Raw genomic sequence first — 127,996 nt, 5'->3', positions numbered from 1 at the left:
TCTGTCAGTGTAAAAAAGCAGAGGGAAATCATCAATGGTTTGTTTATAGCAGGAGAATTCAGCTGTTATTGAAAGCAGTATGTTTATTGAAACAGAATCATTTCCAGTAATTTTATGTACAAATCACAACAGGGGGGTTGTATCTTTTACACATTTTGGGGGAGATTTATCAAAAAGCACCCCAGGGGTATGCCACGGAAAAGGGGTAGTTTCACCCCTTTTCTGTTGCGTACGCGAGCCATATCCCCGTTTGCCTGATTGTGGAGGGGGGCGTGACAAGGCAGAAAGCTTGGCCTCTTCCCATTCCAGATTTATGATTTAAGGCCACTCACAGGCATAACTCATGATACGAATCTACACCAGCTCCCGAGCAGGTATACAATAAGCTCCGCAATGCCTGTGCCAGGTGCGGGGCTGGGGAAAATAGGGCGGGACTTTATTTAAAACTGGCAGATGAGTACACCAGTCTTGATAATTGTCCCCCTTTGACCTACACTTATCAATCTGTCATTTTTGTAACCAATCACAGCCCATTTTGAGAAATGAGAGCTGAGCTGTTATTGGTTGCTATGATTTTTGTCTCAGACTGATAAATCTGGGCCATTGTACTTTCTATTCTATTCTAACATTGCACACGCTAGTGATTAAGCTTCTTGTCATGCCTGGATTTGCACCCTCCTTTTACTTGCACCTTTTGTATGATCATACATTTGCTGGTGTTTATAATGGTCTCATTTTGTTTCATATGGTGAATTTATTTGCTTACTGGAAGCAGAGTGTATTATGGCTTTTTATATTGTTGTTCCAGACCCTGCATGTGAAGGCAGCAGATTGTAGCTGTATCCCTAGGTGCTTTATCAGTTTGCAGTTCTACATGACATTTTTAATGTTTTTCCTCAATAAAGTTTATGCATTGTATGTGTACAAGTGCAGAGCTCTATATTTCTCTTTGTATTTTCCTTAATATTAGCATACTTTGTCTCCCGATGAGCTATGCGCTCCCATGAATGGTAATTTTATTGATGGCCTGCCCAATTGGTTTGCTGTTTATTTTAGGAGGCTCTGACTTTGTCTTAGAAATAAAAAGGTTAATTGGTTATTTGTAAATTGACACATGAAAATAGACCAGTGGTGATTGGCTCCAAAGTCTGCCCTAAATGTGGTTGCCTTTTACTGGTCCTATGAGAGTTGTATTACATCGGAACTAGGATTATTGGGTAAAAACTTGGGCCCAACAGAAGGACCTATGGTACTTTGGTGGGCACCTGTTAGGAATCAGGGACATGATAACACAAGGACAGGTGAGCCCTGAAGCAGGCATCCACCCCGCTGTCCCTGCTTACTTGCCTCAGAAGCACTAGATGGCAACAGACAACTGGAAGACAAAACCCTGACCTAACCCCAGTGCAACACAGGACGAAACAAGACTAGCACACACAATAAGGCAAAGTCAGAGGTCCGGGTCAATAACAAATGAGTGGCGCAGTACAATCCAGAAGTCAGATAACCAGAAATACAATGCAGGATATAATGCTTAGATCAAGATACACTAGTAAACTAGACACTATTGCAGGCAATGAGGATCAGGCAGACAGAAGCTTTAAGGGAGCTGAAGTCCCTGCCCCTGGTCCTGATTGGGACAGGGACTCCCAGCGTCCCACTTACTCAAAAGCTGACTGTCAGTCAGCCATTACCAGACCAGCAATCAGCTGAGACGCCTGGCTGGGGAGTAGCTTGGTCCCGGCCATGGCCTTCATTACTTAGGATGCTGTCGGCTCTCCCCTAGTGACTGGCCAGTCGTCAGGAGCACGCCCCTAACAACTGTCCGGGCCAGTTTTCAGTAGAGATGACCAAACATTGGAAAATCTTAGGTTCTATCGAACTTGAACCTTTTCGATCCTTCTGCATTTGATTCACAACGCCTTCCCAGTCCGTGGGGAAGTAGGAGACAACCCGGGTACTGCATGGAATTTCGGGATTTAGCCTAGGTAATTCCAGGCGGTACCGGGGCTGTCTCCTCCTTCCCCACGGACCGGGAAGGCATCAGGAATCAAATGTGGAAGGTTCAACAGGGTTCGAGTTTAATAGAACCTAAGATTTTCCGATGTTCGATCATCTCTAGTTTTCAGGGACGCTGTTGGCATTATCAGAGGGCTGGCCGCGTGCTCCTGAAGTGCAGGAAGCGGCGCGCAGCCGAGCCCTGACAGCACCCCTTGGTAATGATGAACCCAACTGGATAAGGTAGGGGAGATACAAGGGGGCAAATGATTGCTCAGGGTACTATCATAACAATATATCCTTTGATTTTATGTACTTTTTTTTGTTTGATTTTATATTTATGTGTGTCCTAATTTATTTAAATGAAGAAGAACATTATTATGCAGTACGGTGCATGCTGGAAGTATATCACAGCTCTTTGCTTATTTTTGTAGAAGGACAGTCTGAGAAGCAAATGTACTGTACTTTAGCAAGCATATGCAGTGATTTTTTATATGTACATTGCCTTGTAAATACAGTATGTAACTCACAAGTGCTCTTTACAAGACAATGGCAAAAGGGAAGCCTCCCTATATAATATATTTAGTAAGTGTACCAACACCTTTACAGCTTCATTTCTTTTCACTCTTTACACTGCCTTGAAGTAGAAGGTAATAGGACATCCTGTGCCTTGCAGCATATTGGCATGAGTGCTCTTCCGAGGGAAGGCTAGAACTTATCATTTGTGTGATTTTGTGGTTACTAAATTTAACTGAAGTCGTGTTATGTAAAAGCAGTAAGGGAGGTAAAATAAGGAAACTCATAGTGAGAAGATCTGATCAGGGCTGGTCAAAATAGAAAAAAAACTCATATTTATGCCTGGGAATTGTAATGTCCAGATTACTTTTATATGGTGACAAGGACACAAGCCATTAATGAAAAATAACATTTGGGGCTTAATAACAATATTTTTGTAAACTAAAAAAGTTATCTATTTGAGATCATTCTTAGTAATGAATAATAGCTAATAGCTTTAGTGTTTATTGTACCTGTCATGGAGGTGACTGCTTTCAGATAAACTGGCCTGTGTGTGTCCATGAGGAGAAGAACTATATCTGGCAATTATTTATCTTATATATGACATTTTTAGAAGATTTCTGCTTAGTAAATTATATCTATCGTTTTCAGTTCTCCCAAAGCTAATGGGCAAAGCCTAACATTTATAGTGTCTGTGTGTTCCCAGATACTCCTTCTCCTATCTCCCTCCTCTACCCTCCAAAGACTTGTATTGCTTGTAAGGCGATCAATGAGCCACTGCAATTCGTAACCAGTAAGCAAATGTAGTGGCTGAAGTGAATTTTGAGAGTGGATGACAGAGTGGGCAATTTTAGTCTAATATTTAAGTTTTTACACTTGGTTGAACTATTGATCTATGCAAAGTTTGTTAAAACTTCAGTGCCTATATAAAGTCGTTGGGGATGCAGTAAAAATAACAAAACAGCACTTAACCACTCACAACTCCGCAATGTTTCTAGGATTTTTCTAGATGGGGGGGGGGGGGGGAATTCCCACTGCTCCAAAATGATTGGCCACTACCCACCAATTGTGTCACTTAGATAAGAGATTTAAACTCTGCCAATCACTGCCTGCATGACTTTGTGTCTTGTGTCTGCCTCTGGTCCTCATCTCTAATATTCCTAATTATTTATTGATCAGACCCTTTGGTCCATTGCTTCTTTCTTTTTTCTGCAGATCTTCCTGGTTGTGGCATCTCTGCTGAATTCCTACACAGCCCAGCCTGTGACCTTGTCCACGACCTGTGTCCCTAACTTAGTAACTTAGTAACTTGGTAACTTAGGCTTCACACTCTAAGTAGCTTGAAATTATAGAGGGTCCACTTACTTGCTGCATATTACAACCTCTGTTTTTTAATACATTGCTTTAATAAAGCCGTCACCCACATTTGTGTGGCCTGCGGTTCCTCGTCCCCTGCTCTGAACAACCGCTGATGTCTCAGTTATGAGGTTAGAGGAAAGAATCACAGTACATAGCTAGAGATGGCTGCTATTCATTCTGTGCGGACCACAGTTTGTATTTTAAGTGTGAAATGTAAACAAGAGAAACTAGTGAAAAACAGCTTTTATTGAAAAGCCAAACATGTCATATGGGAAATGTGCTGGTGCAAAAATCTGTTTATTCCTAGTCATTTAACAGTGTTGTATAAACAAAATCAGACAAGGAAAATATAGAAAACTCCTACTCTGTAGACTTCCCTCTCTAATACATTGATCATAATAATCGCTTACATAATATTGTGTGCCACCAAAACTACTCTGATCAAAGCATGGTTTGCATAAGACTTATGAAGGTTCTGTGATATGTGGCATGAACATGGGAGCAGTAGATCCTTTACTGCCTGTGAGGAGCAAGTTACGGCCTCCATAAATCAGACTTGTTTTTTCGGCACTTCTCGGATTGAGGAATTTGGAGGTCGTCACCACCTTGAGTTCTTTGTTATGTTCCAGCCACTCTTCCTGAAGAAGTTTTGCACTGTGATAGGATGCATTTGTAGGCTGAAATAGGTCAATGGCAGTGGCAAAGCTACCATGGAGGCAGACCACGCAACTGCAATGGGGCCAAGGCTTCCCCTGGCAGAGTGTGGTCTGCCTTCATGGCAGCTACTGTAGCTGCGGCACTGACAGTGCACCCCCCCAGCAGCAACTTAGAGTGGCTCCCACACATGGCCACCCCGCCCCCTTTCCCAGGACTCTTCTGGGCGGCTCTCACAGACCACCTTCCCCCCGGAATGATGCTCAGAGCAGATCTCACAGTGCAGCAGCATTCATGGGCACCATGAATCCTAGTCACGTCCCTGGTCATTGCCATTAGGAAATTTCCATAAATTGAATATACTTAGCCTGCAGCAATGTGTGGTGTATCCCCGGTGTGAGGCTCGACCAGTCACTTGATACATGGTGCCGTGTGACTCCACTACAGTAGTGGTTGGTCGGGATATAGCTCAGCCAGATGTTAGGTTATCGTGATGCCAGTGCCTGTTGGGCAAACAGGTATGGTGGCACACCTGCTTTTATTTTAGGGAGGCTTTCCCCTGTGCTCGGTGACCTGTCGGGCTGTGAGGGGGTCCGTTGGGTACTTATCATGGTGGTCCAGAGTGGAGTTGTGACCCACCTGGAATATTGGTACCGCCACCCACGAAAAGGTGAGATGACCCAAGGAAGGTGCAATTATTGTGTTGGTGTTTAAGTAATAATCAATGAGTCCTGTTACCATAAATAAACTCTTCTTTACTTCAAGAACACTTGATATAGATATAAAATAGACTTCTTACTTGACAATAGACTTTAGGTGTTAGTGGCAGGATTTGTACTGAGAGGTAGTATAGCCATGCTGGCTTGGTTGCGTGCTGAGAAGTAGAGTAAGTGCAGAGGAGTAGAGAGGAGGATGTCGAAAAAGTCCCAACTCAATGTAGTTATGTGCTCTGCCGGAACTTTAGAAGGAGAATAAGTAGAATACTTGAGAGTAGAGAGAACACTTGTGCCTGTGTTTTGACCTTTGTCTTTACACCACCTATTGCCCACCAGTGTCAGGTGACCCATCCTAGAGGGTGACACAAGCCACAGACCTTGTTACCTGGGTTGAGCAGAGTGGTCAGAGTTTTCTGATTACACCCGCACTGCAATAGATATGCTTCTAGCAACTTTGCTCTATCCGGATCAGTTCCTCTTGTTTTAGGATACTGTCCTGCACCTTTAGGCTGGGTTCACACTATGTATATTTGAGGCTGTATTTGGTCCTCATGTCAGGTCCTCATAGCAACCAAAACCAGGAGTGGATTGAAAACACAGAAAGGATCTGTCCACACAATGTTGAAATTGAGTGGATGGCCGCCATATAACGGTAAATAACTTCCATTATTTCATTACAACAGCCGTTGTTTTAAAATAACAGCACATATTTGCCATTAAATGACGGCCATCCACTCAATTACAACATTATGTGAACAGAGCCTTTCTGTGTTTTCAATCCACTCCTTGTTTTGGTTGCTATACAGCCTCAAACATACAGCCTCAAATATACATAGTGTGAACATAGCCTAAGACTTGTTCTCGGCTTGGGCTGGGATGATCCCTGACTTCTGTCCTCTCTGTGAGTGTCTAGCACTGCATAGTGTGTAGAAGTGCTGCTTTCAAGAAAAGAGTGTCCTTGTTTCCCATGTGTGTCTGTAGACTAGACTACACAGGACCTGTCCTCTAACAAGGGACCTGGCATAAGGGACCGTTCTGGCCTGCGTCCTCTCTGTACGGGAACCAGACTAAGCCTCAGAATAAGTGTGACTGAACTTCCTCTCCCCATGTGAGAACCTCCTATAGGGTATGTAATACCAGCTGTGAGTGGGTGAGAAGAGAGTGCAAAGAGAAAAGAAGAATAGAGATAGGTGTAAAAGAGAAAAGAGCTCTCATAGGTTCACAAATCACAAAAACAATAACCCCTTGAGTACTACAGCTGTGCAATACATATGTACAAGATACTAGCGGCATCTAGTGGCAAAACTTAGGTACTACTTCATTACCACTTTTACTTAGAGTACAGGCTTTTGTGAGGGATGTATACATCAGCAACACCCGTGGTGATGCACCACAAATGTTTAGGTAGGTGGCATGTGTCACCATCCACTTGATTTCCAAAATCGAAGGTTTTTCCTCAGAACATTGGCTGGGGTATCACACTGCCTTTGCTTCCTTGCCTTCTTCTCACACTGCATCCTAGTGCCATCTCTTCCCCAAATAAGCGAAGCACATGCGCCCAGCTGTTTACATGAAATGAAAAACAGGTTCCTTACAGACCACCTTCTTCCACTGCATCTGTGGTCTAGTTCTGATTAGCCTGTGGATATAACAGCTAAATACATGGAAACAGAGAGACTTACCTTCATCCTCAGTGCCCTGTGCACAAAAGGGACATAGGTTAGAAGAATGTAGCCTACTCATAGTTTCCTAGTAAATTTTAGGGCTCGTTCCCACTGAGGAAAGGTAGCGGAATTCCGCGACGGAATTGTCCGCCGCGGAATGCCGTTAGCCTCCCGCTCATAATGGGAGTCTATGGGAGGCGCGCGCTCCTGCCCTGTCCGCTGAAGAATGAACATGTTCATTCTTCAGCGCGGACAGGGCAGGAGCGCGTGCCTCCCATAGACTCCCATTATGAGCGGGAGGCTAACGGCATTCCGCGGCGGACAATTCCGTCGCGGAATTCCGCTACCTTTCCTCAGTGGGAACGAGCCCTTACAGTTTGATCAGCAAAAGAGAAGACAGGAAAACAATGATGAGAAAAAAGACATTAGAGCGGCAATACATACCTTACAGAAGTATAACCCTTTTCTATGCTTTGTAGGGGTGGCCAATTTGCAATTAGGACAACAGTCATATTAGGCTTAAGCTTTCAATGAACTTCTCAGAAACTGTCCACAAACCTTCACTGTTATAATTCTCTGACAGAATCCGTTTAGGAGAAGCTATTTCAAAAGCAAAAATCAATATGGCTGCACTTTCCTGCAAAATTGTCTTGTCACAACAAAATAGCAAAACTGTAGTTTCTGTATAATACAACAAATTGACTATTGCTGTAACCTCTGACTTTCTAGTTGAGAATTTTACATTTTTGGTGAAAATCCTCTTTAATACATGGCAAACTCCAAAACATAACATCTACAGAACCGTGTAGCGGCTTTGATACTTATCAAGGTAAACCAAATACATGAAAAAACCTTGCATTAAAATACTCAACCTCAAACAATAACAATTCGCAAACTAGGTTGTCTTATTCAATTTCCAATACTTCTTTAGCCCCCCCCCATGAAAAAACAACAACCAACAACAACAATCTCTCATAGTTAACAAATGTTGTCAGAATAAGCTTCTCATGGATTTGACATGTGGTAATAAAATGTCACCAGGACAGTATGGGAATGTACTTCTCCACTAATAATTGCTGTCTGCAAGGTATGAGGGCAAGTGATGACATTAATTATTCATTACTGCTTGCTATGCATAATAAGAATACTAGGCGAAAATATACATATCAAGAGGCTAATATAAAATAACATGTCTGTGTTTGTAAGTGACAATTTTTGGAGAACCATTGACAGTTCCTTGATATAATTTCGAGAAACAGATTTATGGTATTGTAGCCACATAGTGATGCAAGACTGAGTCTGTTTGACATTAAATACCACAGCAATTTCTTCTTTTTTTGCACTGCCACATTTTAAGATTTACAACATAGCTGTATAGGGGGTGTTTTATGCAGGTATATTTTTCAGCTGAAGTATCTTTATACATAAATAGTATAAGTATATAGTAACAACTTATTGATTGACTTTAGGACTATATTCACAGACAGTAAAATAAAAAATTATCTAATAATGTGCTACATTATAGTGTATGGAAAAATAGCCCTCTGTACGCACAATGGCTGTGCAGTGGGACATTTAACTGTGAGAGTCCTTGATGACCGCTCGAAGGTAAAAGCAAAGTTGTGATTGACACAGCAATAAGCTATTGGTTCCCTGTCCTGCCAATCACACTTGAGGCCACAGGCAGCATTATGTCCCTGGCCACAAGAGGTCACTCCCTCCCCTAGCACTCCCTCACTACATACTAGTGAGGGCTAACTGCCTCGGGGATTGCCTACAGTGATGTTCCTACATGAGGAATACTGCATACTGGGGGTCTTATAACTGGGGAGTTACCTAACGGGGATCAGGAAGACTACCTACAGGTGGATATCTACATGGAAGATATCACCCACTGGGGGTCCTACTTGCACAGAGAGGCCTTACTACTACATGCATATACAGAGGGGGCCTAACGTCTAAATGGAAGTAGAATAAATCCCGGCACTCGCTTGTGTAAACTGCTTCAAAGGATGTTTATTACATCAACGCTGCACGCGTATCGACCAACCTGGTCTTTATCAACAGCTGTTGATAAAGACCAGGTTGGTCGATACGCATGCAGCGTTAATGTATTAAACATCCTTTGAAGCAGTTTACACAAGCGAGTGCCGGGATTTATTCTACTTCTATGTGACTTACTGCCACGAGCACCGTGCCGCAGAAGTACACGGAGTGCCGGTTGTCTAAATTTTCTGTGACGTCTAAATGGAGACAGAGGGATCTAACTACTATATAGGGGCACAGAGGGAATCTAACTACTCTATGGCGGCAGAGGGGGGCTGACTCCTAAATGGGTGTACAGAGAGGGCCTATCTTCTATATGGAGGCACAGAATGGGCTTATCTTCCATAGGAGAGCACAGACGGTGGCCTTTCTATAAGGTTGTAGAAGTGGCCTACGTATCATTTGAGGGCCCAAATTGGGTCTAAATCAGTGGCGTAGCGACGGTGGTCGCAGCGGTCGCTGCTGCTACCCGGCCCGCCACGGAGAGGGGCCCGCGGCCCCTCTCCCTGTATCCTCTGCGCCCGCCGCTCCGCTCTCCAGGACGGGCCCGCGGCTGACGCTGGCTCCCTCCTTTCATCCCCTGTGCCCGCCGCTCCGCACTCCCGAACTCCCGGCCGAAGCTCCACTACCTGGGGGTGTCCCCGGGATTCCCCTGCAGCACACGCATCAGGGAGCTGTGTACGCCGGGGCTGTTACTTCCGGGTCAGGGAGCGCTCCTTGACCCGGAAGTAAAAGCCCCCGCGCACACTGACCTTCCTGGTGCATGTGCTGCAGGGGAATCCCTAGGACACCGCCAGGTAGTGGAGCATCGGCCGGGAGTTCGGGAGTGCGGAGCGGCGGGCACAGGGGATGAAAGGAGGGAGCCAGCGTCAGCCGGGGCCGTCCAACACCGCAGATGAGAAGGGAGCTGCAACGGGGGAACGAGGTTAAAGGTGAGTTGTTGTTGTTTCCCCCCCCCCCCCCTTTTGTTTTTATCTACTTGACAAGGGGGCATATACAGTGGGGGCAACACAGTGGGGGCATATACATTGGGGCAACATGGTGGGAGCATCTACATGGGGGGTAGCATGGGGGGGATGTATACGAAGACAACACAGTGGGGGCATATGCATGGGGGGCAACATAGTGGGGGCATATACATGGGGGGTAACATAGGGGGGGATGTATAAGAAGACAACACAGTGAGGGCATATACATGGGGGTAACATGGGGGGGTATTTATAAGAAGACAACACAGTGGGGGCATATACATGAGGGGGAAAGTATAGGAAGACAACACAGTGGGGGCATCTACAAGGGGGGGAAACATAAGGAAGGCATCTATATGGGGGAAAAGATAAGGGGGACAACACAGAGGGGACCATCTAAAAGGGGGGACTACACTGAGAGGGGCTGTCAAGGAGATGCGTCAAGGGGGCATATACTATAAGGGGGGGGGGGGGTAACAGAGTCAGCCTACCCACTAACTGAGGGTGTAAAGGGGCCAATACAGATGTGCAGTTTGTATAGAGATGAGGATGGTGACAGAGTGAGGAGCCTAATATCTCTGTCTGGCAGATTCTGTGGATTCGTGGCTCGAAGAAGTTCTCATAATGGCCCAGATGGAGAAGATGATGAAAAGGGAAGAACTCATATCAAAGAAGACGTCCCCTGTGGGTCACCTGATGTAACTGCACTGTAATGTATATGGTGTACAGAACCTGTGTAGAGCTGGGTCTGCCTCTTCTGGATGAGGTGATAGTGATCTGTGTACAGTGGATGTTATTCAGTACCAGCGGTGGTATTAGTCAGTATGTGGTGGTGTTAGTCAGTAGCAGCAGTGGTGGTAGTATGTGGTGGTATTAGTCAGTATTGGTCTCAGTATACTGGATTTGGTCAGTAACAATATGGTGGTGATGGTAGTGGTTGTGGTGTGGCGGTAATATTTGCGCCTTGGTAATATTGGTCTCAGTATACAGGATTTGGTCAGTAACAGCATGGCGGTAATATGTATGGTGATTATATTTCCATCCTATATACTGGTATTATTGGTAATATCAGTCTTTATCTATCTATCTATCTATCTATCTATCTATCTATCTATCTATCTATCTATCTATCTATCTATCTATCGCATAGCTTGGTCAAGGAAGGGGGGGGGCCCAAGTTGAACTCTTGCACCAGGGCCCAAGGGACATTAGCTACGCCCCTGGTCTAAATAATACATGGGAGCACAAATTGGGCAGGAGTGAAGAGCCTAAAATGTTTGGCAGATTTGGCAGAAGAGTTGTGACCAGAAGAAGTCATAATAATGGTCTAGGACAAATGGGGAAGATGACAAAAGAGGAAGACTCCAATCAGAGAGGTACAGTAACTGTACTGTAATTAATACATGATCACTGTATGGAGATGAAATTGTCTACATCTAGGGAGACAATTGCTGCATACTCGTATGCCAGTCTTAAATAAAGCCCCGCCCCAGTCACCCAAGTTTACTAAGAGGCACAGGCCTTGCTCAGTAATCTACACCTGCTCTATGCATATTACATTACTAATTCTGGACATTTTAATCATTCAGTTGATTTTGTGTTGCTACCCACAATTACACAGATTATACCATCTGTATTCATTATTCAGATCCAATGATTGACAGAACATTTTACACAGGATTCATAAAAGAAATGTGTAATTCCTGATTGATTGTTTTGATGTAAAAAGTAACAGCCTGCTCATTGTGGTGACTGTGACAAATAGCAGGTATTATGCCAATTCTGAGTGGCAATGGGTTTACTACAGCAATCACAAAACTACATAGAGCTTTTTTGGATTAGTGGCCCTCTCAGATAACCTTTTATATTATATCCAGAGGTAATGCCTACACTGTCAAATAAAATGATTCAATTTTAGGCAAGAATAGCTTTTTCTCTCTGAAAGGATTTTCTAAAGATCAGAGTTTGTAAACCCTGATGGAACTGACACTTGAAAATACCAGTTTACAAAAGAGCTGAGAATTAATCAGTGGCATTTTCCCTGGTGTCAGGAGAGCTTATTCTTCATTAGTGATGTTCTTAGACAGGACTAGACTGTTATAGAATTGCCCTTAGCAAACTATGCAGAGTTAGGGTATATTCACACGAACAGACTCGCAGCGAGATCCTCGCTGCGAGCCCGGCAGGTCCTGGCAGTTCCCACACACTATATACTCGCTGCGGTCTGAACGACTGCAACGAGTATGTAATTCTACCGCCCTTAACCCCTACTGCTCCCGCCCGGCTCCCCCGCTGTAAGCATACATTACCTCTCCTCGCTGCACGGGTCCGGCGTCCTGCTCTCCCGCCTGGCCAATCAGTGTGTTGCCCAGCCGCAGCCACTCGTTGGCTGGACGGGAGAGCAGGATGCCGGACCCGTGCAGCGAGGAGAGGTAATGTATGCTTACAGCGGGGGAGCCTGGCGGGAGCAGAAGGGGTTAAGGGCGGTAGAATTACATACTCGCTGCGGTTGTTCAGACCGCATCGAGTATATAGTGTGTGGGAACTGCCAGGACCTGCCGGACTCGCAGCGAGAATCTCGCTGCAAGTCCGTTCGTGTGAATATACCCTTACACAGTTTTGTGCACATTTTCCACATTTCTAGCATAGGAAACGCCCAGGTGTGGAGAAGGCTGCACAGATCCAGCACTGGGACCATGAAAGGAATATAGAAATCATACACTCTATATTAGGTTGGGTTCACACGCTGTATGACACCGGCCGTTCTGTGACCTGGCCGTGTCACAGAACGGCTGGTGTCAGTGAAGATGATTCCGGCTGGTACTGCAGTAACTTTTATGTTGAATTGGGATGCTGGTGCATCAGTGTGTGCCCGCATCCCAATTCATCATAGCACACAAGGGAAAGTGCGGCTGGAGCCGCACTTTTCATTGTGTAAACTGACAGTTCTGTGCCGGCGCTATTCAATGAATAGCGGCCACACAAAACTGACATGTCAGTTTTCTGTGCAGCCGCTTGCAATCTCGACCAGAGCGTATACTATAGGGGACATTTATGAAGTCGGGCGTTTTTTACGAAGGTGGCGCAGATGGGGTAGATGCGGAAAAAATATTTGCAAAAATACCATTTGCGAATATTTTTACGCCGATTTGCCCCATCTGCACCTAAAAAAGGCATTTACGCTTTTTCATACACGTCCCCCTATGTGCATACACTCTGGCCGGGTTTCCATTCATTTTCAATGCAAAGTATCTTTTGAATTGAATTGCACATTACAACAACGGCCGTGATTAATTCAAAAAAATACGTTGTGTGAACCTAATTTGTTATTATAACTTATTCGCAGCTGATTATCTGCCAAAGATTTGAAGCCAAAGCCAGGACTGGATTTAAAAAGAGGAGAAATCTCAGTCTTTCCTTTATGACCTGGTCTCTGTTTATAGTCCGTTCCTGGTTTTGGCTTCAAATTTTTGGCAGATAATCTGTCAGATAATCTTTCTGTGTAAAAGGGCCCTACTCCTACCCATTTACTACTCATTTAAAGTGGACCTGTGACTTTTCCTCACATATCTGTAATCGTAACTACTTGTATTCCACAAGAAATACCAATGCTGGAGCATCTTTTCTTATAACTCTCTGCTATACTATTATTTTGTTATTTCTAAAATATGGTATGACTTAATAGACAAATGCCTGTAACCTCTACACTTAACTTTTTACTTGCATAAGTTAAGATGCCAGTGTTGTTCAACATTGCATGTCCTAGTACAGAGGCAGACACAGGCTGCATACAGCCCCTGTACAAAAAAAAAATACCTGGGCCCCCCTAACCAAACCACGCCTCCACACTCACCCCGCAGCCAGGCACTTTTAAAACTATGCAAATCTATATTTTACCAGTTTAGAATACAAGTAATAAACATAAATTATTGCATAAAATGAGGTGTCCCTTGAGGATTCATTTACACATTCAGGATCTGCAGCAGACTTGACAGTGCAGGTTTTAAGCTGCAGATTTTATGCTGTGTTCCATTTAGTTACATTGATATCTGCAGCATTAAATCTATAACATTATGCCTGACAATTGTAAATTAGCCTAAAAAATTAAAGACAACTATGTCTGGATTATTTTTGCTTATGATAGGGTATCTGTAAATTTGTTATTAGACTTCTTCGGACTCCTCGGGTAAGGAATTAGCGGAAAAACTACCACACATTCTCATGAAAGAAAACTTAACAAATTCTCCCAGCAGAGGAAGAACATAAAAGGGAAGAGAAGATAACAGTAGACAAGTAGGTGTCTTTAGCATCAGCTGCTCACTGGTGAGTCACTTAGAAATCCCCAGTCTTTCATCAATCAGCTACAAAGTGGAATGGATGCTAGAGCTTTTATCTTCCTGCCATCCCTCACAGCAAATGTGCCAACACAAAAAAAGAGTATTGATATAGACAAGTCCAATTTTCTCACGGCATTCTGTCTAATTCATTTATATGTTCCGATTCATATTTGCTTTACATCATCATAGTTAGGGAAGGGAAGTGCTCTGCCATCTCAACATCTCAACTATAATACTTGACACATATTTCCATGCGGTACAGATTTTCTTTTCTTAATAAAAAAATAAAAGCAGACTGGACTGGAATATTGGGGAGCAATTTTGTTAAGATACGACTGTTGGCTGTAATCCATCTAAGGGAAAACATAGTAAGGGTCCTAAACATGGAGCGATAACCTGCTGAATCAGCACAATTTGGCAGATTATCACTCTGTGTAATAAAGAATGTGTAATAAACAATGATCAGACGATGACAACGATCATCGGCTGATCATGTCTTTGGGTCCAGACCTAAAACCATTATCTGCCAATCACACATCGCTACGTGTAATAGTAAAGTGCGGCCGACGGCTGATGAATCTGTAGAGAAAATAATGAACTGTGTACATTACCTCTCCTTGCTCCCCAATGTCTTCCTGTCTTCTCCATGCTCCCCGCAGCCACTGGTACAATTTCAGAGCCGGACTCTGAAGTGACAGGCTGCTCAACCAATCACTGGCCAGGACAGGACCACCACGGCTGGTGATTGGCTAAGCAGCCTGTCACTTCAGAGTCCGGCTCTGAAGTTGTACTAGCGGCTATATAATACGGCTCTGACTCATGAAGTTCCTTAAAGGGAATCTGTCAGCAGTTATTCACCCTCCAAGCTGCTGACATGACTAAATAGCTGAATCCTTGACTATGGGGACCAGTGTCGGGTAGAACCTATATTTACAGAGTGGAAATGTGGCGTCTTGTGTGTATGAACCCGCATGGAGCCCATAAGAGCGGCTGGAATCACCAATTGTTTTGTCTCCGTTAGGCTATGTTCACACAATGTCAAAAATAGAGAAAAGGTGTCCAATTTCGCTATTTTAAAATAGTCATTTTTTGGCGCGATTTAACTGACTGCAATGGCAATGCATTGAAGTCAATGCGAAGATGGACGTTCAATGCGCACAATGTATTGAATAACGGACGTTTTGCAAACAGCGGACGTTTTTTATAAGTTGTTCACACACAGTTTTTCTTTAGTCACCGTTCTTTCTCTGTTTTTACTATTAAATTCAATAGACTTTTCAATTAAGCCGCACCCAAAGGGCAATTAGTAACCCCAAACTAGAATAATGTGCAAACACCAGTCATTGCACTAAGGGGAGGCCAGGCTGCTAAATGACATTCAATATTTTAGACTCATTTTAAACAGAGCTGAAAAAACGTTGTGTGAACATAGCCTTACTGTCAGGAACTTACCTTACCTGGCTCCAGCGGCGTCTCAGTCTAGCTCGGCTCCGGCGGTCGGCTCGGGAGCGCGCCGTCGCTCCGCCCGCTGGAGCCGAGTGACGTCACGGAGACCCGACGGCGTCCCTAGCAACCGGGGACGCCGTGGTCTCTCGTGACTGTCAGCCGGCCGGCCGGCACGCAGCTGCTGTATCTTGCACTCAGGCTGAGTGACGGGCCAATTAGCCTTTGGTCCGGGCTCCTGGTCCAGTATATAGTCTAAGCATTGCCAGTAGTTAATCGCTGGCTATTAGTTCATCTGATCCCAGCTCCCCCCGTCCTATTCCTGCGCACCCCGTCCTGATTTCTTCTGCCTGATTTACTCGTGTTCTGACCTCCGCCTGACTTTTTGACTATCCTTGTGTTCCTGACTTTGTACTGCGTTGTCCGTGTGGTTTGACCTGGCTTGTTCCGTTACTCCTTATTGTGTTTGTCTGTCTGTACTGTTCAGTGTGTCACGTACGCAGCGTAGGGAACGTCTCCGTGGTTGTCCGTGACCGCCTAGGGTCGACTGAGGCAAGTAGGCAGGTGACAGTGGGCGGGTGCAGTTCAGGGCCCACTGTCTGGTTGTGTTTGTCCCTTCTGACACTTACATCGTATGTTGTGCCTTTCTTTGTTGGACAACCAATACAGGCGAGAGTTTCTAACACGCATTTGCAATATAGCCTTTCCCCATAAGGTATCTATCTCTCTCTGTCTCTCTCTGCTCAAATAGCTGTTAGGGCACGGAGACAAAAGGTACCTTTCATATGTCTGTCTCTGGTTCTATAACAGAGAAAAATATTCTCAAGAGCAAAGTGTCAGAGAGGCTTTTCCAAGACTCTTTGTTCCCCATCTAGTCTAGACCGCTAATCTGTACACAGTTTGAAGCCCAAACATCTTCAGTTCCTTACTTTTGCAGCACATACTCATCCTATAATTTAAGAAAAGTTCTTGTCAGTGTCACATACTGCAACCAGTAAATACTGTCAAACACTACCTCACAAATATAATACTGCATCTTCTGAAAATAATAGTGATAGCTTGGGTCTGACATCTGTCAAAATCATTTATGTTTGTTTGTACACACAAAGGTACATTAAGTTGTAAAATAAAAACTGACTTTTATTTATACTGATGGCAAGGGGACAGCAAGCTGAAATGGGAATACCCCTTTCAATGAGTAAGTTGCATCATACACTTGGAAACTATATTTATATAAAGACACTGGAGATGCATTGTTGGTAAGTAAAACATCTGGGGAGTCAAAATCTACTTCCCTAGAAAACCTATTCTAGAGGTGATAATGTTTTGAACTAATGTTTTCTCAAAAATACATCTTATTGGGGAGGGAAAAGATAACATACATAGATGCTCTTTGGTTTTCCCTACACTGAGCGCTTTACTTTAAGGGTAAATTAATCCCATTACAGTGGTGCCTTGGATTACAAGCATTATTCGTTTCGGGACGGCGCTTGTAATCCAAATCCACTCTCAAACTAAAGCAAATTTTTCCATTAGAAATCATAGAAATGCAGACAATTGGTTCCACACTGCAAAAATATTTTTTTTTATTCTGAATAACATGTAGAACAGATAAAACAAACATTTAGAAACAGCTGAATATGTGATATTATAAATTACTATACAGTATAGCAATCAGCATGTGAAGTATAATGTATAGTAAATGCATAAACCTGAAAATACAGCAGCAGTTTGTAGATACAGGATGGAACTGCAGATCCCTATAATGCAGTAGCGTAGTACAACAGGATAGAATAGAGAAGCAGGGCCAATGCCATTTCTGCCTGCTGTGATAACACAGCATTATGTCAAAATAACGTACCTGTCTATTATTTCCGGACGCTGGTCAGTAAACAACATATGGAAATAATAGCTGTTCACACAATGTAAAGTGCAGCGGCAGCCACACATTAAATTGAAGTGAATGGCTAATTAGTAAAAATGCATGGCTAATACAGAGGTATCAGCTGCAGGAATGTTCTAAATACAGCTCAGCGGCCCGCAATTTAACAGCATCCATTGCTATGGAATGGACACTGTTAAACATAGTGTGAACATAGCCTATCTATACGTGTACACTATAGCTGTATATACACCAGCCAGACCACTGCTTTTAGAGCAGATTTAGAGCATTTCAGGAGAAGGAGGCAATTTGCTAAATATATGCATATGCAAAAATATGGGAATATACCTTTAAGAGCAGTAATCTTAATGTGTATCATAGGTCAATATTGTAACAAATAAATACTCGTGTATCCTGAAATAAAACAGGTTCTATCTTAAAGAGTGTTTTGTGGTATGTTGATGTTTGTTTAACAGAAAGTAAATAGTTCATGGTATAACTTTTTGTAATAGTATGTGTTTTTTTGTATTTTTACATTCTTGCCATCAGTATCAATAAAAGTCAGTTTTCATCTCAGCCTAATGTACCTTTGTGAAAACAAACAAACATAAATGATTTTGATAGATGTCAACCCAAAGCTATCACTCAGAGGGTAATGGAAGGCATGGGTTACATAATTCTGTAGGGAAAAGAAGATGCATATGTATGCTGTCTTCTGTTCTCTTTGACCTTTCCAGAAATCAAAAAGTAGGTTGAATATGAATGGATGGTATGCTTTCTGACACTGTGCAGTCTTTGACTTTTAGTTTAGGTGATCATTTTCATACCATTTTTTTTTATAGAAAACAGGATTTTGTATTATCAATATAAAAGGCATAATATTACAGAATAACCTTAGACCAAAATTGAGCATGTCTGCTGTTTCAATAGATTTTTTAATTTTTTTTTATAGTTGTATTGCCCCCCAAAGTACGGGAAATACACATAAAGTGCTTTTTTCCCTGCACTTACTACTGTATCAAGTCTTTACTTCCTGGATAAAATGGTGATGTCACTTCCTGGATAAAATAGTGATGTCACTTCCTGGATAAAATGGTGATGTCACAACCCGACTCCCAGAGCTGTGCGGGCTGTGGCTGCTGGAAAGGATGATGGCAGGGGGACACTGAGGGACACAGGACACTTGAGGGACGTCATCATCCTCTCCAGCAGCCACAGCCCGCACAGCTGTGGGAGTCGGGACATGACATCACCATTTTATCCAGGAAGTGACATTACCATTTTATCCAGGAAGTGAAGCCTTGATGCAGTAGTAAGTGCAGGGAAAAAGCACTTTGGTGACAAGGTGACTTTAGTGCTGTTTCTATTGATTTTATGCCCCTGAGAGTCCCCTTCATGGTGCACAGCTATTTCTAATTATTCCAATTTCAGGCGGTAGCATCAGAGCTGGGTTGTTTGCCTTACATCTCTGGCCAATCACAGCACTTCACATACTCTTCTCTGCTATACCATGACATTTTGCAGAAGAAAATGCACTAGACTAAAGTGGTGCTATGCCTAGATGATCATTTACATAGTATAGTACTAGATGGCATGTAAGGGCGAAGGTATTACTAATGCACTGGATTTGCAAGGTGCCATGTAAGCAGAAATAAAAAAACTGAGAAGCTTAAGTGGGGGGAGATTACACTGTAGGACTGTGGATAAACAGCAGGAGATACACTAGTATTTACACAAGGTACTGCTGCCCAGAACTTCATGGGTAGTCAGAGATAAGAAGGGAAAGTTTAGATAATCTTTAGCGAGCAGACTGAATTAGCTTGCAGGTACACAGAACATGCTTTCTCAGTCTCTCTCTCTCTCTCTCTCACATTGTAAACATTGCCCCCACTTGTCCTGATCTAGCTGTTACTAAAGACAGATTTTCATTGACAACAGGAAATGAACAGATTGAAGAGAGACAAAACACCTTAATAACTGTTTTACAAAGGTAAAGGGTCATTTTAGGTTAATGAAGTGATTTACAAATATGTCCGGTTATTTACAAATATGGGATTTGCCAGTGCATGGAGGGAAGTAATTTGAAGTGAAAGAGCTTACTTAAGGATCAGAGGGATTATGTGACAAAGAGGCAGCATGTCAAAAAAGTGGTTATTTACAACAGTTGCAATGCTTCAACTTATAAATCTCTATCAAGCATAGGTGCAGTGCCCTTAGGCTGCTCATAGACCCAGTGGTAATAGCCTACAACTGCAACACACAGTTATTAACTAACACTTGAAAACTTGCAATAATTGTGGCGAGCATCTTGACCATCCACTGCTTAAAGCAACACCTCCAGGTGCTGAGTGCAGTGTGCAGAAGCCGCAGGCTATTACTATTGTATCTAAGAGCCGCCCCATGTAGTCAATAAATTGCCTCCCCTGGTAGTTATTCCTCTCTCCTCAGTTGGCATACCCCTGTATGTAATCCCCCTCGTAATCCCCAGTAGTTAACATCATTTAGGTTACTTCTGCCAGCACCTGTTTTTTTAAATTGTATCAGTGTGATAATGATGCTAATACAATTTAATGAATAGAAAGTGGCCCGCAAGCTTGCACACAGCTTACGATTTAAGAGAACTACAAGGTGCCAGCATGTGGAGAGGGGGGAGGGGGCATTTGCGACCATTACGCCCCCTATTGCTAAACCACTGCCTGCATTTAAAGGGAACCTGAGATGTTGAACATGCAATCTAATCAGTCATTATCATGTTTTAGAGCAAGAGGACCTAGGCAGATTGATATATAACTTGTCATTTATTCATTTAAATCCCTCCTCATGTTTTGTATAGGAGTCTAGTGGGCGGTTCTAATTAGCGATTGACAGCCTTCAGTGTATGAGCAGGAACACATAGATAGCTGTCAGTCACAAAATATGGCTGCCCACTGGACTAAGACCAGATTAATCAGGGATAGAGATGAGCGAACCGGGTTCGGGTTCAAATCGATCCGAACCCGAACGTTCGGTATTTGATTAGCAGGGGCTACTAAACTTGTATAAAGATCTAAGGTTGTCTGGAAAACATGGATACAGCCAATGACTATATCCATGATTTCCACATAGCCTTAGGGCTTTATCCAAGTTCAGCAGGCACCGCTAATCGAATGCCGAAAGTTCGGGTTCAGATCGACTCAAGCATGCTCGAGGTTCGCTCATCTCTAATCAGGGATTTAAATGCATTAATGACAAGTTATACTGATATCCACACTAGGTTGCACTGTATCCTCCACTCTGCAAAGCGAACATTCAATTGATCATTCACATTCATCATGCTGCTCAACTTTGAGGCCAATTGGTGGAATTGCAAACCGCAATGTTGATGTATCAATGTCATAAAAATCTTCATTGCAACAAATGGATTTAAAAAAACTAGTATTAAAGCCATTTGTTAATTTTTTGTTAAAAGAGAATACCTGAGGTCCACAAATAAAGGTTTTTCAATTGTTGCTTGAAGAGGAATTTTAAAAGCCGTTTCAAGTACATGTCTTCAGCTCATTATTGAGTTCCTTGGTCTTGCTCAAAATTGGCATACAGTGTAAGCAGTGATCCGCAAAAAGTGTTTGGCACCAGCACACTGGGCTGCATTGTGTCTGGCATAATATTGATGCTGTTCTCTGAAAGACTTTGGCATTTAGTTATGGCATAAACCTAATACAACATTCTGCAGGAATAAAATAGTGCACATATTTTGGTATTATTTATCTAATGAAAAGCTTAATACTCAGGGATTATTTAAATTCCAGTGGATTTCCTCATTTATTTACTGAGCAATTACTTATAATTATAGACGACTAGTTAAAGCCCTTCTAATAACTGTGATGGCATACTACATTTCTGGAAAAATTTAAAGGGGTTGTCCACTTGTCTCTTAAATAATGATCACCGGAGGGGTGTGGCTTGCCTATGGCGGAGTGAGCAGCACAGCGACTGAGCTCCCGGGCCCAACTTCACCTCCTCTCTCCCTAACCGCAGCAAACGGGTACTAAAGGCGATAAAACTTACCATGGGGAAGACGGGCAAGAACAGGGGGCTTCCTGAGTCTGATACCCCCAGGATTCAGCAGTTTTTCACTGCTATGCAGCAAGGAGCCAGCGCCAGGAAGGAACCTAAGATGGCGTCGAGGACAACACGCGCCACTTCTCCTCACGCCACAGCTAGCCAGCGCTCCACTTCCCCTACACTAGTAAGTATGCTGACAGCAGGGAAGCATTCCCGGAGTCGGAGGATGATGACTGGAGCCTGAGAGATTTGGGCAAGTACATTAAGTCGTTGCCAACTAAGCAAGACTTTGAGCATTGTATGCATAGAATTGAGGAGACATATAAAAAAGAGCTGCGCACCCTGAAAAAAGATATCGGCATACGCTTTGACGATATAGATAAGATCCATGAGGGACTCAATTCGCACTTGGCCGCACAGCGCACAGTGATTCAATACCATTCTATGAAGATAGAGGAAGTATTAGTGCGCCAGGAGGATGCGGAAAACCGCAACCAGAGAAATAATGTCAGGCTGCGGGGCCTAGCTGAATCAGTATCCGACCTGGAGGCTGCAGCCCAAGCCATTTTTGTGCAACTATTGTCACTAGACCTTTCGGGCCCAGTGGAGCTGGACAGAATTCATAGGGCCTTAGGGCCCAAACCACCATAGAATGGCAGACCACAGGATGTCATATGCAGGGTGCATTTTTATAAAGTGAAAGACCCCATCATGGTGGCGGCGCGAGAGAAAGGGGAAATAGACTATGATGGCTCATCCGTCATGTTGTTACAAGATCTTTCTAGCCGTACCCTGCAACTGCGCCGCGCCCTAAAACCTTTGCTGGACTTGCTCTGCGCTAATGGGATCTTGTATCGTTGGGGTTTTCCCTTCCACCTGAGAGCGCATAAGGATGGAGCCACCGGGATCTTTCGCCAGCTGGGCGACCCCCCTAAATTTTTGGGGACTTTTGTGCTCCCTGCGTTCTGTCTCCCGGATTGGCCGACGCCCCTATTATTGCTGGATCCTAACTCCGACGAGGTACAAGAGTGGTCTCCAGTAGCTACCAAAACTGGGGGAGTTTGTAGGTTTTATTTTTGTTTTGGTTTCCACGAACCCGAGGGCTTACTTGTCAATTTGGCGAGTGTGGTGTTGGGCGCGGAGCTCTTCACCGTTCGAGAATTAGCCATATGACTTTGTGTACTTGTCTGTTCTATGTGTTTTACCCATGTTTCTATTTATTTGTTTATTGCAGTCTTGGGCCTGTCTGTCTCTTTCCCCCTCCCCCCCCCCCCTCCCTTTTCTCTCTCCTTTTTCTCCTTTTTTCCAGTCTCACTCTCCCCCTCTTATTCTCTTTTCTTTTTCTTCATCTTTTCTCCTCTTACTCTTACTTGGAGCGCTACTGCCCAACGGGTTTCTACCTCCCATCCCTTTCTAAATAATGGGGACGTTTAAGTTTTGTACATTTAACGTGAAAGGCCTGAATGTCCCTGAGCGCAGACGCCAGATTGCGTACTCGCTACATAAGCAGCGGGTGTCTGTAGCTTTTTTCCAGGAGACACATTTCAAAACAGGGCATGTTCCCAGTTGCGCCTCGTTTTTTTTATCCAACGTGGCATCATAGCTCTAATCCACGGGGGAAGTCTAAAGGTGTCTCTATAGCGTTTCATAAATATTTTAATCCCACAGTTCTTTCTTCTCTTATAGATGCAGATGGTAGATTTTTATTTCTTCGAATTTCCTGGCAGGACGGCCAATATGTTCTGGCAAATGTGTACTTCCCCAATCAGGGCCAGGACTCGTTTGCCCGGGTGGTCTTGGGTAAACTGGAAAGGTTTGCTGAATCCCTCCCTATCATCCTAGGAGGAGACCTTAACTGCATGTTAGATCCACGTGTAGACTCCTCCTCTGGTAAGTCCGCTCTTTCCCGTTTGGCAACACGTAAAATTCAGGTTATATTGCAACGTCTCCGCTTAGTAGACCTCTGGCGTATCTTACATCCGAAGGGAAAAGATTATAGTTTCTACTCCCCGGTCCATTCCACGTACAGCAGACTTGATGTTCTTCTAATCTCTTATACTCTGCTAGACGCCTCCCCCAGGGCCCATATAGATAAGATCTTATGGTCTGATCATGCTTCGGTTCATGGTTCCCTCTGTTTACAATCTTACTCTAAATGCCCCTTTTCCTGGCGTCTTAATAAGAATTTACTGGAGGATGTGGCGTGTGTAGCGGACCTTCGGAAAGCTATTGCCACCTTCAGAGAGGCCCATGAAACGGACACAACTGCTGCCCCTATGAAATGGGAGGCCCTAAAGGCAGTCCTGAGGGGAGTCCTCATTGCCCATGGCTCACGACTAAAGAAGGAGAGGGGTGCCACTATACGTAAGTTGGCAGAACGTATTGCTTCTTTAGAGGTGACCCATAAGCAGTCCTTGGCCTCTGACACCTATGCTGAGTTAGTACTGGCACAGAGTAAATTGCTGGAGATCTTAGACCAACGCTCCACATGTCTCAGAGCCAAGTTTTGTGACTGGTATTATGAATTCGAAGATAAGAGCCTTACATCTTAGAGTGCATAAAACTTTTATTCCATCAATTGCACGTCCTCAAGGGGGCAAGGCATATGCTACTAAAGATATCTTAGCACAGTTTCGCAATTTTTATGCGTCCCTGTACTCATTGGAAGGACGCCTGGCCTATTTGCCACCTGAGGAAGCGCAAAATAGGATCCAGTCTTATATGTCCAGATTCCCTATTCCTCGCCTCCCAATGGAGGTCACGGACATTTTAGATGCTGATCTTTCTCCCACTGAACTGGCTTCTGTTATTAACCTCTTAAGGACCCATGACGTACCAGTACGTCATGGATCACTGTCACTTAAGGACCCATGACGTACCGATACGCGACTCCTTTAAGAGAGCGCCGCGGACCGGCCGCATGCGATCGGGAGAGATGCCGATGCATACGTTGGACGGAGAGCGGAATCCGCCCGTGCATAGAATGGAGTCTATGACACGGACGGAGACGCGCGCCCGCATCAGTCAGCCGGTGGGTGCCAGCTGCGGAATGCACAAAGGGTTATCCTTCGCCATTCCGCAGTGTGCACGTACCCTTAGAGTGTATGAAGGAAGGGACACCCAAATCCAGCCCCCAGATGCCCCCCCATCCTCCGAGATAGTGGGAAGATGGTTCGGGAACTGATCTTCCCACTGCTGGATAAAGGTTACCACCTGTATGGGATAACTTTTATACCAGCACCCCCTCTTCCGGTCCCTCGCTGCCCGAGCTACTGTAGCTTGCGGCATGATCCGAAAATATCAGAAGCAGTAATAAAGCCGTAATATTTAGCAGCCATGGAGCGGACCAAGCGCTTCTGGATATGAAGGACCACGGATCGCCCCCGGACAAAATTTTCCAGGTGACGTCCCACACACAAGAGATCGGGAGACCCCAGAAGAAGTGCAGAGTGTGGCGTAACAGGGGGATCAGGAAGGACACCATTTTCCAGTGTGACGCCTGTCCTGATCACCCTGGCCTCTGCATACTGGATCGCTTCAAGGCGTACCACACATCATTGGGGTTCTACATTATCTAAATTCTGTCCCTTATTCCTATTTCAGGGGTCATGTTGATCCGGGGATTATTCTGATCGCCATTATGAAGTCGGGAAGGAATTTTTTCCCAGTGATGAGGCTACTGTCGTCTGCCTTACAAGGTTTTTTTTTGCCTTCCTCTGGATCAACACAGGTTGAATTTGATGGACACCTGTCATTTTCAACCTTATAAACTAATAATTGGCCTAATACCCCCAAATAAATTACAATTGTCCCTTTTCCCCAGCTAAATAGGTATGGCCGCCATTCCCATTAGTGGATGCCATGATGCAATTATAAACCCTCTGTTCTGCCAGGGCAGTAGAAACCCCCCACAAGTGACCCATTCTGGAAACTACACCCCATAAGGAATCTAACAAGGGGGGCAGCGGGTATATGGCCCCCTGGTGACGGCCACATTTGGGACGTGAAAATGAAAAAAAAATTATTTTAATTTTCACGGCACATGTTCTACACATGTGCCCGTCACCAGTGGGGTCCATATGCTCACTGCACCCCTCGTTAGATTCCTTATGGGGTGTAATTTACAGAATGGGGTCACTTGTGGGGGGTTTCTACTGTCCTGGCAGCACAGGAGCTTTGTAATTGCGACATGGCCTCCATCCTCCATTCCAGCCTCTAAATGGCGCTCTGTCCCTTTGGTGGCTGGCCCTGTGCCCATATGGCACATTATGTCCACATGTGGGGTATTTTCGTACTCAGGGGAAATTACCCTACATGTTTTGCGTTTATTTTCTTTTTTAACCCCTTGTGGAAATGGAAAAAAATCAAGGCTAGACCAACATTTAGTGTAATTTTTTCAAATTTTTACTCTAAATCATTGATCTTGTCATGATTTTTTAATTTTAACAAGGGGCTAAAAGATAAAAAAAACACAAAATGTGTAGAGCAATTTCCCCTGAGTACGGAAATACCCCACATGTGGACATAAAGCGCCATGCGGGTGCAGGGTAAGCCTCCAAAGGGAAGGAGCGCCATTTGGTTTTTTGAGGCGGGATTTGGCTGGAATGGATTTCGAGGGGCCATGTTGCATTTAAAAGGCCCCTGTGTTGCCAAGACAGTTGAAACCCCCCACAAGTGACCTCATTATGGAAACTACACCCCTCAAGGAATGTAACAAGGGGTGTAGTGAGCATATGGACCCCACTGGTGATGGGCACAAATGTGGAACAATATGGCGTGAAAATGAAATATTACATTTTTTACACTATAATGTTGGTCTAGCCTTGAATTTATCATTTTCACAAGGGGTTAAAAGAGAAAAAAAAAACACAAAAGGTGTAGAGCAATTTCCCCCGAGTCCGTAAATACCCCACATGTGGACATAAAGCGCCATGTGGGCGCAGGGCAAGCCTCCGAAGGGGAGGAGCGCCATTTGGATTTTGGAGGTTGGATTTGGCTAGAATGGATGATGAACGCCATGTTGCATTTACAGAGCCCTTGTGCTGCCAAGACAGTGGAAACCCCCCACAAGTGACCCCATTCTGGAAACTACACCCCTCAAGAAATCTAACAAGGGGTGTAATGAGAATATGGACCCCTTGATGACGGGCACATTTGTGCCGTGAAAGTGAAAAAATGAAATTTTTCACTTTCACGTCACATTGTTCAAAATTTGTGCCCGTCACCAGTGGGGTCCATATGCTAACTGCACCCCTTGTTAGATTCCTTGAGGGGTGTGGTTTCCAGAATGGGGTCCCTTGTGGGGGGTTTCCAGTGTTTTGACAGCATGAGGGCTCTGTAAATGCGACGTGGCCCTTGAAATCCATTCCAGTGAAATCCAGCTTCCAAAAGCCAATTGGCGCTCCTTCCCTTTGGAGGCTCGTCCTGCGCCCACTTGGCACTTTATGTCCACATGTGGGGTATTTCCGTACTCGGGAGAAACTGCGCTTCATATTTGTGTTTTTTTTTTCCTTTTATCCCTTTGTGAAAATGAAAAATTGAAGGCTAGAACAACGTTTTAGTGTAAAAAATACTTTTGTCTTTTTTCACGCCACATTGTTTGGAAAATCTGTGAAGCACCTGTGGGGTCCAGATGCTCACTGCACCCCTTGTTACATTCCTTGAGGGGTGTAGTTTTCTAAATGGTGTCCCTTTAGGGGTGTTTTTTAGGTTTTGGCACCTCAGAGCCTCTGCCAACCTGAAGTGGTACAGTCAGAAATTACCAAATATAACGGAGCCATTGAAATGCACTAGGCGCTTATATCTGAGGCTTGTGGTTGCGTCAAATAGCGCAATAGGGCCACATATAAGGGGATTTCTATAAACTGCAGAAACGGGGCAATAAATATTGCGGTGCATTTCTCTGGTAATAGGTTCATAATTATGAAAAATATTGGATTACAATAAAATCTCTGCACAGAAAATTAAAATTTTAAAATTTCTTACACATGTAGCTTTTATTTCCGTGACTCCCCCTGTGCTTTTGCAGAGTTTGGGGGGGGTGCAGTTTCTGAAATGGGGTGCTTTGTGGGGCTTTCTAACATATATTCCCCTCAAATACACTTTTAGGCTGGGTTCACACGCTGTAACTGTGCGGCTGTATTTTTTATGCGGCTGTAAATGTGCGGGTGAAACTACTGCCGTGGGAAAAAATAGACATGCGGCTCAAAACATACGGTCATTTACTTGGAAATCTGGTTCAACTAAAAATAACAAATAAAATGTTAAGAAAGTGATGCAAACACCTCTGGATGCATCTGGGAAAGCAGGGAAACAGTTTACATGAATTGCTATTACCGGGGTTTGCGATCCTCTGCACTATAGCCGATGTCTCTCATGGTTAATATATTGAATTAATAAAACACATTTTCTTTGTAATAAAGTCCCTTTTATTGTTCAATAATTAAATGTAAACGATTCCATCATTTTGCAATTAAATATACTGTTAAAATAAATATATATATAAATAAATGTATATTTATATATATATTTATTTTTTGACAGTATATTTAATTGCACAATGATGGATTCGTTAGAATTAAATTATTGACCAACGAAACTGAATTTATTTCAACGAAAATGTGTTTTCTTAATTAAATATTAATTAGTACAGGAAACTCCATAAGCCGGTAATTCATATGCCGGCAATAGAGCATTCTGTACTAATCATCACTTTACTTTAATGAAAACATCAAATGTTTCTTCTAATTATGTTATGACAATAGCATTATTAGAAGAAACATTTAGAATTATATGTGCGCTCAGCTGATTGGCTGTTCGGCTCAGCGCACATATAATAAGCCGGTCCGCAGTACAGTGACTTCATTGTGCTGCGGACCAGCGAAGAGGACACATCGGGGTGAGTATAGAGCTCTCCCCACCCCCTCCCCGGCACTGCACCCCTCCCAGCAAGGAAGGGGGGTCACTTAACCCCTTCCTTGCTGGGATGGGTGCAGTCTGACATCAGTCTGGCCCCCAGGGGGTTAAGGGGGATGCAATACATCCTCCCTTAACCCCTTGGGGGCCAGACTGTAAGCAGCAATCTGTAAAGATGCTGCATACTGTAAGGAGCACAACACCGCTCACAATGATGGGTGTTGTGCTCCTGTTTGTGTGTTTTTTGTGTGTTTCTCCCTTTTTGTTTTTCAGATATCGGTATCCTGGGGATTACGTCGGATTCCGTGGACTACGTCGTTGACCAGCGTTTTTTGACTGTTTTTTTTAATAAAATGGTCAATGAGGGGTGTGGGGGTGTTTTTATTTGAATAAAAAAATTTGTAAACTTGTGTCTTGTCTTTATTTCTTTACTTTATGACTTAGTAGTGGAAGCCGTCTAATAGACGGAATCCATTACTAAGTTTGGGCCTAGTGTTAGCCGGTATAAAATGGCTAACACTAACCCCCTATTATTACCCCAGTACCCAATGCCACCAGGGGTACTGGGAAGAGCCGGGTGCCAGTGGTCCCGGAGCGTCAAAATTGGCGCTCCTGGACCGGGCGGCAGCAGGCTGGTAAGATTTAGGCTGGGGAGGGCCTAAACCAATGGCTCTTCCCACCCTGGTGTTACCAGGCTGCTGTCGTTTGGTTTTTAACCCGGCTGGTTATAAAAATAGGGGGGACCCTATGCGTTTTTTTTTAATTATTTATTTATTTAAAAAAAAAAAACCGCATAGGGTCCCCCCTATTTTTATAACCAGCCGGGTTAAAAACCAAACGACAGCAGCCTGGTAACACCAGGGTGGGAAGAGCCATTGGTTTAGGCCCTCCCCAGCCTAAATCTTACCAGCCTGCTGCCGCCCGGTCCAGGAGCGCCAATTTTGACGCTCCGGGACCACTGGCACCCGGCTCTTCCCAGTACCCCTGGTGGCATTGGGTACTGGGGTAATAATAGGGGGTTAGTGTTAGCCATTTTATACCGGCTAACACTAGGCCCCGACTTAGTAATGGATTCCGTCTATTAGACGGCTTCCACTACTAAGTCTATAAAGTAAAGAAATAAAGACAAGACACAAGTTTACAAATTTTTTTATTCAAATAAAAACACCCCCACACCCCTCATTGACCATTTTATTAAAAAAAACAGTCAAAAAACGCTGGTCATCAACGTAGTCCACGGAATCCGACGTAATCCCCAGGATACCGATATCTGAAAAACAAAAAGGGAGAAACACACAAAAAACACACAAACAGGAGCACAACACCCATCATTGTGAGCGGTGTTGTGCTCCTTACAGTATGCAGCATCTTTACAGATCGCTGCTTACAGTCTGGCCCCCAAGGGGTTAAGGGAGGATGTATTGCATCCCCCTTAACCCCCTGGGGGCCAGACTGATGTCAGACTGCACCCATCCCAGCAAGGAAGGGGTTAAGTGACCCCCCTTCCTTGCTGGGAGGGGTGCAGTGCTGGGGAGGGGGTGTGGAGAGCTCTATACTCACCATCCGATGTCCCGATGTGTCCTCTTCGCTGGTCCGCAGCACAATGAAGTCACTGTGCTGCGGACCGGCTTATTATATGTGCGCTCAGCCGAACAGCCAATCAGCTGAGCGCACATATAATTCTAAATGTTTCTTCTAATAATGCTATTGTCATAACATAATTAGAAGAAACATTTGATGTTTTAATTAAAGTAAAGTGATGATTAGTACAGAATGCTCTATTGCCGGCATATGAATTAACGGCTTATAGAGCTTCCTGTACTAATTAATATTTAATTAATAAAACACATTTTCGTTGAAATAAATTCAGTTTCGTTGGTCAATAATTTATTTCTAACGAATCCATCATTGTGCAATTCAATATACTGTCAAAAAATAAATATATAGATAAATATACATTTATTTATATATCTATTTTTTTTAACAGTATATTTAATTGCAAAATGATGGATTCGTTAGAAATAAATTATTGATCAACGAAAGTGTCTTGATTACAAAGAAAATGTGTTTGATTAATTTAATATATTAACTATTAGAGGCATCGGCATTCGGCATCATTGCCGGCTATTTTTGAAGTACTCCGTATGGACCGCCTGTCAATCCACGGCCGCATATTCAGCCGCAAACAATGGTCTTGTTCATTTTTTACGGGTCCGTTTACGATAGGGCCGTAGATTCATACATAGTGTGCACTGTGCAGCCGCATATCCTATACTTCCAAGCATACACACGAACCACCAAAAATACCGCCGCACAATTACAGCCGCAAATACAGCCGCACTCTTACAACGTGTGAACCGAGCCTAAACCTGAACAGGTCCCTAAAAATATCTGATTTTGAAATTTTACTGAAAATTTGGAAATTTGCTGCTAATGTTTTACGCTTTCTATTGTCTAAAAAAATGAAAGATAGTTTAATAAATGCCGCCAACATAAAGTACACATGTTGCTAATGCTATTTAATATATAATTTATGTGGTATAACCATTTTCTGTATAAGCAGAAAAGTTTTAAAGTTAGAAAAATGCATTTTTTCACAATTTTTCACGCTATTTGGGTTTTTTTCATAAAGATTCGTTATAAGTATCGACTCCAATTTACTAGAAATGTGAAGTACAATATGTCACGAGAAAACAATCTCAGAATCAGCCGGATAGGTAAAAGCATCCCGAAGTTATTAATAAATAAAGTGACACAGGTCATATTCATAAAATTTTCTCCGGTCCTTAAGGCCATTTCAGGCCCGGTCCTTAAGGGGTTAAGGAGGCTAAAAAATGGTAAATGTCCTGGACCAGACGGTTATACCGTGAGGTTTTATAAACTTCTTGAGGGCGAACTTTCTGCTGTCCTTCTCTTTGCTTTTAATGAGGTATGGCATGGTGGGTCCTTTCCATCTGCGGCACTTCTGGCCCATATATCTGTGATCCCCAAGCCTGGGAAATCTCCGGAGATGTGTGGCAATTATAGGCCGATATCTTTAATTAATTTAGATATCAAGTTCTACTCAAAGATCTTGGCCTCCAGATTGAGCCTATCCCTATATCTAATAATAGACAGAGATCAGGTGGGTTTTATGAAGCAGAGAGAGGCACGGGACAATACTATAAGGACACTGACCCTCATGGAGCGGGCCAAGGTGGCGGGGGCCCCCCAGTGCATCCTGTCACTTGACGCTGAAAAAGCGTTTGACAGGGTGCACTGGGGGTTCCTAGATGCTGCATTACACCATATTGGCCTGGGACAGGCGATGCGAGGGGGAATTATGGCCCTTTATAAGGGTCCATCAGCCCAGGTTAGGATTAATGGAGTGCTCTTTGACCCCTTTATGATCTCAAATGGGACACGGCAGGGATGCCCCCTCTCTCCCCTGTTATATATCATAGTTATGGAATTTCTGGCTGAAGCCATTAGGAACAATTACTCTATTAAAGGCCCTGTAGTGGGTGGCTGGCCCCAGAAAATCGCTATGTACGCGGACGATGTTCTCTTATATATTGCTCAACCGCTAATTAGTCTCCCGAACATTATGGACGAATTTCAATCGTTATGGAGAGATCAGCAACTTCAAAATTAATACCACAAAATCGGAAATCCTTAATGTTTCCTTACCTAGTCCTGTTGTGTCCCATTTGAGAACAACTTTTCCCTTTAAATGGCAGCTCTCCTCCCTTAAGTATTTGGAGGTTCATCTAACTCCAGATATGAGCTCTTTGTATGCAGTAAATTTTGCCCCATTACTAAAAACTCTTGAAAAGGATCTGGAGGACTGGCGGCGCCTTAACCTCTTTTGGTTTGGCCGCCTGGCAGTGATCAAGATGGATGTATTGCCAAGGGTCCTTTATTATTTTCATACCCTGCCAATGGTACCCATAGCTCCATTCCTGCGAAAGCTGAAATCTCTTCTAAACAAATTTTTCTGGGGTAATAAAAGAGCCCGCCTTACCTATAGATTGCTTGCCTGGCCTAAGCTAAGAGGAGGCACAGGCCTACCTGACTTTAGAGTTTATCACCAAGCTGTGCTGGGTTCCTGTATGCATGATCTTATCCACTCTAAGGATACTAAACAATGGGTATCCTTGCTTGAAGACCTGTCTGTCCATCCCCCTCTTGCTCTTCTATTGAAGGAACCGGGGACTAGACCTGCTTTAGGTAATCTCCCGGCCCTTATTAGGGTACTGTTGTCTTTTGGTGATACCATGGTCAAGACACTTATGCTATGGTCTCGACCGGGCCCTCTGACCCCCTTGCTGGAGCACAGGGCTATCCCTTCTGACTTAGTGGACCGATTCCGGCGTTTGGGTGATAGGGCCTCGGGTCTACAGTTCCGCCACCTGTGCACCAGCAAGGGAGTCCGCCCCTTCACTGATCTGATTGAAGCAGCTATACTGCAACCCACAGAGTGGTTGGCTTATGACCAACTCAGAGAGCTTTTCCTCACCGTGTCATGGAGGAGCTGACTAGTTTTGAAAAATTATGCACTGCATCTGCTCATCCAGGACACGCAGTGTCTTTATTATATGCTCTGCATTTGGATATTAAGGACAGTGCTTAGACACCTGCGTACGTTGCCAAATGGGAAAGAGGACTCTGGAGGCAGCTCTCAGATGGTTAGTGGAACTCGATTTTTAATCTGGTTCATAAATCATCCCTTTCTAGTTACGCCCAAGAAAAGAATTTTAAGATTCTGTCCCATTGGTATTATTATACTGAGAGACTTCACAGATTGTTCCCCTCTGTGGATCCTGTGTGTTGGAGGTGTGGTGTCGGAGAGGGAAGCCTCGAGCATATTTGGTGGTCCTGCCTGGAGATTTCCAATTTCTGGACTTCGGTCTTTGCTACGTATAACAAGGTAAGCTCAGACGCTGTTTCTCCCTCTATGGGCCTAGCCTTGTTGTCTTCCCCAGTTGATTCTCTGAAGTCCTTCCGCAAGGGCCTTCTCCGCCACCTCTTACATGCTGCCAGGCAGGCAATCCCACGTAAGTGGAAATCACCATTACCCCCTACTTCTGGGGACTTCTTAGATTGTCTCCTGGATATAACGTGCATGGAGGACCTCTCAGCTCATACTGAACGTGACAAAACCCTGTTTAATAACATGTGGTTCTGTTGGGACGTGTTTAGTGATTCAGGTGGCGTCGCAACCTGGGTCTCGCGGCATTGGCACTAGCTTTATTTCAGTAAATTATTTTTTAATATTCGGTTCAGGGAAGAAAAAGAGTGCTGCACCTCACACCTATGGCTGATACTAGTACCTCTTGGCTGCATAAAAAACATCACCCCTGGAGAAAGACGAGGAGGGGTGGCAGGAAGTTCAAAAGGAGGCTCAAGAAACCGTTTTGGCAGTGCAGCCAAGAAAGACCGGACGACAACACAGGGTTCAACGACTACAGTTCAGGAGAGGGACCCTCCCCAACAGCGGGATCTGCAACAGAACAATGACTAATGGACTTAACAGTGGTAAATATTTCCTCTCGTACCTTAACTGTTGATGAAACTTTGGTTCTTAATAAGGGCTTATCATTTTGTCCCACTGTATCTTATGATTGGTTCCAAACTGAACTTGATCTGCATGAACTGTATAGACATATTAAGCTTAAGGTTTGGTTTTCACAACATACTAGGAGGGAGGAAGCATATACACCCAGTGAGTTAACACTACACGAGGTGGGCTTACGTAATAAAAGTGGTTTTAACCCACCGATCAATGAACCTGTCATTGACACATTCATACTCACAACCAAAAGACAACTCAGAGCCCTCCGGGAACAGCACACACAGTTTCTTCCCTCCAACATGACTTACTGTGAGAGAACTGCCCTCAAAAATCTAACGTTGGACAAATCTGTGACCATTAAGCCAGCAGACAAGGGTGGGGCCGTAGTCGTTATGGATACATCGGACTACATCAGTGAGATGATGAGACAACTCAATGATAGAACAGTATATGAACTTTTACCACATGACCCAAAATTCATGATTAAACAGAGACTAGACACATTGATCAATGAGGCTTACACGATCAACATCATTGATAAATCACTCCGAGACTACTTGACTGTGAAATTCCCTGTCACACCAGTGCTATACGGACTCCCCAAAATCCACAAATCACTCCATAAACCACCTGCCAGACCCATTGTCTCGGGCACTGACTCTTTGTTCAGTCCAGCGGCACAATTTCTAGACAAGATCCTCCGACCCTATGCGGTTGGTGCTAGGTCATACATTCAGGATACATCGGACTTCCTTACAAAACTAGCAGAGATCAGTGTTCCCCAGAACTGCATACTGGTTTCATTTGATGTCAAGGACCTTTACACCTCCATCAACCACACTAGCGGTATTGCAGTCATCAGACAGGTCTTGACCACTAGCAATCACTCCCAACATGCCACTAATTTATGCTTGAATTTCTTAACATCATCCTCACCGAAAACTACTTTCTTTTTCAGAATGACTTTTTTGTCCAGAGAAGGGGTACAGCCATGGGCTCAAATGTAGCACCTACGTATGCCAACATTTTCATGGCGGCCCTTGAGGAGTCACAAATCTATGTATCCCACCACTTCGGCCATGTGCTGAAGTGGTGGAGGTACATAGACGACATTTTTGTTATTTGGACTGGGTCAGAATCACAATTAGAGGAGTTTTTTGATTTCCTCAATCGGATAGATGCAGACATCAAGTTCACCAAGGAACACTCCACGACCAGACTCAACTTCCTTGACACTACTATCTTCATCCATGACAATAGATTGTTTAGCGATCTCCACGTCAAACCCACAGATCGAAACACTTTACTGCAGTTCGATAGCCATCATCCACGAGCCATGATAGAATCACTGCCCTATAGCCAATTATTGCGGGTCAAGAGAATCGTTCAGGACCCAATTACATGCAATATACAATTAGACAGGATGTGTCAAAAATTTTCCGCTAGGGGTTATCCCACTCGCATCATCAATCAACAAAGAGGGAAAGTGGATCCACTCAATAGGACTGATCTACTTAGACCCAAGAACATCACACTTAAAGCTCCCAGAATAGCGTTTGTTAGCACATACAGGACTCAGAGCAACAGGGTTGCCAGAATCATTCGCCGCGAATGGGGCACATTATCTAGAGCCTTTCCACACATCCCAGAATTTACTACCCCACCCATCATGGCCTATCGACGACCCCGGAACCTCAGGGATAAACTGGTCAAGGCTGATCTGGGACCTAAAGCCAATACACTGACTACACAAACCCACCTTAGGGCTGCTTTCCATGCCTTGGTTGCAGCCATTGCAGCCAAATGATGAAAGGGAATACGTTTATACATCCCAAAACGGGTCAACATTACCCTATTAAACACTTCTTAACCTGTAGAAGCGACTTCATTGTATATGTTTTGCAGTGCCCGTGTAACATGTTGAACGTGGGCTTAACTACAGGACAGTGTAGAATTCGCCTTAACCAGCACAAGTCCACGATTCGTACCCAGAGGTGTGAACTCCCGGTGCCTAAACACTTTCTGGAACATAGACACACTGAAAAAGACCTGAGGTTTGCCATTCTTGACCATATACCTAAACTCCGTAGGGGTGGGGACCGAGTGATGAGACTCAAAAAATGTGAACTGGAATGGATACATAAATTAGACAGCCTGACACCCAATGGCATAAACATTGACTTTAAACTAGGCCCAGCCACTGGCCGTTGAGACTACTGTTCTTTTTTTTTCCATCTTTGTCCTTTTTCTTTTTTTCCCTTTTTTCTCTGACAGTTCCACTGGGTTCCCTGATGACTATATCTCCTGTGCATCCATGGCTAGTAGTATACACTGGATACACTATACTCTACTTCGTTTACATCTTACGCTTATAACGTTACATATGTTTTGATCTTTTACGTATGACTTGGTTGTTTTAAAAAAAACAGCATACTCATCTACCATATATTGGTTATATTCATGTTGGTATCATGACTATATCGATTATATTCATTTTTTGATATTATGACTTTAACATGTCCTTTCTTCTGCATTTTTCACAGACTGAAAGAATTATTTCAGGATGATTATGGATTCTTTTTCAATCTGAAGCTACTGCACGCATGCGCCAGAATTCATACATGGAATTTGCTCCTACTGTATATATTTTTGATGACGCCCTATTATTTCCTAGTGCCATGATTTCTTTATATTTTTCTGTGAATTGGGGCTCTAGTATGGTCCGTGTCTGAATATATGGGTGAACATATATGCTCTCAATAAATGATCTATTTTACATACTTCTTTGACATTCCATCCATTATTGGTACCCTATCCCAAGTCTGCTTACATGCAGGACCGATAGTACGGTTATTTGGAGGTGGGCCTGTGGCGGAAGGGCGATGATTGGGCTCTCTGAGGGGGGTTGAGCCATATTACCGACCCAGGAGTGTGGTGCCCTGAAGTTGGTACCTTGGGCATTGACGGTTGTGGTGCTTAAAGAGTATTGTGACATTTCTATATGCCCTTGGTTGGCTCCCCCACTCATAACCCTGGGGGTCTAGCGACCCGTTATAGGTACATGAATCAGGCACTTTTTGGCCCTGCTAAGCCTCCTATGTACTCCGGGTCGGTGCTTCGCCAATATTTATATCTATATATTTATATATATATCTATATATTTTCTCCTTGGATATGGTATCAGCTATATTGTACATATATTGGTCTCACTTCCATGTTTCCAGCCCATTTCCTTTGCCCATATGCCCCCTTTTTCCAAGTTAGTTACTAGTTGCTTTATATGTTCATTTAATATATTCTAGGACCTTTCCATGATGGAAGGGCAAACTGCCCTTTTCTATCATGGTGGCATCTTAGATGATGACTATCCTTGATGGGTCTGCGCCCTTGTTCGTTGATTGGTGCACTGCGCATGCGCTTTGGAGCGCGGCCGTCACGTGACATTGGTCCCGGTCATATTACACCAGATGTGTTTTGATATCTTTTTTTACTCTGTTTACGTTTGTAAATCACTTAATTAATTGATTGAACATCATTGATTATGCACACATGTATTTATACTGGGCACTTGTGAGTATTGTGTATCACTGCTTGAGAAAGGCTGGTTGTACAAGCCGAAACGTTGCTTTTGTGTGATTAAAGTGAAGATTTTCTTTGGATGTGCTGTCTCATCTACATTTTTGGATATCTATTTTACTGTGATACTGTTGTGCATATGGTGATACGGAGTTGTCTACTTAGGTCTCCTATTCCTAAAGTGATCATTATCATTGTAAATTTTTGTGATATTGTGAGACATTTTTTTTTTTCTTGGCCATTCTGCACGATGCACTATTTGTTTTAATATATGATACTGGTCTTTCAATAAAACTGGATTTACAAAAAAAAAAAAAAATGATCACCGGATATCCTGTTAATGAATTCCCTAGTGAAAAGCTGCAATCTGTGGTACAATCCAGTGCCAAACAGTGGAAATTAAAGAAGGTTTCCGGATAGATGAAATTTTTTGGCTTGGCTTGGCTTGGCATTGTTGGCCACTCAGCCAGTCACCCAGGCAGGACTTCTCAGTTCTTAAGTCCCCTGTCACCACCTTGTTCCGTCACTTATTTCTTTATGATGGGGAAAGGGGAGTCAGTGGCCGAAAAGCCCTGCCTCAGCGACGCTGTCCACCAAAGATTAAAAGGCTTTTTTTCTGCAAAGAGAGGAACAGAGAGCCAAGATAGTGCCAAAATGCCACCTATACACAGGGGGGTGACAGTATCAGTTTAACAGCCCAGGTAGGAGTAGGAATACGCCACTTTACTGAAAAGCAATGTACAGAAAGCAGCTGCCGTTTTAGAGCAAAATCTGTGTTTTTTTAAATTGTGTTACACACATCCCATCAGTTTTCTATAACTGAATCTACAGTATATCCTTTGAACAACAGTACATGGCCAGTCATCCAGTTGTTGGAGGGTGAATTCACACACAGTTGTTGGTGCAGTAGCATCCACCCACCACCTTTAGGCATGTACCCAGCTCAGGTCACCATTACTTACTAAGTTGTCCCTGCCTTGCACAGTTCTGTGGAGCAGAGTCATGCAATTACCAGTGTGAAGCTCAGTGCATGCGATGATAGGGCTGGAGCATGGAAGGATTTTCTATGTTCTGGAGGCACAGCTGGATACATGAAAGGTGCCTTGTGTCTACTGCAGCTGACAGATTATCTTGGATAAAACAAGTGGCCCACCTCCTATTTCATGATAGATCAAACCTGGCCTATGCAGCAGGGCCAGAATTATAGACCACAGGACATTTATTGCAGAATAACTTTACCGAAAGCTATTGCTTCTACATTTGCTGTCTTTAAATTGTTAGATAAATAGATATTTTTACTGATTTTTAGTTTACAACACTGTCCTATCAAATAATACATACAGCAATTAATCTTTTTAGGAATTACAATTTACATATATTTGTCACATTAGATATGGATATTCTTCAGAATATTACACTAGCAAAGTTTAGTTGCTAGAACAATACTAAAGATAGTTCTGTAGATGTCATCATAACTACTCCTTCAGTCTAGTGCCAATATTGGAAAAGCGGTATTCTAATATTGTCCCTCATATTGTGCTGATGCCTGTAATAAGACATTAGCCCAATGTGAATAGAGCCGGCGGGTACATCTACAACACCAGTCAAGGTCTGCTTACTCCATTCTAAACAATTTTAATAGCAGTTGTTTTGTCAATCTATTGTTGAACAGGAAAGATTCCCTTATCATCAGGACATAAACATAGAAATAGCAGCTAGAAAGCTGGATTAACCTGCAGCCAAAGCTTTCTAAATGATAAAGTGATCTTTTATTTATAATTTATTTTTGAGTAATTGTATAAAATGAAGTTTTATTTTCAGGGTATACAGACCCCCCCTCTGAAAGTAGTCCTCATACATACTTTATGGCTTCCTACCCCCTCTGTAATTGGCCGGCGTACACCCCCTCCTCCAGCATTAAGTGTCCCTTACTGTGCATCTTCTGAGCAGGTGGGGGCAGAGCATAACAAGTCTGGCACTGATTGGCTGATGCACAGCCACTCAGTTTCAGGTATCTGGTCAGCTGACTTTAATTAGGGCTTATTTTTGGAGTAGGGCTTATATTTCAAGCGAACTCCAAAAAGCCTGCAAAAGAAAGGTCTTATTTGCAGAGAATATGCAAAAGAAGAGCCTGTGGAGCCTCATCAAAGAGTCTCAAAACACAGGACTAGCCAGATATCCCTCAGGGAAGGACTCTGGGATCAGCGATCTGTTTCTCTTATTTGCAGAGAGACATAGTAGCAATTTGTATACCTATTAGAAAGCCTTGGTATCCTTCCTTATGAAATTATTTTATAATGCTAGTTAAAAAAAGAAAAGTGCATCCCAACCGTGCAATGACTTTCACGTTAAAACCTCAGGCTAGGCTACGCCCACCATGAGGCAAGACTAGTATCTCACCTCAGGCAGTAGATTTCAGAGTCCCTGGGGGAAAGCACCAACCACTTCTGTCCTGTGGCGTAGCCTAGAGGAGACACAAGGGCAGTTGCCCTTCTTAAAAATTCTTAGGGACACAAAATCTGATCCTCAACTTTTTTTTTACCTCTAAAAATGTAAATTGAGAATACATTGTATACATCTCTACTTAGTACAGGAGAAGAAAATGTGGTAATAGACATAAATCCCTGCTCCTGTACACACTTTATTGGTCCCCTATGCTACTGGTTCAGCAGGCCAGGTCATCAACAGAAGAAGTAGAATGGTACCAGACATGAGGCATCGGCATAGTCAATCAGGCAAAGGATTGTAAGTTCATCAAACCCTTGTCTGTCAGCTCATCGGCTCCTGCTCTCCAAACGGTGCAAAGAGAAACCTGGAACAGGATCAGCATAACAAAAATAAAGTCCAGTAAAGGATTGCAAGCAGATCAGAGAGCAGGCAGCTTTAGATGCAGGTCAGACAATCCAGATCAACAACTAGAGAGGCAAACAGAAAGGATCAGGCAGGCAAGCATAGTCCAAGGGACAGGCACAGATGAGGATAGACAGAGAGCAAACACAGGAACAACATCTTCGCTCAGGAACACAAGGAACCGACCACTCAGGCAAGATAAAATTAATTTATTTTTTTTAAATTAAATTAATGGCAAAGGAATTTATATTCAATATCATGTCCGTCAATGCACCAAGTTCTGTCATAAATCTGCCAAAAATGAATCTCAAACATATTAATGACTTTTCCAATTCATCCTAATCACAAATTTATCAGGCAAATCATGACCTGGGAAAACTTGAAATATGATGAAAACATTTGCTCTTCTCAGGAAAACAACAGGTTAATTTCCACGTAATAACTATTTACCTGTAGATCTCTATAACTTTTACATTTCCAAACACAAGAAGGAAAACACAAGTCAGAAACTATTAGACTGTGACAGCGAGGAGGAAAGAGTTTCCATCATTGTGTCAATTACTGGCAGCTGGTGATCTCAGTGGACATCCATCAGTGGCCATGCATGCTGCCTCTGCTCTAGTGCAGATGATTCCAAAAAGGGAACAAAAAGAAGTTTCAGTGACATTTTTATGTTGTTAATAATCACTTGGTTGAACAATGACTTGACTATTCCATATCTGTTTACTTTGCTTGGCTGGAGACAGAATCTACTTTGTTTCTATATGCTTCTATGTCTGTCGCAAATGGCTGAAATGGCCACATAAAAACATTTTTTAAAAGTCCTTGCTGTGCCCTATCAAGTAGTTTAAAGTGTACTGTACCTATTGTTATAACTTTCAAAATCTAAATCAACAGTAGATGTGATACAAAGCAAGTTGACAATTTACATTTATTTATTTTAGTTCTTTAAAACAAAGCTATACTTACCAGAAGTCCAGGTCCAGTCTCCTGATTTTTAGACTTGGGCTCGCTAGTCAAGTCAGAAAGTCAAGGCCACTACAGAATGTCACAGCTCATTGCATCAATCAATCACATGACTGGCTTCTCTGTGATCACATGGATGACCGGGACTTCCTGTGTTTGGCTATTTTTCTGACCCCTGTTGATTCAGATTTTAAGAGTTATAACAAGAGTGTCCATTTAAAAATTCTAAGGTTAAGCAGAGCAATACTTATTACAGCAATATGACAAACCTGTAGCTATATAGAAGTGCAGGAGTAGGGACTAAATGATTTTAAAAAAATGCAAGAGGAAGGATGGCTGCTATATTGATTGCACCTTACATACTACTGAATAGCATTTTTTTTTACCAAATTGCTACATCTCTGTTAAACTTTATAATAAAAAAAAGAATGTGATAAATCCCAATAACATTAAAATATAACTTTTATTAATGTTATTAAATGTTATCGCCAGTCAGTTATAAATAATAACACCTCGCTATTTGGGCCCTGGATAGTGCATAGCTATATGGCTATCTAATAGACACACACTGTAATGGCAGTTGTTAAATCACATGTTGTGGATATATTTCCCTAATAGTTTCTAATAACATTAATAAAAGTAATATCTTAGGCTATGTTCACAAAGCACTTTATTAGCATTAACTAGTGTTATCTTGCTGTAAATTCACAGTTAAAAAACAATATCTTTGTCACAATTTTGAGTTAATCACAGCAAAAATAGTGCTATATTTTACCAAGATTGCGCAATTTGTGACAAACTAGTGGTACTAACGCTAATTAAACGCTATGTGTGAACATAGCCTTAATATGATTGGGTAAATTAAGTCTTTTGGTGATTTATCCCTTTCTAGTTTATATATTTAGTCTAGATTCTAATGAAGAATTTAAAACAGGTCCCTTCTAGCGCAGAATTACCTCTACACCACATATATTTGTTTATCAGCTAGAACATTAGAACCACTAACAAAAAAACAAAAAAACACTGATTACCATGTGACATTGATGGCTTTTAAAAAGCTAGGCTATATCCTATCATTCAGTAGGAAACAGTGAGTGACTTGAGACAATGTCACAGATTTATCAATCGGTCAGACAAAAATGACACACATTTTTGTCTCAAATATCAACCATTTACACATCGACTTTCATTTTTTAGAATGGATTGTGATGGGTTGGTTTCTGTCTGATACAACAATGTGTCAGATTTTTGTCTCAGACACATTAATGTGCTGGAAGGAGGAAAAATTGGTGAGCGTAAAGATCTAGACGAACTATTGGTGTGGCCTCTGGCCACAAAATAAGTCATGATAATCCAGTATCCATGAAAAGATCTAAAGAGTTGGATCTACCCTCAAGCCCATGGGTGCCATATGAAACTATGTATACCAGACTCTACATTTCTAATATAAGGAAACTCTAATAATACAATTTATACATAACCAGAAGTTTAACTATTTTAATAAAACAAATATTTTAATGTGCACTAATGGATTATATGACATATTGCTGGTTTGGTGAGCTTTTTAATGGGTCTCTGTATTCAGTATCAATGATGAGCATGGCATGCCTTGGAAACAAGAGTACTGAAAGAAGTGGTGGCTACTTTTTTTTGGTCCACCTTTAAAAAAAAAAACATTTTCTCATTCAATCCTTTGGATCTCTAGATAATAGTATAATTTTTTTGTTTTGGGATAGATTTTTTTATCTTGTCAGTGCTACAATCACAATCAATCATAACACTCTATAAGGGGGGTGCTTTGTAAGGGTGACCAACAGCAGATTACTTATCAAAGGTCTTCAAAGCTATTCCATACATTTGCACACAAGAACAAACTGACACTATGGCCCAAAAATGAGTCTCCTACCTTAGAGAAAGCAATAACTGTACCCTTAAGGTATTACATTCAGTTTTAGATGGATTCTGGATGTGAAAGAAACAAGTTAGCAGTATTATTTATGAATACTATTATTCTATGTGTGCTATTGTTGCATGGTTTTTATAAGTCTTTTTTTCTGTAAAAAAAAGATGTATGAATAACCAAGTAGGTCAGCCATATGGCGTTTACTGATCAACATTGTTAGCAGGAATACTGCAAATCTACAACGTCTACTTTACAAAAAAAGAAAGAAAAGTGAATGTGGAGCCCGAATGCATGTACAAAAGAGAAGAAAAAAAATCAAAAATGCAGAAATGAAATTTCTAGATATAAGTATAGCTATAGCGGGAGCAGAAGTAGCAGTTGCACTAGGGCACGGGCAGGCCTGAAGGCCTATTTGTCACATTAGAAAACAAAACAGGTGGCCATAGATCCCATCCCCAAGAATACTAGACTGCAAAACCTGGAATGGTTATAACTTGTATTTTTGGTGCCCAGGACTGAACAGCTTACGGTTTATGGCAAGGTTAAAACAGCCATAGCATTTTGGTATTGATGTAGTTCAATGTATTCTAGAACTTCCTCTTAGGCCTTGGGCAAGATAACATCCATATTATGGACAACTTGTCATATCTGCTCATCCATTCATTTCTAACACATAAATTTGTCCTTCCTAATGGTCTAAAATGTTTCAGCATAATCTCTTAAAAGTTATTTCTATGAAATTTTACTCATGAGTGTATTTCACTGTGATGCAGGTTGTCACTGAAAATGGAAATAAGTTGTCTCTGCATAATGCTTCTCTAATTTCTAATGGAAGCTTCAACTCTTCTCATGTATCCTCATTTAAACAAGTATTCCATTTACATGAAGGCAAAAACGGTTTTACCAAGTTAAATGTTTTAATGCTTTCAGCAAAGGAAGATTGAGGTTACAGGTGACTAAGAATAGCACAGTATTGATCTAAACTGCTCCTCCAGGACAGGATTTGTTACAGAATCCTGATAGGCAGAGCGTTAGTGAAATACACTTAATCACTCCTGAAAAGCAGTACGAATGATACCAGGAAAACGAATTTAAAATTAAGAGTACACATATAATAGCAGTAAAAGATGCAGTATATGGATACAGAACTGCAAAATCCATTATGCAAATATACCACTAACAGGGAGAATTTGGGGGCTTTTTGCATACTTTTTTTGTTATTGCGTTCACCTACTCCAAGATGTTTGAAGCAACCTTTCTGCCTGATTTGGTTCAGATTATGTTCAGTTCATGCACTTTGTTAAATGGGCACTTTTACTACCAATAAATAAATGTAAGTAAAAAATGCAGTAAAATCGGCCACCTGGTGTCTCACTGCTAAACTACAGTCAAGACTCTATCTTAGTCATTTGGTCTTTTGTAACAGCAAAGGGACCAAACACAGGAAGTGTTGTCTACGCTCTGCACAGACTGGCCCAGTGAAGATGAATGCTGATTGGCCAGCAGCCATGCACACCCTGTACACACCCCTGAACACTGCTGTAGCTAAGTAAACAAACTGACCTAAGGGCCCAAAAACTATGCACAAAAAGCATATATGTGCACTCACCATTTCCCCACCAATTGTTTGACACCTTTCTTACTTGTCTACACTGCTTCTAGCCCCAGATTCAAACTTTTACAAATTATCACCTGCCCAGAAAACTACATCTCCCAGCATGCACTGCACCTCAGACCCAACTACCAGGTACCTGCTCCTGTCTTATAGCTGCCCACCACTAGCTCAAATCTGTCTGTGCTTGCATAGTATCTATCCTTCTTTCTTTTCAATCTATCGATCTATACATGTACATAGATAGATAAGGAAAAAAATAGAAATAAAACAGTGTCTCCTTTCCCCTGTACTACTCAGGAGAGGCTGTTGTTTCCCTGCCCTTGGCCAAATTATTACTGATAGGTGTGATGTCAATGGTGGGCAGGGTTACAGATGAGGTGTTACAGCTTGCCTGGCAACATAACAGAAAGAGATCATGTGACTTCTGTCTCAAAAAGGAGGGGAAGGACAGATGAGTGGAGACAGAGTGGACCAGGAAGTGCCAAAGCATGCTTATAGGCTTTTAAAAAAGGATATCTCAAAATCATTCAATGGGAAATACAAGTTTATTAAAACAGACATTTTTGAATGCAGTAAATAATATAATGCCTAGATATGTAGCATGATGGATGTTTGGTGCTATTATATATATCATTGTTCTAGTGCAGCATAAAAAGAGGAAGGATATGACTTTACTGCATGTTTAGTTTCCTTTGTAAGTTAGCCTTTAAGGTGTTGCTATAAAGAGACTATGGAAGATAAAAGGATTTGTCCTTTGTAGTCACTTTGTCCTGTCTCCAATTATTTTGGAACAAGACTCCCATCTATACTGTCTAGCAGTCTACCTTCTTTGTCAGCAATATTTCACAGCCGCACACGGCATATCATCGGGCCTGTCTATGGTAAATTAAACATTGTGTTCTAAATACACTTTCAAGAATAGAAGTGTAAACAGTTTTTATCAATTAACACAATCCAGAGTTAATAAACAGAAGAGGAATCTAAATAAAATGAATATTCACTGTGACCATCCTTTGCCTTCAAAACAGAACATCTGCACACAGTTTTTTAAGGAACTGAGCAGGGAGGTTGCACCAAACTAACAAAAGACCTTATGTGGATGTAGGCTTAGGGTGGTATTACACGGGCCGATGGGGGGCGATAATACCTGTAAACAAGCGCCGGCTTGTCATCGGCTGATCGTTGTATTTATTACACGGAGCGATAATCATTTTTATCGTTCCGTGTAATAGTATCCTCACTCAGGTCCTTCCGTCTCTATATGGAACCCCAGGCAGATTAGACAATGCTAAAATCAGTAATCCCTGGGGCCCAGATCATCACTATTGGTTTTATGTCTGGTATTCATAATCAAACTGTAGTTTATAATACATCTGCAGTAGACTGGACATTATAAGGGTGAATTCATTGGGAAGAGAAAGGCTGCACATTGTGCCTGTGGACCTGGCTTACAGTAGCAGACAAGTGGATGAGATTTATCAAATCGTGTGCAGACATTTTCTGCAAGTTAAAATGCTATGCTTTTGGCCTTATGCATACTATGGTATTATAATTATGTACAACCTCTGAATGGTACATAGATGTAATATGGCACCCAAGGATGTTTAAAGGGTCCCAGTGTACTTTATTCACATCTCCCATAGTTTGCTGGGAGTTTTAGAACATTGTACTTTTCTAAAATGAATAATAATTTTTAACAGGAGCAAATAACAATCAGCATTTGAATTAACACGTCATCTAGCAGATATGCAAATATAATCATTATTATTAATCTTCAATTAACTGTGCACCTGTGTCTGTGGCAAAACCCCTCCACTCCAAATAATGATGTGAGATTGTCTCCTACTGAGGCAGTAGCTGTAGCACTAGTAGCGAAGCTCACAGCATAACTTATAAAAAAAGCCTAATTAAGCAGTTAAAGAACATTTATAGCTCTCTAGTTATACTAGGGAAAAATTAATATTTCATAAAAGTTGTAAATAATTGAAATCACCACAGCTCAAATTCAAATCACTTTGTAAAAACATCTAGTTATAGATATAACAGATTAGACGTAAGAGACTGTCACACATAATTGACCAGAATTAAATTACAACTGCAAAAGACTCGGGGAGATTTATGAAAGGGTGTAAATATACACCTGGTGTAAACTGCCCACATCAACCAATCACAGCTCAGCTTTCAGCTCTGGTAGAATAAAAGCTGAGCTGTGATTAGTTGCTGTGGGCAGTTTACACCAGGTGTATATTTACACCTCTTCATAAATCTCCCCCTCTGAGTTTGACATGGGCTGTTTCAGGATGATTTAGGCTATGTTCCCACACAGTAGTTGTGCTCAGTATTTTGCAACCAAAACCAGGAGTGGATTGAAAACACAGAAAAGCTATGTTCACACACTGTTAAAATTGAGTGGATGGACATCATTTAATGACGAATAACGACCGTTGTCTTAAAATAACAGCAATTATTTGCTATTAATTGGCGGCCATCCACTCAGTTTCAGCAGTTTGTGAACATAGCCCTTCTGTGTTTTCAATCCACTCCTGTTTTTGGTTAAAAAACGCTAAGCAAAAATACTGTGTAAGAACATAGACTTAAGGCTGCCTTCACACATACCTACTCACAGTGGAAATCTCGCTGCGAGTTTTGCAGCGAGATCCGCTAGGAGCTAAGGTCCTGGCAGGCCCCTGTGACTACATACTCGCAGCGGTCTTTCTATGTAATGCAGCCACCCCCTTAACCCCTTCATCGGCTCCCGTGCTGTCTGTATATACATTACCTGTCTCCTTGCTGCATGGGGTCCAGGCTTCCTGCTCTCCCGTCCAGCCAATCAGTGGCTCCTGCTCTCCTGCCCAGCCAATCAGTATGTAGTCACAGGGACCTGCCAGGACCTTAGCTCATAGCAGATCTCGCTGCAAAACTCACAGCGAGATTTCCGCTGCGAGTCAGTGAAAGCACCCTAAAGGTATATGGTCCTTGTTCAAATGGGGTTTAGTATATTTCTAACTTCCTTTTGTTTTAAAATTTTCTTGGCCAGACTTTCTGTCATGTGACATTAACCCTCTCCCGTTGCTGCACAGTAAAGTAACGTCGCTGCAGCCTATGCCTGGTGCTGCAGTGTCGTTAATTTACTGCAGAGAATGTCACAGGGGTAGGAGCTACGCCTGTGTCATCCGCGGCGGGTCCAGCTATCAGTGATAGCCGGGGACCTGCCGTGCTCTGGTGCTGAGAGTTAACCCTATAGATACTGCAGTCAGCAAGACCGCGGTATCTATAGGGCTCTGGAGAGACAATTCTCCCTCTACAAAGGGAGAATTGTCTCTCAGGTGTGCATCGGGGCTCTGCGAACTAATCGCAGAGCCCCGATGGTAGCCATAGAAACCGCAGGACGCGTGCCGGGCATGCAGCTATGCGCTCTGTCCCCTCCCCTCTCTCCCCCGCCGCTGTCAAAATATTATGACAGCGACAGTGGACAGCGCAGAGGGGGCAGACATAGGGGACATCAGCTATGGGATCATTATGATCCCATAAGCTGATGTCAAATCACAACCTGGGCATTGAGGCATCAATGATCCCAGGTAGTGAAAGGGTTAAGGTAGACGTCTCATGACAAGGAACCCATGCACATTAATATTAGCTCTTTAAATTTACCAAAGCCAGCAAAATAATTACCTTGCAATAGCAGTAGAGAGAATAACACCTCTATTGACCAAACTATTTTGGGCCTTACTGACCAAAGAATTAAAATTTTATTTTTAACAGTACCATTGCGCTTTAAGAGCTGTAACTTTTATGTATTCTTTGGACACAGCCGTAGGGGATGGGCAAGTGGAATTTCTAATGGCACTTTTTGAAGTACAGATAATGTACCGAAAATCTTTTATTAGGGTGCCTTTACATTAGATAAAATTGCAGCGGATTTCTCGCTGCAAATTCGCAGCGAGATCCACTGCGGATCCTTGGCCTGTAAAGTCTATGGGCAGACATCATGCGAGTCTGTTGGGAGACCACCCCGTTAACCCCCGTCCGGCTGGAGTTTCTACATTACCTGCTCCGTGATCCGGCTTGCTTCGGGGGTTCCCGGCTGGACAACCCTCTCAGCCAATCAGTGTGCTGCGTAGGGGCTGGATGTAGCACATATACATTTAGGTATTTATTTTGATTCTTTGAATTGGTTACCTGTTATACTTGCTATATTGTCATTGCCTTGAGTTGTATTGAATGCAGAACTTGATCCTCTTTGCAAGTACAAAGAGACAACTTTTCATGTACATTTTCCAGTTGCTTTAAACTGGAGCTCTTTGAAATATGAACTCTCTTCCATTAATCTTGATTCAAGCTTGCTTTAATAATAGTACTGAAGAGGCAAATAACAGACAGCTCAGAATCTTAGGTAATGATAGTAGTTCTACATGAACGGCTTAAATAAAGCCAGGTACACCTTATGCTTCTCAAAGAATTGTAGTAATTAATAAGAAACCTCAGATATCAGTCAAAAGTAGGAGCTATAATTATCAATTACAAGTGGAGACAAGAGAACGGAGAACATCTCATGGGAAATGTGAAAACTCAAGTAAGTAATCTCATGATCCACATGTGCCCTATAAAGGCATGTTTAGCTTATATGTCAGGACAGCGCGAGCCTCTTTGGGATCCCCTAAGTCACATCCTATACTGATCTTGGCTCCAGTAGAGCACAAACATCCATTAATTTCCCCTTGCAACGCTTACATTTTTTGGCACAGCTGAACTTCAGGCCAAAGAAGCACTAAACTGTGTTTCTCTATCACAGAGGAAGTAAGCAGCACGCTAACAGAACGCATGGGGCAGGGCTAGGTGCCAGGACTGTGACCCCTCTCTGCATTGGGTATTTGCGCATCATCTATGGGCCATTCCATTGATACGGGTGTTACATTCGCACAGAATAAAATGTATAAATAAATTAGAAGGACATATATTCCTTTTTTGTAATGGTATATACAGATGCGTCTTAATGTATATTTTTAATGTATGTGGTAAAATTGCAGTTTTTTTTAAAAAATAGCAGTTTAAAAATATTGTTTAACTAGTCCTGTGTTTTGAGACTCTTCAATGAGGCTCCACGGACTCCTCTTTTGCATACTCATGTTTCCCAGGGGGCAATGCACCTAGGACTTCACTGCATTGAGCGCTTTCATTAGCAGCCTGCAGTGTTGTCGTTTGGCTGTTCTCCCTGAGTTCAGCAATCTGTTTCTCTTATGGCTCTACTAGGCATTGCTCCCACCTAGCCAGAATCCTGCTCCACACTGATGAGGGGCAACACCCCGAAACAGCTGTCTGTGGATGGTTACCTAGCCTTGGTTTATCCCTTGTCATTACACTGACTTATAGGGCCACTTAATATGGTGGATTTGGTGGTTTCCTAACAGGAGCTGCCACTTGGCTGGGTCCTTCCCGGAGGGATATCTGGCTAGTCCTGTGTTTTGAGACTCTTCAATGAGGCTCCACGGACTCCTCTTTTGCATACTCATGTTTCCCAGGGGGCAATGCACCTAGGACTTCACTGCATTGAGCGCTTTCATTAGCAGCCGGCAGTGTTGTCGTTTGGCTGTTCTCCCTGAGTTCAGCAATCTGTTTCTCTTATACTATAATATTAGATATTTATTTTTATTTTATAATGTAAATATACAAAATGTACAAATACAAAATATATATAAATATACAAAAACATAATTAGACTGTTACGGGTGTTACATAAAATGTTGATAAGATGTCAGCTGATTGTTGCTGTAATTTGTCTTTCAACATGTTCAAACAACCAGGATAGCAACAATCTGCTGCCATCACTCCGTGGAATAGGAGTGGCGGCAGCAGACTGACGCTATCCTCTATGGGCTGCCTGGACGATCTAGCGATGAATGAAAATGTGGTAGCGCAAAGCCATCACATTTTGCTTTAAAAATTATAAATTACCACTACTGAAAACAATGGTGATTGGGTTAAATAAAAATATCTATGAAAATACTAGCAATACAGACGTAGAATGGCTTTAAACATATGCATGTTTGCGTTATGGGTGTTACAAATGTGAATGGTAATACCCGTAACAGTAAATGTGTAACACCCGTAACACTGAATTGAGGATGAAATAAATTTCAAAATCTTAAACAATTTAATATTGTTAACTGGCATGTCCAAAGCCTAACTTTCACCAAAGGATTTTGTACAAAACTGTTTTGTTAGGGTCCATTTACACAGAAAGATTATCTGCCAAAGATTTGAAGCCAAAGCCAGAAACAGACTATAAACAGAAATCAGGTCATAAAGGAAGGACTGAGATTTCTCCTCTTTTCAAATCTATTCCTGGCTTTGGCTTCAAATTTTTGGCAGATAACCTGTCAGATAATCTTTCTGTGTAAATGGACCCTTAGATCACAGCATAAACTTTTGTATCTTTTTTGTTACGGGTGTTACCAGCTGCGGTTGTTTAGTAGAAGTATAAAAATGAAGAAAGTATTAAAATTTCCAGTTAGATAAAGTATGTAGATGTTATAACAATTTTCAGACTACTTCCCTTCTAAATCACAGAACAATAAACCATTGTTAAATAACTACAACAGTCAGCTGGAAATAACCCCCAAAAACATATGATCCATAATCCTTGGAGTCGTGCTCTTCAGACACCCCAAAATAGGTTAATTTTTTTTTCAGATATCTATCATGACCTATTAAAAATATGTAGATTTAATTTTTAATCAGTGAGGGTAAAGTTATAAAATTAATCATTTCAAAAAACGGTGGTAAGGCTCAGTTTGGATGGAATGGCCCCTATACATATGGGTATGTTGCTATTAGTGCTGTGCAGCTACTGAATTTACACTTATTTGCATCTTATTATGGCATCCCTGTCCATTGGGCACTAGGGTACACGTATCAGTTTCTACCTTTTGAACATATCTGTACACAGCTGTGTTTTTAAAGTCTGTGAGTCTAATAGAGATTATTTAATTTTATCACACATATCCATTGGCTGTGCACCTCTTTGTCTTGGTCTCAGGCTTTTTTCTTGTTGTGGCATTATTTACGGCTGCTATTTTAAAAACAACAGCCACAGCCTAAAGAGGAGTCGTGGGAACGTAGCCTCAGTAGTAAATTTCCGCCATTATATGGGTAATCAAACCTGTTTAGGCAAATATTAATTATATTTTATTTTAATTAATGACAATTTCCAACTCATTTTGTGAACAGAAAATATTTCAAGTCATTTTGACAGCCTGACATTGCATAGTGCCAGTGTATTTTTAATACAAAATACCTATTGTGACTATGTGACAAGTGTTTGCTTAGTACTAGCACATTTAATAAGCCCTTGGCATAAGATAGTCAGGAAGGCTCTTTTGTCTGCTATCTGATTTTCAAGACAATGTGAATGAATTGAGTTCTTCTGTTATATGGAGTACCCCTTTAATACAGCACTATTTGCTAACAGTTCAAGATACCTCCAACAATATTCAAACCGAGAGTTATCAAACTATGTAAAACAAAAACTGGTGTAATTTGCCCATAGCAGCCATTTACTTCATATCTTCAAACACTCTGGTAGAATGATAGCTGAGCTGTGATTGGTTGCATTGACATATTACATACGTTTTTGTTTTACACAGATTGATGAATATCAGTAGCTGTTGTACATATTTCAGCACATACAGCCCTGTTGTATAGGATATCTTTTCCTAGAAGAGATTCTTGTGGAGGAGTTCATTAACCCCTTAAGGACAGAGCCAGTTTCGATTTTTGCGTTTTCGTTTTTTCCTCCTTGTGCTTAAAAGGCCATAGCACTTGCATTTTTCCACCTAGAAACCCGCATGAGCCCTTATTTTTTGCGTCACTAATTGTACTTTGCAATGACAGGCTGAATTTTTGCATAAGGTACACTGGAAAACCAGAAAAAAATTCAAAGTGTGGTGAAATTGAAAAAAAAACAACGCATTTTGTTTATTTGGGGGAAATGTGTTTTTACGCCATTCGCCCTTGGGTAAAACTGACTTGTTATGCATGTTCCTCAAGTCGTTACGATTAAAACGATATGTAACATGTATAACTTATATTGTATCTGATGGCCTGTAAAAAATTCAAACCATTGTCAACAAATATACGTCACTTAAAATTGCTCCATTCCCAGGCTTATAGCGCTTTTATCCTTAGGTCTATGGGGCTGTGTGAGGTGTCATTTTTTGCGCCATGATGTGATCTTTCTATCGGTACCTTGATTGCGCATATACGACTTTTTGATCGCTTTTTATTACAATTTTTCTGGATTTGATGTGACCAAAAATGCGCAATTTTGCACTTTGGGATTTTTTTGCGCTTACGTCATTTACCGTGCGAGATCAGGAATGTGATTAATAGTTTGGGCGATTACGCACGCGGCGATAGCAAACATGTTTATTTATTTATTTATTTGTTTGCTTTTATTAATAACCTGGGAAAAGGGGGGTGATTCAGACTTTTATTAGGGGAGGGGGCTTTTTACTATTAACAACACTTTTTTTTTTACTTTTACACTTATACTAGAAGCCCCCCTAGGGGACTTCTAGTATAAGTGCTTTGATCTCTCATTGAGATCTCTGCAGCATAGATATGCTGCAGAGATCCATGAGATAGGCACTCGTTTGCTTTCGGCTGCTGCAGCCGGAAGTAAACGAGTGCCGAGCCGGGGACGGCGCCATCTTGGAGCGGTCCCCGGCCGGCTTCAGAAACGGAGATCGCTCCTCCGGGATAACATCCCGGAGGAGCGATCTCCCCACTAGACACCAGGGATGACGCTGCGTCAGGTAATCGGATGCAGCTGTCAACTATGACAGCTGTATCTAATTACTGTATTAGCGGGCACGGCGATCGGACCATGCCCGCTAATACCTGTGGTCCCGGGCTACAAGCGGCACCTGGGACCGCCGCGGTTCAGAGCGCGGCCCCGCTCTGAACGTCCCTAGCAGCATCAGGGCGTAAATATACGCCCTATGTCGTTAAGGGATTAATAGAGCATCAGTGTCCACTTTAAAGCGTAACTGTCATGTTTTTTTTATTGCAGATACAGGTTTTATATTAGCCAAAAAAGCCTCCTTCTGTACTCAAGAATCAATCTCCCAGCCTCCCCCCCTGACTTCTTATCTGTGCATTATCAGGCAAACACGTCTTCATTACAGAGAAGCCAGTGAAGACAGGTTCTGCTCTCTCCATTGTAAGCCTATGAAGGGGGGAGGGGCTGAGGAAGATGAGGGAGCAGGAAGAGGTGACATGAAGGTCAGCTGTTTGTAGACTCTCTGGGCACCTAAGACACTAAATTCAGGTGTCAGAAAGGTCAGTGCTTATCTATAACCTTACTGAGAGAAGATTGCAGGGTGTTGTGCTGTGCAGGGCTGCTCTGTGCTCAGTCACTCCTAACAGCCCCTCCCCTCTCCATAGCCACATAATGGAGACAGAAATCCTGCTTCATTTGATGTGAGGGGGGAGGCTGGGAGATTGCTTTTTCAGTACAGAAGGAAACTCTTTTAGTACATAAAACCTATTACAGAGTTTCTTAAAAATCGCTTGTACTGTTGATATTTAATGTTTTCAGAAAAATGACCCTGAAATGACAGTTACGCTTTAAGGCTGGGTTCACACTACGTATATTTCAGTCAGTATTGTGGTCCTCTTATTGCAACCAAAACCAAGAGTGGATTGAAAACACAGAAAGGCTCTGTTCACACAATGTTGAAATTGAGTGGATGGCCGCCATTTAAACAACGGCTGTTATATTGAAATAATGGCCGTTATTTACTGTTATATGGCGGCCATCCACTCAATTTCAACATTGTGTGAACAGATCCTTTCTGTGTTTTTAATCCACTCCTGGTTTTGGTTGCAATATGAGGACCACAATACTGACTGAAATATACATAGTGTGAACCCAGCCTAAAGGGGTTATCCAGTGCTACAAAAACATGGCCACTTTCCCCCTACTGTTTTCTCCAGTTTGGGTCAGGTTTTGAAACTCCGTTCCATTGAAGTAAATGGAGCTTAATTGCAAACCACACCTGAACTGGAGACAACAGTAGGAGGAAAAGTGGCCATGTTTTTGTAGCACTGGATAACCCCTTTAAAGGGGTTATCCAGCGCTCCAAAAACATGGCCACTTTTCCCCCTCTCTTGTCTCCAGATTGGGTGGGGCTTCAAACTCAGTTGCATTGAAATAAATGGAGCTTAATTACAAACCACACCTGACCTGGAGACAAGAGAGGGGGAAAAGTGACCATGTTTTGTAGTGCTGGATAACCCCTTTAAGTGGCTCAGGTACGTGGCCATGCAGCTTCTAGGGCTGACCTGCTCACTTGAATGTTTGGCCTGCTCAGCTTCAGATGTCAGAGCAATGCATTTCCTGCATCTTCATCCTCTAAACGCAGATGCACTGAAGTAGAATGGAGCAGGACCTATGATGTCCCGACTCCACCACTCACTCACAGAGGCTGCAGCCACTTCAGACCTACAGCCTATAAGCAGTCGGGATAAGATCCCCTGCACACCTGCCTGGGGAACCCATCTATGTGGCCACAGGCTGGAGGCCTGACATAAGGGAATGATGGCATCTCCATTCAGCCAGGACTAGGTATTGTTTTTTCTGTTGGGGCACAGGACATTAATAATAATAATAATAATAATACTAATAATAATAATGTCCCTGGGGTAGGGAGTGGGCATGCCGGGTGAGGTGTTGCCAAGCTGGGATAGAGCTGCGGCAGGGAGACCAGGGAGCTGACACTGAGCATCCTCCTGCCATCATCCTCCCCAGCAGCCACAGCTGCACAGCTCTGGGAGTCGGGTCGTGACATCACCATTTTATCCAGGAAGTGAAGCCTTGATGCAGTAGTAAGTGCAGGGGAAAAAGCACTTTATAAGCATGGAGTGGGGAGAGTTTAGAGAAGGGAAGGCCGATTAGTAAAGAATTGCAATAGTGAAGACGGGAATAAATCAGAGCTACAATGAGGGTTTTAGCTGAATAAACCGTAAGGAAAGGACAGATGTTAGAGATGTTTTTAGGTGCAGGTGACAAGAACAACCAAGAATGAATTTTGAGGAGTGAAAGACAGATCAGAGTCAAACGATACCTCAAAGTAGCAAATTTGCTGCTAGGACTATGCTATGTTAGCTATGTAACTTATGTACTGATTTTCATATTATAGGATTTTAGTTCGCCCTCGGCAGCTGCAGAAGCTTCAAGGGAGCAAGTCAATTACTTCTGTTGCACTCTAGAAAAAAAACAATATGCTTATGAGGTCGGAAGCACAAAGGTACAAGGTACAGTAGAGCTCCACAGAAACCTATAGGTGCCATAAACTGTAATGCATGCATGTGAGCCAATGCAGTGATATTTATAGAATCCACACCCATATGGTAGGTATACACCATAATATGCATTACAGTAATAGATAGAGGTATAAAAAGAATGTATGGTCATTACCCATGTATGTCTAATTTCTAATGATATACAATATAGTTTCATGTTTACCACTACTTTAGGAGGGAGCATATATTTATTCACAAGGTCCATGGTTAAAAAGTCAGTTTTCCTCTAGGATGTCTCCTGATCACAATGCTCTGGAAAGTATTGGGACTGAGATAGTGAGGGTATCATAGGTGCTTTATTTTGCCTACATAGCTGTTCTTCTGTCAACAATCATCATAGTTGTCTGAGGCACTGCATAAGAAAATAAGGTACAAGAAAAGGGTCATCATTTTAGGGGATTTCATCTGTCCCACTACAGACTCCTCTGTTTACAAGGTTGCCCTGGGATGAAAATAAAATTGAGCATGATTACTGGGCCACAAAATAAACATTCTTTTTCCAGTCCGACCATCAAAGACCGTCTGCCAGCGAGCAAGATTTCACCTCAGTATATCAAATTTGTTTGAAGTTACGTGTGAGTTAAAGCTTGGCATTGATTCCGGGAAAAAAAAACTTTTCAGGATGTGTCATCTGCATGAAGATGAGATTGCAGCAGAAGCCTCTGGAGTTTTCCTTGCAGGCATATGACCACATCATTAGCATTAGAAATCTGTTAGCTACAAATCACTTACTGTACCTCATGTATAAAAGCTAGTGCAGTCAATGGCAAGGAACAGTGCAGCAGATTTGATGCTGCAGATATCAATGTAACTATGGCTTTAGCGTAGGTTCACACATACCAGATCACAGTGGATTTCACGCTGCAAATTCTATAGCAGATTTTTTTTATTTAGCTGCGAGTATGTACAGCCCCATCCTACTTAAAGGGGATGTCCAGTGAAAATCTTTTTCTTTCAAATCAACTGGTGTCAGAAAGGTATATAGATTTGTAATTTATCTCTATTACAAAATTTCAAGTCTTCATATACTTATTAGCTACTATGGGGGAGTTTTATCAAACTAGTTCAAAGTAAAGCTGGCTTAGTTGCCCCTAGCAACCAATCTGATTCCACTTTTCATTCCTCACAGATTCTTTGAAAAATGAAAGGTGAAATCTGATTGGTTGCTAGGGGCAACTAAGACAATTCTACCTTACACCATATATATATGTCATTTATGTCCTGCAGGAAATGTTGTTGTTTTCTTTTCAGTCTGACACAGTGCTCTCTGCTGACATCTCTGGCCGAGACAGGAACTGTCCAGAGTAGGAGAGGCTTCCTATGGGAATTCCCATAGAAAGTCTCTATTACTCTGGACAATTCCTGTCTCGGCCAGAGATGTCAGCAGAGAGCAATGTGTCAGACTGAAAAGAAAACAACATTTCCTGTAGGACATACAGCAGCTGATAAGCATGGGAATTGAGATTTTGTAATAGAAGTAAATTACAAATCTGTATAACTTTCTGACACCAGTTGATTTGAAAGAAAACGATTTTTGCAGGATAACCCCTTTAACCCAGCCCTGCCCAGCTAACACATTACCTGCCTGCGCTCTGGCCTGCCTCTGTGGCTTTCTGACGTCCCGCTCAGCCAATCAGTGCTCTGTCCCCCTGAAGCCACTTATTGGCTAAGCGGGACGTCAGGGAGCCACAGAAGCAGGCCAGAGCGCGAACGGGAAAAGTATTAAACGGACAGCGGTGGCTTAAAGGAGATGGGGCTTTACGTGTTTGCAGTGGAATAAAAAATCCGCTTTGAGTATGTAAACCCATACAGAAAGACTGTACCAAGAATTGCAAATTTCGCTGCGGAACTCGGTACATGTGAACCCACCCTAACACAGGATTAAATCTGCAGCATAAATGTACACTATCAAATGAGATGCAGATCCTCTATGTTTGAATGGACACCCCACCCCACAAGAAAGTAAATAATAAAAATAGGCTGATCACTTGTTATACATTTTTATACAGTCTTTATACAATCTTTATGTATTCCATTACAAATAACTGACCCTGGAACTATAGCAAAAAAAAAAGGCACGTTAGGCCTTATTCACACGTCCCGTGAAATTGTCCATGGTTGCAGATCTGCACCCACGGACAATTTTAGGGCCCATTAAAGTGAATATGGCCATTCACATGATCTGTGCCGCAACCCGCACCTGCGACCCCGCCACCTGACCGCAGAGATGACAGGAGCGCTCTCAGCTCCTCTAAACGACCCGTGAAATAGGCCCTTTACACGTAACTGCAACTAGCTTGTGACTTCTAAGCAATTTGGCTATTTTATTAACAGACAAAATAGCTGTATCCTCAAAATATATTTGTAATGTAATGGTTAATACCAAATCCATATATATATCCTACAAATTGATCAACAGCACAATCAAGTAGAGAAACAATTCATCTTTATTGTACAAATGTAGTAAAATTATTTGTATAAAATCCCATACATCACTGGTTACTATACAGACAAAGAAACAACAACCAGGGGATTACAAAGGGTACTGGTAAAAAAAAAAAAAAAAAAGCCAGGCCACAGTAGTTACAAACCAGTATGCGGTGTAAAGTACAGTGATACTTGGTTCTCAAACTGCTTGGAACTCAAACTGTATTTTCAAGGAAAGTTTGCTTTGGTTCTCAAACACTTTTCGGGCCCCCAGTCTTGAAGTACTCGGTATCTGAATGTTTTTGCAAGCTTGGATGGTGGGTTGTGCCTGGTGAGTTTAGCACTGGTGAGGCTTCACATACAGTACAGTACAGTAAAAGACTGCTGGAGTGCATATATAGTACAGTAGTAGTACAGTCAGTGCACCGCCATCTCCCATACTGTACTGTATAAGACAGCTGGATTACATATACAGAACAGTAGTAGTACAGTCAGTGCACACCACCTCCCATCCTGTACTGTATAAGACTGCTGGAATGCATATACAGTACAGTAGTAGTACAGTCAGTGCACCACCATCTCCCATCCTGTACTGTATAAGACTGCTAGAGTGCATATACAGTACAGTAGTAATATAGTCAGTGCACCACCATCTCCCATCCTGTACTATATAAGACTTCTGGAGTGCATATACAGTACAGTAGTAGTACAGTCAGTGCACCACCATCTCCCATCCTGTACTGTATAAGACTGCTGGAGTGTATATACAGTACAGTAGTAATATAGTCAGTGCATCGCCAACTCCCATCCTGAACTGTATTATACTGCTGGAGTACATATACAGTACAGTAGTAGTACAGTCAGTGCACCACCATCTCCCATCCTGTACTGTATAAGACTGCTGGAGTGCATATACAGTACAGTAGTAATATAGTCAGTGCATCTCCAACTCCCATCCTGAACTGTATTATACTGCTGGAGTGCATATACAGTACAGTAGTAGTATAGTCAGTGCACCACCATCTTCCATCCTGTCAGGGCCGTTTCTAGGTAGTTTTGACTACAGGGCGAATCTTGCTAAAAGCGCCCCCCCCCCCATCCCCTCTCAAGTGATGTCGGGGAGGGGGGAGGGAGTTGTTGCTATGAAGAAGCAGTGTGTGTATTATGGCATTAAGCAGTGTTATTTAACCATTTTCAACTGAAACAAAAAAAAAGTCAGTGACTCACAGGTGACGTCTTCTTTGATCTGAGGCGTCATTTTCCTTTCCCTCTCCATCTGGCCCAGGCCTCCATGATTATTTCTTGCAGCTACAATTCGTCTCTTCTGAACCTGCCAGACAAACATCTTAGGCTCCACACTTTTACAACAACTTCCCCTTTTTATGACGTCTGTGCTCTGCCCCATAGTAATAACCCCCCCTCCCGTGCTGTCCCTATAATAATAATAATATGCCCTGTGCTGTCTCTATAGAAATAATCTTCCCTGTGGTCTGCCCCATAGTAATAATCCCCCCCCCCCCCCCGTGCTGTTCTCATAGTAATAATCCCCCTGTGCTCTGTCCCCATAGTAATAACCCCCCTGTGCTTTGCCCAATAGTAACCCCCCCCCATGTTCTGCCCCATAGTAATAATCACATCTTCCATGTTCTGCCCCATAGTAATAATCTCCCTACAATGTTCTGCCCCATAGTAAACCCCCCCATGTTCTGCCCATAGTATTAATTCCCCCTCCCATGTTCTGCCCCATAGTAAACCCCCCCATGTTCTGCCCCATAGTAAATCCCCCCATGTTCTGCCCCATAGTAATAATCCCCCTCCCATGTTCTGCCATATAATAATAATCCCCCCTCCCATGATCTGCCATATAGTAATAATCCTCCCTCTCATGTTCTGCCATATAATAATAATCCCCCTCCCATGTTTTGCTATATAATAATAATCTCCCCCCCCTCCCCCCATGTTCTGCTCCTTAGTGATACCCTTCATTGCCGCAACACAACACAAAAAAACATTATACTCACCTTCTTGCACACAGCGGGTCCCTCTCTCTCTCATCAGATCTTCTCTTCTGGCCTGCGAGGAGCCGCTCATGCCTCCCCGCCCAGCGGCCTCATGATCTGCCTCCCCCGCCCGACCGCAGCTCCTGACTCCCCACCTGCCGGCCACATTATCTGCCTCCCCCGACCGCAGCTCCTGCCTCCCCACCCGCCGGCCACATTATCTGCCTCCCCCGACCGCAGCTCTTGCCTCCCCACCCGCCGGCCACATTATCTGCCTCCCCCGCCTGACCGCAGCTCCTGCCTCTCCGCGCGCCCGCCGCATGATCTGCGCAGATCGCCGGACTGCAGCTCCTCCCCGGCCCATCACCTGACAGCAGGCCGCTGCCCCCGAACACATCTTCTCTATCCTCAAGCAGGCGAATTACATCATATCACGGCGCCTGCTGGAGGATAGAGAAGATGTGTTCGGGGGCGGCGGCCTGCTGTCAGGTGATGGGCCGGGGAGGAGCTGAAGTCCGGCGATCTGCGCAGATCATGCGGCCGGCGCGCGGGGCAGCAGGAGCTGCGGTCGGGCGGGGGAGGCTGATAATGTGGCCGGCGGGTGCGGAGGCAGGAGCTGCGGTCGGGCAGATAATGTGCGCAGCTAGGTAAGGTCTGGGAAGGTGCCACCAGCGCCCCCTAGCTGTCGGCGCCCCGAGCGGTCGCCCGGCCCGCCCGCCGCTAGAAACGGCCCTGCATCCTGTACTGTATAAGACTGCTGGAGTACATATACAGTACAGTAGTAGTACAGTCAGTGCACCACCATCTCCCATCCTGTACAGTATGGTATAAGACTGCTGGAGTCCATATACAGTACAGTAGTAGTACAATCAGTGCACCACCATCTCCCATCCTGTACTGTATAAGACTGCTGAAGTCCATATACAGTACAGTTGTAGTACAGTCAGTGCACCACCATCTCCCATCCTGTACAGTATGGTATAAGACTGCTGGAGTGTATATACAGTACAGTAGTAGTACAGTCAGTGCACCACCATCTCCCATCCTGTATAGTACTGTATAAGACTGCTGGGGTGCATATACAGTACAGTAGTAGTACCATACCTCCCAACCGTCCCGGATTTCGCGGAACAGTCCCGTTTTCGGGGTTCTGTCCCGCAGTCCCGGAACGGCATCCAGTGTCCCGCATTATATGTGGCCCGACCAAAAAAACAATAAACCAGTAACTCACCTGTCCGCCGGTCCCAGCAGCTCCTCTCCCGGCAGAGCGCGCACTCCCGTCATCCTCCGGGGCGGGCAGCGGGGTACAGAGACACTGACTGGGCCGGAAGTGACCTGCAGCCTCCATCATGAATCACTTCCGGTACAGTCAGTGTCTCTGTACCCCGCTGCCCGCCCCGGAGGATGACGGGAGTGCGCGCTCTGCCGGGAGAGGAGCTGCTGGGACCGGAGGACAGGTGAGTTACTGGTTTATTGTTTTTCTGGTCGGGCCACACAAATGGAGGCATTGGCTACTATGTGGGGCGCTATATGGGGGATTGGCTACTATGTGGGGCACTATATGGGGGCATTGGCTACTAAGTGGGCACTATATGGGGGATTGGCTATTATGTGGGGCACTATATGGGGGGCATTGGCTACTATGTGGGGCACTATATGGGGGATTGGCTACTATGTGGGGCACTATATGGGGGATTGGCTACTATGTGGGGCACTATATGGGGGATTGGCTACTATGTGGGGCACTATATGGGGGATTGGCTACTATGTGGGGCACTATATGGGGGGCATTGGCTACTAAGTGGGCACTATATGGGGGGCATTGGCTACTAAGTGGGGCATATATGGGGGCATTGGCTACTATGTGGGGCACTATATGGGGGGCATTGGCTACTAAGTGGGGCATATATGGGGGCATTGGCTACTATGTGGGCACTATATGGGGCATTGGATACTATGTGGGGCATATATGGGGGGATTGGCTACTATGTGGGGCACTATATGGGGAGTGGCTACTATGTGGGGCACTATATGGGGAGTGGCTACTATGTGGGGCACTATATGGGGGAGTGGCTACTATGTAGGGGCGCTATATGGGGGATTGGCTACTATGTGGGCCACTATATGGGGGATTGGCTACTATGTGGGCACTATATGGGGGCATTGGCTACTATGTGGGGCACTATATGGGGGCATTGGCTACTATGTGGGCACTATATGGGGGATTGGCTACTATGTGGGGCACTATATGGGGGATTGGCTACTATGTGGGGCACTATATGGGGGGCATTGGCTACTAAGTGGGGCATATATGGGGGCATTGGCTACTATGTGGGGCACTATATGGGGGCATTGGATACTATGTGGAGCATATATGGGGGGATTGGCTACTATGTGGGGCACTATATGGGGGATTGGCTACTATGTGGGGCACTATATTGGGGGCATTGGCTACTAAGTGGGGCATATATGGGGGCATTGGCTACTATGTGGGCACTATATGGGGCATTGGATACTATGTGGGGCATATATGGGGGATTGGCTACTATGTGGGGCACTATATGGTGATTGGCTACTATGTGGGGCACTATATGGGGATTGGCTACTATGTGGGGCACTATATGGGGGCATTGGATACTATGTGGAGGATTGGATACTATGTGGGGCACTATATGGGGGCATAGGCTACTATGTGGGGCACTATATGGGGCATTGGATACTATGTGGGGCACTATATGGGGGCATTGGATACTATGTGGAGCACTATGTGGGGGATTGGATACTATGTGGGGCACTATAATGGGGGATTGGATACTATGTGGGGCGCTATATGGGGGATTGGATACTATATAGGGCATTTTTGGGGGGATTGAATACTGTATAGGGCACTATTCAGTCAGCAGCATGTGGTGACTGTAGAGGCGTGGCTATGGAGGGTCGCTATGGGGGCGTGGCTATGAAGGGCTGCTATGGGGGCGTGGCTATGGAGGGCCGCTATGGGGGCGTGGCTATGGAGGGTCACTATGGGGGGCGTAGCTATGGGGACCGTGGCGCACATGTCCCTCTTTGCTCTTTGCAAAAGTTGGGAGGTATGGTAGTACAGTCAGTGCACCACCATCTCCCATCCTGTACAGTACTGTATAAGACTGCTGGGGTGCATATACAGTACAGTAGTAGTACAGTCAGTGCACCATCTCCCATCTTGTACAGTATAAGACTGCTGGAGTACATATACAGTACAGTAGTAGTACAGTCAGTGCACCACCATCTCCCATCCTGTACTGCAGGGGTGGGGAACCTCTGGCCCGCGGGCCGCATCCGGCCCCTGAGACCTCCCGATACGGCCCGCGGCCCGCAGCTCCCCTGTGATGCTCGCCGCTCTGCTGGGGAAGAAGCCGGCATACACCGCATCCTCCGGTGTCTGTGACAGCTGGCGGACACCGGAGGATGCTGTCTATGCCGGCTTCTTCCCCAGCAGAGCGGCGCGTGTCTTTAGTCTCTTGCGGGCCGCGCGCGATGACGTCATTTCATCGCGCGCCGCCTGCAGGAGAAAGACCGGCACAGAGGACCTGGGAGAGAAGAGGACCTGGACTGCGTGGGAGCGGAGGTAAGGTGAGTGGGATGTTTATTTTTTTATTTGGGGGGTTAACTAGGATCCCAGGGACATGACTGATGGGGGGGACAACTAGGCTACCAGGGACATGACTGATGGGGGGGGGACAACTAGGCTACCAGGGACATGACTGATGGGGGGGGACAACTAGGCTACCAGGGACATGACTGATGGGGGGGACAACTAGGCTACCAGGGACATGCCTGATGGGGGGGGGGGATAACTAGGCTACCAGAGACATGACTGATGGGGGGGGGTGATAACTAGGCTACCAGGGACATGCCTGATGGGGGGGGGAATAACTAGGCTACCAGAGACATGACTGATGGGGGGGGGGAATAACTAGGCTGCCAGGGACATGCCTGATGGGGGGGGAATAACTAGGCTACCAGGGACATGACTGATGGGGGGGACAACTAGGCTACCAGGGACATGCCTGATGGGGGGGGGGATAACTAGGCTACCAGGGACATGCCTGATGGGGGGGGGGGAATAACTAGGCTACCAGAGACATGACTGATGGGGGGGGGGGAATAACTAGGCTACCAGGGACAGAACGGATGGGGGGGGGGGGACAACTAGGCTACCAGGGACATGCCTGATGGGGGTTAACTAGGCTACCAGGGACATGCCTAATGGGGGGGGGGGGGAATAACTAGGCTACCAGGGACATGCCTGATGGGGGGGGGGGGGACAACTAGGCCACCAGGGACATGACTGATGGGGGGGACAACTAGGCTACCAGGGACATGACTGATGGGGGGACAACTAGGCTACCAGAGACATGACTGATGGGGGGGGGACAACTAGGCTACCAGGGACATGACTGATGGGGGGGGACAACTAGGCTACCAGGGACATGACTGATGGGGGGACAACTAGGCTACCAGAGACATGACTGATGGGGGGGGGGACAACTAGGCTACCAGAGACATGACTGATGGGGGGATAACTAGGCTACCAGAGACATGACTGATGGGGGGGGGGACAACTAGGCTACCAGAGACATGACTGATGGGGGGAATAACTAGGCTACCAGGGACATGACTGATGGGGGGGGAATAACTAGGCTACCAGGGACATGACTTGGGGGTTAACTAGACTACAAGGGGCATCACTGGGGGTTAACTACAATAGCAGGGGCACTAGGGGAACAATACTATGCCTTGTCCTGGGTGCTGCAAACCCCCGCTACTAACTGCCGCGCACGGTATGCGGCCCTCGAATGATTTTATTAATGCCCGACCGGCCCTCGACATGGAAAAGGTTCCCCACCCCTGCTGTACTGTATAAGACAGCTGGATTACATATACAGAACAGTAGTAGTACGGTCAGTGCACCACCATCTCCCATCCTGTACAGTACTGTATAAGACTGCTGGGGTGCATATACAGTACAGTAGTAGTACAGTCAGTGCACCATCTCCCATCTTGTACAGTATAAGACTGCTGGAGTACATATACAGTACAGTAGTAGTACAGTCAGTGCACCACCATCTCCCATCCTGTACAGTACTGTATAAGACTGCTAGAGTGCATATACCGTAGAGTAGTAGTACAGTCAGTGCACCACCATCTCCCATCCTGTACAGTATGGTATAAGACTGCTGGGGTGCATATACAGTACAGTAGTAGTACAGTCAGTGCACCATCTCCCATCTTGTACAGTATAAGACTGCTTGAGTACATATACAGTACAGTAGTAGTACAGTCAGTGCACCACCATCTCCCATCCTGTACAGTACTGTATAAGACTGCTAGAGTGCATATACCGTAGAGTAGTAGTACAGTCAGTGCACCACCATCTCCCATCCTGTACAGTACTGTATAAGACTGCTGGGGTGCATATACAGTACAGTAGTAGTACAGTCAGTGCACCATCTCCCATCTTGTACAGTATAAGACTGCTGGAGTACATATACAGTACAGTAGTAGTACAGTCAGTGCACCACCATCTCCCATCCTGTACAGTACTGTATAAGACTGCTAGAGTGCATATACCGTAGAGTAGTAGTACAGTCAGTGCACCACCATCTCCCATACATTACAGTGCTTGGATGGGGGGGACGCTATACAGTAAAGGATGAGTGAGGAGTTAGTGACTACTGTGCTATAATTGTTGGTTTTGTTGAAGGTTTCTTGTGTATAATGTACTGTACAGTATAGTATAGTTCTGTCCTGTACTGTAGGAATTATACTGGGCAATATACAATGTAATATATGGGAACTATAAGTAATTATTGGTGGGTTCTGGAACCAATTAAACACAATTACATTATTTCCTATGGAAAGACACTGCTCGGTTCTTAAACTGCCTTCCGGAACCAATTAAGTTTGAGAACCGAGGTACCACTGTATTAGATTACATACTACTCTAATGCTGCGTTTACACGTAACGATTATCGTACGAATTTGCGCAATAACGATCGAATTCGAACGATAATCGTACGTGTAAACGCAGCAAACGATCATACGACGAACGATCCATCGCGCATTTTGATCTTTCAACATGTTATCAAATCGTCGTTTGCAAAAAAATCGCAAATCGTTCCGTGTGCGCCGATTTAACCAATGTGTGAGATAGGCTTAAGCGTTCGCAAAACGATCGCACAACGAATTTTCCGCACGATATATCGTACCGTCTAAACGCTGCTCGTTATGAGAAAATAATCGTTACTCCGCCATCGTTAATCGTACGAATTAATCGGGCCAATTATCGTTACGTGTAAACGCACCATAACTCTATCTGCTTGCTACACACTATAATGCATATAGAGTAATTTAAGCGCTTTGTGCATTTCTGTGACCACCTATAGCCTTTATACCAACATCACAGAAAGGAGAAAAAGGGCAAAAGAAGCCAGGAAAAACCCAAAAGGTAAAGAGAACCCACAAAAAATGTCTAAAAAAAAAGCAAAAATTATCAAAAGAAGGTTCCAATATCAGTGTGGTGGTATCTTTAGGGTTTAAAAAAAAACACATGTTTTGGGGCACTGTAATAGGGCCAGCGATCATCCACCAAACAAGCATTTGCTTTACTGATTGTTCAAATTTGACAATTAAAAATTACAGCCATTAGCTACACATCCCCCTGTGTAAGGGTGTGTTTACATAGACAGGTTATCTGACAGATTTTTGAAGCCAAAGCCAGGAACAGACTATAAACAGAGAACAGGTCATAAAGAAAAAAAACTGAGATTTCAAATCCATTCCTGGTTTTGGCTGCAAAAATCTGTTAGATAATCTGTCTGTGTAAAGACACCATTATAGGGGACATGCTGCCGCCGGCTAATTAAGGCAGTCGTGGCCACACAATTACTGAGCCGTGTAATAGGTTCAGTAAACAAGAATCAGTCAATAAGATTGGCCTCATTTACTAAGCAGCTTGATCCTGTAATATAGCCCTTAGAAGGAACTGGAGAAAAAAGAGAAAATTTCCTTCTTCTTATGTTAGGTCTGCCCTTCGGTTTCTGTGTTATTTTCACTGTTGTAGTAAACATCTCTATCCATAAAGATATAATTTCCATAAGAGTATACGTCCGTAACGCTAGTCTTGTACAATTGCCGCCAGATGCAAGTTTTCCACTCAGATACTCCAATATGCAGACTCCAGGATTTGTGAATAAATGAACCATACGCTTTCTGCAAACACATGATAAAAACCAGGTGCACAATCTTTTTTAGTATGAAGAACACAGATGTTTCTGGTTGTTGTTTGCTATTAATGTAGCGAGTACTAATTGTTAAGTTTTACAGCAAATTAATAACTATATTCAATGTATTTGAAAAATCTTTAGACCTGTTTACTTTTTTACATATAATTATGTTGTGGCCTTATGTTAAAAAAAAAATACAAGCCTTCCGTCAGTCTGCACTTAAAGGGGAACTCCAGATAAGGAAAACCTGTTTTCTATTAAAAGTACTTTAAAAATTATATAGAAGTGTCTATATAATGTATTACCATATCTGTACGGTTCTGCCACACTGGCAGGTGATAGAAATCCAGGAAGTGAAAAAAAAAAATGGCCCCTGTGCCAATTCACATAGTCTCCTGCTCCCTCTGCTCTCCCCCCTTAGGAGACAAATCTTCCATGCCTCTGTCTCACATTGTGTGTGTTTGCAGAGCACAGGCTGATGATGCAGACAGGGGGCAGGGCGTGATGTCACAGGAGGCTTGGCTGGATCCCCCAATCCCCTGAGTGATTCATCATCTCTAACCAGCCAGAAGCAGGTGCAGCACTGATTTCTCTGATCACTTTATTCCAATATCAGCGCAACAGGTAGAGAATACAGTGTGCTGTGTATTGTTACAGGTAGAGAGTATAGCGTGCTGTGCGGTGTTACAGGTAGAGAATACAGTGCTGTGTGGTGTTACAGGTAGACAATACCGCGTGCTGTGCGGTGTTACAGCTAGAGAATACAGCGTGCTGTGCGGTGTTACAGGTAGAGAATACAGCGTGCTGTGTGGTGTTACAGGTAGAAAATACAGCGTGCTGTGTGGTGTTACAGGTAGAAAATACAGAGTGCTGTGTGGTGTTACAGGTAGAAAATACAGTGTTCTGTGTGGTGTTACAGGTAGAGAATACAGTGTTCTGTGTGGTGTTACAGGTAGAGAATACAGCGTGCTGTGTGGTGTTACAGGTAGAGAATATAGCGTGCTGTGTGGTGTTACAGGTAGAGAATACAGCGCGCTGTGTGGTGTTACAGGTAGAGAATACAGTGTGCTGTGTGGTGTTACAGGTAGAGAGTATAGCGTGCTGTGTGGTGTTACAGGTAGAGAATACAGCGTGCTGTGCGGTGTTACAGGTAGAGAATACAGTGCTGTGTGGTGTTACAGGTAGACAATACCGCGTGCTGTGCGGTGTTACAGCTAGAGAATACAGCGTGCTGTGTGGTGTTACAGGTAGAGAATACAGTGTGCTGTGTGGTGTTACAGGTAGAGAATACAGCGTGCTGTGTGGTGTTACAGGTAGAGAATATAGCGTGCTGTGTGGTGTTACAGGTAGAAAATACAGCGTGCTGTGTGGTGTTACAGGTAGAAAATACAGTGTTCTGTGTGGTGTTACAGGTAGAGAATACAGTGTTCTGTGTGGTGTTACAGGTAGAGAATACAGCGTGCTGTGTGGTGTTACAGGTAGAGAATATAGCGCGCTGTGTGGTGTTACAGGTAGAGAATACAGCGCGCTGTGTGGTGTTACAGGTAGAGAATACAGTGTGCTGTGTGGTGTTACAGGTAGAGAGTATAGCGTGCTGTGTGGTGTTACAGGTAGAGAATACAGCGTGCTGTGCGGTGTTACAGGTAGAGAATACAGTGCTGTGTGGTGTTACAGGTAGACAATACCGCGTGCTGTGTGGTGTTACAGCTAGAGAATACAGCGTGCTGTGTGGTGTTACAGGTAGAGAATACAGCGTGCTGTGTGGTGTTACAGGTAGAGAATACAGTGTTCTGTGTGGTGTTACAGGTAGAGAATACAGCGTGCTGTGTGGTGTTACAGGTAGAGAATATAGCGTGCTGTGTGGTGTTACAGGTAGAGAATACAGCGCGCTGTGTGGTGTTACAGGTAGAGAATACAGTGTGCTGTGTGGTGTTACAGGTAGAGAGTATAGCGTGCTGTGTGGTGTTACAGGTAGAGAATACAGCGTGCTGTGCGGTGTTACAGGTAGAGAATACAGTGCTGTGTGGTGTTACAGGTAGACAATACCGCGTGCTGTGCGGTGTTACAGCTAGAGAATACAGCGTGCTGTGTGGTGTTACAGGTAGAGAATACAGTGTGCTGTGTGGTGTTACAGGTAGAGAATACAGCGTGCTGTGTGGTGTTACAGGTAGAGAATACAGTGCTGTGTGGTGTTACAGGTAGACAATACCGCGTGCTGTGCGGTGTTACAGCTAGAGAATACAGCGTGCTGTGTGGTGTTACAGGTAGAGAATACAGTGTGCTGTGTGGTGTTACAGGTAGAGAATACAGCGTGCTGTGTGGTGTTACAGGTAGAGAATACAGCGTGCTGTGTGGTGTTACAGGTAGAGAATACAGCGTGCTGTGTGGTGTTACAGGTAGAGAATACAGCGTGCTGTGTGGTGTTACAGGTAGAGAATACAGTGCGCTGTGTGGTGTTACAGGTAGAGAATACAGTGCTGTGTGGTGTTACAGGTAGAGAATACAGTGCTGTGTGGTGTTACAGGTAGAGAATACAGCGTGCCGTGTGGTGTTACAGGTAGAGAATACAGCGTGCAGTGTGGTGTTACAGGTAGAGAATACAGTGTGCTGTGTGGTGTTACAGGTAGAGAATACAGCGTGCTGTGTGGTGTTACAGGTAGATAATACAGTGTGCTGTGCAGTGTTACAGGTAGAGAATACAGTGCGCTGTGTGGTGTTACAGGTAGAGAATACAGCGTGCTGTGTGGTGTTACAGGTAGAGAATACAGCGTGCTGTGTGGTGTTACAGGTAGAGAATACAGCGTGCTGTGTGTGTGGGTGGGACAACAATAAAATGCTGAAGTAATGCAAATAATTCAGTAACACAATGAAACTGCAATGTGTGAACACAGCCTAGATGTTCTGCAAAAGATTTGGGTGGGGAATGTGCAGGGTGGGGGACTGTGAGGGAAAGCAAAACAAATTTTTAGTAGTTTCAAAACTGGAATAGAGAGGTAAGTAATGCTTTATTCTCCTGCAGAAGTTTCATTTTTTTAACTACTACCTGGAGTTCCCCTTTAATACTCCAAAATAAGAGTGTGAAAAGAATTTTGGAAAACTTTGAAAATTCATTAAAAAGAAAAAAAAAAATAACATTATACAATGGGCATAAGTATTCAGACAAAATAAAACACCTTTGGTCAGCTCTCCTTCAAAACCATTCACACCAAGTAGGGGAGCGTTGGTATGGCTGAAAATGCAGACACACAAAAACACAAGAAATTCAACAGCTGCTAATGGCGCTAACTGCATTCCCACCATGGTGGGATGGTACACTATTTGCAAATGATATACCAAGGGCGTCATTATTTTTATGGAGGTTTTCTTTAGCAGTTGGGGAGCTGCTTTTACAGATTTTCATATCTGTATTGGGTCTGTGTCCTGCCATTAGTGTGGTGCTGTGTCTGAAACAAAACAGCCATGTTTTTCTACACTTGCATAACCCCTTTAAAAGGTTTGTCCAGGGAGAAAAAAACAACAACTAATCCATATAGGCTATCAATAGTTGATCGGTGGGGTGCTGAAACCCGGCTCCCCTAGAGATCTTCTGTTTGGTGCCCACACTACATCTTCTGTTTGGTGCCCACACTACAGTGCGACGAGCCAGAAGCAGTTGGCTCTGTTCCGTGTATAGCGGTGGCAACAGTGTACTGCCTCAGCTCCTATTCACTTCAATAGGCCTGGAATGTCAGAATGACAGCCTTATTGTTGTTTTGATAAAGCTACATATACATGGCCTAGACAGACATGACATTATCTCGAAAAAGAAGCAGAAGAGCAAAGAATTAGCAATGCTGTGCTTAAAGTGACACTGTCACCCCCTTTTTGCATTTTGACTGCTTTCCACAGGTTTTTGTGCCACATCGCTCCACCCCTATCGCCACTTAGCCCTGCCCCATCCGTGACCTCATCGCCACATAGGCCCCGCCCCCTCAGCAGCCATTGGAAGGGCCAGCCTAAATCTCTAGGCCCCACCCCCTAGATTGTCCCACACCAATGGCCGCTGAGGGGGCGGGCCACGAGCCCCCACCCACATTTACCAATCCACAGGTGATAAAAACGACTTTTTACCAGAACAAGCACCATGAGGTGTGATATAAAATAAGTAATGAAAGCTGTAACATTTACCCTTTACACCTGTGGAGAGCAGTCAATGCAAATAGGGGGTGACAGTGTCACTTTAAATAGCGTAGATAGAAAGACGTAGGGCACTCACCATGTGTTGCAAAATCAGACAATCCGGTTTATTTACAGGGTACAGGAGTAGCGGGGGAGAGACAGGAATGGGTAACCGCAGTGGCTCCGTAAGAATCTACAGGGAAGACTTTCCGCCCTATGTGGAAGAGGTTCTCCGAGCACGTTAGATCATTGCGCACGGGAAAGGGCAGCCCACGTATGATCAAGCATATACAACAAGAACATGATGGGGACCCGTCACATTTACAGTTTGCTGGTTTATGCATAGTACCATTTCCTAGGGGTGGAGGTGATAGGAAGTCATTACTCTTGAAGAAAGAAACTGAACTCATTATAAAATATGAAGCATTAGGTAGCCTAGGATTAAACACCCGTAGCGATATAAATATAATATAATCGGGTGGCCTATAGTGTCCTTACATAGCCAGTGTATATAGTAACTTGTTTTATATGTGTGTATTATGTTTTGTTAATTGTTCACTTTATTGTTGTATATAGTTTCTTCTGAGCACATATAAGGAAATGATGTCAGAGTCACGTAAGGGTTCGTCAAAGCGGCACACTCCGCGAAACTGCGGTTACCCATTCCTGTCTCTCCCCCGCTACTCCTGTACCCTGTAAATAAACCGGATGGTCTGAATTTGCAACACATGGTGAGTGCCCTGCGTCTTTCTATCTACGCTATTTGGTTTCCACGTGTGATTTCCAGCAGGAGCACCGCCGGCACAGAATCCAGTCTACCCCAGGTGTGTCTGTTGCGAGTGGAGCCCCGGTAGTGCCATCTATCTTTGCTTCTGCTACATTGAGTGTCACTTTAAAGCTAATGTACCATCAGATTCTTACGGAGCCACGTCTTAGAGGGGCAGGGGATTCCTCCCACTGGGGGCGGGCTGGCCCACCTCCAGTGCTTCAGCCCCGGCCCCGTGCCTGTGGACAGAATGGCGCCGTACACGGGAACCGGGCCACAGTTCAAAAAATGGACCGCGGCATTGGCTTCCCTGCGCCATCGCGGATCTATCCGTGGGTCATGTTAAAGCGCGTTAAGGGAGTCCAAAAGGCCCAATACAAAATGTAACCCTTTTCTCATACCCCGCATACATAGAATCCACACATATTCAAACATCACACACATATACACTAATATACTAATCTGTTCACATTATGGCGCTTCATTCTGCACATGTACTAGACAAATCTCCACGTTTGTGAGCCAAAAGTAGAAGTATTTCATGTCACACCACAAGAGGTTACATAAATAAATGGCAATGGCGGCTCCTGAATCAATACTCCATGTAGTCCACTAAAATCTAGTTTCTCCTTTTAGGATTAGACCAATAATCAGGGCCAGCGTCAGCACTAGGCTTACCAGGGCAAGTGCCGGGGCCCACAGTGCCTCTAGGGGCCCAGACAGGAGAGAGGCTAGATGCTTTATGTTCAGCCTGCTCACTGTAGTGCAGGGTGAGCGGGCTGAACATCAGAAGACAGAGATGGAGCAAGACCTTTCACCGTCCTACACAGAGAGAGGGGGTGAAGGACCTAATCACATGACCCTCAGGTCTTCAGCCTTACAGTATGGAGATCGGTTTGACAGAGAGGAAGAGGGAGAAGACTGACCTGTAAGTGCTGTGTGTGTCAGTCAGTCAGTAATGTGTATGTCAGTAATGAGTGTGTGTGTCAGCAAGTGTGTTAGTAATGTCTGTGTCAGTAATGTGTGTTTGTGTATGTCAGTGGTATCTCAAGTGATTGTGTATAATGGATGGATGGATGAGGGGGCCCTCTGAGGTTCTGTGGCCCATGGGCCTGCAAAAACCTGGAACCAGCCCTGCCAATAATAACACATACATACATGGTGCTTGCAGCAGTTTTTCCTTTTTTTTAAATTAAACTTTTTATGAATAACCAACATCAGACAAAATCACAAGTAAAAACAGCTACAAAAGACATCACATTTCTTAATCCAATAATTCAAATCCTTCTATTATTTTCTCAAACCCCTCCCCTCCCCCCATCCCTGTCCGCTGTATGAAGATTGGGAGGGAAAAAAAACTATGATAAAGTCTCTCATAAAGGGTCACACATCTCTCCCATTCCAAAACCTAAACTTCTTTTTCTGTTTGCGGCCTCCCCCATATGTATAGATGAGAAATACTTCAGGAATATAAGAGCCCAGTTTAAAGTGACCTTTCGGCCAGCCTGTTCCAATGGCCGGTGAGGAGGCGGGGCCAACTGTGGCGCTAATGCCGCGAGGCCCCGCCCACTTAACTCAATCTGCAGTTGATAAAAGATGACTTTTTACTTGAACAAGCACCATGACGTATGATATAAAAGAACGTATGAAAACTGCTACATTTACCCTTTACACCTGTGTAGAGATGTCAGAATGCAAAAAGGAGGTCACAGTGTCACTTTAATGCTCTGATTTGGGGCCAAAGGAGAGTCCACATGAAGCTAGAACTCCTTTGTGTTCCACGTGGCCAAGGAGGTCTGAGACTCCCAGATATAAAAAGATACAGGCTGTCTTCTCAAATTTACTGGTTGTAATATCATAAAGAAAGTGTTTTTTTTTTTATTGTGTGAGACTCTAGATCAGTGATTTTCAACCTTTTTTGAGCCGCGGCACACTTTTTATACTTAAAAAATCCCGGGGCACACCACCAACCAAAATGGCACAAAACGACACTTAAACAGTACATATTATACATATAGTTCACGGAGTTCACTCTTGGGGGTTTTAAATCAGCTTCTTATCACCACAAGAGCTGCTTTTTAAGCCCTCAAGAGTGAAATATGCCTGGCAGAGGTCCTTTCAATAAATTATTTATTTTAAAAAAGTAAAATAAAAAAGGATAACCCCCTCATATATACAATCCCATGTAACCTCATACATACAGTGCCATGTATTCCCATATATATATATATATATATATATATATATATATATATATATACATACAGTCCCATGTATTCACATATATATATATTTATATACTGTGTGTATATATATATATATATATATATATATATATATACATACACAGTCCATTGTAAACTCATACATACAGTCCCACGTATATGAGCACATAATTATCAGCACCATATACTGTGGTGATGTGCACTGTATAGCGCCACAGTATATGGTGCTGATAATTATGTGGCTCATATACTGCAATATAAAGGGGTAAAATGAGAAGTACTATGGCCATGAGGCCAGAGTACAAGTGCCCCCTGCTTTGCCCTCATACAGTAATAATGCCCCCTGCAGTATGCCCCCATATAATAATGCCCCCTGCAGTATGCCCCCATATATTAATAATGCCCCCTGCAGTATGCCCCCATATAATAATAATGCTCCCTGCAGTATGCCCCCATATAATAATGCCCCCTGCAGTATGCCCCCATATATTAATAATGCCCCCTGCAGTATGCCCCCATATATTAATAATGCCCCCTGCAGTATGCCCCCATATAATAATAATGCCCCCTGCAGTATCCCCCATATAATAATAATGCCCCCTGCAGTATTCCCCATATAATAATAATGCCCCCTGCAGTATCCCCCATATAATAATAATGCCCCCTGCAGTATGCCCCCATATAATAATAATGCCCCCTGCAGTATGCCCCCATATAATAATAATGCCCCCTGCAGTATCCCCCATATAATAATAATGCCCCCTGCAGTATTCCCCATATAATAATAATGCCCCCTGCAGTATCCCCCATATAATGCCCCCTGCAGTATGCCCCCATATAATAATAATGCCCCCTGCAGTATGCCCCCATATAATAATAATAATGCCCCCTGCAGTATGCCCCCATATAATAATAATGCCCCCTACAGTATGCCCCCATATATTAATGCCCCCTGCAGTATGCCCCATATAATAATAATGCCCCCTGCAGTATGCCCCCATATATTAATGCCCCCTGCAGTATGCCCCATATAATAATAATGCCCCCTGCAGTATGCCCCCATATAATAATAATAATGCCCCCTGCAGTATGCCCCCATATAATAATAATGCCCCCTGCAGTATGCCCCCATATATTAATAATGCCCCCTGCAGTATGCCCCCATATATTAATAATAAAACATAAATAATAAACCATCATACTCACCTAATCCGCGCTGTGTGGCTGCAGGCAGCAGCTCTCCCTCCTCTTCAGGCTCCATCCTGTGAGCCGCGGGGACTGAACCTCCGGCAGACGTGATGACGTCACATCATCACGCCTGCCGGAGAGGTCACGTCCCGGCGTCCCATAGGCTGCTGGCATGAAGTGCCGTGGCCTATGAGATTGAATGTCAGAGCAGGACGCTGACAGGTTCTGCTCCGACATTCTGCTCGATTGAATGTTTCGCCCGCTCACCATGTGAGTGGGCGGAACATCAAACCGATCGGCATATCCCTAGAAGCTGCGCGGCCGCAGCTTCTAGGGATATTAAAGGGACAGCGTCGCATTTCCCACCGGGATCCCTCGGCACCCCTGACGGGTTCTCACGGCACACCAGTGTGCCGCGGCACCCCGGTTGGAAAACGCTGCTCTAGATAAATAGAGCTGGGATATATTCCAGGAACTTGAAGCTAGAATACTGCAGAAGGGAAGGTGGAAAAATTGGGGTGTGATAAAGAACTTAGTGAAGGTATGGAGGGAGTTGAAGAAGAGGTGAGAAATCAGAGGAGTTTGTGACTTCACCCCTTTGTGGAGAAATCATTTTTTAGCGGAGACAATGAAGTTGGAGGTCTCTGTGTACTGTACTGTGGAGAGGAGGGATTCAGAGAATTGGAGATATTTGGGGAGGAAAGGAAGTTGACAGCTGGGATACTGTAAGGGTGAAATTTAATATCAAAAATGGGGCTTGGCTGCAATATGGGATCAGCCTTAGGGTAGCTTCACATGTACCCGATCCGCAGCAGATTTCACGATTCGAGGTTTGCAGCGAAATCTGCTGCGAATCCAGTAGTGTGAAGCTTAATAAGTCCCATACACACAGCGGATGTATGGGACCCGGCCCCTTTAACCCCCTGCCGCCAGCAGCCCCGGGCATACATTACCTGCTCAGTGCCGCAGCTGTAAGTAAAGCTCCCGACTCCCCTCGCTTGCCATCAGCCAGAAAAAATGGCAAAAAGAGTTGGAGGAGAATGTGAGATGTGACTGGCTAACAATATATAAAAATGTTAGAAAGGTATCAAGGTCTGGGGATCATCAACTTATGCAATTGAACATAGTTCACCGCCTATACTACACTCCTGTGTTTTCGTGTAGGATAGGTGGTAGAACAATTAGTATAAGGCTGGGTTCACACTGCATTTTTGCAATCCGTTTGTTTCATCTGTTTTTTGAAAAAAAAAAAGGATGAAAAGCGGATTGCAAAAAACGGATGCATTTGTGTGCATCCGTTTTTCCATTGACTTCCATTATAAAAAAAAAGGAACTGTTATTTTTGACGGACACAAAAACGTTGCTGACACAATTTTTTTTGTCCGTTAAAAAAAAACGGATCCGTTAAACGTATGCTAAAAACGCAGTGTGAATCCAGCCTAACTGTCCTAGATGTGGAAAAGAGGCAGGATTTGTTCATCTGTTATGGTAATGTATAAATATTTTTCCGTTCTGGTCTTATGTTCTTTGGGAAAAAGAGCGCATGACAGGGACAGTGATACCAAGAACGGTGTTGTTGGGAAATACGGCATGCATTGAGACTAGGAGAGGTGGTGTTAAAGTGATTTTAAGATTAATCTTTTATGCCAGGCTGGTGTTAGTTAGAAAAAGGATAGCAAGGGAGGCACTTGCAGCAGTGTTCTTGTGCATTGCTTCTATGCTCCCATATAAAAATAGTTCCAGGTATTACACAGGCAAGACTATGCGTGCATCCACAGTGGCACTATTACCGCAAAATGAAAGGCCTTCCTCTGCCAAATACAGAAGCCAGGTCACACATTAATAACACATCCCATCAAGGGAAAATGCTTTTATTGGAACATTGGGAGTGAACACAAAGTAATAATTCCCTACTATTAGGTTGTGAACTTCCTCACTGCCTTTAGCTGCAGGACTCAAGTAACACATGCAGGAGGCTCCAAGTACCAGACGGTCCTCATGTCACACAACCCTGTAATTGTACATGAAGCAATTGCTGCTAGGTATGTCATTCCCTCCGTTTTCCTAGTAAATGATCTCATACCCTATACACCAGGGGTGGGGAACCTTTAACATGTCGAGGGCCGGTCGGGCATTAATAAAATCATTCGAGGGCCGCATACCGTGTGCGGCAGTTAGAAGTGTGGGTTTGCAGCACCCAGGGCAAGGCAAAGTATTGTTCCCCTAGTGCCCCTGCTATTGTAGTTAACCCCCAGTGATGCCCCTGCTATTGTAGTTAACCCCCCAGTGATGCCCCTTGTAGTCTAGTTAACCCCCAAGTCATGTCCCTGGTAGGCTAGTTAACCCCCCCAGGGATGCCTCTGGTAGGCCTAGTTAACCCCCATCAGTCATGTCCCTGGTAGCCTAGTTAACCCCCATCAGTCATGTCCCAGGTGGCCTAGTTAACCCCCATCAGGCATGTCCCAGGTGGCCTAGTTAACCCCCATCAGGCATGTCCCAGGTGGCCTAGTTAACCCCCATCAGTCATGTCCCTGGTAGCCTAGTTAACCCCCATCAGGCATGTCCCTGGTGGCCTATTTAACCCTCCATCAGGCATATCCCTGGTGGCCTAGTTAACCCCCATCAGGCATGTCCCTGGTGGCCTAGTTAACCCCCATCAGGCATGTCCCTGGTGGCCTAGTAAACCCCCATCAGGCATGTCCCTGGTGGCCTAGTTAACCCCCATCAGGCATGTCCCTGGTGGCCTAGTTAACCCCCATCAGGCATGTCCCTGGTGGCCTAGTTAACCCCCATCAGGCATGTCCCTGGTGGCCTAGTTAACCCCCATCAGGCATGTCCCTGGTGGCCTAGTTAACCCCCATCAGGCATGTCCCTGGTGGCCTAGTTAACCCCCATCAGGGATGTCCCTGGTGGCCTAGTTAACCCCCATCAGGGATGTCCCTGGTGGCCTAGTTAACCCCCAAATAAAAAAAATAAACATCCCACTCACCTTACCTCCGTTCCCACGCTGCCCATGTCCTCTTCTGTCCCAGGTCCTCTGTGCCGGTCTCTCTCCTGCAGGCGGCGCGCGATGAAATGACGTCATCGCGTGCGGCCCGCAGGAGACTGAAGACACGCGCCGCTCTGCTGGGGAAGAAGCCGGCATAGACAGCATCCTCCTGTGTCCGGCAGCTGTCACAGACACCGGAGGATGCTGTGTATGCCGGCTCCTTCCTCCTCCAGAGCGGCGCGCATCACAGGGGAGCTGCGGGCCGCATCGGGAGGTCTCAGGGGCCGGATGCGGCCCGCGGGCCGGAGGTTCCCCACCCCTGCTATACACCATGTGTGCAGCATGTACTATGGTGCAGAGATACTGGCAACTTACAATATACTAATGTAATTTACTGCACCGGGGGGGGGGGGGGAGTCTATTTCATATACAGGAGATCTCAAGGTACAGTGCATTAGAGCTATATAACCTAAGATGTCCTTAGTTTCTCTCTGACAGGATCAGCACCTACCATGTGCATTTATACTGGCGACTTGTCATGTGGCCGTGGATCCTTTGGACACCCTCAGGCAGTGGCCCAATAGCATCTGCTACTTTTGCAACCCCTATAGCTCCGCTCATGCCTCTTCCCTAATACATGTTATCCCACGACAGACAGAGAAATAGCCAGGATTATTTCATTGATTTGTTCATGTGTCCCCCATAGACTGTAATGGGGAGTGCCCATACATCTTCTTAGAATCTAGTCACCCTCAGTAACGGTAGCCTAGCATTACACGGGTCATTACACTTCAGGGATTTTATTAGTAACTATCCAGCAGACTACATACCTAAATAACTTATACGCTGATCAGACATAACATTAAAACCACCTGCCTGATATTGTATAGACCCCCTCTTACCCACACACACCAGTCCTCTCCCCCTGTCTACAGACCCCACACACCAGTCCTCTCCCCCTGTCTACAGACCCCACACACCAGTCCTCTCCCCCTGTCTACAGACCCCACACACCAGTCCTCTCCCCTGTATACAGACCCCACACACCAGTCCTCTCCCCCTGTATACAGACCCCACACACCAGTCCTCTCCCCCTGTATACAGACCCCACACACCAGTCCTCTCCCCCTGTATACAGACCCCACACACCAGTCCTCTCCCCCTGTATACACCCCCCACACACACACCAGTCCTCTTCCCCTGTATACAGAGCCCCCACACACCAGTCCTCTCCCCTGTATACAGACCCTACACACACCAGTCCTCTCCCCCTGTATACAGACCCCACACACACCAGTCCTCTCCCCCTGTATACAGAGCCCCCACACACCAGTCCTCTCCCCTGTATACAGACCCCCCACACAGCAGTCCTCTCCCCTGTATACAGACCCTACACACACCAGTCCTCTCCCCCTGTATACAGAGCCCCCACACACCAGTCCTCTCCCCTGTATACAGACCCCCCACACCAGTCCTCTCCCCTGTATACAGACCCCCCACACAGCAGTCCTCTCCCCTGTATACAGACCCCCCACACAGCAGTCCTCTCCCCCTGTATACAGACCTCACACACACCAGTCCTCTCCCCCTGTATACAGACCACACACACACACACGCACACCAGTCCTCTCCCCCTGTATACAGACCACACACCAATCCTCTCCCCTGTATACAGCCCCCCCCACACACACACACACCAGTCCTCTCCCCCTGTATACTGACCCCACACACCAGTCCTCTTCCCTGTATACAGACCCCACACACACACCAGTCCTCTCCCCTGTATACAGAGCCCCCACGCACCAGTCGTCTCCCCATGTATACAGACCCCCCACACACCAGTCCTCTCCCCTGTATACAGACCCCACACACCAGTCCTCTCCTCCTATATACAGACCACACACACCAGTCCTCTCCTCCTATATACAGACCCCCCACACACCAGTCCTCTCCCCCTGTATACAGACCCCACACACCAGTCCTCTCCCCTGTATACAGACCACACACACCAGTCCTCTCCCCTGTATACAGACCCCACACACACACACCAGTCCTCTCCCCCTGTATACAGACCCCCCACACACCAGTCCTCTCCTCCTATATACAGACCACACACACCAGTCCTCTCCTCCTATATACAGACCACACACACCAGTCCTCTCCTCCTATATACAGACCCCCCACACACCAGTCCTCTCCCCCTGTATACAGACCCCACACACCAGTCCTCTCCCCTGTATACAGACCACACACACCAGTCCTCTCCCCTGTATACAGACCCCACACACACACACCAGTCCTCTCCCCCTGTATACAGACCACACACACACCAGTCCTCTCCCCTGTATACAGACCCCACACACCGGTCCTCTCCCCCTGTATACAGACCCCACACACCAGTCCTCTCCTCCTGTATACAGACCCCACACACACCAGTCCTCTCCCCCTGTATACAGACCCCACACACCAGTCTCCCCCTGTATACAGACCCAACACACCAGTCCTCTCCCCCTGTATACAGACCCCACACACCAGTCCTCTCCTCCTGTATACAGACCCCACACACACCAGTCCTCTCCCCCTGTATACAGACCCCACACACCAGTCCTCTCCCCTGTATACAGACCCCACACACCAGTCTCCCCCTGTATACAGACCCCACACCAGTCCTCTCCCCCTGTATACAGACCTCACACACACCAGTCCTCTCCCCCTGTATACAGACCCCACACACACCAGTCCTCTCCCCCTGTATACAGACCCCACACACCAGTCCTCTCCTCCTGTATACAGACCACACACACACACACACCAGTCCTCTCCCCCTGTATACAGACCACACACCAGTCCTCTCCCCCTGTATACAGATCCCCCACACACCAGTCCTCTCCCCCTGTATACAGACCCCCCACACACCAGTCCTCTCCTCCTATATACAGACCACACACACCAGTCCTCTCCCCCTGTATACAGACCCCACACACACCAGTCCTCTCCCCCTGTATACAGACCCCACACACCAGTCCTCTCCCCCTGTATACAGACCCCACACACACCAGTCCTCTCCCTCTGTATACAGACCCCACACACCAGTCCTCTCCCCCTGTATACAGACCCCACACACCAGTCCTCTCCCTCTGTATACAGACCCCACACACACCAGTCCTCTCCCCCTATATACAGACCCCACACACCAGTCCTCTCCCTCTGTATACAGACCCCACACACCAGTCCTCTCCCCCTGTATACAGACCCCCCACACACACCAGTCCTCTCCCCCTGTATACAGACCCCACACACACACCAGTCCTCTCCCCCTGTATACAGACCCCACACACACACCAGTCCTCTCCCCCTGTATACAGACCCCACACACACACCAGTCCTCTCCCCCTGTATACAGACCCCACACACCAGTCCTCTCCCTCTGTATACAGACCCCACACACCAGTCCTCTCCTCCTGTATACAGACCCCACACACCAGTCCTCTCCCTCTGTATACAGACCCCACACACCAGTCCTCTCCCCCTGTATACAGACCCCACACACCAGTCCTCTCCCTCTGTATACAGACCCCACACACACCAGTCCTCTCCCCCTATATACAGACCCCACACACCAGTCCTCTCCCTCTGTATACAGACCCCACACACCAGTCCTCTCCCCCTGTATACAGACCCCCCACACACACCAGTCCTCTCCCCCTGTATACAGACCCCACACACACACCAGTCCTCTCCCCCTGTATACAGACCCCACACACACACCAGTCCTCTCCCCCTGTATACAGACCCCACACACACACCAGTCCTCTCCCCCTGTATACAGACCCCACACACCAGTCCTCTCCCTCTGTATACAGACCCCACACACCAGTCCTCTCCCCCTGTATACAGACCACACACCAGTCCTCTCCCCCTGTATACAGACCCCACACACCAGTCCTCTCCCTCTGTATACAGACCCCACACACCAGTCCTCTCCCCCTGTATACAGACTCCACATACACCAGTCCTGTCCCCTTTATCCCCTCTATGTTATTATTGTGGATATTGGAGCTTGCTTCCTTCCCTCTGTTTCTGTACAGTGTATAGTACAGCAGCTCACTATCTCCTACTTTCTGCTTGTAAGCACAACCCCGCCCCTCCTGCTGACATCACACAGCAGAGGATTGTACCCTTGTTGCACACACAACTCACAAACTATTTTCACCTGTTGGCAGCATATTCACCCTTCGGCCACTAGGTGTCTCCAGTTACATCACAGCTACCCAGCGCCGAGGTGTCTGCTAGTTGTTATTATGTGGAAGCACATCGCGTCCTGCCCTCTCAGCTACCGGCTTCAGTGTAATCTACTGCGCATGTCCCACAAGTCCTACTTCTAAAACAGATGTCGCTGAGCCAATGAGCGTGTGTGGGGGCGGAGTTTACACCGAAGGGGTGGGGCTTATGAGGCAGCAGACGGGGACGGACGGCTGGGACTCTCCATTCCCTTGTGTGTTGGCTGCTGGCAGCAGGCGGCTTCCTGCGATCCCTCACCTACATGCGGATACCCACAGGGGGGGCCCGGCTAGCACACAGGCCGCTGCTACACTGGGCGACAGCTCGCTGACTAGTTGTATCCTGGGAGAGAAGCCTCCTGCGTGCTGCCATGCTGTGCTATGTGACCAGACCGGACTCGGTGGTGATGGAGGTGGTGGTGGATACCAAGGCTAATGGGGAGGACTGCCTCAACCAGGTACGTGTGCCCGGAGCCCGGACACTCATCGGGGGCTTCACCGGCCACATTGTGCCGCTTCTCTGCCAGCTGTCTGACCTCTTTCTGCCTTATGGTATCACCCTCTGCTGCTGCCAGACATGCCCGGTGTAGGCTGGCATAGCTGGCACCAGTCCTGACTACCTGCCTGTCTGTGCCACCTGCTCGGCCTCCTGGCTGCTTATCATATTGGAGAGTGGGTCACCCTGCTGTCCACTGCCTCAGAGCAGACCCCATTACTGACCCTACCACAGGGGAGCCCCTTGTTACTGACCCTGTCACGGGGGAGCCCCTCGTTACTGACCCTGTCACGGGGGAGCCCCTCGTTACTGACCCTGTCACGGGGGAGCCCCTCGTTACTGACCCTGTCACGGGGGAGCCCCTCGTTACTGACCCTGTCACGGGGGAACCCCTCGTTACTGACCCTGTCACGGGGGAGCCCCTCGTTACTGACCCTGTCACGGGGGAGCCCCTCGTTACTGACCCTGTCACGGGGGAGCCCCTCGTTACTGACCCTGTCACGGGGGAGCCCCTCGTTACTGACCCTGTCACGGGGGAGCCCCTCGTTACTGACCCTGTCACGGGGGAGCCCCTCGTTACTGACCCTGTCACGGGGGAGCCCCTCGTTACTGACCCTGTCACGGGGGAGCCCCTCGTTACTGACCCTGTCACGGGGGAGCCCCTCGTTACTGACCCTGTCACGGGGGAGCCCCTCGTTACTGACCCTGTCACGGGGGAGCCCCTCGTTACTGACCCTGTCACGGGGGAGCCCCTCGTTACTGCCCATCCCCTCATTACTGACCCTGTGTCTCCTGCACCTCACAGTGGACCCCTCACTGATCTTGCAGGTAGAGTGGGCACAGATGTGTTGTATGCCCCAGCATACACCTGCCAGGATCTTGTTAGTTGTCTATCTTACCATCTGTTATGGGATCACCAGCTTATTATTATAGGGTAGCTGTTGAGCCCAGGCTATTGTGGATTGTTTACCACCTTTATAGGCAAGTGACCTCATAAGAAAGCATTGCACAGAGCTGACTGTAGCTGGTGTAGTCACTGAGCTCCAGGCCTCCCACACTAGGTAAGCCCTGCTCAGGTGCTCTGTGGCTGTGTACACATCTTGCTTCATGTCCTGTTTACCTTGTGCTTTCATAGATGTAAGAAGGATGCAAGATGGCAAAGAAGACTTGGAAACCCTGACTAGTTACATGAGCGTTTTCGAGTGATCCATTGTGTTGGATCCAACTGTTCAGCTGCCTCGGATTATGCCAGTATGCCTGGTAGCCACATGCTGGGAGTTGTAGTTTCAGAGCAGCTATAGAGTCACAGATTGCGGACCAGTGATCTTCGCTTTCTGTCGTTACAGTTATAGCCCTTCATCTAGATTCTTAGGGGTTATTCACATGCTTTAGCTTTATGCCACAGGTATACAGCTGGATACTGTGAAAAAGTTTAGATGAATACAATAGCCTAGTCATGGGGCTCAGTACACCAAAGGTAGACTACGCAACTACATTTTTATTACTGACTGCTGTTATTTGTTGGACCCAAATGTCATACAAGTACTACATTTGATGTACTAAAGCCTATGGCTGTTCCTCAGAATACCCTTTGTGATGGTATAATGGTGGCGTACAGCTGAAAAGTGATGATGGTATTGTAGGAATAAATACCCTATAGTAGTTATTTTACTCTTTTATAGGGGATGTCAGGGTTTAGAAACAAGGGTCTGTATTTCTTTCCTTTCTGGTAAATGTTGCCACTCCTGCCCATAGAAGGTGTGTGATGTTACAGGTTATCCTGTATTCTGAGGAACCCCACATTACTACATGTGACAGCATTGTGCTATGAAGCCATACTGAGAGTAGTAGTTCCACAGTGTCATTAACCAGCATCCTATCAATATTCTGACTTTATTCTTTTACTGCCACAGGCTCCTAATCTCTTCCTCTGGCGTTTTATGACCAGACTATGTAAATAATATATATGTCCACCTTAAAGGGGTAGTCCACCCAAAAATTTTTTCTTTCAAATCAACTGCTACCATGAAGTGCCAGAGATTTGTAATTTACTTCTATTAAAAAATCTCAAGCCTTCCAGTACTTATCAGCTGCTGTATGCCCAACAGGAAGTTGTATTATTTCCAGTCTGGAGAGCAGGAGAGGTTTTCTATGGGGATTTGCTCCTGCTTTGGACAGTTCCTGACATGGACAGAGGAGGCAACAGAGAGCACTGGGTCAGACAGGAAAGAAAACACCACTTCCTGCTGGACACACAGCAGCTGATAAGTACTGGAAGACTTAAGATTTTTTAATAGAAGTGAATTACAAATCTCTGGCACTTTATGGCACCAGTTGATTTGAAAGAAAAAATTTTTGGGTGGATTACCCCTTTAAGGTAGAAGTCCTGGACCTGTCTTGTGTCCCTGTTTCCAGTGCTTGTCCGACACAGCTGATCTGACACAAAGACGTACAAGTGTTTATGTGGAATAAGCTGCTCTGTAATCACATAGGAAATATAAATCCACTTTTTATGTGATTCATACTTGCGTCAGAAATTTTACTCCGCTCCAGACATTCCAGATTGCCGCTGACTCTAAGGGCCGAGCGCTGCTGACAGGGTTACTGCAGTTCACTTCTATTTTAACCTCTAGATCAGGAACATGGTGTTGGAACACTTCATTTTGTCTTCACTGATAAGACTCCATGCTGGATTGTATACAGGGTGTTTAGCTCCATTACAGGGCTACATATACTGTTTAATTCAATGTATGGTATGGACATTACAGATCTTGTTCTATCATTATCCAGGGCTCCATTATTAGGCAATGGGAACCCCCCTACATGAGTAACAGCTCTGTTCTAGCATACATGGAGGGCTACAATGTCTCCTAGTGATTGAGAGCTGCCTTTCCATGGCTCTTTCTGTAGCAGAATTGATACACATTAACACTGCAATTGTTTCTAACAAACAGCTGTCCAGTGTCTGGAGAATCCGCTCAGATTATATGGATTCTAGTCAGAGCCATTGGCTGCAGCGTGGAAGAGCTGGAACCCGACTCCATGAACACCAGTTTGAGCATAGGCCTCTCTACTTGAAAATGTATGGAAAAGAGAGAAATATTGAGGAAAATTTGTTTACTTTTAAAGTTGTCAGATGTCAGTTTGCGACTGCTTGTTTAACTGCATGTATACTGTAATCTGAAAGGTAAAATGTCAGTGGAGGCGGAGCAGGACGGTCACAAACACAAGTGCAGAATGGCTACGGGCCACCTTGTAAAATTCCTCTTCGTCTACTTCCTTTATTTCAGCTAAGTGTCCTATGCTGGAAGCCTAATGCCCTGCCCTTAACTGCACTACCTTTTTGCAATCTGTTTTTGCAAAAAATGGATGCAATTGTGTGCATCTGTTTTTTTTCCATTGACTTCATTATAAAGGATTAAAAGGCATCTATTTTTTTTTTTATGTACACAAAAATATACTTGACCTTATTTTTGTGTACATTAAAAGATGTTTTTATTTTTTATTTTTTTTTATAATGGAAGTCAGTAGAAAAACGGATCAAAATGGATGCACACAATTGCATCCATTTTTTTCCATCCGTTTTTGCAAAAACAGATGAAAAAAAGATGCAAACCCAGCCTTAACTTTCCATAGTGAAAAAGCCATGTTAAAAACCACACCAATTTTCTGTGTTTTATAGATGATGGGGTGTGTTTATGCAGAAACACACTCATTTGGAAGCAGAAATCCCTGTAGGTTTGTGTTAGTGTATGTTTTAGCTGTATACACACGCCCTGGGATACCAAAAAGAGGCTAAGGCCCCGTGCACACAGAGCAAGAGCAGCGGAATTCCACAGTTGAACTGTCCGCCACGGAATGCCGCCAGCCTCTGTGTCATAATGCCTTTCTATGGGAGGTTCGCGTGCTGCATCTCTTGGCGCTGAAAAAGGAACATGTTCATTCTTCAGCGCGGAGAGAGGAGCCGCGCGAGCCTCCCATAGTGCCCATTATGACACGGAGGCTGGCGGCATTCCGCGGCGGACAGTTCCACTGTGGAATTCCGCTACTCTTGCTCTGTGTGCACGGGGCCTAAAAGTGAAGACTTGCCTGTTCTGCTCCCCAGCACGCGCTTCCTCGAAGAGCGGCTTGTTTTCCTTGATCACATGAGTGTGAATTTGAAGTGAAACTAAAGCTTTAATTTAGCAGTGAGTTGTTATAATGTGAAACATTTACTTTACATACTAACAGATCCAACTTATTCCCCCACGGGGCATAAGTCCAGCTTGTCCCTTACCTGACTTACATACTATATCTCCTGCGAGTATTTCCCTGCTCTGTATATTTACATAGAGCCTATTAGTTAGATAGCGAGGCCAACAGCTTGTCCAGGTTGCACATTATCCGAGCGGTCAGGCTCATACTTGATGATATTGGATTGACATACTCCTGTCATTCGTACCTTTGTGTTAGCAGAGTGCTGCAGGCATTAGTTCACTGTTTGCTCACTAGTTGAACATGTGCCAGCATGCCTGTCCTAAGACTATCCTACAACCAGTTTTTCTGATCTGACACTGCAGTACAGTAAGAGTAAGATGCTTTCTCTTTCTGTACATGGATGGGCTCAGAAATGTCTCAGTAGCCCATATAGAGGTTTGGTAAGTATAGCGGCTTCCTCATAAGACACTGTCACTCCAGAGTGTATATACACAAAGCAATGCACGTGCCTAAAATCTTTTGTTGGTCATCTAGACCTTTTTAGCGCTACTTTCTACAAATACCTTTCTGTTTTGTTTTTTTCATGGTTTTTAGGTTTGTGAACGTCTGGGTATTATTGAAGTGGATTACTTTGGCTTACAGTTCAGTGGTAATAAAGGAGAGAGTCTATGGCTGAATCTACGAAACCGAATATCCCAGCAGATGGACGGGCTGGCTCCCTTCAGGCTGAAGCTAAGAGTCAAGTTCTTTGTGGAGCCCCATCTTATTCTTCAGGAGCAGACCAGGTAAAAAACACATTTGCCGATTACTTGTTAGAGTTATGATGTCCTATTTATGGTGACAGCCGCTGAACAGAACAGTGCATTACTGCTATCCTATCCTGAATAGTAAGGACAGAGTACTGCACACCAGTCCTTTCTCTCTGTGCTCAGTCGATATTCGTAAAGACCCAATACGGACAGGCCACATGTAGTTGTATTCTAATATTTTATTCATAGTTTGGCTTTTGATGATGGATAGCAGACTCCTCATGTTGCTTTACAACTAGGTAGAGGTCTTGTCTAATGAAATGTTATGCGAATATTGTACAGAAGTTTGTAGACTTATTTTTGAGAAGGACAAAGACCTACTTAAGTGTCAGACTGCAATGGCATTCTTGTGCCAGGATCTGTGTGGCACAATTTTTTGTCTGGCAGAAGATTTCCTAATAAAACTTCTGTGACTGTCAGAGAAATGAGTACCATGGCTGTGTAAGCGTTGTATAGTAATTGCTGGAGATATATAGCACTGTCTCCTGAACAGGGAGCAGGCTGCTTATGTTAAACTTTCTCTTTGTCTTTGCCGTATGTATAGGGAAGTAAAGTGGCTCTGGTTAACCTCCCTTGTTTTGCATCTGCCCTGCAGTAACCTCATATAGCAGACTATGTTATTATAGGTCATAGAAAACCACAAGTACAGCAGAGCAGGAAGCTCCCTCCCTCTTTCACTGGCTCAGCTTTTTCCAGCTCATGGTGCCAGATAAGACTGTTTTTCAGGAAGTACAGTGCAGAAATGTAACACAAAATGGTTGGGGCCATACAGATGCCTCTGGAATTTTTCATTGTGAAAACCACCATCATTGGCTCCAAGCCTGTTGTATGTTGTGTGCAGGTACCATGTCTGTGAACAGTGTAGAAGAGCAGTCAGAATAATTCAGTGTGTTGTGTAGATATCACTTGATTGGCCTTAATGTAAGGTTCCTATTAGACGAGCCGATGACGACCTAATCAATATTGTAAACTGGTGCTGATCTGCTAGATCGGCGCTCACTTACTGACCTTATTACACGGCTCAATAATTGTTTAGCAAGGTCTGCACAGACATTGTTAGTAATGCCCTTGCCGCCCATGCCCTAAACTGTTATACGTGACCAATATACACTCCCGGTGTTCTGCTCGCTTACCGGAACCACCGCTGTATTTTCAAAACAGTTGTGACAAGTTTACACAATCGTTGGCTGCGCATTGCTATTTTAGTAGCGGTGCGTGGTCAGCAGGCGACTATTTTGGGTGAGGACCAAAAGACAACGATCGCCGTCTGATCAATGTCTATATTACATGGAGTGATTGTCCGAATCGGCCTGATTTGGCTGATTATCGCTTCTTGTAATAGGGCCCTTAGAGGCCTCTCTGTTTTCAGATTGGCTTAGTACTGTGGAACTAAATTCTTTCCTTTAGGGTATAAACCACACACCGTATAAGCAGCGTATTTACTGCTGCGATACGCAGCAAATACGCAGCAGATTAGATCTAAATAACTGAACACAGCATCAAATCTGCACCAACAAATCTGCTGCGTGTTTGCTGCTTATTTGTTGCGTATCTGCTGGGTATACGGTCTGTGGGTTTGTACCCTTAGGGTACAAACCCACTTGATGTATTTGCTGCGTGAATTAGTCTTAAAAATAAGCAGGCAAAACGCAGGTTGGCTTTATACAATTGTTCTGCGTTAAAATACGCAATTGCGTATTTTTGAAGCGTGAAGCTACATGCGTTTTTGCACAGGTTGTTAACAACTGATGCTTTGCTAACAACAAGCTTCACGCTTCAAAAATACGCAATTGCGTATTTTAACGCAGAACAATTGTATAAAGCCAACCTGCCTTTTGCCTGCTTATTTTTAAGACTGATTCATGCAGCAAATAAATCAAGTGGGTTTGTACCCTTACTGTATATCCTACAAAAATGTTAGGAATTACATTGGCTAGTAAATGGAGGGAAATTTTCTGAAATGACAATGTCCTTTTTAAAAGGGGTATTCCTAATACATTAAGCAAACTTGTTGTCTCCTCCTGATATACTGCTCTTTCCCTACTGTTGTTGACAGCTCGATGTCGAGGTTACTGACCACTACTCTGCTATAAAGACAGTGGTCTGGCCCTACAAGTTTACATGTATTAGTTGAGCTGGGAATACACTTTTTAGAATGCAATAGATAACCGGGGCTCAGGATACTCAATAAACTTAGATCAACTATTAATTGGCTTAAAGTGTGACTGTTATAACTTTCAAAATCTGAATCAACAGTAGATTTCAAATTTGCTATATAAAAAATTTGCAAAAATTATGAATGTAAATTGCAAACTTGCTTTTTATCACATCTGTTTTTTAAATTTTGGAAGTTATAATGACAGTGACACTTTAAACTAAGGCTGTGTGCACACTGTGGTACTAATGAATTCGGATGCAGGCGCATCAGCGTGCGCTAATATCTGAATTTCCAGCTGCACACAGTAGTGTGCTGCCAAAGCTGTATGCTTCATCATATGAACTGACAGGTTCTGAATTGGCCACTAGCGATCCTGGCCGGAGTGTATACTATATGTGTACACTGCCCGCATTCCCTCTAGCTGCAGCTCAGTGTAAGTTAAGTATTAATTTCTGTTGTGTTGCAAGTCGGCAACAACGGCCGTGATTAATACTTTACTTATGTTGTGTGACATGGCCCAAAGGTTATCTGGGGGAAAATTAATATGTTGTGGTGGCCATGTCGGTAATGTATACTTGCCTGTCCCAGACCACCTGCTCTGCACTACTATTTGTTTTCATAACATACAATGAGGTTTCGCACCCATAGAAAATGGCCCAGCTAGTCCTCATTTTTGATCAGTAATCGTAGCCAAAATCTATGGCACCAAAACACAGAGTGGGGGGGAACATAAATGAAAAATTTGGGGGACATTTATCAAGGGTTTTGCGCCTAATTTTTGGTGAATTGCATTTTTCACCCATTTTTTTTAATCTATTTATGAACCATTATTTGACAGGCGAATATTTTTTTTAATCTGCCTGTTTTGAGTATTCACCCAAAAGTTCACATAATCTGGGATTAGCGCCCAATTTATCATTTGCGACTTTTTACAAAGTCGCACAAACAGGTGCAGGCTTACGTCTGGTCAGTACCAGGTGAATATATTTGCGCAATTATTGTGACTTTTTTTTTTTTTTTTTACTTTGGCAGTGGTACATTTTAATGAATCAGTCACAAGATATTGGAACAAAATATACACTGATCCTCAGAATAGTTGCACACATTAGACTCCTTAAAAATTGTCCCCCATTGTGTTGGTTTCACTTGTATTTTTAACTAAAAACCACAGATCCAAATATAACACTTTTTTTTTTTTTTTTCTCACTGTGCCCTGTAAAGTGATCATGGCCATAACATACACAGCAAGTGCTTACATACATTTTAGTCAGTCGTCGTCTGTAACGCGCAGCACCTACACAGTGAAATTGTGTCTCTGCCCACCCCAAAGCATACAGCATGATTTACTATGGCTAAATATTTCTTGCGCTGCTGTATAACTTCATCGCTCTCTTGAGGAAGTCACATGACATTGTGTAACAATGGGTCATTGACTTCTAGTAACCTCCAGTAATGGCTGTTGGCTTGAGATGTAGAATATAGATTGGTGTAAGAGGAAGCTGCCTGGTTGGCCGGTGTATCGTGTTTCAGCAGAAGCTGCAGTGTCTGCCGTTCCTCCTCCTGCATACCAGTCTACGCTTGTTTCTTGTAGGTTATGGGTACATTCACATGTCCCTAACACGCTGTGGATTTTCTCCTGCAGCTTTCAGCTATGTTTATATTGTTGAAATAAACAGTAGGTTAAAGGAGACGGGCTGGGGTGACAGGCTCCAGACCCCCCGCCCCCCCCCCCCCGTCCCCCGTTACAACCCCCTATACTCACCTGATCCCGCCGGGTCCCGCTTCCTGATCCGGTCGGGTCACGGAGATATGAGCGCCCGAAGCCCGGCACACGCTCACAGGAGAGTCCGACGCTCATAGAGAATGAATGGGGAGTCCGATGCTCCCTCATTCTCTATGGGCATCGGACTCTCCTATGAGCACACGGCGGGATCAGGTGAGTATAGGGGGCTGTAAAGGGGTTGGGAGCCTGTCACCCCGGCACGGGGGGTGACAGGTCCTCTTTTTAAGTACATGTGAACAGGAACCAGCACCTCCTGTGATTTGCTTCCCTACATTGAACTGTTACAAATTAAAGGGATGTCATCAGAAACTGACCTATTTAAGTCTTTGTTAAACAAATTCTTGATCTTACTGTCTTATAATATCTTATAAATGGCTAATCTGGCCACTAAGCCTAAAAACCAGTATACAGATCAGACCACAGCAGTTCAGCCATCTTTCCCATACAGACTGGCCTTCCCCAGGTCACAGAGCTCCCAGAGCATGCTTACAAAACTGCTTCATACAAAGTATAGGGCTGGACAGAGGGACAATGAACATCTCCATGGGGAGATGTAAGAATAAACACAGCTCAGGTGTGATGGCTGTCCCCATAACGGCACAAAAGAAATGTTACATAAATGGCCAATATTGTTAGTTAATATGGGAGTTAGGGGACGTTTACACAGATTATCTGCCAAAGATATGAAGCCAAAGCCAGGAATGGATTTAAAAAGAGGAGGAATCTCAGGCTTTCCTGTATGACCTGATCTGTTTAGTCTGTTCCTGGCTTTGGCTTTAAATCTTTGGCAGATAATCTGTCTGATAACAACAAAGTGTTAGAGGAATAGTGTAGTGCAAAATGAGTTCAGGAGGTGCCATTGACTAAATAACACACAGGAAGTTCCCCGACATCTATGCGAGGAATGGAGATGGATGGGTTTTTTATAGACTCACATGTTTGGCTTGGGGTTCCTTAAACATGGCATTTTGTAGAGTTACCCTCTCCAGTCTAATGTTTGCTGCTGGATATATTACTTTGGTATACAGCTGCAGATGGCATCCAGAAAGCTGCTGTTCACTGTAACTAGGGGAAAGGTTACCAGACAATGAGGTTTGTAACTAGAGAACACCAGGTGCACTGCCATCCTCCTCCCATAGTGTGGCGGCTCCTGAAGTCTCCCTTCCATTATATTTGTGTTTAGTAGTTGTCAACTACTTGTGGTGTTTTTTTTTTTTTGTTTTTTTTTTTTTGTTTTTGTGGGGGAGGGGGGGATGTAATTTCTTATTGATGGTGTATAAATCCACAGAAAACTATTAAACAGTTAGTGTTGTAGGTGTTAAGTTTTTGTGTATGGCTTTACATATGGTCCAGCTGAGAGATGTATTTTGTAATTGTAATTCTATTTGTAACACTATTAGATACAAGTATCTTTATGTATCATACCCCCCCCCCCCCCCCATAGTCCAGACTATGCACTCATGGCCATCACACGTGTACCGCCTTATTCTGCCTTAAAAATGTGTGGTAAAATAAAACTGGGCCTCCATATAAAGAGGGGGCAATAGGTTATGGGCACAGAATTAGAAATCAGTACAAAAATGATTGATTATCTGGTCATGTACCCACTAGTACAGTTCACATTACACTGTTGGGGTATGGATGTCTCCATTCCCCCATTGTTCTTTTATAAGTGCCAGGATGACATCTATGAGCCAGAACAGTTTGTAGCTGCTATTTATCAATTTTATGACAGGCTTCCATAGAGATCAGGAGAGCAGCATGCTGAGCTCTCCTTCCTCTGTCAGGGAATATAAAGAGGCCGATAACACTGTGCCATGCTTTGATAAAGTGGGGAACATGGACTTGTTTACCCAGATGTAATGAGAACAAAGCTAAAATCTTGTTGAGTGTGATGGCGATTATACAGATCTAAAATGTACAGGAGATTACCAACTAATGTATGCTAATATAAGATGTGTCCTTGTCACCCGCTCACTGCTGCTATTTCTGGCTCTTCTGCATCACTTCACAATGTTCTGATCATAGAACAGCATATATAGGCTACTTTAGGAGATTATGTAGTCAGAGAATGGATAGTGGTGCCTCCTATAGGCTCACAAATGTTTGGCCAAATATATAACAGAGGTGTGTTTCTCTTAATACAGTCAAAAATTCCAAAAGACACCTACAACCAGTCAGTATATATGTATCCATAATCTCTACGTTTAGACTTTTAATCATATATTCTGAACATGTACCACAAGGGAATAACACAGGATAAACCCTGCCTACGCCAGTAGAATAGTCACCATGGCTAATAGTCACTAATATTGGGCCACAAGTATAGGGCAGAGGATATTCTATCAACCAGATAACTATTGCCAGTGTTAAAACAATCTGGCCTTATACACATGGTGCAGCTTTATGCAAAGTTCTCTGCACAATAAGTTTATTAAGTTATTAATTATTAGGTTACCTTATTAGGTTATTAATAACCTAAATATGTAATATTTGTCTGTGAAAGGCACTGACTCCCAGGCTACTAAGACACCTACAATATTGGAGGACATCTTTGTGTCTCTAGTAGAGACTAGCAAATTGACCGTAATAATGAAGGGAAGCGCTTTTTTAGCTTTGCAATCTGCTTATCAGCCTGCTGCCTTATAACATATCACTGCCGCTCCTCCTCGAGTGCTGGGAAAAGCCAGATCCAGTCTATGGAAACTAGTAGAAGTTTCCCAGAACTGGATCCAGCTTTCCCAGCACCCAGGGAAGAGTGGCAATGAGTTATAAGACAGCAGGCTGATTGCGAAGACAACTGAGTGCTTCACTTAGTACTGTAAATTCCCTCATGACCCATGTACATGTTTGGGTACACTCACACCTGCCAAGTTTGCCGTGGATTTTATAATCCATTGGAATATGGCATGTTTTCTCTCGGCCAATTTTGGTTACCCGTATGCTACACCTCTTATTTCTATGTTCCATTAGAGTTGCGATGTTCAGTGTGCTGCTTTTTATTAGTCTGTACACCATAGTTACATGAAGCTACAATGGCACGCTCCCCGCAGTGGATGGATATGGTGATTTAGACATGACATAATTTGGTGTTTCCTTTGTCATAGTTTGTTATCCAAGTGTTATGTTAGGTGTGTTTGGCGATCCCTCCCTTGGCACGCGTCTCTGAAATCCTCCTCGTGGAAAGGGTAGTGTTTTATATTAATAGATGTCTGTCTGAACCGGAAATGTGTACAGCTAGATCTAACACTTCAGTACCTGACCATGTTTTGTTTTATCCTAAAATAGTGTCTGACTTGTTTCTGTCCTTCTGTACAGTATGTGCTTAGTACACTGCATGCTGGCCATAATAAACATGTAAATGTGCAGGACCACACCCAGTCTATTCCCATTTCTTAATTACTGACTGACCTACCTACCTGACCCATTGAGATGTACAGTACATGTCATTTCCATTCAGGGAGCTTGGCTTCAGGAGTGTTCCTATCTATTGCTCTGTTCCTGGGAAAGCTGGGTGACTACATTAGTCATTCCAGTGGGAGATGCCAAAAGCAAGATACTGACTCATTCCAACAATTTTCTGTTGCATCTATGTATACAAGAATGCATGAGTTACTGAAAACTTAACAGAAGTGTGTGTGGTGTGACTAGTCTGGAATGTGTTTTTCATACTTGTCTTTTCTTTCCATTAGGCACATGTTTTTCTTGCACATAAAGGATGATCTCCTGGCTGGTCGGCTGCAGTGTTCCCCAGAGCAAGCAGTGGAGCTGAGTGCTCTCATGGCCCAGCTGGAATATGGAGACTATAATCAGAACACTGCCCGATACCAGAATCCCTGTACAAAGGAGCTTGATTCTTCTACATTAGAAAGGTATTTGTTATCCAAACAAAGTATAAAGCATGAAGTCTGCTTGCAAGACAAGACTTGATGATTTATTATTTTATTGTTTAATCTTTGTTATACATCATACCAACGTTCTCCAGTACCGGTATCGCCAGTCCCTACTCCTAGTGTGCTAACAACTAATGTTCCCACTCTCCTACACACAGTAGACCTAACTTAATAGGTACACTTCAATTGGTTTCCTCTTCCGCTGGTGCAGCAGGATATAGTGTGGAAACTCCAGCAGGTACGCAGTCCTCTACTAAAGCGAGCAGGTGATGGAACTTTTGGAATAGCTGTGGACTGCTTTATAACACTTACAATGCAGCCTTCCGTATGCTTTAGAAGACTGCATACCTGCTGGAGTTTTGATAACCTATCTTGCTGCATCAGCGGAATGATGGGTACACTTTAACTTCACAGTTTTTGGAGTGTGAGAGGAAACTGGAGGAACTGCACATACAAGAAACAAATCTACCCCTTTTATTTTGGGTGTCTTAGGCTAGAAGGGAGAGAGCACTCTGGGATCAGTGCTTCTGCATTGTCCACTTTGCAGCTCTTTCTACTCTTAAATGTACCTGTCAGCAGGAAAACGGAGGTGTAGATATGGCTACATGGGGCTTCTTATCATGATTGTGGGTACAGAGGTGGTAAATATGAGGACTTACCTGGGCACTTGCCATGCTGGGGGATTTCCCCTGGGCACTTGAGCCTGACTTGCATATTAACACATACATGAAGCCTTTCTGCACTGGCAGGAATTTGGAGGTATACCCGGAATCATGTTTAGCCATGTGCCTATTTACACCCCTTTTTTCCTTCTGACATGTCTGCTTTAGAGAGAGAAATTCAAACAAAAAACAACTTTTTGTTTTTACACTACAGACATTAAAGCTACTGAGGAGCCTCAATAGGAGCAAAATGTGTCAGTTTGCCATAAATCTCCACTAATAACTGAATGTTGGCTTATACTTTAATGTCTTTGACTTCAGTCTAGATAAATCTTTGTTAAATATTCTGGGAGCATCTGAGCAGGTCTTATTTAATATTACAGCCTGTAGTATGATGTCTTGTCCTCTTGGGGGTTATTCTCACGTTCTGTGCATGGTCTGTAATTACAGGCAATGTGCTATGGAACAGACTTCGGAAGGCCCAACATCATTCATTATGATGCTGTTGGCTCCGAAACAGTTCAGATCTTTACGTGTCTGTACTGACTACTCGTTCCATCCTAGTTCTTATTTAAAGGAGAAGTCCGGTGAAAACTTTAATAAAAGTATTGTATTGAATAACCCATCAAAAGTTATACAAATCACCAATAAACACTTATTACGGGAAATGTACATAAAGTGCTTTTTTTCCCTGCACTTACTACTGCATCAAGGCTTCACTTCCTGGATAAAATGGTGATGTCACGACCCGACTCCCAGAGCTGTGCGCGCTGTGGCTGCTGAAGAGGATGATGGCAGGGGGACAGTGAGGGGCACAGGACAGTGAGGGACACTGAGCACCCCTCTGCCATCATCCCCCCCCCCCCCCCATTTAGTTTGGCCAACCCAGTGCCCTGCTAGCCACTGATCTTGATCCAGAATACAAAACTACAGTACAGTGTTGCCTGCATGACTGAGGGCTGCATAGTGACTTGCTGAACTTCATTTTTTATGACTGGAATGCTCCTTTGTTGTGCACCACTGTTTGTGCTTTAGAATAGAAGACCATATAATACTGGCTTTGCAGAATGTGTACATATAGTAAAATCCTTGTTACTGTAATAAGATTAGGCCGCACCAATATGTGCATGCAGTGGACCATCTTCTAATCATAACCGGGCTTAGGCGGTCTATGAGAAGAGATTAGCAGACGATGCGCAATAGTGGCTTTACATAGCTCTGCCTGCACTACAGATTAGTTCCAGTTATTTGGTCAGCATCCAGAAGTGTAGATCTTCTGCTCTTGTCATACACCCTGCATATTCACCCAAGTGAACTCCGTCTTCTCTTGTCACTTTTACAGTATTATTGAAAAGCACAAAAGCTTGGAAGGGCTAATCCAGGCATCAGGGGAGTACCAGGTACTTCAGCTCGTATCCACGCTGGAAAACTATGGGGTAGAGTGGCATTCTGTGCGAGATGCAGAAGGACAAAAGCTCGTAATAGGAATAGGCCCTGAAGGTGTATCCATCTGCAAAGAAGACTTCTCCCCAATTAATAGGTAGGTATTATGTAAAGGTTCTGCTAAAGTCCTACTATTGTCATATTAAACACAACTGCCTCCTGTCGAGTGTCCTCGTGTACACTGCCGTACTTCCTGTTTTGGAACAGAACAGTACAATTACTGACGCCTTTGTCTTGTTGAGTAACCAAATGTGTTTATATGTACTGTCCAAGGTTATACAGTTCTTAAATGTTCTGTTTTTATGGAACATGTGGCTGCCAGCTGTACTAGCATGTCGATCTTGTTTAAAAACTAACTTTGTCTCGATAAAGTACTGGGGTGGATGAGAAGGGCATATGTGCTCAGGTATTATATTATGATTACCCTTAGGGCCAGTGCTGATTCCTCACTTAAAATTACACCTGAAAATATAGTGCAGAACCAAATTCCATTGAGTTCAATGGAAATGGGCACTCTGCCATTCACACAGTGGAATTTCCGCGCTGAATTTTCAGCTGTGAATCCACTTTCCGCCAGAAGAATGACATGTCAATTCTTCAGGTGAATTCCGCTGCTAGTATCCCATTAGAATGAATTAAGCAGTAAGTTTCTGCTCTGAAATTTTTCAAATTAATGAATTTGATCAAATGAAAAATGAATTTGCATGGAATTTCGCCAGAGGTGGTTTTGGGCGGAACACTTACCTTGCGGATTCAGTGCTGATTTCTCGGTGTGAACTGGCCCTAAAGAGGACCAGCTGTGGGTGCAGTACTCTAGGGGAACTATGGTATAAGGGTTAGTTCATATCTTCTGCAGATTATTTTTAAAGGAAATGAAGACAATGTTGTAGATTTGGCTTTAGATTTGTGAGATTATATATGGTAGCCTAAAGCTGTGCCACAAAGATTAAAATTTACGAAACTGTTATTGGCGCCTCCTTTTATTGCTTGTATGTATCTAACATTATTTATTTTGCTCATAAATTAGGATTACGTATCCAGTTATCCAAATGGCAACTCAGTCAGGAAAGAATGTATATTTGACGATAACCAAGGAGTCTGGAAATAGCTTGGTTCTTCTTTTTAAAGTGATCAGCACCAGAGCAGCCAGCGGGCTGTACAGAGCAATAACAGAAACCCATGCATTTTACAGGTGAGTGTAAATCTTCACCTCACACTGTCCAGTCTGTTGTCATTGTGAATTAAGGGAGGGTTGAACATTTTAAATTGGTTGTCTCATGAAAGCAACTCCTTTCCATTTGCCCTACTGAGACATTTGGACATCAGAGGTTCCTGTGAATGGGACCATCCTTGGTAAGACACAGTGCAATACTAATAACAAAAAGCCTTTTGTCTCTGGCAGACCAGTTCCGTCCATACAGTACATGGCATGTGAAACAGTTAGTCAGGCACGAAGATTATTGGCAGGCCAGCTTTAAAGTGATACTGTTACATACCCCGCTTACACTTGCTTCATTTCTTCGGTTAACAGTGTCACCTAGGCTTCACAGCAGATGAGCCCTGGCTAGAGAGAGGGCCCAACTGCTGTGAAGCCCCGCCTAGGTGCCACTGTCCACTGATAAAATAAAGCGAATTTTAGAGCATAAAAAAGACAAACATGTTTTATACAGGTATATACTAAATGTGCGTCATCCAAGCTTGTGGATTGGATGGAGAACTGTGCATAGAGTAAAGGGGGTGACGGTATCCCTTTTAATTTTAAAAGTGGTTTGAAAGTGCTTGCCAAATTGGCACATCTTTACATTGTAATGAGCCATGTGGATGAGTAATTTCTTGCAGTAAACTTTGGTGAGTTGAAATATTAACCATAACTTTGTACTTTTCATTTTAGGTGTGACACGGTTACTAGTGCTGTCATGATGCAGTACAGTCGGGATCTAAAAGGGCACCTGGCATCATTATTTTTAAATGATAATATCAATGTTGGCAAGAAGTATGTGTTTGATATTAAAAGGACTTCAAAGGAGGTTTACGACCATGCACGAAGAGCCTTGTACAATGCTGGCATTATGGATCTGTACCCAAGGAATGACCATAGTGGTCAGGGTTCCCCCCTCAAAACCTCTGAAAGTACTGTTAACTGTAACAGCTGTGAGAGCCTCAGCTGTCAGCAAACAAAGGAGCTACAGGAGAAGCTGCGGAAACTGAAAGAAGCCATGCTGTGCATGGTCTGCTGCGAAGAGGAAATTAATTCTGCCTTCTGCCCATGTGGGCATATGGTGTGCTGTGAGGGATGTGCCACCCAATTACAGGTAACTGCTGAATCATTTAGCCATTTCATCAGCTGTCTTCATTTCAGTTATTAATTTGACTTTGATGGACTTGTAGGAAGTAATAAACTGAGGGAGTGCTAAAGATTCCTGGCTCCTGGAGTGTCTTGCCTCTGGATAGTCTTGTTTAAACACATGAAAAAAATCTTAAATGTTCCTAAGGGGATGTATTATGTGTAGAAAGGGCAGGTCAAGTGTATTGTGCTAATGATGTTCTCCTCTTCCTTCTCTAGACATGTCCAGTTTGCCGGGCTTCAGTGGATCACATTCAGCACGTGTATTTGCCAACACACACAAGCTTGTTGAATCTAACTGTCATATAAGCAGAAGAAACTCAATTCAGCCTTGGACACCTTAACATAAAATAGACTGTATTTATGTACATTACAATGAACTACACTACGAAATGCTACAACCATTGAATTTGCTACAACTAAAGAGAAGAAGGTGCCTGTAAACAAGGATTCTTCTGTTTGCCTTGTAAATGATTGGATCGCAGGATGGCGAGGACTTTTGTTAGCAGACATTTATTTTAACTTTGCCACTTTTAGTTTTATGCATACACATGGCAGTTTTGTTCCGAACGTACTCCAATGGTGGACGTCAGGTTTTAGGGCTTTTAAGTTGGTGGGTTTTAGATTTAAACAGTTTCCTTGCCACTAACTACTTAGTGTGGGTTTTTTTTTTTACGAAATATTGGTGTATCAGTTATCTGTGTTTATGACCAACCATGGTGGTTTATGAGCTCTCAGCCTCTTACTTCACTAGAAACTTGTAAAAATGCAGCTGCTAGATCCTAGTGAATTAAGAACTGTTTGAGTGATAGACTTTTTTTTCACTCCAGGACTTTATCAGCAAAAGGTGGCCGCCCATTGATAATGACGGCTACAAATCGCAATTGTTATTTGCAGCAGTCATTATTGATGGCCGCATTTTTCCCTTTGTTGCGTGTGCAAAGTAAAGAGTCTGTAGAATTTCTAGGCAATCATTGCTTTTACATTTCTATGCAGGAAGCATCATTTTGGGCAGCTGTTTTAAGAACTAAACCGAGACACAAACTAAAAATCATTGTCATGACCTATGATGTCAGTTTGTGTTAGTACTCTGCCCCATTACAGACACAAATGCACCTCCTAGTACACTTGCACTATACAAGTGGCCTGACTAAATTTTATTGATTTGGTCATTTAAAAAAAAAAAAAAAAGAAAACAAACAAACCTCTGCCACCTATTTGTTGACCAGCCTAGTTTTTTTTAGGTTTGAGACTTTTGTCTTCAATTTTATTTGCTTACATTCTATGTATTTTATTTATTTGATTTTCCATAGTGATATTCCTTTAAATCAGTATTAGAAAATGAGCATTTAAATGCTGTAATTTAGCTTTTTAGAGTTTTTTTTTATCTTTTTTTTTTTTCTTTTTTTTAATATGGATAATCAGCTTTGTGTTCTGAGAATACTATATTTCAGTAACCTATATAGTAAAAGAATCATAGGTCAAAGGGCACAATTTATTGGGTGCTACATTAACTTGTCTGTCCTTTATTCTGTTCTGAATGTCCGCTTTGCTAAAGCAATCAGGTTCAGTATTTTGTCCTTCTGTTCTTTGCATGTGTACAGACAGTATTTTTAGCTTATGTACACCGTTAACTATCCTTTTTATTTGTTTATTACTTGGGCATTATGGTCACCTAGTATGTTCACTATACATGTGTAGTATGTGTTCTTGCCCTTTTTAAGGTCACTTTGGAAAATCTGGAAATCTACTCAGTTCTATTGAGTCAGACACTTGCTACAGTGAGCTTTCCTACACAGATATAGTAAAAACCAAGATGGCCGTTTTGGTGCAATACCCTGCAATTCTGAAGCTGGGAATATTAACACTGTCACTTTATGGAAAGATGTTCTTTATGTACCTTTCTTATTGCCTTAATGTAGCAGTAATTTGTTCTTTATGCATTTTGTTTCTTTGCACAGACATTTTGTCAAAATGAATTAGAAAACTTGCTCTACTTTTTTATGGCACATTGATGTATAGCCTCAAATTCCTAGAGGTATTTATTTTTTCACTTTGTAAAATATATAGATTTTGCTTCTTCCACATTCAACACTGGAGTCATTTCCTGTCTAGTGTGGTAGACAATATCTTGTCTTTTATATTTAGTTAAATAAAGGATTTCTGAAGATAACCTTTTTTGTCTGATTCTCTTGTTGGATTTAACATGACTAATTTAATTTTGCTATTTACCTTTTTTACAAAAAAAATAAATAAATAAATAAATTGCTTAGTCTTTGGAAGGAACAAAGATATTCTGTTGCTGAGACTGTCTTAACAAAGCAAATATGCAGCATAGGCCTTCAGCTCCTATAAAGAACTGCTGTGAAAGAATACATTTATTATGTGTACTTTGTCTTTATGACAGCCTTACACTGGAAAATGCACGGTTGTCAACAAGAACGAAAGGCTTAACATTTCACAGTAAGCCAGACTACTGGAAAATGAAAACTTAGCAGTCAGATAAAACAATCTAAAATAACAGTTCTTGTGCATAAAATACAGACTAATTCCAATCCAAAATGCCTCCCCCCCAAAAAAAAAATAATAAAAAAATTCTAGATTATTGTGTATATGCATAAAGTAGCCAGTTTATTACGAGCACTTTATTCTTTGTTAGGCCACCTTTTGTCACTGTACATTGGATGCAGAGATGTGACAATGTCAACAGCTAAAGCTCTGGAACAATTCACAAGTACAGTAGTTTTTTGTGTGTGCTTATATACAATCCTCACTCATTAAAAGTTTGTGAGATCATATACCCTTTGTAAAACTAAGGAGGAAATTTATTAAGGGCTTTGTGCCTATTTTAGGTCAATCAGATTTTTTTATATATTATTTTTTTATTTTTATTTTTTTACCCATTTTTGGTCTAAGTTCGTGTTTATGAACCAGTATTTACGTATTCAGTATTAGGTCTTGTTGCATCAGAAAAAGCCGTGCTATAAGCACATGGGAAAATAACCAGCTGTAACCAATATAAAACAATTAACAATAATATATAAACATGATCAGCATTCCCCTATGCATTTATAGCTACCTATCCAACCAAAACACATATAATATGAAAAATAATTCATTGTAACTACTATGTGCGATGTTGGAAAAAGATGTAAACCCAACAGTCACCGGTTGTGACCTGATCAATCTCAATGTTAAGCTATTAGGCGATATTTATGGTATGAACACGAGCCAAGAATGAACACAAACAATGAAGTTTTGGTGATCATAAATGACGGAAAAGATATCAAAAAATGTACACAACATGAAAATAATAAAACATAAACGAAAAGAGAAAAATTCATGAAATGAAATTAATAATGAAATAATAATTCACGACGTACATTCATGCCCTCCGGGGCTCGTGTGCCTAATGTAAACTGCCAATAAGCCTCTCGATCACGTAAAATGTTTGTATATATCACCACCTCTTGCTGATTGGCACAATTTTTTTCAATACCATAAATTGTGAAAAATCTACAGTTAGACTGATGGCAATTGATAAAATGTAGTGATGCACCTGATTTGTTTCTCAAAAGATTTCCAGTGATGTCATTCAAGTGCTCCAATGCGCGAACTTTTAATTTTCTGCTGGTGCAACCAATGTATTTTATATTGCACATGGTGCACTCAATGACATACACTACATAAGTCGAATTACAATCAATGTGTTGTTTAATGGAGAATAGTTTAGAATGAGAGTTATTATGAAATGTACTACAAACTTTAGAAAAAGAACAGGTGCGGCACGGATAAGTCAGTGCCACTCTGGTTGGATAGCTTGTTACAGCCACTAGTCAGGCGTGTTCCGGGTTACCTGCAAGACTCCAGAGATGTCCTCACATCACTTAGTGACGTCACTTGGCAGCCAGAGTGGCACTGGCTGTCTTGTGATGTCACTTCACTTTATACATCCATTCCATGGACAGTAGCAATAAATGCGCTTCAGTTTCATTTACAGAAATATGGTCAGTACACCAGCGAACTCAATGAATTTATTGTTGAAGTAGCCTCTTTTTTTGTTGAGCCACAATTTTTTTATGTTTAATCGCAAATTTTTCCTCCAATGTAGTGGGGTTTAGATTGGGGCTAGACACTCCCCTTCGTTAGCCAACCTCACCATGTCCTTTTGGGAGGAACATTACATTTTTTCTGTGTCCAATCCTTTTTCTTCTTGCTTGCAATGGTACGGGAGATTCATCGATGTCATCATGGTTTGGAACGGAGATGAATCTTCCGTACCATTGTTTCTGTCATATTTAAATTCTAACAATTATAATTTAAGATTCTCACACAATTTTCAGAAAAACTGCATTGAATTCTTGGACCTGTTATTGCAGGGGTTACCAAATGAAAAAATTAAATTCTCTACTTACCGTAAACCCATCTCGGGCAATACATTGCTCAGAGCTGACAGCAATCATCCTCCTCATACCATACGAGCCATCCCCGTTGGGGAGATGACCCGTATCAAGAGGAATTGCACAGATGACCATACCTTTGAGCAGGAGGCCCTTGATCTAGAATGTAGGCTAAAAGCAAGAGGGTATAGTAACTTCCATTGCAATAGAGCCCGACATATAGTCAGAGGCAAAGACCGACAAACATTAATTCTCCCTAAACACAAGACATCTGAAAACAAACATACAAATTTGCCTAAACCAGTATTATCGCTCACCTACACTCCGCTTTTTGATTCCATAAAATATATCATAAAGAAACATATTCATATCTTGCAGGAGGATGATAGGTTAGCTGAATTACTGGCTCAGGGTTGTGCAATTGTCCCCAAAAGGGCTAAGACCCTTGGGGACATGCTATCTCCGAGTTTAGTCCTATCAGATAAGAGGTCCCCAACCTGGCTCCAACGGCTTGGCTTCTTTAAGTGCGGGACTTATCCGCACCTGTTCTTTTTCTAAAGTTTGTAGTACATTTCATAATAACTCTCATTCTAAACAGTTCTCCATTAAACAACATATTGATTGTAATTCTACTCATGTAGTGTATGTCATTGAGTGCACCATGTGCAATATAAAATACATTGGTTGCACCAGCAGAAAATTAAAAGTTCGCGCATTGGAACACTTGAATGACATCACTGGAAATCTTTTGAGAAACAAATCAGGTGCATCACTACATTTTATCAATTGCCATCAGTCTAACTGTAGATTTTTCACAATTTATGGTATTGAAAAAATTGTGCCATCAGCAAGAGGTGGTGATATATACAAACATTTACGTGATCGAGAGGCTTATTGGCAGTTTACATTAGGCACACGAGCCCCGGAGGGCATGATTGTACGTTGTGAATTATTATTTCATTATTAATTTCATTTCATGAATTTTTCTTTCTTTTTTCGTTTGTTTTATTATTTTCATGTTGTGTACATTTTTTGATATCTTTTCCGTCATTTATGATCACCAAAACTTCATTGTTTGTGTTCATTCTTGGCTCGTGTTCATACCATAAATATCGCCTAATAGCTTAACATTGAGATTGATCAGGTCACAACCGGTGACTGTTGGGTTTACATCTTTTTCCAACATCGCACATAGTAGTTACAATGAATTATTTTTCATATTATATGTGTTTTGGTTGGATAGGTAGCTATAAATGCATAGGGGAATGCTGATCATGTTTATATATTATTGTTAAATGTTTTATATTGGTTACAGCTGGTTATTTTCCCATGTGCTTATAGCACGGCTTTTTCTGATGCAACAAGACCTAATACTGAATACGTAAATCTTAATCATCTTGTCCATTTCCTTTTTTTATCACTATGCCCTACAATGTTATTATATTTATGTATATATAATTTTGAGTACTACACATATAAGCTTTGACTTTGTAATAATGTTTATAGCATACTACAAGTTCATTTAACCACTCCCACGCTAGTGCAATACACCTGGTTCTCAGGGTATTTAAGTATGCAATGTGGTGGGAGGGATTGTCAGTGAGCAAGAGTGCGCATGCGCTCGAAACGCGTCTGATCTCTGTGGGGTCCCTGCACTATGGTGATTCACATGTTTTTACCTGCATTTGGAAAATAAAGGCATCTTTCTTTGCTACGTGCTGGATCATTGGTTTACTTTTTCTTGTATGCATGTTTATCAAGCAACCAGTTCAAACTACAACAAATAAACAAAGTCTGAAAAATTGTTAAGGACATAAAAGGAATACAAGCCATTGCTATTCCCCCCTCTAGCCCCCCCCCCCCCAATAAACTTAAATGGTGACTTTTGTAGTTCAAAAGAATACACTATGGGGGAGATTTATCAATTGATCATTGAGAATTGTCATTTTTCCTAGCAACCAGAGTCATTCCTTTTCATTCCTCACAGATTCTTTGAAAAATGAAAGTTGGAATCTGGTTGCTAGGGGCAACTGAACAAATTCGACTTTATACCATGTGTAATAAATCTCCCCCACTGTATAGCAGAAGTGATGCCTCTCCGATAGCTGAACACCTTTTTAAACTGTTCCAAAGCATATGAAGACATGTCCATTCTTTAGCGCGGAGAGAGGAGGCACGCGAGCCTCCCATAGTGTATTTGTCTTTCACAGTCAGTAGTTAAAGGGGTGCAATAGTTAAAGGGGTACCAGCACTGCTGTAGGTTCACACCTTGGAAGCTAGTAGTCAGGGCTGTACATAAAACTCTCCTTGCCATAGGCACTGAGCTGGCATATGCAACCTATTAGAGGCACATTTACATTTTGCAATTTATCATCACAATTCTTTCATCTTAGTGATCATTGGTCTGTTTTCTGTTAATTTACATGAATTTAACAGTAATAAAAACCCTTTTACTATCTGTCATACAGTAAATAATTGCTATTGGTGCCACTATTGATAAATGTAGCTGATCAGCAACGCCATACATTAAACAAATAAGGCTGGGGCTACCCTGATTTTTCGCTTTGACAGTCACGGCTACCGGATGGTCATATAACATCCCTCATGGATGGATTTCTTTCAAATATTGGGTGGCAACCTCTTATGGGTAGTACAAAGCACAACCCACTTTTGAAGCAATTGCTGATCCACACAGTGCAATGAAGTGATATTTGCTCTACGATCAGTGGGGCCTTTCTGATTAGAGGTGATCACTTCCCTACCTAGCCCAGACCATCTTGATCACATCCTCCAGCTATGAGTTGCCTGTGCAGAGTGACCCAGTTTTACCCATTCACTTTTCCAATACATCCTCACCATACCCTCTGCTTGCATTTAGATTACTGTTCCACATGCTCTATTTCAATGTCTATAGCAACTTTAGTGGCATAGGGTATGTATCATCCTCTGCTGCTGGTTCTACCTGAAAGTCTGGCAGCAAGAGGGTTAAAAAAATCTTAAGTCCATACAAAGCTAAGCAGTTTGGTGTCACATATGCAACAACATTACCTAGTTAACTAGGCACTTAGGGGGCTGGCCTCAAAGAATCCCCAACCAGTACCCTAGCATGCTGGTTTTTTGTATTTTATTTATTTTTTTTTTTGAATCCATTGTTGAAAAATAGACAGGGCTTATAATGCTGCGCAGGTGGACATTACATTAAATACAGTATGCACACTGGTCATCCTCACACCCGTACCTAGCAGTTCCCACCGTTCCACCCCCTGACATAAGCAGCGGAGACAGCAAAAGGATTCAAAATTTTTGTGGTAAACGTGTTTACAGCAGAAAAACTATGCAACTTTTTGACACCTGCGCAGCGTGATAAATTCCCTCTGTTTTTCACATGAGTGCATTTTCTATTCTTCATGATATATGTAGATCTGGATACAAATGTTGCCTGCGTAGTGCCTTCAGTTGTTAACTACATCTGCTTTCTATGGCAGTATTTAATTACATGGCTGACCTGTTTTCTCAGGAATGTATAGGTGGTTTGGGAATATTTAATCCCATTTAAGAATGCAAATTTACTAAATGTGACAGGATTATACAGCCGATTAGTATGGATATTCTGAATAGATACTTTATTAAAGCGTCTGTGTAATTGTTTCAGATGGCTTATGTTTGCACATTTTCACTATAAACAGGTTAGCAATCTTTAAACTAAATAGTAAATTTAATGCACTCATATTTTGTCACATCAGTCATAATAGTATTTCAGACAAGAATGTTACCTGTATCCTGCAGTTTTCTTATCCTGCTCCTCATAATCCTCCACACAATGGATCTCTGAACATTGTTCCCCATCCCCCTAAACGAAGACCCATTTGCAAGATAAGGTAAAGCGAATCTGTACCCACAATTAGCGATGATAGAACAGTGGGAAGGTGTTGATTCCCGCTACCTTCCCGTTCTGTGGGGAAGTTGGAGACAGCCTGAGTATCGCCTTGAAAACAGGGATACAGTCGGGCTTTCTCCACCTTCCCCACGGAACAGGCAGCGGGAATCAAAACCTGATGGTTCGAGACCGAACGAACCTGAAAATTCCTGCTGTTCGATCATCTCTACCCACAATGAGCAATAAGATAGTTGCCTTTAACCCAAGATCTGTCCTGAAGTGTATTTGGCAGGTGTAGGAGTTATTCTCCAAAAAACATCTTAGGATGCCTTTCCATTATCCTCATCATAAGGAACACCCATGGGCAGAATTCCCCTTCCTTGGTCTGTGTCTCACTGTAGTGCATGCACAGGACAGAATTTGAATAAAAGGCAGCTATCTGACGGTACAAGCATTTTGGGGGGGGAGGATAACATGTACAGATTAGCTTTAAAAGGGTTGTGCCGCGGAGCCGTGTCATACAGGCAAGGGAATTCCCTCCCACTGGGGGCGGCCCGGCCTACCTCCAGTGCTTGAGCACCGGCTGGTTCTGGTGCATAGAATGGCGCCGTGCACGGGAACCGGGCCGCGGTCCGAAAAACGGACCGCGGCACCGGCTTTCCTGTGACTGTGCCGTTCGATCTGTCATTTCAGATTAAAGAAGATGTACTTGGTTGACTGAACTTTGTATGTATTTCTATGCACTGCTGAAAAAGCAAAAGGGTAATGTTGTGTACCATGTGTTTTTTGCTGACCACTAGGAGGTGCTTTTTCCTTCTAGCCTTTCCTCTTTCTCCTTTCTTCTGCATACACTCATCCCCACCATTTACAGGCAGGCACACAAAGTCCCCTGTAGCAGGAGTTACTGGTGGAGGAAGTACAGTTCAGTCCTATCTAGATTTTCAGTGAGGGAGGACACAAAACAGATTTGTTCCTGCAGAAGCTAAGCCAGGGCCTGGCTTATTCCAGAACCCTTGTCAACTTGTGAGTTGAGTCTAGCCACCAGAGTAAGCAGATGCAGTTAGAGACCAATGTTTTTTTTCTAAAAACACTAACCCTTTCACAATGCAGTGCTAAACACTAACAAGGGAGAGTCTCACCAAGAAAAACACTGGCCCCACGCCAGGAACATGTCTAGAAAGTGCAGGGCAGTATCCTGAAGGAATAGGAGCTGACCTCAGTAGGACAAAGCAACCAGTATACAAAGGTCTACGTGTCCTGTGCAGTGCAGGTAACTAGGACACCTCGCTATACCCAGATAACCACTGCTGGGGCTTGTGCTACCCTACTGGCAGGGGTTCTACGCTACCAGAGGGCAGAAGGTGGTCAGCGTCTGAACATTAGTACGAGTAACACTTCAGAACTAAGATATCTACCAAGGTTAAGGCAGAGTACAAGGCTACATTGGGTTGGGGCCCCTCTGGCAAACTCCTCTAATCTACAAGCACTACTACAACTTCTTATTCTACTCTCCTCACGCTCCTACCTCAAGTAATAAGCTCAGCACTAAAGCCTGTGTAAAGATTTTTACCAGTGAATTGTGTACTGAGAAACTACCAAGCCTTAATGTAAAGTTGTTATATTTTTATACTAATGCACTAATGCTCATCTCTATTCGCAACCTGCACCTATACACACACCACCGCACACCTTGGGTTATTTTTCTGTGGGTGGCGGTACCGACAATCCGGGTGGGTCAGTCGCCACTCAGGGTTGCTGTGACAAGAGCCCAAGGGACCCACAACAACCCGGCAGGTTACTGACCATTTGGGAAATACAGCCAGCCATACCAAACAAGCAGGTATCAACATCACACCTGTGTGCTGGACTAGCGCTGGCGTCATGATAACTAACATCACTGGCTGAGCTCACAACACCCGCTCATCAGTCACTGATCAGTGGGGTAGCAACACCTGGCGCATGTGCCGATCAGCTGTTCAGTGCACTCACTATACGGAGAATGGGTCTAGAAGTAGTTAGTATCTATTGAGTGTAGTGGTAGCGGCCTGTAATTGCAGCTTAGCTTCCTTTAGGGTATGTGCACACTACAGAATACGTGCAGAAACTTCAAGTGGATTCCGCTTGAAATTCCATCTGTTCGATAGACTCTCTTCTATGGCCGGTCAGGGAAGTCACTGGTGAATGTCATTGAGTCTATGGGACAGGCAGAACTTCAAGCAGAGGCTGCATGTCAGAATCTGCTTCAAGTCTCTGTGCATATTCCTTAGTGTGCACATACCCAAAAAGTATACACTGGCTAAGCTGCAGTAGCTAGGTAAGGTCACTACACAGTGAATTGAGACAAACAGCTGATCAGCTTTGGTGGCTGGGTGTTTTGTGAATTTTGTGACCAGTCTCTTTTGACCAGAAAACACCTTTAACATATTAGACTCCTTCAAGGACAATGTTAGAACTAGGCTGGGGTCCACAGTGCCTCTAGGGGCCCAGACAGGAGAGACGCTAGATGCTTTATGTTCAGCCTGCTCACTGTAGTGCAGGGTGAGTGGCTTGAACATTAGAAGGCAGAGATAGAGCAAGACCTTTCACCGTCCTACACAGAGAGAGGGGGCAAAGGACCTAATCACATGACCCTCAGGTCCTCAGCCTTACAGTATGGAGATCGGCTAGATAGAGAGGAAGAGGGAGAAGACTGAGCTGTAAGTGGTGTGTGTGTCAGTCAGTCAGTAATGTGTATGTCAGTAATGAGTGTGTGTGTGTGTGTCAGTCAGTAATGTGTATATCAGTAATGAGTGTGTGTGTGTGTCAGTCAGTAATGTGTATATCAGTAATGAGTGTGTGTGTGACTGTGTGTGTGTGTCAGTTAGTATCAGTAATGTGTGTTTGTGTATGTAAGTAGTGTCTCAAGCGATTGTGCATAGTGGATGGATGGATGAGGGGCCCTCTGAGGTTCTGTTGCCCAAGGGCCTGCAAAAACCTGGAACCGGCCATGCACTCCTTCCCCCCTCCTCAACTCATTATTCCCTATGAGAAACAAAGCTTACAGAGGGATCAGCTTAAATGCTCCTATAGAAATCTATGAAGATGGGAGGTGGGGTTAGCAGAAGGGAGATCCAAGTATCTCCTCATATCTATATGTGCCCTAAGCGGTTGTGTCAAGTCTAAATGCAAAGTACAGTAGTCTGCAATTAAAAGGGAAGGTGTCTACAGACCTTACTGAGCTGTGGACTTTGCTAGCTAAAGGAAACCTGGCCCCAATAGGAGGGTTGTCCAATGGAATAACAGGATTCTAGAACCTATTCAATATGGAAATCCAAAATGAGGTATGGCCAAAGATGGAAGAAATCAAAGTGTAAGCTCTGAAAATAGCTTTACCTAAAGATTGACTGTAAAGCACTAATATTTTTCATATTTTGTATATGGGTAAGATCTCTCTTTTTCTGATACAAAGCCTAAAATCCCGTTTTCCTTCATACTGCCATAAAGTTACATCATATTCCAGCTGGAATGAATAATAATAATAATAAATAATTAACCATGGACACATAATAACAAAGAATCTTCTTACAATGTAGCCTTATGCTTTATCGATCAGGTTGAATTATTGAATGATATAATGATGGTTTACTTATATTGTATTTCCACATTAAATTTATACTGCTGAGATCTGTTTATAACAAACCCAAAGGGTTGGGGCACACATTTAGGTCGTGTTAACACAATGTATTTTAAAGTAAAAAAAAATGGTGTTTTTTGACAACGACCATAAAAAAAATTATCATGGTCATTATATACAGCTGTCCTTTAAAAAAAAAAAAAAAAAAAAAACACCTTTTTTTTTTTCACTTTAAAATGGTGTGTGAACATAGCCTTACAGTGGCTGCAAACCTCATGGGATCCGCATGCAAATTGTCTTGTGCTATGGATTTTAAGTTCACTTGACATCAGTTTGGGTTGTGTTGAATATATCATGTGGTGGCTTATTATAAATAATCAATTAAGATATTGCAACTTTTATTCTGAAATGCAGTGTTGTATTTCAGAAAGTCCCTTTACAAGTTCTACTTGTAATTTTACTTTTCCTGAGTAACCTGTTCTATATACAGTATGTCCTGAATAAAACATTTTTGAATCTTCCTATATGGTAAATACATAAATATAAGGCATATAGTGTTATAAAAGATAACTTCCAGCTAGGAAAGAACATACAAAGGTTTATTACAGGCTGACCTTTGGAAGACACATGGCAAAGAGAACCCAGATAAAGCACAATTACAGTGACTTGGCTGTGGTGTAATTCAGCAGCTAGGCTTACCCATGTGTAATTCTCTATTGTAAGGTCATTGGGGTAAAAGTATTTAGACAGGAGTATGGATAGCAATGTATAGTACAAGATCAACCAACTGTAAATGGGGGCATAATTGAAGGGTTGCCTACAATATTAAGGATTTAGAGCAATGCTAACCAGGGTATCGCATGCTTGTTACCTCAATCCAAAAATGGGATTCTAGATTGAGGGGCATAGCTTAAAAATGTCCCTCATCTGTGTTCATGTTAATACTGGGACTGATAAGATCGGACTGCACGGAGGTAAGGATTAGACCTTTGGCAGTCAGGCAGATGCTCCGGTCACTTACACTTACACGCCGACAGCAGCATTTAAGGTGTTAATGGCGGGCGGCCGCAAGATCAGGGTTGCCCCCCATTGGTGGTCAGGGCCTGGCTGCAGATAGCAGCCGGTCCTCACCTGCTATGGGGTGAGCTCAGCTCGTGAGCCCGTTCCATAGCTCGGGACCGTGGCAGGGCGTACATTTACGTTCTCCTGCCTTAAGGCCCAGGCAGTGGGGGCGTAAATGTACACCTGTGGTCCTTAAGGGGTTAAAAGGGTACTCCAGAGGGAAAAAAAATCTTTTAAATCAACTGGTGTCAAAAAGTTATATAGATATTGTAATTTGCTTCTATTTAAAAGTCTTTTCCAGTACTTTTTAGCTGTTGTATGTCCCGCAGGAAGTGTTGTATTCTTTCCAGTCTAACACAGTGCTCTCTGCGGCCCCCTCTGCCCATGTCAGGAAGCAGAGCAGTAGCAAATTTCTATAGAAACCCTCTTCTACTCTGTTTCCTGTCTCAGACAGAGTGGGCAGTAGAGAGCAGTTTATCATACTGGGGAGAACACACTTCCTGCAGGACATACAGCAGCTGATACATACTGTAAGACTGGAGATTACAAATCTATATAAGGCTGGGTTCACACTGCGTTTTTGAAGTGTATTCATATACGCTTTATTTAAAATAAAATGGATGCAAATGTGCAATCCGTTTGGGTCAGTTTTTCCATTGCCTTCCATTATAAAAAAAAGGTATCAAAATGTGTTTTTTTTCCCCTTTTTTTTTTAACGTACACAAAAATGTGGTTGACACATTGACGCGTGCGTTAAAAGTAACCATTTCAAAGCGGATATGTTAAACGGACTGCAAAAATGCAGTGTGAACCCAGCCTAACTTTCTAAAACACAGAAAAGACGAATTTGGTTAGCTCTCCTAGAACACCATTCACACTAAGCAGGAGCAAGTTGCTATGGCTGAAGTTTCAAACACACAAAAAAATGCAACAGCTCACCGCAATGGCAAGATACAGACCCACTAAAGACATGAAAATAGTTAAAAGCAGCCCCCCAACTGCTAAAACAAATTCCCACAAAAATAATGAGGCTCTTGGTTACCATTTGCAAAGGTGTAAACTACCCCGTTACGGTATGAGGCCACCTTATCATGGTGGGGTGGTTTACACCGTTTGCAAATGGTAACCAAGAGCCTCATTATTTTTGTGGTGAAAATTTTTTTAGCAGTTAGGGGGGGGGGTGGCTGCTTTTAACTATTTTAATGTCTGTAGTGGGTCTGTATCTTGCCATTGCTGTGAGCTGTTGCATTTTTTTGTGTGTTTGTTACTTCCTGAAACCATTGGATTTGAAAGAAACAAATGTTGACGTAGTACCTCTTTAAAAAGTTTTTATAGTCTCAGACAATGCCTCCTTACAATAACATTCAATTCTTTGTATATACACTCACCAGCCACTTTATTAGGTACACCTGTCCAACTGCACGTTACCACTTAATTTCTAATCAGCCAATCACATGGCGGCAACTCAGTGCATTTAGGCATGTAGACATGGTCAAGACAATCTCCTGCAGTTCAAACCGAGCATCAGTATGGGGAAGAAAGGTGATTTGAGTGCCTTTGAACGTGGCATGGTTGTTGGTGCCAGAAGGGCTGGTCTGAGTATTTCAGAAACTGCTGATCTACTGGGATTTTCACGCACAACCATCTCTAGGGTTTACAGAGAATGGTCCGAAAAAGAAAAAACATCCAGTGAGCGGCAGTTCTGTGGGCGGAAATGCCTTGTTGATGCCAGAGGTCAGAGGAGAATGGGCAGACTGGTTCGAGCTGATAGAAAGGCAACAGTGACTCAAATAGCCAACCGTTACAACCAAGGTAGGCAGAAGAGCATCTCTGAACGCACAGTACGTTGAACTTTGAGGCAGATGGGCTACAGCAGCAGAAGACCACACCGGGTGCCACTCCTTTCAGCTAAGAACAGGAAACTGAGGCTACAATTTGCCCAAGCTCATCGAAATTGGACAGTAGAAGATTGGAAAAACGTTGCCTGGTCTGATGAGTCTCGATTTCTGCTGCGACATTCGGATGGTAGGGTCAGAATTTGGCCTCAACAACATGAAAGCATGGATCCATCCTGCCTTGTATCAACGGTTCAGGCTGGTGGTGGTGGTGTCATGGTGTGGGATATATTTTCTTGGCACTCTTTGGGCCCCTTGGTACCAATTGAGCATCGTTGCAACGCCACAGCCTACCTGAGTATTGTTGCTGACCATGTCCATCCCTTTATGACCACAATGTACCCAACATCTGATGGCTACTTTCAGCAGGATAATGCGCCATGTCATAAAGCTAGAATCATCTCAGACTGGTTTCTTGAACATGACAATGAGTTCACTGTACTCAAATGGCCTCCACAGTCACCAGATCTCAATCCAATAGAGCATCTTTGGGATGTGGTGGAATGGGAGATTCACATCATGGATGTGCAGCCGACAAATCTGCGGCAACTGTGTGATGCCATCATGTCAATATGGACCAAAATCTCTGAGGAATGCTTTCAGCACCTTGTTGTATCTATGCCACGAAGAATTGAGGCAGTTCTGAAGGCAAAAGGGGGTCCAGCCCGTTACTAGCATGGTCTACCTAATTAAGTGGCCGGTGAGTGTAGTCTATGTCATACATACTAATAATGGGAACCCCCTTTATTTCAAATTAAAATATCTCATGTCCTTTTAAATAAAGGGGTTATCCAGGCTTAGAAAAACTCGGCTATTTTTTTCCAGAAACAGCACCTCTCCTGTCCTCAGTTTCGATGTGGTTTTGTAGCTCAGTTCCATTAAAGTGAATGGAGTTGAATTGTAACATCATACACAACCTGGGGACAGAGTGATGCTGTCAGAGTGATGCTGTTTTTGCAAGAAAGTAGCTGTGCTTTATCTAGTCCTGGATAACCCTTTCAATATGAGAGAATAGCTGAAATCTTAGAATGTAGGCAATAGGTAGATAAGCCAGGAGTTATTATGTGCTACAATGACATGTGTAATTCTAAATTGTGCAGAGGATGTGTATTCTTAGCCACTTAGAGCTGTCACACAGCTTCCGAAAAGAAGCTATGCTGGAACAAAAATAGCATCACTTATCTAGCCAGCTAAAGCACGGTTACTACCCACTATGTTCTGTGATATTCACTGTAAAATCACATATGCCGAAAATAAATGTAGATCAGAACATGTTGCTTAACTCCCACAGGGCAAGAGAACAAAATAAATGAATGAGCTGTATAGGAAGTCAGGGCAGTGATAAGAATGTGCACTGTGTACTGTACATGGAGGCCATGTTCTGTACGTGTGCACCTGTCGGTAGGTGGATGCCCTGCTAAATATATTATTAGTATTGTTTCTAAAATAATACATGCTAATGGAGAGTTTACAGTAACCTGTACAAGCGCTGCACAATATCCTAGGAATGTGGGTGGATACTTGTTTCGTCTATGGCAGATGATTTCATCATATTATTATCTAAAAGAAAGTCATGCTCTCATTTGCCTAATGATGTAGCTATAGGAAATGTAGAGTTGCTTTTGTATAGTGGCAGCATACAAGAACCCTAGTACTATAAATGATACACAGTAGTTTGTGAGTAGATTTATGTTCACAGATTTGACATTGGAGCCAAGATGCTTCAGGTTGTACCATGTGTACTCTGCTTGCTATTTGTTACATATTGGACAGGATGCTCTATAACAGCGGTCCTCAACCTGTATATTGTGACCCTCTAGGTGTGTGCATAGGTTTATGTATAAGTTCATTATGGTAGAAGGGGTGTGCCAATACGGAGTGCAGAGCTAGCAGTCACACCTGGGCCATGGTGTGAAATGGAGCCCCTATACCAAATAATATAGTATGGAATTTTGCATGGGAATCATGTAATAATGTGGCTGCATTTTCTTTTTACCTTTCCCTTTTTGCCTAGTACACATCATCACTAGACGCAACTGAGACAATTCTCTGCCAGTATTCTCTCCTTTCTTGCTGCTGTGACAACCAGCATAAGGCGAAGCGTGCAAGCAGGAGAAGAGCCGGCTAGAGAGCATGTACCACCAGAGATGGAACAAGTGCTTGCGCTTGGGGCCAGGCCAGGCTGAATGTACAGGATTCTGTCTGTCAGGTTAAAGTCTGTAGGAATATTCTGCCACTGGTTTAGAGTGAAAGGATCACACTGTGCTGGGATTTTGCAGCCCAGGGGAGAGCCCTAAAGTGTCACTGCCGTTAATTTTTTTTGCAGAAATCAATAGTCCAGGTGATTTAAAGAAATTTTGTAATTGGGTTTATTAGCCGAAAGATGCATTTTTATCATGAAAAAGCAGTTTGAAGCTCTCACCCCTGTCTTCATGATTGTCTATGGAGAGGGGAGGGGTTGAGGGAGATGTGGCACCAAAACAGGACAACAAAGAGTTAATTTACAGCTACATCACCGGGCTATCTCCTCTGAAGTCAGCACTGACCTCTTTGACCTCTGAATACCGGCTTTCACACAGGTCCCGCAGTGTAATCCTTTGTTCTCTGCTTCCAACTAATCTCCCTCCTTCCCCCTTCCCTCTCCATAGAACAGACAAGGCCCGACAGTCGAGATTTCCTGATAATGAGCAGTGGATGGGAGAGAGGAAAGATGGGGGAGGGGGGACCTGGGGAAGGTCTTTTTGAATGCAGATAATGCCATATTTGCCTAATAAACCCAATTACAAGGTTTCTTAAAATCGCCTGTACTATTGATTTCTGCAAAAAAATAAAATAAATAAACAATAATACGACACTGACAATTTAAGACAAGTAGTTTTAGGTAGGTAAGTGTGCCACTTTACTTCTGGGCAGTTAATAGAAAAAAAAAGGAGGGGGAGGGGACATGCGTCTTCAAGCTTTGCTCATGTTTTTTCATGCAACAGTATATTTCAATTATATCTGTAATCAGATAAAATTCTCCTACCTCAGCTAACAATCAGTCACATATTCACAAGATGTGCACTACTTCAGAATATTGTGCGATACTAAAGGTTAATCTGATAATATTGTGAAAATGCTTATACAATATTTCCTTGATAGTATTATAAAAATTATAGCCTTGAGCTGTCTCTGATAACTAAAGGGGCCGTCCAGGATTAGAAAAGAAGAGCTCTGTTTTCTCTTTCAGGAACAATCAAGTGCTGTGTCTAGAATTGCCGCTTAACTCCATTCACATTAAGGCTGGGTTCACACTACCTAAAAAACACAGCTGTATTTCATAACAACGGCCGTGTTTGCGCAAACACGGCCATTGTTATAAAATACAGCCGTTTTTTTTACGTAGTGTGAACATAGCCTAAGGCTGTGTTCACAGATTGTGGTTATGATAATTTTTATGTGCTTTTGGTGTGATTTTAGCAGTTGTGAGAAAAATTTTGCTAGTTTACAGAAAATTGTGCAATTAGAGTAAAATAGCCATCTAGGCCGCACTTTTGAATTGAAAACAATTTATCAAGGGCTTTGCGCCTATTTTTAGGTGAATAATTGGATTTTTCGGCCAGTTTTGGTCTAAGTTCTATTTATGAACCAGTATTTGACAGGGGAATATTTTTTAGATGTGACTTTTTTTTTAATTTGCCTGTTTTGAGTATTCACCCAAAAGTTTGCATAATCTGGGATTTGTGCGACTTTTTTGCGGATTTTTACTCAGATACATTTATATTAGCAGTGCTACATGTTAATAAATCAGTCACAAGATATTGGAACAAAATATATGTATATATATATATATATATATATATATTATTTAATATTTCTATCTATCTATCTATCTATCTATCTATCTATCTATCTATCTATCTATCTATCTATCTATCTATCTATCTCCTATCTATCTATCTATCTATCTATCTATCTATCTATGTGTGTAACCACTCCTGGCCACCGTGACAAGTAGCCCCTGATACACCAGCCGGTTCAATACCAGCCCCAGCGACCCAGCCCACAGCAAGTATGACAGAATTTGAAGAATTTAACAACTTTGTAATTTTCATTCTTTCAAAACTTTGTAATTTTCAGTCTTTCAAATCTAAAAAATAAGGTTCTCCTTAAATACTTACATTTCTATTTGTACTATATAAGTACGCACGTTAGAACAACTGTTCTTCAGTATTGGCTTTATTTATAGATGACACATTCATTTTCTTTTTGACAACAATAATTAAAATGTACGATATCACTATAAAGTCTTTCACATTGCACTGAGCTAAAAACAGCATTGCATGGAGACGTACAGTATGAATCTGGCCTATTAATAGAACCTATGACAAGCACGTATGTTATGAAAATGTAATAGTAATTAAAGGATGGGCTATCTTGAGCTTACATCACCTTAGTCATCATTATAGTCACTTGTGTTGTAATATGCTGGTAGCATGTATTTACATTTTGAACAGTGCATTTACTTTTTGAGGGATATCCAAACGTGGAAGCAAAATCACAAGATTAAAAAAAAAAAAAAAAGGATAATCTGAGGTTCCAGATATCAAAAACCCTTGGGTACAGCTTGTTTGGGAAATATTGTAGAATTTTTACTACTACATCTAGATCATCAACCCTATTTTTGAATGTCTGAGTTTGCCCAAAGTAGGCAATGCAGTACCATGTTAAGTCTACACAAACGCTGCTATTTTACTATAGGAATGTAATCCACATCCACAACTATTGGCTTTCCTTTAGAATACAGCATAACCTTATTCAAACACACAGACGTCTTCCAGAAAGTCATAAGGCCCTATTACACAGGAGCAAGAAAGTGCCAATCCAGGGTCATACCTAGAAATTGCTCTGCCCCATAGCAAACTTTTGATTGCCCCCCCCAACTGACCACTAAGGACCCTATTCCACCAGACGATTATCGTTCAGATTATCGTTAAATCGTTCGAAACTAAACGATAATCGTTCGGTTAAAATGCAGTTAATGATTAACGACCGAACGAGAAATCGTTGATCGCTTTATAAGACCTGGACCTATTTTTATCGTTGCTCATTCGCAAATTGTTCGCATTGAATAAGACGTCGTTCGGTCATTCGCAGTAGATACGAACGCAATAGCAAAGAAATAGCGAAGAACAAACGATTGCAAAGTAATGATCATCGTTCCATGGAAATGAGTGAACGTTTTCAGGTCTTTCGCAATAGCGCTCGTTTGAGATCGTTAATCGTTAACGATTATGCGAACGATAATTGTCCGGTGGAATAGGGCCCTAAGCCTTCAAGTGTAGTCATAGCTGCATAACTGCAAGTGATAGTTAGGTGTGCCTGCAGTTGAAGGGACATTTGCAGAACCTAGGAGGCCTGCTCGGCCACCGGGGGTGTGCAAATATTGATAGGCAAGGGGGCTTAGTGTATTGCAGGAGCAGGCCACTGGGCCCCATGATTCAGTGGGCCCCATAGTGGCAGTAGTTGTTACGCCCTTGCTCCGACCTATTAGATTAGTTCTCGCTTGCCCCTCGTTCCCATTCCCTGCTGGCGCTATAACAAGCACCGACAGCAAGCGGGTAAGAGGGGGGTTAGCAGAGGGACTTATTATAAGCTGCAGGTTCTTATGATTTTTAATGGGCTGGGGGGATAATGAGTCAGTGTGAGCATGAGGTGGGGGGAGGGGGGATAATGAGTCCGTTTTTGCCTTAGGCAGCAGAAAACCTAGAATCGGCCATGTTTGTAAGTCATGTTGAAAGACAAGGATCAGCCGACATTGTGCATCGTACATTTCAGCTGACCGTTGCCTTTTTACACTAGCTATTACAGCAAGCGATTATCGGTGCTGATACGGCCGATAATCGCTTGGTGTAATGGTGCCTTTAGTTTAGTAAAGTTATCTACTACATATTATATGTCCTTTAGTGATGTGCAGCCCTTGTCTTTGGTGTAACATAATAAAATATTACCTTACACGTTCCCTGGTTTCCTTGGGCCTTCCCTGGTGTCTGCAGCTCTGCCTTTTGTTCCAGTCTCTACACTGACCAATCGCTGGCCGCGGCCTGTCAGTGCAGACACCGGGGAAGGCCCAAGGGAACCAGGGAACGTTGTAAGGGGAATTATTATTTTATTATTTTATACTACAATCATCAGCCGTGGGCCATGCATCGCTATTACATGTAGTGCGCGCCTGACGATTTTATATCTGGACCTAAAGAAATGATCAGCCGATGAGCGGCCTGATTTGGCCGATTATCACTTTGTGTAATAGGGCCCCAAGATGAGAGACGTGGGACAAGAGAAAGGCGAGCGTCAGAAAATGCTATGACTCATTTTAAATATTTATTATCAGTATTCTACATTAGTACTAAGTAGTTAGACTACTAAGCTGCAGCAACCATTTTATGTAATTCTCAGGAAAACATCACATTTCTTTGTCCATTTAAAGACATTTTGCACATAAATCTATTTTAACAAAACTATCTCTACTGCAATGACAGAGTCTTCTCACTACATTTTGCCCTCAGTTAATGCAAGGTAAATAGTTGCTATAAAGTCTATTGTTGTTAGGCTGTGTATGCCTAGCAACCTGTCTGTCAGCTTTGCTGAGTCCTTCACCTCAACACAGGATCTGCATTGTCCTGCAGGCACAGAATAGACAGGAAAGCTTGGCCCATGCTCCATCCCATTATTCCCCATTTGGGGCTATTTTTCCAGATTCATCTAAAATTTAAGGTGTACCCTTTTGGAAGGGTTTTGTTATATATATATATACTTTAGTGTTTAATGACACTACCTTATTTTTGGCAGCAGGTAATAGATAAAAATCACATTGCTCGTATGATAACAGTGCTGACAAAAGAAAAAAGCAAGAGAAAAGTGGCAGCCGCCGGTACGTGCTCTTTCCTACTGCTGAGACATCTTGTTTTCTTCATATATACCGTGTATATATACACAGTCAGCATGGTGCCAATAATTAACATACTGCTGGTAGAGGGAAGATAGCATAACAGCCTTATCATGAAAGTTATCAACAGATCAGAAGTATCTAATATTCTACAGTCAAGACATCATTTCTAATGTTCCTGTTATCACCCTTTGCCCTTTACAATAACAAGATACTAAGGCTGGCCATCAGTGGCGTCGCTAGGCAGTTTTATTCGGGGCTCATGCCCCGAATAAAATGCCTGCTGCCCCGGATCTCTTCTGCCCCGCTCTTGCGAGCCAGATGCGGCTCTTTTGATGGCCGCATCTGGCTCGCAGATTGCAGCTGCTGCTGTCCTCCTTACCTACTGGCCGCCCGCAGCTCCCGGACACGCTCCTCCATCCAATCAGCGGAAACCGGGAGTGTGCGGCCGCTGCGGTGGGCCGTGGTGCACGCATCCAATTAACGCGTGCGCCACGGCCCACCGCAGCGGCCCCACGCTCCCGCTCTGAGCTGATTGAGTTGTAGGAGCACCTCCGGCCGCTACGGTAGGTGTGGCGGACAGCAGCAGCCGCGATCTAGAAGGAGGTGAGCAGGCACGGGGGGAGAGAAACGGGCGAGAAGCACAGGGGGAAAGAAGCAAGGGGGGAGAGAAACGGGAGAAAAGCATGGGGGAGAGAAAGAGGGGAGAAAAGCATGGGGAACAGAAAGAGGGGAGAAAAGCATGGGGGAGAGAAACGGGAGAAAGTAACAGAGGAGAGAAACAGGGGAGAAAAGCATGGGGGACAGAAAGAGGGGAGAAAAGCATGGGGGAGAGAAACAGGAGAAAGTAACAGAGGAGAGAAACAGGGGAGAAAAGCATGGGGGAGATAAACAGGGGAGAAAAGCATGGGGGAGAGAAAGAGGGGAGAAAAGCATGGGGGAGAGAAAGGGGAGAAAAGCATGGGGGAGAGAAAGGGGAGAAAAGCATGGGGGAGAGAAAGGGGAGAAAAGCATGGGGGAGAGAAACAGGGGAGAAAAGCATGGGGGAGAGAAATGGGGGAGATAAACTCAGAGGGCCCGGGCCCCGGATGTTTTAGGACCCTAGCAACGCCCCTGCTGGCCATACACATTACATAGCTGTCAGCCAAACTCTCAGTTGTCCAATAATATCTCTCCTCCCCATACAAATTCATTTTGACTCAAGAATACACCTCTAGCCATCATGGGCCTGTGTATAAGGACTCTTAGAACGTATCTGTGTTGTTTTTTAATATACTAAAAGGTTATTTCCTAGAAAAAGCTATTTTGGGCTGATAAGAAAGGAACTGTAATATGGCTTTAGGCTATGTTCACACGTCGTATGAGACCGGCCGTTCCGTGACCCCGGCCGGGTCACGGAATGACCGGTCTCTGGCCGGATCATCTCGGCTGGTACTTAAGTACTGGCCGGATGATCTTTCCGGCCGCAGAGCTCTGATGCGGGCGCATCAGCTCGCGCCCGCATCAGAACCTTCCATAGCCCACAGTGAAGCGAGCGGCCGGAGCCGCTCGCTTTACTGTGTGAACTGACAGGTCTTTCTTGTCAGTTATTTGCAGCCCCGTATGGGATCCCAGCCGGAGCGTATACGATGTGTATACGCTCCGGCCGGGATCCCATTTAAAGTAAGGCATTGTTCCACCGCGCCAACGGCCGTACCTTTACGTAGTGTGAACATAGCCTTATATTGTACCCACCCTCTTTAAGGTGTCTATACACCTTACACTGAAGTCAGTCCAAAGCCCTGCTGTAGGTGTATGGTGGCCTCCTGACTCTCCACTCACAGAGGATGTCAATGTACAGTAGGGTTGGATTTTTACTGCCTGTCCCTATTATTCTGGGAGAGATATAATTGTCGCATAGCAGTTGGCTTACACCTCCCTGTAGAAAAGATATCTCCAGACAGAGTATCTCAAACACACTTTTTTTTTTTTTTTAATGGTATTTACTATCTGAATCCCCTCCAGACTGGTGGGTATTATGTGATGATTTAAAAGTGGGGGTCTGATCATATTCTGCAGCTATGAATGGCTATGAATTATTATGTATTCTCTAAATTTGCATTACTGTTGGTCATATTTCTATATTTGCATGGAATTTTCAACATTTTTTCAAAGCAGGCATACAAAGGGAATTTAGATTAAATATATGTCCTCCTTCAGGACTTGCTGAGACATGAATTACCAGCATACAGACATTTTTCTGCATGAATGTATAACATTTTCCTTTCACCATTTACACCTCTTTTAAATGAATACTATACATAGAGAGTCTAAAAGCAAGAATTAAGGTAACACATAGATTTGTATTGTACTAGGTAGAAAGCTTGAATAGTGCAGAAAAATTTGCAGGGCATTTATGAGAAATATAAAATTTTTTAATCCTATGAGAAAATTACACTGTACCTCCTAGTGATATGTTATTATGTATGTATTTTATTTTACACAGACTGGCAGCAGTAAGTGGTCCACATGGTGTCTCTACTACCAACAATGGGCATGTTGGGTTGGGAACTGCAGTGTTTCCCAAGCCCTCATCCAAGCACAGTAAATATTTCTAGCACTGTTGTGACACCTGTGGTATGGGCGGGTAAGGATGGGAATTGTAGTTTTGCATACAGGTCCCAAATACATTTTCAAGTCTAATGTATATTCTAATGCTTATTATGTTAGGCTCAGTATTGCTAACGTTGCATGCAACAGTGGATATAAGCTGAAGTGTTCCGTGTAATGGGATAATTCACAATTTTTGCAAAAATTTTTTAAAATACAGACAATATGGATGCAGTTATATCTCTGTCTTTGCTGTATCTTTCAAAGACAGGGGCAATTCTAGGGGCTTAAGAAGTAGCTCTTCTACCAGTGCCCCCAAACCATATGGGGCCTAAAGACATCTCTGCTACATAAGAAGACGCTAGAATACATGATAAGTGGGAGAGCACTTGTACAAATTTTAAACGGAGTAGATAAAGATGCCCAGAAGAAGTTTCTTTACTGATAAACTAACTGCCCAACACATATAAAAGTAAGGAACAACAGAAAAAAATTAAATGTTCTACATCCTTATCAATGTCAAATTAATAAATGTATTCATCTCACATAAATATGCATTCTGAGATCCTTGGTGCCACTGCTTATTATCGGTGAGTCATATTTTCCAAGAATAAAGGCTATTATATTCATAAATAGTTAATCATACCATTCATGACTGTTTGACTCTTTCATCTGTTTGACAACAGGACAAAGAACTTGTGATCTCCACTACACCCCCACGTCTCTTTTTTGATGACCATGGAAATTACTTAAATTATTGGCATCATGCCAGACTTTTCTTTTCAGATCCAGACCAGATCAGTCCAGAAGTGCAAAGGTAGACTCAACTATTTGTTGGGTACAATCTGGAGAAGAGAAAATGGGAAATCTTTTAGGGACATGAAAAGCTGCTATTTGTTTTGAAGTCAGTGTACGTGATGAATCTCTCCAATAGCGGTCTTCTCAGTGAAGAATGAATACATACATGGTCAACCATCAGAGACACGTGTAATGTTACATAATTATTTGCTGTGTCTAGACATGTGTAAATTTATACTACAAACAAAGCCCAGCACGGCAATCTGCTTATGAGCCAATCAGTGCGCTGTCCCGCCGCAGCCACTGATTGGCTGAGTGGGACGTCAGGATGCCGGGAGCTACAGGAGGAGGCTGGAGCGCGGTTCGGTAATGTGTGGCTCGCCCAATCACCTAAAGGCACTTTGCGACTATGTAAAATGACTGGAACAATGGCAAAATAAAGCACTTTCTTGCTATCTCTTTTGTCTCCTCCAGTCATCCTAGTCTGTAAGCTCTTGAGAGCAGGTCTTTAACTATTTGTATAGTTTTTATTTTAATTTATTTATTGCATAATGTATTATAAATATTACCTGTATTGTATATATACAGTATATATATATATACTGTATTTTCCAGCGTATAAGGCGACTCGGCGTATAAGACGACCCCTGACTTTTAAGCTGATTGTCAGGGGTTCGCCTTAAACGGAGGAAAATGTTAACCCCTGCCTGACCGCAGCCCTGAGACGCTCGGCTGCTAGGGAGAGGTTCGGCGATCTCCGCCTCTAGCGCAGGTAGTGTACGTCACACTGCCTGCGCCGGTAACAGTACCGGAGGTGCATGGAGGCCCTAGGTGAGTTAAATGTTTCTTTTTATAGAGTGGTAGCCCCATACGGTGGGGATGGGGCCATTTTTGAGACCCCCAACTTTAACCTTGATTTTTTGGGGTTAAAAAGTCATCTTATACGCCTGAAAATACGGTATATATATATTTTAAAAAGCGCTGCAGAATCTGTTGGCGCCATACAAATAAATATTATCATTATTACGTATGCACCGGGCCACCGTGGGTTAAGGGGGATGGCATTTACATTATGCGAGTATGTAACCCTTTTCAGAATAACAGTAACAGATTTATGCTGTGGGTTCACAGTGAAATCCTCTGCGGATCTGTTACGTGTGAATCTAGCCTAAAGCATGCCATTGACTGTAGCATAAATGTACTTGAGGGGTTCTTATGATTGCCATGGCAGCCAGACTCCTAATCATGGCCTCTGCCAGTTACGGAAGCCTGTGAGGCCCAGTTACAGGCTTGGTTTCACCGTCTACCTGTCAGTGTAATAATGACTGTTATATTACATTGCAGCACAGGTGTATTCCAGCTGGGCCTCAGAGGCTACCAT

General features: G+C 43.5%; 1 protein-coding gene across 1 annotated transcript; it reads left to right on the top strand.

Moving 5' to 3' along the window:
* The first annotated feature begins 83,858 nt into the window (after window positions 1-83,858).
* On the top strand, window positions 83,859-103,626 carry MYLIP (myosin regulatory light chain interacting protein). Its single transcript, XM_069957988.1, has 7 exons — window positions 83,859-84,126; window positions 88,956-89,146; window positions 96,804-96,983; window positions 99,009-99,206; window positions 100,137-100,301; window positions 101,001-101,421; window positions 101,673-103,626. The coding sequence occupies exons 1-7, from the start codon at window positions 84,040-84,042 to the stop codon at window positions 101,760-101,762; spliced, it is 1,332 nt and encodes a 443-aa protein (XP_069814089.1). The 5' UTR covers window positions 83,859-84,039; the 3' UTR covers window positions 101,763-103,626.
* The last annotated feature ends 24,370 nt before the right edge of the window (window positions 103,627-127,996 follow it).

Source organism: Dendropsophus ebraccatus, chromosome 2 (genome assembly GCF_027789765.1).
Source record: "Dendropsophus ebraccatus isolate aDenEbr1 chromosome 2, aDenEbr1.pat, whole genome shotgun sequence".
In the NCBI taxonomy this organism is placed as follows: Eukaryota; Metazoa; Chordata; class Amphibia; order Anura; family Hylidae; genus Dendropsophus; species Dendropsophus ebraccatus.
Note: the sequence above shows the minus strand (reverse complement) of the source record. Positions and strands in the feature narration are given on the sequence as shown.

What these genes read in the sequence shown, in the direction of transcription:
- MYLIP (XM_069957988.1), top strand. Translation starts at nt 84,040, where the DNA reads ATGCTGTGCTATGTGACCAGACCGGACTCGGTGGTGATGGAGGTGGTG. An exon ending in ATTCTTCAGGAGCAGACCAG is followed by an intron (nt 89,147 to 96,803) that starts GTAAAAAACACA and finishes TCTTTCCATTAG; the next exon opens with GCACATGTTTTTCTTGCACA. An exon ending in GACTTCTCCCCAATTAATAG is followed by an intron (nt 99,207 to 100,136) that starts GTAGGTATTATG and finishes CTCATAAATTAG; the next exon opens with GATTACGTATCCAGTTATCC.